The sequence below is a fragment of the Thunnus thynnus genome, chromosome 7 (genome assembly GCF_963924715.1).
Source record: "Thunnus thynnus chromosome 7, fThuThy2.1, whole genome shotgun sequence".
NCBI classification, from domain to species: Eukaryota; Metazoa; Chordata; class Actinopteri; order Scombriformes; family Scombridae; genus Thunnus; species Thunnus thynnus.
In genome coordinates this window covers 27,439,150-27,558,052 of record NC_089523.1, presented here as the reverse complement: position 1 = coordinate 27,558,052, position 118,903 = coordinate 27,439,150, and the positions used below count along the sequence as shown (strand labels likewise).

The window sequence follows — 118,903 nt, the reverse complement described above, 5'->3', positions numbered from 1 at the left end:
TTAGGCTGTGAATTATACTGCGCCTTGCATTGTGAAGATAACACGACACTCGTGAATTCCTGTAGGACAGTTATTAGGATATTATAGTGACAGTATTAGCCTGTAAGTATGATGGATTATTAAAAGTCTACTATAAATGTCACTATACCAGGAAGCCATATTGAATGCGGAATTCTGCGTATTTTACACTCTTATTTTCCATATGTTAGATGTTTCAAAGTTGCTGAAGATTCGAAAAAAAGTTTTTAAATAAGTAATAAAAGTGAATAAAGAATACATTAAATAAATAACAGTAAATGAACAAACTTCTCTCGAGGCGTGCATCTGTTTAAACACGAGCATGTGTATGTGACTGGCAGGGCGAAGCTCTTAATCTGTTCAACGGGGCTTTACATTGTCTGCGGGAATTTAATAGGGCTTCATAATCATTCATTCAGTGGATGTATGGGAAAAAGAGTTGAAACAGAGCCTCTGTATCCAAAGAGAGTGGATCTTGACAAAATGATTTCTCAATGGAAGAGGGGCCTCATTAGCATAACAATTGTGGGAACTGCATGGATCTAGTTTTCATGAGCACTGTAAAAAAAAAAAAAAAAAAAAAAAAAAAAGTGAGAGAAAAAATAGCAGCTACCATTACACATACTGATGAGAGAAAGTGTGGTTTTGGATTATTGATAAAAATCGAGTTGGGAAAAATGTATGCAGGCTCGTTATCCATAGACATAATGTTTAATACTTTATAAGTTAAAAAAGTGTTTTTAAAGTATAAAATAGTCAATCCTGAAATATTTCTTACATAACCTCTGAAAACACTTCAGCACATAGACTTGCATATGAATGAAGCAATTAAGGCAGAATTTTTGCTTAGTATAGATTTTGATGTTCCTTTGACTAACAATTTGTCCATCTGCAATTTTTGTGGGGTCAAAAGGTGAATTTTGTAGTTGAACAAATGATGAAACTTGCATGTATATTTATTTTTATTTACATAACACTTTTGGGGCCACAAATGGGCCATTTACAATGTTTCTCCGAGTGGACTCAACGGGTTGCCAGCAAAATAAAGAATACTTAAAATTCAGAAATTGTTGCCTATATAATGATCTAATGAATGTGTAATAATGACTGATCAGCAGCCGCATCGATTATTAAATAAACAATAATAAAAGTCACCGTGTTATATGTAGACTGTCAAAGTTCTGTCAAATGATTTGAGGTGATTTGTGGTGTGACAGCGTATATCTTCATAAATTTAGATTTTTTGGATCAAAATGAAACTTTATAAATAAGTGTGGAGGCCCTTGGACCTGCTCGGGCCCATGGGCTACACTGACTGTACCTTTAAAGACTCTTGTCCCAATTAAAGCCAAGCCCCGCCTCTGAAACACATCCCATGAGTCATAAAGTTTGATGTCCTGCCCAAAGTTTAGACTCGACTGGAGCAAAACTTTTTTTTTTTTCTAGAAAGTGAGCCGCGGAGATTTGTTCTGCGAACTATGAATCTTTTTTGTAAGAATATTCCCTAACAGCGTCAACTTGGCCAAAACACGGAAAACCGGGACTCTTTTCAGCCAAGCGTTTGATGTGTTTTTTTGCGTCATTTGTGTCTGCGTTTGCGTTTTTTTTTTTTTTTTTTTTGGAAAAGTTGGGGCCAGGACGACAACATAGATTCCAGTGTGGAGTAGATATGCGCTTTGTTACATTCACAAGTATGCCAGCAAGAAACAACAGGAAAACGTTGTCTTTCACTGCAGATTTCGACAGCTAACACACTTTGGAAGAAATTAAAGCAGTCGACTTTTAAACTTTAGAATGACCCGGGATAACTTTTACTGACTGCCGTCGAGATTTCCAGATTTCCTGCTGCGTGAAAAAAAAAAAAAGTTTGGGATTGGATCAAACTTCTTTTTTTTGTGAGTTTCTGACCGCCGCATTCTTGGACACAGAAAGTTCGCAGACTGTTTTGGGACAATGGATCCGAGCCAGCATAACCCTCCTGCGGGACACCAAATCGTCCATGTACGAGGCGACTCAGAGACCGACCTGGAGGCGCTTTTTAACGCCGTGATGAACCCGAAAAACACCATCGTGCCCCCTTCCGTGCCCATGAGGATGAGGAAGCTGCCAGACTCCTTCTTCAAACCTCCTGAACCAAAGTCCCATTCCAGACAAGTAAGCCCGCCCTGTCTTTCCTCTGCCCCTTCCCAGAAATCAGTATTAAAGCAAGGCCCATGTAGTGGGGGCTCAGGCCTACAGTATGGGACTGGTACAGCCACTTAATAGTTAACACTTCATCCTACTTTGTAGTGGTTTTTTAGTCTTTAGAATATCATTGCTGTGCCTCGATAGACTGTTTGTTGTCACATCCCAAAGTGTAGGAAACTCTTTTTTTCATTAAGGACTATGAAAGTGTACATTACCTCTCCACCCTCACACATTTTATGACAAAACATTTACAAAAATCCCAACAACTTTGTAAAGTCACAGAAAAATAGGCCATGGGGCTATGTAGGCTATTTGTTAGGCCTTAGCTGTCTTAATTAGTGAAAACGGATCCACGCTAAATAGGAATATATTATTGTACTGAAAGTAAGTTGTCAGGTCGGCTGAGCATATACAGGATATGTGAACTTCCACAGGATATGTGTTTTGGTTGGACTGTATGTATAGAAGCTTAACAATCATGTGGAAATAATCAAAGGGACTCCCTGAAACTGAGTTTTCTTAATCGGGATGATTTTCAATCAAGCAATCATATGATGGTTGAATTTGTCCTATTTATCCCCCCCACCTCCCCACCCCCTCCACCCCCCGTCCCCCCCCCCCCTTTCCTCCCCCACCCTCATACCGTCTCCCACAACTGTTGCTTGTGGTCTCTGTGGAGTTTTGTCAGCAGTGCGCATGTGCTGTTGTGCATCGAGTCTGCGCTGTCCTCTCTGCTCAACACAGGCCTAGGATCCCCCTCCCGGGCCTAAACATTAGCCTCCAAACTTGCCTCCACATGTACATGAACAGAACTTCATAACATACATATGAATATATTAGATTATTTAAAAGTGCTGAGTCATTTATGTAGGCTTTAAATACACTAAAATCACCAATCCTTTATGTAGTTCTTTGGATTATGTGTTAAATTTAAACTGGCCTCATAAACTTTATGGTATTTTCTTTTCAAAATAAAAACACTGTAATACTTTTACAACTTGTGTATTATAAATACATGCACAAGTTTTATTGCCATATAAGTGGAGCACAATGTCCTCCTAGTTATCTTGTAATAAATTGTTGCTTCATTTATTATAAGATAATTATAGTCCCTTTTTTATTTAGACATTTTTATTAAGCTTATTTCACTTTATGACAATAATAATATAAGATATTATTTCTCTTAATAACAATATAAGAAGAAATGTAATCAAATTCTAAGGGAAATAACATTATTTAAACAGACTATGGTAATGCATTCATACTGCCTCTCTTCCAACTTCACAACACAGGCGAGCACGGACGCTGGGACAGGCGGATCACTCACCCCCCACCATGTGCGTGCACACTCGTCCCCTGCCTCCCTGCAGATGGGAGCTGTTTCTGGTGGCTCCCTGTCTGGCATGGCCTCAGCAGGTGCCTCCCCACAACATCTCCGTCAGTCTTCTTATGAGATTCCTGACGACATGCCCCTGCCCCCGGGCTGGGAGATGGCCAAGACCGCCTCCGGCCAGAGATACTTTCTCAAGTAAGTATGCTGGCAACAAACTGTCATCACTGTTTCTTCACTCGTATAGTCAAATTGAAAAAATCTTGAAAGGTAATTTTTTTTTTGAAAAGGAATGGAGGGCTTTGATACTGTTTATCACATAAAAGCATCTACACACCTTAGGCCTCAAGACATTTATATGCCCAACTGTCAGCACTTTGCATCCTGATGAAGGACATCAAACAGACATTTTTGTTACAGAAACAGCTTTAAAATGAATTAATGACAAGATCAGGATTAAGAAATGAGGCATCTCTGATATCTGATGTTAACCAGCCAACTGTTTTATCCCTATTATGGACATTTTTAAACCTGCTTAAGATCTGGTTTCTTGTTATTATATCTCATAATTTAACGAGTCGAGAAGAGTCGCTGCAATATGTCTAGTGTGCGAAAAAGTTGTCAATACCTACTTACGGCAAAAAACAGAGATAGTGATAAAAATACAGAATATGCATCAAAGATAATACTAATAGATGAGATGTAACTGAACCTTACATTATTGCATTTTTGTAGTATTACAAGCACAGGTTGAAATGTACAAATCTGTAGATTTGAAGGGAAAAATAACCAATTCCAATAACGACCGGGACCAAGACAAGTCCAAATGACCAGAGAAGCGACAGGACTCCTCATACTGAATCTCTGTTGGGTGTACATTATGCTGACGATAATTTGCAAATCTGCTACAGTGCACAATGGTGAGCAGTGTTCTCTAAAAGAGACAATTGCAATAGTTAAATTGTAGGTTATTAAATTTGGTGGCCTCAGCAAACAAGAGAAGTCTTTTGAGGGACTACTGCTGTATGTAGTGTGCCTTTTCTTGGTCTCAGGTTTCAATAGAGACAATGGACCACTGTAGCTGCCCCAGACAGCAAAGAGGACAGACAGCTCTGCAAAACTCATCTGCTAACCAGCAGATCTCTTCCATAGTAACAATCCAAAGAAAACTTTAAAAATAGTAGCTGAAATAGCAGGTATACCAGAGGACGTTGCATGCTTTTTTTCCTTTTAGTCTTTATGTATTTTCTTTTTTTTACATTAATTGGACATTTAATGCATTTGTCCTCTTTAGTTCTGTGAAGGGATGGATTGAATCATTCATACAAGTGATGTCTGTCAGCAATTCATTTCGACATAATCCGCTTATTACGAAACGTTCAGAAGTTTATGAAATGCGCAGCAGCTCGTGGTTCGGAGACGATTTGACATTTAAAGTCGTCATTCTTATTTTTCTTAAAGGCAAAATTGTAGTTGAGGGAAATATCGCTCTCTGACACAAGAGTCTGAACAAACATGATAGCCTCAAATTTACTGGGATCAAAAAAGAACTTTCAGTACCAGATGTTAGAAGGTCTCACATCTGGAGAACATCTGGCCCGTTTCTAGGAGGCTCTTCTAAAATTGTACAAAAAGGATTGGGGGGTGGTTGGAGGTGGAGGTGGAGGTGGGAGGGGGGGGGGCGCTATTCTCACAAGACTCTCTCAGGCTCATTGTTGTTGTTGCACTTCCAGACAATAAAGCAATTTAGTAAAATAATTGAAAGTTAAGTTTGTCAAATCAAATCTTGATCAGATTTAAAGTTAAAACATTTGTTGCGTTATTGATTTTAGCTGCTATTTGTCAGAATAAAACATCTTTGTGTTGTTTTTTTTATTTAATTGGAACTATATGCAATGTTTCATTTGTTTATAACAACTGAGTAAATGTCAGAGTTTGAGTTTACCTTCTTTCTGATGTTACTTTATGGACTTTGGGGGGAAAAAAACAAAAAACTTGGCTCTGTAAAGAGCTGTTTCTCATCTGGCATGTTATACAACTAGAGCAAATGTTGTACACAGTGTTTGTGTCCAAGTAAAGAAAACTGGAGGAGACATCTTCCATACACCGCACATCAAAGTGCAGATATTTGATCTGGAATAAAGGCCTCGGCAGAGCTGCTGGAAAAGACACTCCCCTATTTATAAACAGGGGTTGTCTGACGGAGAAGTGTTGCAGAAGGAGTGAAGCAGAGCGAGAGAGAGAGTGTGTGTGTGTGTGTGTGTGTGGGTGGATGGACAGGTGGGGGTGGGGAGGCAGTCACACCGACTAGCCTAGAGAGCCGAGCGGAGAGCAGGGGGGGGCTCGCATTTCACTCAGGTGTCCTCGGTTGTCCCGATAGCTGTATCAATTTAGGGTGAAAGTTGTTTTTTTGTTGTTTTTTTGAGGAATCTGTTTGTCCTTCCTCCTCTGTTGTTTATTAGTACGCTATAGGACGATGGAGTCGGGAATGATCGGCTTCTGTGAGTCACAGCGGCCCCGCGGATGCCGATGTCCCACTCCCTTTAAGAGCCAGGCTCCGTCTTTGGTATGAATGGAGCCGTGGCGTTGTGATGGTGCCTCTTTTGTGTCAATGGAGTTAAATGGCAGCCATGTAGAGATGACTAGAAGAGGGGCCAAGAGAAACTCCGGCCCTCCCTTTGTCCCAGCAGTGAAACAGTGATCTTTATTCAGACCACAGGCTTGTTGAGACTCATGTGAGCCTTCCCAAAATAGACAAATGGCTGACATGAAGTTTAAAGATGGCGGTGAGAGGGCAGCACTCTTTAGAGTTTTACATCTGAGTTGTCAGGCTAGTAGGTTAGAGTTCTAATCAGTGATAATAAATGATTAACACTAGTGCCAGTGTTACAGTACTGAAGGCTTCACTTTGGCCTGTTAGATATTTTCTCTTTTCCTTTTGGAAAGAGATGAAACAGTTGGTTGATTATTGGATAATTCACTCCCCAGAAAAATGATTTCTGCCAACAATTTTGATGATATATCATTGAAGAAAAAAAAAATCCCCAAACGTTCTCTGTTTCAAGCTTTTTCAAATGTGATGATTTTCTCGGTTTTCTATCATTATAAATTGAATCTTTGGATTTCAAAACTGTTGGTCAGACAAAACAAGCAGTTTGAAGATGCCATCTTGGCTCTGGGAGATTGTGATTAAAAAAAAAAACAGTTTAAAAGTGAAAATAATTTGTAGTTGCAGTCCTAATGGAAGCAGGATTTAGACAAGAGCGATCTTGCGCGACAAAAGTGTAGCTTTATTTCGTCTGTTTCATCAAAAACTAAAACTTTAAGACGGGAGAAGACTGCTAGAATGTCAACAAAGTCTTTTGACCTTTCCTCCTCTTTCTTCCAGCAGTTTGCTGTGGCCTTTGATTTATGACAGCAGGGGCAGGGAGGTTGGGTCACCTTGCTCGGTGCTGGACGGGGGCAGGGCTGGTCTCCAGGGCTGGGTCATAAACTAATGAAGGTTTCTAATTTAGACACACCGGTGAACTAGGAGGGGTAATCACTGTTTCCGGACGCTTATTAAATGCAGCTTTGAATGAGCTTTTAGTCCGTGGGAAGTCAGCCTTAAGCGGAGGAAAGCTTTGGGGGGAGTAGCTATTGTCTGCCCTCAGGGGCAGGTAGAGCCATGTGTTGATGGACACTTTTGTCTTTGCTCAATTGGATTTTAAACTGTTTTGATGGAGGGTGGTTTCCCACATCAAGGCTGGCTTGTGTCTTAACATGTTTAACTTAATGTATGATAATAATACAATTTTTTAGATGAGTTATTTTGTTTTCTAGTCTCTCAGTACACACTATCTGGAGTTTCCTGAACATCCTGAACGTCGTTGCAATAAATACCGTTGAGACGTCCGATTACAGGAAGAAATATTGAAGTGTTTACTTGGACTGTATGTTGTTGTTTGCAGTAGATATCTGTGTTGTTCTCATTCGGACCCTGAGATTATGTTGAGAATTCCAGCCGATGACTGTACCTCCGTTATATTTAGCTCGTTTTAAACAGGATTGTTTAGTTCTTGTTTTAAAGTCTCCCAATGTTTTCCCATTGAGTGAAGGAAAACTACGATTGCGTTCATTTATCTCAGTCCCTTCAAACACGGGAAGACTGGGACTGCATGTCAATATCCTGACAGCAATCAATAATCAATTAGTAAAATAACTTAAATGAACTCAGATTAATTGGTTGTCAGTAAACATCTTGTTCCACAGCGGTATTGGTCAGTATTGGTTTTTGCTAACACTGATTTCATACTCATCATATATATTATTTCATATCAATCGTTATCTAAACTCCCTCAAATCTGCGTGAAGCTTTAAATGATAAATATGCAAATTGGATTTCATGCGAAGCTGTTTTGAACTGTGGCAGCTCAGTCAGTCAGTCACAAATGGTGCTGGGAAGACTGGGCAGTAAGCCTGCGTGAAGCCCTCATTTGGAGAAACTTTGTGTTTGACAAACTTTTGGTTTATTGACCACACACAGACAAGACCCTTCCTGTTCAACTGGGGCCTGTCAGCTCAGTACACAAATGGGACTGTGAGAAAGTCAGGCTAGTGTTTACCAAAGTCTTGATGTAACACCTCTGTTCCAGACATCAATGCCTCCACTGTCACAGAGGGCATCTCCACAGAGATGTAGTATCTGAGAAGTGGGCCTTCTCAGGTGGGGTAGGGGGGGGGGGTTAGACTTGCCAAAAGTACTCCACTCTTGGCGACTGAATAGCACTTGAATAAGAAAATAAAGAAACATTTGTACATATGTTGTCGGTTGCAGCGTGCATACATTTTAATTAAGTATTAGCATTTAAATATATTCATTTACCTGGAAGTGACAGTTGTAGTATTGCAAGGGAGTCTACTTATTTATTCAGTTCAGTGTTTACATAGTTGGCCACAGTTTTTGCTAAAAAAAATATAAAACCTTCAAGGAGGGACCGATTAATCTTACAGGGCGCTCCCTAAAATTACACTTTTAGAATTTTGTTTATTGCATTAATCTTGGGGAAAAAAAAACAGAAGTTGAACTCAAAGCACCGAGCTAGACTCACAGTCCCGGTGCTTTGTGAATTAGTTGCTTCGTTAGGAAGCGTGATGATACAAACCCTTCTTCAAAGGGAAACCTATAGCCACAATGGGGTCACAGAGGTTGCCCCAATAATCTCTCTTGATGATGTCCTGCTGATAGAGAGGCAACCAGGCATCCCCAGTCAACCAGAGCGGAGGTGGTCATCCTCATCTTAGAGGCCTGATTACATCTGGCCTCCCTCAGTGCTCTCTATAGTCATCTGCTTCAACCGCCTCCCAAGCATATACTCCCTGGGTGGAGCCCCTGTAGCCAGAGGATCCCATTTTTAACATTTGACAACTCAGCTGTGGGGCGTGTTTTCATCATCGCTGCACTCCCCGTAGCCTCACTCCCGTGTTTTACACCAGTGAAGCACAGCTTTTTGACATCTGACAGCTTTCTGAGACAATTTCAGTGGAATAAACGGTCATTTAGCCTGAAATCTAGCTTTGATCTGCCTTTTTTGGCAGGTAGCAGAGCTTACTCAGAGACGTGACTTATTTTTGGCTAGATCATTCCCCCCTCTAAGCCAGATGTAAACGCCACAGTTTTCAAGGGCGTAAACAGACCATTTATGTGATAGGAAGTTTGTCATACTACTGTAATCTGATGAGGTCTGTGAAACAACAAGTCCAGTATGTAGACTTCTTGACTTGGATCTCCCTAAGGATGTAGAACCTCTATTCAATTAGTCTTTGAAGCTAAATCTTATATATACATTTAGCTACTGATAGGAGATAAGTTCTATCTTGAATGATTAAAGAAAGAAAAGAGAGTCGATGGGAACCAGCTCTTACGTGATTGGCCCTGAACAGAAAAGTTATGTGCCAAATCATTTAAGCAAAGTCAAGTTTAGCCTTGATGCGAAGGGTCCCCCTCCCTCCCTCCGTCCTCCTCCTCCTCAGCAAAACACATTATAAATAACACTGGCACAATAAACGCCACCTTGATAATTGGGCCATCAGTCAAGGATATGTCGAGTGCCTGGGTGGATCAAGAGTCCCTACTATGTGCTCTGCTAAGCCACAGTCGACCATGATGACCAGCTTGAGCAAAAAGTGAGCGAGTTAAGTCCCATACCGAAGGCAAACGACTTGATAACGGGTCATGTTTGTACCGCAGTAATCTTCCTTCGCTGCAATACGTGGCCGTTTGTAAAGCGTGTCCCCTGAAGAAGCTAATGATGGGTGTTTTTGAGGCCATGTTCACAATAATGCAGATACATTGGATTTTCTTCCTCTGTTTTTTTGTTTTTTTGGGGCCCGTCATCTACAATAGGCGTGCATGTCGGATTGCTGAAAACTGATCTTTTTTTGAAAACACGCCAAATTCGGGAAGAAAACGGTGCGGCGTTTCTTTTTTATTCGTGCTTTATGTGTTCCACTTTTAAGAATCTTGACATGTCGTTGCCCTCCGTTCTTCATGGCTGCCTTGTGAACAACAAACAGCGCTTTGAAAATGACAACTGCTTTACAGAAATAGTACAAAGCTGCTATCTCATCTCCCGAGGCTGAAACCAGGCTGTAAAGTTTGCACCTAAAAGAAAGATTAACACCGGTGGCTAGTTTGAATTAAAACCAGTTACGACTGATTCTGATGGTGATAATGGTGCAAATAAAGGAAACTTCTCAAAGCACTTCTCTGCTCGCTCTCTATCCATGTGTTCAGTTTGTTACCAACATGAATTCAAGCTGACCACAACCACATACAAGTTTTTATATCTAATTTTAACCTTCCCGAGGAGGTTTATTATGTCATCCTCATGTTTTTGTCAGTTTTGGGCAACAATCTGTTAGAATACTATATAAAAAACATGGTGGGAAAACCTTGAACATGTAAACATTGTTTTCAAAATGTAACAGCATTAGTGTGGGTGAAACCAGTTGGCTATGTGTCCACTGCCCTGCCCCGGGGATGGGAGGTTGGGTTGGGGAGGGTGGGGAGGGTGGGGAGGGGGTGGTGAAGTGACAACCCTGCTGAGCTCGCCGCGGTGTCAGAGACATGTAAAGACAACACCGAGCAGTTGTGACCGCGGAGGTTGCGGATCATCAGCAATTCCTCACAGCAACTGGTGGCCTCCAGCCGTCCCGACAGTTGCCATGACATTGTTTTGTTTTATGTTTCGCCTGCAGGAAGTAGGGTGTACGGCTCTGACCATATAGGGTTCGGCTGCAGATGGAGTGAATGGATTATCTTTTAGTTTTAAAAGCTGGTGATGAATTACTCGGCTCTTGGTAACTCATTTACCAGTTCTCCCAGTCCAGTCCCCGCATACAGACCCTCTGAATACAGTGCAGCGCTGACTTGGAAGCTGTTTGTGGATTTTTATCACCAGCCTTTTTGATTATCATCTCTGATGCCTCTGTTTCAAACTGAACCTTTGTTTACATCTGTTCTGATTGATTCGAGCTACGAATCTAGCGTTTGATAGAAAACTCAATATCTTTACTTTTATCTGTGCTGAGAGAAACACAGTTTAAAGGGAGTGTGTAAAATCATTTACAATCAGAGATCTGGGAGGGTTTTTGAGGTTGTATATTTCCAGCCGTGTGCTCCGGTCGTCGCTTTTTCTGTTCGGCATTGGTGCGCCAGGATGTGCAGGCCTCTCATTTACTATAACCCCTCCCTTTCCTTATCCCAGTGTTCCTCTCCCAGTCTCCTCCCCTGTTCTCCCCTCCTCTTTATAATAAATGTCATAGTTTCCAGAGTGGGAAGGAGGTAGCGAAGGGGGGGGGGGGGGGGTAGGGCGGGCGCTCCGAGTGTAACAGGACCACAGCAACTCATACAGCCAATGGAATTCAGAGGGATAGCTTCCGTAGATGTTTTTTTTTTTCCTCTTTTTTTTTTTTTTTTTTAGTCTTTTTTTCTTTTCCGTAGTTGTATCACCCCGCTCCCTATGACCCCTCTTTCTCAAGGGGCCCCTCCAGTCTGAGCAGTTCCAGCTATTTTGCTTGGTTTGTGGTGTTTGTGTGTGTGTGTGTGTGTGTGTGTGTGTGAGGGCTAGGGGGGGGGGGAGGGTTCGGTAGGGGATTTGGCAGCTCCTTTGATCAGTAAAGCATAAACAAGAGGGGGCTTCAAAATGGGTTGCATTGTGTTGGGGGGGAGGAGTGCTGAGTCAGGCCCTCTCGCTCTCTGGCCTGGGATAGAGAGCAGACAGGCAGGCTGGGATTACTGCAGAGGCCAAGAGAAACTCTGAAACTCTCACTTCACCCAGCTGTTCCAAAATCTGGGCTAATGGCGCTTTGGGATCAAATTAACAGAGAGAGTCGTAAAGAACGGCAGTGTGTGTGTGTGTGTGTGTGTGTGTGTGTGTGGAAGAACACATCCAGGACACAGTTATTATAGGGTACAATAGATTGCAGGCGGTAATATTTAATTCCACCACGATTAAACTCTTTATTGTGCCGTGATGTAAATGTAAGAGTTGCGTAAACAAGTCGCCGTGGAGTTCGGTGCCTGTTAGAGGTGAGGGCGGTCTCTTAAACGGGATGGTTCGAAAAAACAAAAAAAAAAAGCCAAAAAAAAAAAAAAAAAAGAACAAGTGAATAGTGGGGTTTTAGGTCGTAGCTCAGTCTGTGCCTTTGTCAAGCAGGTGAAAGCTTTGTAAATGTGGCGCCAGATTGTTAAAGCCCCTGACACTCCACAGTGTCCGAGCCGCTTCCAGGAAAAAAAAAAAAAGGACCCCCTGCGTTGAGCCCTGGGACTGACCCTCCCTCAATAGAGAGGGTCCTGCTCAGGAGAGGAGGGCTTCCTGTATTAGCTTTCCATCTTAATCAAGCAACAAGTACCAACAAAGCACTAATTATCAATGCCTTCACAGAATGCAACACAATGCCCCCCCCCCCTCCCTCACACTCCCCTCCCCTCCCCGCCCCCACCCCGCTCCCTGCTCCTGTCCCGGCAAAGAGGAGCCATAAAATAGATGGAGCAACATTGTTTGATGTTACAATAGTTGTTTTGAAACCGATCGCAGCCTCTTAGACATTTTTTTTTTTTTCAAGAAGAAGTTTTCAGCTTTACCTACATATGTTTGACTTGATTTATTCTCAGTTGCGGTCGAACTGTTTTTGTTTTTGTTTGACTTAATTTATTTATAGCTTACAATTTCTCCATTCTATTATTTTTAAGTGAATTATAGGGGAACAAAAAAAAATATTTTAGTACAATCCAAAAACTAAGAATGAAAGTCTTGTGTGAGTCTGTATTAAATTGTGGGTTCAGCCCGGGTCCAAACAGACAGACAGAGCTGAGTTTAGCTTCCTGTAACAGTCATCGTTTACAGAAAGCAGGGGTTAGATTCAGTGTTTTCATCAAAGAGCTTGTTGAAACTGCTCTGAGTCATCAGTTCCTGCATGTGACCTGCTGTTTCGCATTGATATGGTCTCTGTTTGGTTTGAACGTACTACTGATTCCTGCTAGAAACACTTTTTTTTCTTACTTTTTTTCTCTTTTCTCTTTTTTGTCTCCTTATAGTCACATCGATCAGACCACGACTTGGCAAGACCCTCGCAAGGCCCTCCTTCAGATGAACCAGGCTCCCCAGCCCAGTTCTGTACCAGTGCAGCAACAGAACCTCATGAACCCAGCCAGTGGTGTGTATATGTCCACTACAGAAGCAGCACATGACACGTATTACAAATAATGTTCCTCAGGTTCTCCAGCATTAAACCCAGACTCATGAATAGTCATTTCTGAGCATTTTCCTTATTTTCATACATACAGTAGAAGTAAAGAACAGTCTCGTCTAGTTCTTACATGTCACTAAGACTGTACCTCAGTTCTGTCCGTGCTGTTGGAATTTGCCCTAGGTGAGGTAAGACTGAGGTAGAACGTGACAGGTCCTGTCTGACATGTTTGGGAGCTCTGTGACTCATAGATTTACAGATGAAGTATCTCTGTATTCTCCAAATCTTCACTATTCTACCTGCCAACCTATAGTTTCATTTTTTAAAAAAAGAGCCTTATCTGTTGACAAACAGGCTTGTTTGTTTTCAGTGACAGATGGTAAAGATTTATTACATTCTCAACAGTAAAAAAAACTGATAATGTGCTGCCATTTATCTTGGATATCTTCCCCTGTAGCCAGTTTATTATTGTGCTAGTATGTGATATCACTACTACTTACATAATTGAGTACAACTACAATATTCTGTTATTATGCCCAATTATTATGCTCAAGCAGTGTTATTTTTTCCTGTGGTGTATTCAGGTCCTCTCCCTGACGGCTGGGAACAAGCTATCACATCAGAGGGAGAAATTTACTACATCAACCACAAGAACAAGACCACATCTTGGCTGGACCCACGACTTGACCCACGCTTTGGTGAGTTGGATTTAGTCTATTTCTTAAATTAAGGTGGTCAGAAGTCCTTTTAGTTACTTAAAGTTAAAATAATATTTCTGTTTTTATTATACCGGCAACCAAGACGTTTTGTTCTTGTGACAGCAGTTCATTTTCACTATTACAAAGCTCTATTACAATACATAAAAAAATGTATCACCGCAATTGTAATAGTGAGATAAAAAAATGTATGAGTCATATTTCATTTTAAAGCATTGCATTGTTTTGTAATGATTAGCCATACTCATTGGTTGCTGCAACCAGATTTCACAACCCCCCCCCCCCTTCACCCCCCCCCACCCTCAAAACCAGCACCTAACCTTTTGTCAGCCATTTTAGTGTTGGAGCAACAGCTGAGTTGGCCATTAATCCCACCCCCACCCATCCCCCCTCCACCCCCCTCCACCCTCCCCGGCAAAGCTAAAGTTTGACAGTTAGCTTCCAGTGTGTTGTGGTGGCCAGGGTTGGTGAATTAGTGACAGGACCGTGTACATGTGGTGAGACTTCTCCGGGGGTGCCATGGGAATGAGCTAATATTCTTCAGTGTGTCAGGAAGACTTCCAGAGATGAAGGTTCCTGCTTATGTCACTCTGACTCACTTACGCTTCAGGTGCCATCCCTTCATTACAACACTGTTCCACTGGGAAGCTCACCCCCCCGGTTCACATGTGCGAACCAGCACGCAGCCCTGTTGTTATCCTGTTTAATTTTAGTGTTACTTTTAATCGAGCCCGGGCGCTTATAGGGGCGAGTTTTTTTTTTCTGTAAGCAATTGTGTGTTCTGCTCTGAGGGCAGGCAAGAAAAGTTCAAAACAGAGTTGTAAGAGGAGCAGGGCAGCTGGGAAGAGACGGCGGCTCTGGTCGGCGAAGCTCTTTGAAGATTTATAAGTCTTGAACACACAAGGCTGCTGGGCCCCTGAAAGCGAGTTAGAGGGAGAAAAGAGAGCATGTTAACTCATTATGTGCCATCAAACATCATTTTGTTTCACATGAGATCAAATCTTCGCTGTGCTTAATATTTCTAATGGTTCACATACAAGCTGTTGTAAGTACCTTTAAGATAACTTAGAGTTTAGAAAGATTTCTAAATGCTATGTGCTTAAAACTACTTGATATTTGATGGCTGTGGCTCTGTGCTCGAAGGGAAACCTGATTTTATTCTTTGTAGTTATTTTTTTAAACAGATTTTGCATAGAAACCAGCTCCTCTGTCAGAAACCGCTATACTGCTGCTATGTAGGTCTCCAATCATAAGCCAGCTGCTTTGATAATGGAGGCTAATTTGAGCTTTGAGAAGAAAAGCAGCAGAGCGCCTTTAACTGAGGGTTGTTGCCGGCTGGCTTTCCCCTGCGTGAGGCCCAGTGCAGGCACAGCCTCATTCTGCTCTAGCTCCAGACAGACTTGAATCTCTGCCAGGCCTCTTTATTCTGTGGTCCAACTCTTAATCTGTTCCAGACCTTTTCAGTCAAAGAACTCCAATGTGAGAGGGGAGGTGGTGGTGGGGGGGAGGAGGAGGAGGGGGGGTGGGGGTGGGGGTGGGGGGAGGGCAGGGAGAGGCAAGGCAAAAGGGGAAGAAAGAAAAACTGAGGAACAGAGGGAAAATGCCGACGGGATAAGCATGCATCCTCTTTAAGTTCCAAGGAGGTGGCGAGCAGCGAACAGCCATGAGTGCACTGTGGCGGAGTTCAAAAAGGGGCTGGCCCTTTTTGTGGATATGTTGTTCTCTCAACGTAGGAACTGCAGGGAAAAAACATACTCGTGCACAAAAAAAAAGACAGATTTCCTCCGGGAGTTTAATGTTTTTGCTTTGAAGCCTTAATGTAAAGCTGTTTGTCATCGTCATATTATATGTCATGTGATGTTTTTGCCTCTGCTGTCAGAGCACTTCAATAGAAAAGTTGGCACCCCGGTAATGTTATTACCGACGTGATATACTCGTAGTTTGATGAGGCAGTTTAAAGGGTCAGTTCGTATTTTCTTACTCTTACAACCTCTAGTGGACTTTATTCACACACATTGTGATTTCATCTGCTGATTTGTTTTGATTTATTCCCCTTCCAGGTGGTTTTCATAGGAGAAGACTCTCATATTTCATCAATAAGTTTCCACTTAATCAATAAAATGACAGTGCTGAAATGATTTTCAACCTGTTGAACACAAAACTAATCCCTAGCTAGTCTGCCCTACGCTGTTGATATTGCCCGATTGACAGTTTTTTTCCATTTCCTTGGCACATGGAATCAGGTCAACACAGGCTGGTTTCACTCAGACTTTTATTGGAGTACAAACGATAAAACAATGCTTGCATCACATCCAGACTGTTTCTCCACTTTGCTTATCTCGACGTTAGAAAACACAACACTTTCCCAAGGGGCCCCTTTTTTATAAAACTTGTTAAATCGACAGCGGACAAATATTTACCCGAGCCTTCAAAGGTGCTTTGCCTTGGTTACACACACACACTTCCCACAGCTGGCACACCCTCAACTCTACCTGCCCCAGGTGATCCTGTGGTGTAATATGCCTGCCAGTGTGATCGGGTCTGATAAGGGCTTGTGTTGCTGGCTCGTTGTGTTGCAGGGGTGCGTGAAGAAGACAAAAGGCAGACAGCATTAACTTGTCTCTTATCTCCCTGGCCCACCAGCTATCACCACCCATATGTGCTGCTGACTTCAACCACAACTCCAAAAACGTACACACACACACACACACACACACACACACACTCTGTCTTCACAGGCTGGACTGGCCTCTTTTTTTTTATGCTATCACTCTGGCCCTGAAATGAACCTGTCCTTCGTTCCTATCTCATCCACAGATGTAATTCGCTGCTTTGATTCGCTCATTGTTTGTGCTGACGTCCTCCAGTAACATTGGTTACAGTCTGCTGTTTGGTCTGTGAGGGAGTCCTTGACTCAGTGGTTCAGTAGGAGCCCGGCTCTTAAGACTGCATTCATCAAAAAAAAAAAAAAACCTCCATGCCTTAAAGGAAAATTCCAGTCTCTTACAACTTGGACTGTGTTCACGTAGTTCTGGCCATGGCTTCTATCAGTTATGATAAGACTGTATACAACAGAGTAGTTGCTGAGATCTGGGAATATGGCAGTATCGATGCAACTGAGTCTGACAGGGCGAGATACAGGAAGGGTGAGACGGTTGTAAACAAGCGGTGCGATCGAATCATCTCGACAACTTTCTTAGAAGGTGAAACCGAAAGTGAGTTCACCAGAATTGTCAGTAATGATTCCTCAACGCGCAGGAAAAGAAACTAAACTTTGAACTTTAAAGTTGTTGTGAGTCTCGCTCCATATGTCTCCTCTCACTTTTTTTGATGAGTGTTCCTCTTCAAAGCTCAGGCCTTAACAGATCTACAGCTGCTGACACGGCCCATGCTTTGCAGCTTTGGGAACGTTTAATGTCGCCCCATTGGTGGAGTGATCCAGCCACAAAAGGCCTCAGTATCTGCCTAAGATAAGAAAGTAATACACTCTCCCATGGCTTCAGTTGATGTGTGTGTGTGTGTGGGAGAGAGAGAAGAGGAGGTTTCATGACTGTGTGTATGTATGTGTGTGTGTGGGAGAGAGAGGAGGCGGCTCCATGACTGTGTGTGTGTGTGTATTTGTGTGTGTGTGTATGTGCTGGGGTGGGGTTGTTGGGGGGGGGGAGAGGGGGAGGGAGGGAGACGGCAAGCAGGGCGGGGCATCCAGAGCTTCCCAGGGAGAGCCCTGAGCCGTGGTTCATTCAGCTCCTGAGATAGTGTAAACAGACAGTGATTGAATGGTGATGAGAAAGGTGCCGGGGCGGGCAGGACGGGACAGAGATAGGCAGCCCTGCATGAAAATTGCGCCCCTGTCAAGGCTTTGTTTTGGTTGGTGCTTGGAGCGCATAAGCAAACAGGGACCCTCATTGGTCCCGTTACTGTTACACCCCTCGTCGTCAAGCGCGTTTGCTTCTTTCTCTACTACAGTGATAAAAAAACCTGGTGACCTACTTTGCATGCATAGATTGCTGTTGCTGCTTTATACTCATGTTTATTAGACCCACCCCCGCTAGAGTAGAGAATAACAAAGATTTCACTGGGGAACAGCTGTGTTCTCAATATGCACACATTTGTTCTGATATTGTCAACATGTAGCTACCTTGTTAGTGAGCAATGCAATTATGTTTGTTGGGTGAAAGAACTGTAAAGTTAATGGTGTTTATAGAAACTGATGTATATCTATTTTAAATGTGCTCATATTGCATTCATTAAAAGGGGCTGGAGTTGACCCGGGCTAAAGAAGCAGTCAGTCTTGAGGGATAATCTGCGGTTTGTTTAGAAGGAAACAAAACGCACAATGAAAGGATAAGTCATGACTGATGCAATGTACAAAACTAACAAAGCCTGTCTTAGTCAGGGAGTGGGAGGGGATCAGGTCTTACAGGAATAGTGGTTGTTTTCAGACACTTGGTGGAAAACTTGTGTTGGGACTTCCCTTGTCCTACACAACCTGCTGCACAGGCTTCGCTCTCCTACAAGTTCACCTCGTAGACAAAACACTACCGAGTCGTCAGTCTTGTTATGCTGTGTTTTAAAAGGCAACCGAGCATTACAAAGACTGCTTGCAGAAATGTTCTCGCCTCAAAATATTGAAAATTGTCATTTTTAAAGCTGCACTTATCTACTTTTTGATGTAAAAACACATCAGTCTTATTAGCTTAAACAAAAAAATGGAGATGCTAAATAGAAAAAGCACTTCACTCAGCTGAGACCCTGTTTGCCCAAACTTTGTTTTGCCATCTGGTTTGGATATTTCTCCACAGGAGAGAAATAAAATGCAAACTGTTCTGTATATAGTAGCATCAACTGCTGTGTTCAGACAAAGCTGGAATCACCAGTTTAAGCTCCTTGTACTCTTATACAAGGAGTTCATGTCATTTAAAACACTCGCAAAGTTTATTTCAACCATTCAGAGCCTCAGTATTAAAAGTTCAGCACCAACATATAGTCCACTATACAAGATATCACTCTGACATATTTGAACTTCTTTCTGTCTCCGCTACAGGCCTGAACCAGCAGAGGATCTCCCAGAGTGCCCCAGTGAAGCAGCTGCCTCCCCCCTCCCACAGCGGAGTCATGGGAGGCAACAACCAGATGAGACTGCAGCAGATCGAGAAGGAGAGGCTGAGACTGAAACAACAGGAGCTGCTTCGGCAGAGACCCCAGGTCAGGAATCACTGTTAAAATAGACAAAAATATGAAAGGTCTGGGAAGTATTAATGGCATCATGGTGAAAAAACAAACCCATATCAGAGAGTTCAAAGGTTCACTACCCTCAGTATGTGTCCCATCAGTTAGACACTGGAACCCTTAACTTAGCTTACTCATTGAACACAATGGTCAACAAAATGTTTATTTTGTTAAGTATAATGTTCACCTTGAGCAGTCCTTTTTAAATATGAGTCATCACGCATAGGTATAGCGTCGAATCTTAAGCTCCTTTGGTCTTTGTTACACCACCCTACAATGAAGTCTCGTGAGTCATCTGTGGTAATTTTATTACTTCCTAACGGTGATGTGTCACAGAGCTGCCCACACAGGGCGGTGCAGCCAAGTTCAGTAGTTTACTCAAGGTTGTGTCATAACACCAGAAACAGAGGTTTATGATTATGAATGAGTGTGCTGGTGACTTTGTTTAACATGCCATTCACATGGATTGTTTAAAGTGTAGGAAGTGACCCTAGTGTGTACATGCACCAGGCCGCAGATGGGGGGGGGGGGGGGAAATATGATTTGGACTGTCGTTACTGGAAATCCTCACAGTTTACCTAACCTGGTTATTGTCGGGTTTCATAAGCATCATGTGAAGGAGAAATCTGGTTTTCAAGAATTGGGGTAAGGGATTGAGAGAACCCCGGTTGGCACAGACAGCACACACACCTAAACGGCTTTCTGACGGGGTATTTACGCATGTGCATGACAAGAACTTCATGCGTGTAAAGGCAGGTTTTAGAGGAACCGGTTTCTTTCACTGAATGTTTTTTTTTTTCTAAGGTTATTTTTTTTGGCATTTTTGCCTTTATTGGATAGTGGGCTGTGAAGAGGCAGACAGGAAACAAGGGGAGAGAGAGATATGAAATGCAACAAAGGCCCCTGGCTGGAATCAAACCGGTGACGTTGCGGTTATGTTGCGTGCACAGTAACCGTCTGGTGCATGTATTTTCTATTTCCAGCCTTCTTACCTGATTCCTGCTGGTGTCATATGTGCACGTATGTGGTGAATGATAGATGCAGAGTTGATGAATTAAGCAAATAAAACATAACAGTTAGTTGACTAAGCTCACCACTCTTGACTGTTGATGATGACGCATCAGCGGCTCGGTTATACAAGCCTCAGACTCTCACATTCGCCGGTTAAACAAAAAGCGTAATGAGAAAAAAATGTGGAAATGTGACTGCAGACCTGACTGTATACATTTGAAGTTTGCCTCTATCAGGCTAGATTCCACTATAATCCTGTAACCTTTTAGATACTATACTAGATGTTTTGGCTTGCAGAGGCTACAGTGTAGAAATTTTCCGATCATGCAAGGCTATATGTGCTTTTGTAGGGAGTTCAACTTTGGGGCAGTGCTTGCCGCACCCAAATGTATTCCACATGGCAGAAGTGTGATGAAGAACGGGTGGTGATGTATGTGACTCGCCGGTGGCAATCCGGCGCTGACACCGTTCAGTCATGCACAAAAAGAGAGCCATAAACCATAAATGTTGTTTACTGTACACAGCCCTCATAATCCCTGTTAATCAAAACCAGATTGCTTACATGTGCGCACGGCATTGTGGGACAGCTCTCAGTTGTTTGAGAAGGTAACACCTTCGAGTTGCCAGTACGTCTGAAATAACAACAGAAGGAAAAAACAACTTATTACTTCATAAAGGGCTAATTTAAGACTTTTATTCATCTTTTGCCTCAGAGAACATTGTGTCCATTTATCCTCAACCACAACCAATAAAAGCTTCTACTAACCAATTAGGGTGTCAAGCAGCAATTTTACCTCCTTTCTAAAAACGTCACATTCCATTGGCCGACTCCCTGTCATCTCCTATGACCCTGTAAAAGTTTAATGATCTCAAAAAACGGTGATACCGGTCAAACTGTTTCACCTTCCCATTCAAGGACATAGAGGGAAGGAGGTGAAAAAGAACGACATGACTTCATATCCTCAGCCTTATCTGATACAGCGTGTGTAGAAAACAATTGTCTCCGACTTTGTTCGGCCCTTCGTGTAATTCGACACTCTGTATGGGTAGACATGGAGAACACCGTGTTGGCAAGTCTGTTTGTAATTCTCCCCAATTTAACGTTTTATGCAGTGACAGCAGAGCAGCAGGAGGAGTTTATGACATTTATGACATGTTTTTGTGAAGCTGTAGTTGTGTATAATCAGCTTCTGAGGTTAGGGGTGGGGTTGATTTGTGTTGCTCATCAGTGTTGTTGCCTTATCATCCGCAGGAGCTCGCTCTAAGGAATCAGCTGCCTACCAGTATGGATCAAGATGGCAGCACGAACCCTGTGTCCTCCCCTATGGCCCAGGATGCCCGGACCATGACCGCCAACAGCTCTGACCCATTCCTCAACAGGTTGGTTTCGTGCTGAAGTTAAAAGCGTTCAGTTCAACAGAGTTCATGTATCCCGTTTGAGGGAATCTGTGTGCTCGGCTCCCCGGGTTACACAAGTAGTAAAAACAGAAGGCCAGTCTCTGGGCTTAACCCACTTCACATGGTAATGACTCATTCAGACCAGCAGGTCTGTGTGGAATTCATTGAACAATCATGACCTCTGGTGTACAACTGCTGCAATAAAGGGGAAAAAAAGAATTTAAATGGTGGTGAAAACCTTTTGAGGAGCGTATATAAAACCACGCTTTATGACGTTGCGACGTTCACAACTCGAGTAAAAGACACAAAACCGGAAAACAGATCTGAAAACAGCGGCGAGGGCAGGACGGGAGGACGGGAAGATTTAGGACGGGACGGGAGGCTTTTCTCGCTATCTGTGAATGCTGCTCCCGTTGCATTCTGGGAAACGGTTCCTTGCGGTTCAAGCTCTAGTTCGTCTGCAAGTGGACGAAATGAGGAAAGAGCTGAATAGCAAGCAGGCCATGAGAACATGTGGTCCAGTCAGTAGACAGGCCAACCTAATCTCCCCTCCTCCCCCTGTTGCCTCCACTCCCCTTCTCTTACAATGGCCTCATTCATCCTGCCTCTGCCATACTCTGCCTACATATTTTTCCTCTGCTAATTAGTATAGGCTTGTCAAATGTCTTCTCTTTGCCTCTTTGTCTTCTCCGTTGCCCCCTTTCATCGTTGCTCTTTTTCCTATATTCTGCGGCGGAGGTCGAAAAAGTGAAGCTCGGTTTCAACGGCGTCGCCGTGGATCAGTCGCAATAGTCGTTCAAATAGATACAACGGTTTAAACGTGGATGTATCCAGAAAGTCCCTGAGGGAATTAAGGCCACAGGTCTTACTTTTCAGCCTGTATGCTTTTAATAACAGTGTGTTTACTTTGTTGGATTGTTTTAATTAGATTCACCTAGTTTGAAGTAGTTGAAGTGAAGGTCATTAAGGTCATCTAAAACTCTGCTGACACAAAAAGCTTTTCATTTTCTTTTACTTGATGAGAATCGTGATATATTAGTGATGATTGTACAGAGTTTTTAACCCACATTTCTTCATTCTTGTATTGTCAGCGGGACCTACCACTCCAGGGATGAGAGCACAGACAGCGGCTTGAGTATGAGCAGCTACAGCGTCCCTCGCACTCCAGATGACTTCCTCAACAGCGTGGATGAGATGGATACAGGTGAGGCTGCAAACAAAGCAAAAATGATTACTTGTCAGATAGTCGGGTTTGTATTTTGACATCTTTTTGCTTAGATTTAGAGTTCATGAGGTTTCTGTAGTCAGCGTTCTGTTCAGCCAATGCTGCACTCACTCCATGTTGGCAGAATAGGAAAAACAGGAAAATGTGACGTTGTTCATTAGAGTTAAATCAGAAGATTGATAGCACTCCCACGCCTGCCTGATAAATATATGACTACAGATAGTCTGGCTCTGTCCAAAGGTAACAATCTGCCCACCAGCACCTCTAAAGCTCACTAATCACCATGTTGTATGTTTAATCAGCACAAAAAGCAAAGTGTAAATAGGTCGAGTCGGGGTTTTATGGGGAGGTTATGTGTCAGACTGTTTCTTGGCCAGGCGCAGTGGATTTTATTTTCAATGAACAGCTGTCTTGGCTCGTTGACACTTGCGCAATCCTTTCCACCATGTGGGCAATATCAAAGCTGTCAGAAGTGTCCTGCGCGTTATTACAGCTAGGAGGCTGACGTCACCGTTTTTTTTTGGCCGCTCATATGTACTGTCTGTACAACATGATGCGAATGTGCCGTGGTTATTACCTCTAATTTGCGCAATCGAATCATTTTTAACACATTGTCTCTCTGTTCATCAGGGGACCCGCTTCCAACCTCCATGGCGACACAGCCCAGTCGTTTCCCCGATTACCTGGACGCCATCCCGGGAACGGACGTGGACCTCGGCACGCTGGAAGGTGAAAGCATGGCGGTGGAGGGTGAAGAGCTGATGCCCAGTCTGCAGGAGGCCCTGAGCTCCGACATCCTCAACGACATGGAGTCTGTGCTGGCAGCTACCAAGATCGACAAGGAGAGCTTCCTCACATGGTTATAGAAGACCCGAGCAGGGCGCTCCTTACTCCTCTCCCTACACTCTGAACTGCTGCCTGCTCTGATCTGTGAAGGATTCATAGATGCTTTTACAAGACATTTCAGCGAGCCTCTCTGGACTTCTGTCTCTGTCTCGGCGTGTATGGCCAACCTCTTTTGAGGCAGTATTGTTCTGTTCTTTTCACTGGTTTGTTTATCTCTTTTATTTTGTCTGTGTCTTCAAGGCTGGCCCATGAACAGACAATTACGCAAAGGGTCCCCAAATCTTTCACAAGTCTGTCAGTGAATCTAGGGCATCTTTACCTAGAGCGGGGGGGTCGCTCCTTCCCCTGGTCTCCCCTCATAGCTGAGCTGGGCGGGTGCATGTGCTCTTCCGCAAGGACTGCCATCATCAGTTATCGCTTCGGAGTCTCCGGTGCCTCTTTTTCTTGCAATATAGCATGAAGAAGCACTACTTAATTGTGTTTGGGACTATTGCATCTAGCTTAAGTAGCTTTATATTTGGCCTTTACGTTTTTACTCTTTTGTTTGTTTTTTCGACGAGCCTGAGAAACCAAAAATGATGTATTCGAAGCATAAAGAACAATACTGATTTGGAGTAAAGGTAATGTGAGGCCCAGTTTGGACATGTTGGCTTTGCTGGGGGAGGGGGTGGGGGTGGGATTGCAGGTTGGAGCCTGGGGACCGACTACATTGCTGCTTGGCTGTGCCAGCAAGTCTAAGTTAAACCTTTTGTTAGATCAAGTGCCTTCAGTTGTATTTTTAAGACGCGAGCAACACGAACAATTACCAAGTTTCTGTAATGCAGCAGTAAGCATTAGGCTGTATTCAGAAACATCAGCCACACTTTCCTCTATCTAATGTTCAATTATCAAAACTGTATTTTTTTTTTTTTGTTTTATAAACACATTATAATGGGATTTAGGGATCTGTTTTTTGTAACCCTAGCTTCTTTGTATCTCAGTCTTACCCAAACCTAATTCATGATTCATTCTTTGTTTTATCTTTTTAGTATTCTTTTATTTTAGGTTACTACATGTGTATGATAGCTTAGATCAAATGGCATTTTTTTTGCTTTTGTTGTTAGTGTCTTTCATAGATGAGGTAATACATTTTTAACAGGGTCGACTGTTATCACAGCACGTCACTTCACCAGATGAAGTCTGCCAAGACACAGATTGATTCAGTTTTGGCTCTTTAAACCATTTAGCTGATTCTCTCTTCTTGTCTCTGATTTACTATATACATATTAGTGTTATTGTTTATTTGTTGATCACATGCAGCTTTTACTATCTTTCCTCGATGTTAAGATATTCCTAAACATTAACCAAAAAGGCAGATCTCTAGGCTAAACAGAAACTATAGCTCTTTGATCAGTTAATCCTTGTGACAACGTACAGTATACAAGAGTTACAAATGTTTGAAACTGTCTTCCTGAGAGGGAGATTGAGCCCTCTGTGCTATGTTGTGCTGTGTTGAAATGAGGGGTTTATAGACTACAGCTAGGACAAGTTTAAGCAGGTTTAAGAGTCATGTCGAGGGGTAGTGTAGAAGGCCAGGGTTTGACTGACGGCGGTGAGTTGCGCGGATTGTTGATTTTTTTTTTTTTTTTTTTTTTTCGTGTGTGGAATAATTAAGAAACAATCAGTTATTATCTCAGTCAGGAATTGTTGTGGCAGATTCCAAAGATGTTTTTTGTAATGACACTTATTTTTGCTTCCATTTTCACAGAGTCCAGAAAAGGTATAATTTGTAAATCAGCCTCTGTATGAACAAACTTGTATAAGCTAATGAGAAAATGATGTAGGTTTTAAGTGTTAATGGACACGTCTGAATAGGTTTAGCTGAGAGATTCTTTTTATTTTTCAGACAAGATGGTTGTTTTGAGTGACTAACCCTGAGATTTTAAGGATGAGGTTTCTGAACAGAGAAGCAAGTGATTCTTCTATGAGCGCTCACATGTTTACATTCTCTCAGAGCAAGGAACTGCTACAGCCGCAGTGAAGACAATACACTGACGATTCTCTCACAAATCACATTATTTTTTGATGTTTACACCATGACTACATCTTTTGCATTACTGCAGTAACCTTTTGAATAATCAGCCTGACGTGCATGCCCATGGGTGAGATGGCCTCGCGGGATGTCACATGAATTTATTGCCAACCAATGCCTTGGTAGCATTAACTTGGAACTTGATGGAACAATATTGTTTTTATAGATCAGAGAACATGAACATTTTTTTTTATTGTGAGAACATATTCTGTGTGAGAAACCTCCTTTTAGAATTGATTTTATTGATCATTAAATCATGTGTTGATGGATTTAAGATGGATAAACAGTGTTGGTGAGAACAATGCAACTAAAATGAGTGGTACACTACAGTGCTTGTATTGCACGGCTACAGAGTTTTCATTTGATGATGCAATGATGCATTTTGTCACACAAACCTGATTTTATGCTTACTTAGTGTGTTATTGTCGGAGCATATTAGCTGTTGACTGTCATTGTAGCAGTAGAACTAATCACACAAGTTAAAGGATTTTGTATTTAGAGTTTTCTAAATGCACATGAAATGAATTTATATTCAGTAATGATCTGTTCATTTTTTTTGATAGATATGTGCATGTGTTTTAGAACAATAAATTCTGTTACATTATATATCTCCTTCATATGATACTTTGAAATTGGCCTGAAATAAAGTATATACTTTGTGGTAATACTTTCCTGTGAGGTGCTGTATTTTGTTTGTATTTTCACACATGAATTCTAAATATATTACATTATATCCTCTTAGAAGAATCTGTTTTTGTATTTTACATTCAATTTGTTTCAATGGAATAAATCTGCAACTTCTCGGTTAATGCAAATTACATTTATATGTCAGATGCAAAGGTTTAATTAAACCAAATTACCAATATTAGATCAGTTGATAATAATATTATAAGTATATTGAATTGTGACCATCATGATATCAGAAGAAGTCTGGATTTTGAACACTTGTGTATTCTGAAAGAAAAAAAAAAAAGTTTCGCTAATTGCATTGACGCTAGCTTGGTAAGTTAAATGTGCTGTATTTCCTCACTGTGACCACTGGAGGGCAGTAAACACTCGTGATTATAAATAAGGTTACTTCTCACTTGTCAGTCGTGGACTCAGCAGTTTATTAGTAAAGCTCTCAGTATCTGTCACAATATGTAACTCCCCACAATGCTTTCACCGCGCGTATTACAATTTTTAAACTCAGGAAAAATCAACGAAATGTAGACTATGGATCTCACCTGTTTTCCTAGACGTTAGAGATAATAATTGACCTGTTAGAATCGCGGGTGTTTTCTTCCCTCTAGTGGTTATTCAGTGGAACTGCAACACGAAATTCGTCAAACTACCAACAGTAACAAGTTAAAAGAAATAATTTATCCTGTGATTACATTTATGATCACCAGTGGTCATTGTTGATTATTGATATCCTTTATTTGTGTCAATCAGGGTATTCCTAGTCATGTAAGAACTAATTAACATCCAAATAGGCTTTTAAAACAGACTTTAAAAATATTTTTATTAAGGAAGGCTTTTTCATCATAACTCTTGTCATTTTTTCTTTATGTTTTTAACGCCGTAGCACTTCACCGCTAAAGAAAAGTGCATCACAAATAAAATGCATTATTATTATTATTATTATTATTATCATTTGCACGCAGCTCCATTAGCACTGAATCGTGCCCAGTTAGCAACTACCAAAGAACAGCTTACATGGCCTCCGTCTACCACGTGACCCTCGCATTACACTGCTTTTTAATTCCTTTATTATCATACAGAAAATTTGGCATTGTCCACTTTTGAGTAACCCAGTTTCACGTCATAATCGGGCATACACAGTATTGTTGTCCTAGCTACCCACTGTGAGTTTTCCAGCTACAGTTAATCGGAGTGTTATTATTTAGAATCAATAGACATTACTGCCCTCTAGTGGTCATACAGAGGAACTGCAATATCAAATTCATCAAGCTAGCATCAATGCAGATGTGACAGTATACTAACAATTATGTTTAATTCCTATTCTTTCAGAGTACAGTGAGCAAACTGAGGCAATCAATAACTATAAAATAAGTACTATAGTGTCTCTATTGTTGTTTATCCAGAAATGTGCATTCTGGAGGGACTGCTGCTACCAAACCTGCTGCTTTGATTATTTTCTATGTGTTTTGAGGTAATGTCTGTATGTTGGTTTTGAAGTGTTGGTGTAGTAAATTTTCTGTTGAATAATTTTCTAAATAAATCTCAAAATAAACAGGTGTAATTACATCCATGTGCTGGATTCATAACGAGCATAAAGGAAGACATTATAGCCTCCTAAAACTTCCCGTGCTAACCATCAAAATAATATATAGTATTTATAGAAAACGGAGTGAGGCCTCCTTGTTGGTGGGCATGTGATTTTGGTCTGTTTAAGCAGTCAATAGGTCTTTTTTCATGTAAGTGTCTACTGCTTACCCAGCTGAAGGTCTTTTCTTGACCTTCCCCACTGTAGAATCTGCACTCTATTTAATAACATACAAGCTGTTGGTCATATAACTTCTTCAGGCACACCAGGCAAACAGAACGAAGGAACCTTTGGATGTATGTGATGAGATTCCTGTAATTAGTCCCAATGCAAAACATCTGTGCATCCCTGACAAAAGAGATATTGTAGTCTTTGGGCATGTATGAACTACATAAATGGTGGACGAGGATACCATGTATGAGACAAAAAGGAGACACATTTTAAAAATTCAAACAATTGTAATTCCATATACAGTGATGCTGTGAAAAAAAACATCTGGGAAATGCCATTCAAAAAGGAAAAAATATCAAATTAGAGCTTCACACTTAAAACAAAGCTTTATTCAATTTTAAAGAAGGAGGGGCCTCGAGAATTGATCCAAAACATTCTCTCAGACAACTTTTTCTCTTGTCTGTGCTGCTTAACATGCTAAAGCCCTGAACTCTGAGGGAAGAGATAGGAGGTGAATATTTACACAACTGACTTGCTACAGGCTAATGAAGAGCTTCTTGCTTTATGAGCCTCTTGTTCTCTAATTCTTTGTTTAAGGCTGTGGTAGTTCTTTCCCATATACACTTTATCACATAAATGTTTAAACAATATTACATCTGATGATGACTGTGATTGAAAATATTTTATTATTTTATTTTGGATGTGAATATATATAATAGTTTTTTTTTTTATTGTATTATGGCACCATACGCAATTATTCCATGGGTAATTTCCATTTTTTTTATGGGTGATCACAGAGTGAAAAGAAAATTCTGCACTACTGCACCTGAAGATATTTTGCAGATTCATAGAATTTCAGTGCAATTCTCAATAAATCAGTTTGACAGGGCATGGAATGGATCATGTTTGATTGATTATATTCACAGTGTGTTTGTAACTCAACCAGGCCTCCAATGTTTATTTGTCATCCTTTGAGAGAGTCATCAGATTATAAATATCAATAGTATCATTTCTACTGTTAAACCCATATAGCACTTTGTGTGAAAACCCTTCATTCAACAACATTAGAATTTCTCAACAGCAGACATCTGAAGATATAATTTGATCTTTATTTGCACATACATATGGTTGTTCTTTCATCACTCTGACTTTGTTGTTCATAAGTGCCAAGTAGAAAGTGGATGTTTGTCCTGAACAAAGTCTCAGCTTTGTCTGGTTTTTACCAGATAAATGCTGTCCTGTCACATGTAAGAGTATATGCAGAATACTGTCTGGATGTTTTAAACTCCTTTGTGATTTCAAAACTGAAAACACATTAGGCAGAGATGAATAACTTATCATTTTGCACCTACAACTAAAAAAAGAGCAAAAACAATATCATTTCCCTGAAAAGAATTGTTCAAATTGAAATTATTTAAATGTAGATGTATATATTTTTTACACTGATTCATACAATTCTGTTGTTTTTTAGTGATAATATGCAATCAAATAGCTCATGAGCACCAGTAAGGCAGAGGAATTCAATAAAAGGTGCCTGCTTGGCCTGCAACTGGCTCCAATCATTTTGATGAGACGTTTACAAACAGTTCATGTACAAATTGCATCCAAATGTGACGTGCATTCATCTAAAATCTTTTAGTATATCCTGGATCTTTTAGAAACCGATCATTTGAACAATATAAGGGCCTCACTGCTGGGAAACAAATGAACATAAGCAACACTTTATTCAAATCAGTTTTATTAATTACATGTATTATAATGTCTCATTACTATCCCAATATTTATTAAATATCACAAAATGAATGGTTACATTATTTAAATCACATCCAAAACTACCACAGATGAAAAAGCTTGAACAATGAGTAAGAAAACATTTGTTGTGGTAAGATTTTCTGCGTATGGTAGCAAACCATCTGCAGGTAAATACCATATCATGCTAAATAGTGGATGCAGATTTAGAAACTTAGCTTTGAATACCAAGATGAACTTGAAAGCAACACAGCAATGTTTTCTTTTCACAGTGTGAATTTGGTATTTTATCCTATACGACAGCACTACAGCATGAATATGACAAACAGATCACAAAAACAGTGACTGTAAAGAAAAGCATTTTCTTGGCCAATATACCAGGAATAAAATATGCCGAGTACAGGACGGAACACAAATTCCTTTCACAGTAAATACAATACAAAACATTACAGTATACTTGGAAAACAAATAATATGGGTTTATAAAATTCCATTTAAACAGTATTTACAAATGTTACCCCTTACACCTCACATCTATACCCTCTATAATTTGAGCTGCAGGTCAATTTTTACTAATGTGTGAAACAATTTCACGAGTGACTGCCCAGAATCTCATCCAGATTTATATCTTTCATCCAGTCATCATTCCCAGAGCCAGACTTGAGCAGAGAGTCTATGAAGTCTGAGTCTGTGTTGATCCCTGGAACTGTGTTGTCTCCCTCTGGGAGGAAGTCAAAGGTCAGACGGTTGGCCCGATTATTCTGGTAGCTGCTAGAACTGGGACTGGCCTCTGCAAAGTTGCCTGCTGGTACCCTCTGTTCAGGAGACGATTGGTTCAGGTTTCCCCCTGCTGATGGAGAGCCTAGCATTGACTGGCTCGGTCTTGGACCTGTGTCTCTTATTGAGGGGTTAAGAGGGAGCATCCTGATATCTGGTGCTACCTGATTGGGAGGGCCGATGTGCCTCTGTTGGTACGGATGGTTTGGCATGTCCAGCTGCGCACCCTGAGACTGTAGTGGGTTGGGTAGGCGCCTAATACCGAGTCCAGTTGTCACTTGCTTGTTGGCTGAGCCCCAGCCCATGTTGACATTTGTCAATAAGCCTCCGAGACCCTGTCCTGGTACCCCAGAGGAATGTAGGTCAGCTGTTGTTCTTGGGTGTTGTACACCTGCTACATTGTTCATCCCAAAAGAATTTCTTTGCGTGTTTGGCCCTAGGAACCTAGGTTTATTTTGATTTAGTCCGATTCGATTCTGATCATTATGCTGCTGGAATTGGCCAATACAAGAACTCGGATGACAGTCTGTCCCGATACCAAATCTGCGGTCTAATGGTGAAGGACTAATCTTTGAACCAGACGCACTTGGGAGGTGACAAGACATGGACTGTAGGTCACTCTCAGGGCCATTGCTGGAAGATTGGGAGGAGTTTTGACCTGAAGAGATACCAAGAAAAACTGATTACAATAAGGATCACTTGTCAGCATTTAAAGTTTCTGTCTTATCAGAAATGTACAGTACCTGTGAAGATGTTTCCTTGCTGAACTCCCACCATACTTCTTGACTGCTTGTAATCAGGTGGTGGTCTTGTGAGATGACGACTGAACTGATCATGTGTATTGTCTTTGTCCTGAAATGTAAAGTTGGGATTTCTGATTGTGTGATTCACCAATTCTCACAAAATTGTAACCATGTAATGATTGATGAAATATGTAAAATGTAAAATATGGCTTACTGAATTGCTGATGGTGTGCTGTTGTTGGTTAAGTTGTCTCTGCATAGCCTGAGTTTTGACTGGGCCTTTCTGCTGGCTGTTGGGTGCTGGGGGTCGTGGCTGCGACTGGGTTGACATGACCCCTAAGTTTCCGTTAGTGGGCAGCCTCGGACCAGGAGGAACACCCTTGGAAGAAGAAACACATGTTTTACATTAGTGTCAGTGGTGCTACTTTTTAATTTTTAAACACATCTTTTTGCCTCTTCTAAGCAAAGTGCCTGGACATTGGAGCCAAGTACTGTAAAGGCTGTTAAAGAAAAACACAAAACATAAAACAGTGCAATAATATAAGTTGACCACTAGAGGGCAAAACTCTACAAGACATCATAGATCTGTGTCAAAGATACTATTCAACCTCCAGAATGTGGTCAAGGCTACTCCCTCTGCAGATGAAAAAGGGAGACTTGGAGAGAGGCTTTTTTTGGAAGGGGGAGTGCGAGCCCTCCTCAAGGCCTGCTTCTCCCTTGATAATTGTGTCTAAAGAGAGTGGAAAGAATCCCTGAGACAGCAGGAAATGTGTGCCGATGGGGAGTTAAGCGCCAGCACCATGACTACCTCCATTTAATAAGCTCTCCTTTACTGATCACTGTGTTGTGTTTGGCAAGGAGGCATTCCATCCACTAGAAACCCATTTGGCTCCTGACACTATCACACTGATTAAAATGTTGTAGTCAGCAGCCCTCAAATGAGATTGAGAAATCCAAACTAGCTTTTTGTTTGAAGTCTTGTCCTGAAGTTATACTTTCACAGATAAGCTTTCATCATCATGGGTGTTTGAGATGTTATATGTCCTTGTAATGCATATTTTTCAGCTTTTTCTGGCAGCTGTGAAGACCATCCAAGCGCTCCAAGTAAAACCTTTCTGTCTTATGGACACAAGGACACTTATACTATGCTTAAGCCTTTACCAAGTGCGATCATTTGTCATGAATGAGGTTAATGTGCACCAAATCCAAGTCAACACATGCTGTGTATACAGTGTCAGTCATTGTGTTGACTTAAAATGTTTCCCAGGGTGAAATGGATTAGAAATCCAACAGTGCATTTAGCAGAAGCTATTACTTAGAGGACAGAATCTTTGCAGAGGATGAATCTCTACAGGGTGGTGACTTTGTGGTCCCCGAGAGAAAAACAGAAAAAAGAGAGGGGAGTGTGTGTGTGTGTGTGTGAGAGAGAGAGAGAGAGGGAGAGAGTGTGTGTATGTGTGTATGATAATGAATGGGACTAAACTATGAAGAACTAACGAGACAGGATTAGAAAATGAGGGAAGTTGAAACTCATCAGAAGTCACAAGCCATTTCACATGAGCTAATATTCACCTTCTCTGCCTGAGTTCAACCCACACAGCAAACCAAGCATGGCAATGAGGTTACACAGGGACTAAAACATCAAAACAGTGGTTTCTCCTGTTACTCTAGAGAGCAGAGTCACTGGCTTTGATTCACTGTATCCAGTTATCGAGACTGTGAGAAATTGTGACCATCACAGACATTTTCCCCACAGAGGTACACTGGAGAGGGCTTATTCCATCTTTGTTGTAAGAAAAACCCAATGAGGGGTGTTTTTGCATGTACAACTGAGTAATCCTCTCTGTCATCCTGATGTGTCATAAAGCTGTTTTCCATGTTTCCCCCCCTCCTCTCATTCTTCACAAGCTTGTTGTAAATGAATACCACATGTGGCTCAGGCCTCAGAGAAGGAGCGGAGTGATTTAGTCTCCCATCCTGCGGCAGTGCAGGCAGCTGACAGTGATCCAGGCCCAGCCTTGCCGGCTCTCACACTGCACTTCCTCCAGTATGGACTCAGGACGCTGTCCCTGGGGAGCGCCTCGGCATCTGGACTTGGCCGCAACTCCTTTTCCCAGGAAACAAGTACTCCCTTCACAGCACTGCCAGAGTGACTTGGTAGGCTCAACCCCCATGGCCCCGCTCTTATCCTGACTGAGGGATGTGGTGCCACAAGATCATCAACACAAGTTGAGGAGTCATTATTTACTGCAAACAAACCTTAATCTAAAGTAGTTGCTGTATTTTCAAAAAGGAGAGACTTCTTGTTTAAAGCGAAGTATGCTCTCTTTAAGTGTTCCAATGGAAATCTGTGTTAGCTGAAGCTAATCACTGGGATGATGAAATTGCTGCCAAATGTCTGTCTACGCTTGATTTTATAGTGTTGTCTTATGCTAAGCAGAAGTGTAAGTTACTTTGGATAACACTGTCTGCCAGATGTCATAAATGTAAAACAGAATGTGAATGCTTCAAATATGATACATAAAACAAATATACACACACATTAGTGTACAACTATAAAGGCAAGGCCTGTTTATTTGAATAGCACCCAACAACAATGTAAAGGGATTGAAAGTCAAATACTACTTGATCAAAACTATGGAACTTAACAGCTAAAATGAAATTCATAACTATATCAGGTCAATTTTTGAAGCTGAGTAAACTTTTTCAGTAGCAAGATCAATTTGCAGTGCGAAAAATAATAATTTGCTGCACTAACTTAACATTGGCTGAATCAACACACCTCAGATGGTCCTTTCTGTACCTGTGTGGATGATTGTATGGCATTTAGTTATCGCAAAATTACATACAATTTTTTTGACAACTGGTAGGAAACCACTTTTCACAGTGGAAAAATCAGTAATGAATTTTAGCTCAGACATAATAAATAACAAAGGCCTGCAATCATTTTTAATATACCAGGATTGTCTTTCTTTTTCAAAAAGTACAAAATTTGTTTTGGTGCTTGTTTCGCGGTGGGGGAGAGGCTAGTCTTCATTACGAGGGAATGCTAGCGTATACCGGCTGCTGCTCCTCTTTGCTAAATAGACAAATGACTGTGAACTGTGAATTGACCATTGAGGCTCGCGCTGTGGTTTCAACGTGGAATACGGAACCAAAACAAACTTGGGCGTCATCATTACCAATATCGCAAGACTACCCTATACCAGGTGAGATGCAAAATTTGGAGTGGATCACAGTGTACTGCAGAGTTTGCAGAGACTTCCATCCTCAGCTCTGTCTCCTGCCACCATAGAACTACTTAATACAAAATATCACCACTAAATCCCTCCTCATACATGACCACATCTTGAACAAGGAGGTTGATTTCATGTGCCTAACTGAAACCTGGCATAAACCAGGGGACTACTCTGTGCTTAATGAGGCCTGCGCTCCTGGCTATAGTTACATAGAAAAAGCCGGCAGCTCTGGCCGTGGTGGTGGTTTGGCAATCATACACTGGGCTGAACTGAAACTGTCTCCTCTGCCAATGCCTGATCTGTTTTCTATTGAATGTCTGGCTCTAAAATGTCCATACTCCATGATGGTACTTCTCATCTACCAACCCCCCCCCCCCCCCAAACCAAACTCATCTTTCCTACCTGAGATACACGACCTCCTCACCACACTCTACTCCATGTCAACCAACATTGTCATTGTTGGTGATATGAATATACATGTCGACAACCCCTACTGTCATTATGCAGTGGAGTTCCTGAGTCTGATTGAGTGTCTTGGTCTGAAGCAGCATGTTGATGACCCTGCACACACCAGGGGGCACACACTTGACCTGATTATTACTGACTCCGCCCCCATCATTAACCTGCAGGTCTATGATCTGGGTGTGTCCAACCCCAGTCTCAATAGATTTGACATCCCTGTCACCCCCTACGAACCCTAAGCGTCAAATGCTTTTTTGTAACAAAAAAAGCATTGACCCAGCCATCATGACTATGGACCTCCAGCACATCAACTGCCCAGCTTCTGCATTGGTAGATGAACTAGTGGCACTCTACAATACATCTCTGAGCAGTATCTGAGTCTTTGATCTACATGTCCCTGTCAAGACACATGAGGTCAATTTTTCACGCTCTGCTCCCTGGTTCACTCATGACATACGGAAAATAAACACAGCTGGACATGTCCTGGCACGATGCATCAGATGCTCTGGGCTTGCTGTCCATAAACTGGCCTTCTGTAAACGTCAAAGGACTTACTCAAAGTCTCTTAAAGATGCTCAGTCATAGTTCTACTCCAACCTAATTAATAACAATCCTGGCAACCCTAAGCATCTTTTTTACAAAATAAATAATCTCCTGAAGCCACAATCATCTTCCCCAATTGAGGCTACAGAAGAGCGATGTAATGGTTCATTGACTTTTTCAGAGCCAAGGTCAACATCATCCGCTCTCTGATGTCCAGCTTTTCCTCTCTGCCCTCCTCCTGTCATCGACCGTCTGTCTGGGAGCTTGCTAACCTGACGCGCCAGATGGTTTGTTACACAGAACCATCTGAGAAGTCGTCCTTGCAAACTGTTTGGAAAAGGGTGGGCACTTTCAAAAAATACTTGGTAGGTGATTGGATGAAACACTGTCTATCAATGCCTTACCTTGCGAGGCAGCTGGATTCACAAGATCACAAGATCAGAAGATCAGAAGATGACTGATCCAAACCACCAGTGGTTTGGACACAAGTGCATAACTTGAAACATGACAAGATGGATTCTTGTAATCTTGCGATCTTGTGACTCCAGCTGCCTCGCAAGGTAAGGAGGTAACTGTCTCTACTCCTTTTTACTGGTGTCAGGCAGACATTGAGGAAACCCTCAGGAAGATGAAACCCTGTACTTGTGCCCTGGACGCCATTCCCACAGCTCTGCTCAAATCATACATCCCCATTCTCAGACCCCTGATAACCCAAACTATCAACCTGTCCCTTCAAACTGGTAGTGTTCCATCTAGCCTCAAGGTCCCAGTCATCAGCCCCCTCCTCAAGAAGCCCACCCTGGACCCAGTTCTTGTCAGCTAAATACCTATCTCCAGCCTCTCTTCCCTGTCCAAGGTGTTGGAAAAGGTGGTTGCTTCTGAGTTCAGGACCACCTTAAACACAACAAGCTATTTGGAAAATTTCAGTCACATCTTCATTCAGTACACATCACTGAAACAGCTGTGCTCAAGGTTGTGAATGATCTGCTGATGGCAGCTGATGCAGGGTCCCTCTCTCTCCTGATTCTCCTTGACCTGATCACTGCATTTGACACTGTGGATCACACTATCCTCTTAGAGCACCGCCACACCACCACTGAACTGTCCATGTGGACCATGTGGACACTGCACTTTAGTGGTTTCAGTCCCACCTTTCCAGTAGGACTGAGTGTGTCTCACTGGGAGGATGCAGGTCTAGATTGCTCCCTGTCACCCTGTGGTGTTCAGCAAGGATCGGTTCTCAGCTCCATCCTGTTAACCCTCTACATGCTCCCCCTTGTACGTGTCATCAGCAGCAATGGGATGGTTTTTCATTGCTATGCTGATGATACTCAGCTATACATCAAAACTACTCCAAGCCCTTCTGCAGCCATGTCACGCCTCAGCACCTGTCTTAAAGGTAGAGTCAGTCATTCTGGAGAAAGATTGTTGATATTTGAACTCAGAAACTCCACCCCCCAAATTCATGGATGTGCATTGCCACAGCAACAACCAAAAGAGAAATATGGCGGAATCCAGAGCAATGCGTCAGCTGTAGAGTCACTTCTGTTCCTCTCACACATTATCATGAGTGGAAAAAAAATTTCATCTCATGTTAACACAACAGTCCATCCACACTCCACCTCTCTGCAGCCTCCGCACTTCTCACTCCTCCTGCCTTCAGCATCTCTGTCCACAGAAGCAGCCATCTGTCAGCTGCAGCTCCTGGGGAGCTGAGAGGACAGCGGCCGGCATAACTGCCTTCACCAGGCTGACTGACAGCAGAAATGTACTGAACCAAAATAGTTCATATATTGGCTCCACGGGAAGAAATAGTTTGTATTTATTGATTCATTGATACAGTTAATAAGTTGAAATCACATATATAGCGGGATATTTGTGGAATTTACACAACAGCTGCCCAGATTAAGCTTCACAAAATGTGACAGAAATAAACTCTGAGCACAAAAAATGCAGGGGGCGTCCATGAGACTGTCCTTGGATTCAGTGTGGATTGATACATTTAATAAAATGGAAGCTTATCTGTTCTGTGAGAAAACACTTTCTATGTGAATTGGTCATGGCCTCTATCCAGTTCTCCAGCCCTCCCCCACCATTCAACGGGTGCTGGAGACGGGAGATTGACTGACTTCCCCCTGTCCTGTGTATGAGCACAAATGCCCCTTGCTGACTGGCCAAGTAGTGTTGTGTGGCTTGCTCCGAGGCACTGTGTTTACATGCCCATTTACAGAGACAGGGCTGTGTATGAACACCAGATTTTTTTTCAGCCCACACACAGAACAGACAGCGGACTGTGAGGAGATATTCACTGAATGTGACAAAAAGTGTATTGGATTAGAATCGCTGACTTTACCTTTAAGGGGATAAAGGCCTGGATGAGCACAAGTTTCCACAAGTTAAACAGCAGCATAACTGAAGCTCTTCTTATTGGCACTCCACACTAGATTCAGTCATCCCCCATACCTCATCTCACATTTGACTGCCAGGACATCCCCCTTTCCTCCTCAGTCACTAATCTGGGAGTTAGGTTTGACCCTCAACTGACTTTTGATGACCATATAAGACATCTGTGCAAAACCCTTTCTACCATCTCAAAAATATCTCTAAACTCTGCCCCTCTCTAAGCCTGTCAGATGCAGAGAAACTATGCCTTTATCTCCTCAAGACTGGACGACTGCAATATGCTCTTCACAGAATATAAAAAATACAAACTTATAAGAGCAATTCTGTTTTCATAGCACTGGCTCCCTGTCTACTTCAGGATTGACTACAGTCCTGCTACTCACATACAAATCCATCAAGGCATGCGCCTCGCTACCTACACTAACCGATCATACCACAAACCTCCACCAGTACCCTCAGATCTACCAGCAGCTTGCTCCTCCGGGCCCCCAGTACTAAGCTCTGCTCCATGGGGGATCGAGCCTTCTGCGGAACAGCCTTCTTAACTATCTGAGGGCAGCACAGACCCTAGTCTCTTTTAAAAAAACGCCTAAAAACCTTTCTATTCAGGAAGTCTTTTTTATCTTAACTCTTATTACTATTTTCTTTATGTTGTGTGTTCTATGTTACTAATACTGTAGCACTGTGTTTGAATGAAAGTTGTGGTATGAATTAAATGTATCACTATTTATTATTATTATTGACACTCTCATGCATTTGTTCTGGGTAAAGTGGAACCCTAAAAGTATTTCCCCCCCTTTCTTCAGCTTAAATACACAACACTGATGTGACTAGCAACACTACATTTTGTCCATGAGATAGCATTTCCCACCAACCATGGCAACTCAGGTTTGCACGCATTAATGCATTAGTGTCCTCTATACTGCCAGAGAATGTATTCATGCTTAAAGTGAGTGCGGTATTTTTTCTGAGTTACAGAGGAGGATTTGAATTTTGACATGCTGACTCAATGACTGATTATTAAACTGTAAGAAGCTTCAAACAAGCACCAAAGCACCACATCTCTGGCTGATTTTAAAAAAGCATGGACCGCTTCACTTAGTGGGAGGAAGCCCACTGCTAGTCGCCAGTGTTACACAGGGGATCAGGGCACTCTTTCAGGACCTTTATTTCTCTGGCATTACTAATTCAATTCACTGTGGGAAGAGACTACTCCTTTTCTCCTCTCTGTGAGCTGTCCCTTCCTCATTAGCTGGACTTTTAACCCTGTACATGCTGAGTGGAAAAGCTTTTTTGTTCTAAAATTAAAAGATGACTCTTGTTTGTTTCTCCACAATTCCAAAGCTATCATATGCCTAAATTCATGTCTGTTTGTTTTATTTGTTCTAAGAAACTGCACATTAAAACAAAATGTCCTTGGGAAAGTTTTCTCACCGAACACCCTATGAACTCAAGCACAGCTTCATGTCCTCATCATTTTAAAGTCCAGAGGTGACGGGGCTTTTACTTTCAGGAGCTCTGGGCTTTGGAAAAGTGTGCTTTTTAAAATAATTTATAAAAATCCAATCAAGGCTTTTTCATTATTTGATATCCAGATCTTCTAAGTGTCTTCCACTCCTTTCCCCCTACTGTAATTATGTACCCTTTTTATTGTATATAATTTAAGTTTTAAATGTTTCAGAACCACATCAATATTATTGATACTGATACTAAAAGGTAATACTACTGCTAATGCTATTACTAACCAGTTCATATTAATGTGTTGTTTATAAAAAAATGTTAAGCTTATTTAGATTATTCACTAATTTTAAAGATTTTGTATATTTCTGCTTCATTCATTTATGTTAATCATAACATTATGTTAATTATATTTTAAAGTGACTTCAAGGGAGTTTTAAGACATGAACAACCACGCATTCTGTTCAGAGTGTAAATGGCTCTCTGGTGTAGTGGTAAAACTGGTTCTGTTTCACTCATGCGTGATGATGTATTTGTCATCCTACCTCATTTACTTCCATGTCTCTATAACTCCCTCTCTCCCTCCTCCCGCCCTTTCTCAGTCACTCAAGTAATTCCCTTGATCTGTAGAGGTTATGAGAGTTCTCTTGTGTGGCTTGCATTATCATTTCACACAAAGACAGCTACAGATACTGTTAGTGCAAAAATGAAAGATGGGGCGGTCCAAATCTCCCCAATCATAACAAATCAGTGATTCAACCTCCGGCACCAGGCTAAGCAGATTACTGTCATTTTCCACCACTTGTCCCTTGTAGCTAACAACCTCCAATTAGCAAATCCCGCTGTGCATATCTGTGCCCTGACGGGGAGCCACCATGACAAGCAGAGAAATTAGAAGTCCTGCATGTTAATCTACCATGCTCTGGAAATCTGTGTCATCGTCAAAACACTTTCAGGGGAAATACATATTCAAGGGAGTCACAGCAGCAAAGGCACAGACAGCAGCTAGAACAATGACAATAAAGTCCAAAAACAAACAGCATTGCATTGTTTCAGTTTCAGACAGCTGGTTGGCTGCCGCGAGCACAGTGAGGGACCTGATTGATGAGGAAGACTGAAGAGAGTGTTTTACTGTTCTGTGTATCATGTTATTACACCTTCAGCAGAAAAACAGACAGCCTATACTATATTATTTACTTTGCATATAGAGCGCAGTGTAGTGAAATACACAACCCAGCCATTTTACATTTACAGCGACAAAATAAAATCATACAAGAAATGAAACATTTGGGTGATTGAACTAGAAAATGTTGTACTTCCAACCTCTAACTTATAGGTGACAGGTTATTGCCATAACCCAAACAAGCACAAAGTAAGCACAATGCCATTTTGCTCTAAACCCTGAAACATCTCAAGATACAAGGTTTTCAACTGAGAGCAGCTATAAGTGAAGCAATTTTGAATAGAGCCCTTACCTGTCGCTGTTGCTGTTGTGACAGTTTGAATGGCAGCCCTGCTCCATGCAGGGGAACAGACTTGGGCTCCAGGCAAAGAGCCGCTGACGTGGAGATCTGTTGGTTTTGGAAATGGAGAGCTGAATGTGGCTGATTCTGGCCAGTTGATGGTGAATGTTGTTGCTGCTGCTGGGTTGAAGTCTTGCTCACTGAACTTGCCATCATAGGCATCTGCTGGCTGGCAGAATGGGGTGCTTTGGGGCTGAAGTGCAACGTGGGCTTGGTGCTGAGAACCTTCATGTCCAAATGATGGGAACCATTGTGGCCATTTGACTTGAAGAGGCAGTTGTTGATCCCTTTACTCTGGGAGCCAATTCTCTGCTGGCTAGGCGGGGCTGGGGTGGAGACCTTGTCCTGGGGGAAGGAGCTGGTGGTAGAGTGGGTACTCATGGCAGTGACCCAGCTGGTCAATCCTGCAGGTGGTGTTTGGTGGTGGTGATGGAGCAGAGAGCTTGGCTGTTGCTGGTTTGCTGCCATCTGCTTAAGCTGCTCTGCGTGGGATATTTCTGGCCAGCAAGACATGCCTCTCGGGTGTCCTGTCTGAGTGTTAGCTTTCTGCGACGTGGTGGTAGAAGAGGTGCTGGTCAATGTGAAAGAAGGCCCTGCTGAGGCTGGTCGAAGCTGTGGTGAGCCACCGTGAACGTGGCCAAAATCTGGGGAGTGCTCCGTCTTTATCGGCTTCTCCATTGGGGAACACAAACTGGCTGCTGCTCCTGCAGAGCTTGGCCGACCTAGATCCAAACCGAACGTATCATCCTGCTTCAGCATCTTCTCAAAGTCCAGATCGTTCAGCGGGGGCACTGTCTTTGTCAGCTCATCAAACAGATCCTGGAGCTCTGGGTCGATCTGTCCACCACCTTCATCTTTGAAGTCAAAAATCATCTCTGCATTTGACTGGCCACAAGACTGAACCTCAGAAGGCTCTTTTTTCATTTCTTTCAGGGTCATACTGAATATGTCTGACCCCACTCCATGGGGCATCATGTAATTCTTCCTCTGCATGCCCATGGTTGAGGACCCTTGCAGAGAATGAGACTGGGTTAAGTTATGGTTACATGACCCATGTCCCAGACCACCGGTGTCCACACGGACTCGCTTAAAGTCTGATCCAGAGAAGCCACACGAGAGGCCATTCTGCTTTGGCGCATGTCCTGGTGCATGTCCCTCGATCTTCCTGCGCAAAGATCCTTGAAGCTGCAAAACACAACAGAACAGAATTAAAAAACACGAAAGAAAAGATTTTATAACCTTAACTTTATCTCACTAATTTATTATTTAGGTGCTTTTTAGAAAACACCGTAATGGTTATGGATTTCGGGACTAACCCGAAAGAAATAAAAAATTATAACAAGATTTTAATTATTGCACATGATTCAAAAGCTGTCTTGTCAGTATGGTTGCATTAAATTCTACACCCAGCTATGTTTCACTATGTAAATTAATTCAATTTCACAATTTCCTCACAGGAGTGTAGATGCTGTACTCTCTTGACGACGTGAAATACAAAAAGATCGGTTTTATTTTACTTCGTAATTCTGTTCCAGTATTTGCTTTTATGCTTTAACGCAATTTGTAATCTTTGTTTAGAAAAGTGCAAATATATAAAGTTTCTGCTTATTATTATTATTAAAAGACAATAGTTTTCAGTAGAATAATTGTTGATTTACAGCAGTGATGACATCTGAAATGTTTTATTCTGACATAAATCACCCAGTCACTTCACTTAGTAAGACCATGCAGATACATTCAAATAAAACACAAAGCTTTCATATTTAATTGTATTTAAACACTTGCAATGCAGCGATGAGGAAAATGCTGCTGCAGCATTTAGAAAATTGTTTTGATATACTGCAGTTTGAATGCAGTGGATGGGCTGAGAAGATAGTTAGAAATCTGATATAGTCGACAGACCGCAGAGAGTAGAATAGGGTCTTTGTCTGTTTCCCTCATTTGCATACATTATATTTTCCTCCATTGTGCTTTGTTAGATAGCAGAGTTTCTCCTTTGTGGCTGAGATTCTGCTTAACATGCTGGTGCAGATATCTGACTTCCTTTCCTTCTATCCCATGTCTTCATTTACCGTTATAGGCACATAGCAATGACTCACAACTCTAACCACTCACTAACACTCCATGAAACTGAAGCATTAAAAACCCTAACAAAATGCTCATGTTATGATAGTAAAAATTAGATAATTTATATTTTCAGGCATAGATATTACTGTCATGCCAACAAAATAATAAAGCGTCTTCTTTCATGTGAGCCTATCATTAACATCAATTCACTGAGAAAGAAATTGTCTATCCAGTGGCAATCTCAGGCACACTGTTGTATATACATAAAAATTACTCATTATCTGACCATCATTTAATGTGGTGCCAACATGAAAATCAAATGGCTCTGATTGTACAGCAACCTGAGCACAGGAGAGGAGTATCAGTATGTTGCATATTTCACTGTGAGAACAAATTTGAGTCATTTCCACCTGCTGGCACACGTTACATTAAGATGATTCATAGCCTGAGGGTTTGGAGTGAATCCTGCAGTTCACTACATTTCTACTCTGAGTCTGTATTACTTCTGCTAATGCTCTTAACAATTGTTTAGAGATACATCCTTGCATTTTAATCAAGGTACAAATATCTCTGTGACTCACCAAGCATCCTTTATTAAAGCTTTAAGTGTGTGTGTGTGTGTGTGTGTGTGTGTGTGTGTGTGTGTGTGTGTGTGTGTGTATTTCAACATATTGCATGGATGATGATAATTATGTTCATTATGGTGATGTTGTACCGAGAGGGGGAAGGACTGAAATGATCTATTTAAAGGATCATACCAGTGGGTTTTGCATGGTTTTGGCCTGGTGAGTAGGAACTGTTATATGTAACATTAGTGTAGACCATTTACAAAAGCATGCCTATTATAATGACTTCCTGGCAACCAGGAAGCCACTGATCTCAGTTTACTGCAGCACAGTAGGAAAGTCAACTTGCAAATACTTGAAGCTTGCCATGAACTCTGTGACAGTGACCGAAACAATGATATGAAGGCAGAATAAAAGCACATTACATTCAACCAGGCAAAAATAGAGCTGAGATGCGTGTGGCTATGTCAAAGTCAAGCGAGAGTAACCGATTTGTTTCCTCTACTTTTGTCAGCAATATGTTATCAGAGCACAAACAACAAACATTGATGTTGTGAAAAGTACCCCGTTTATTTAGTGATTTCCTGCATTAAAATGTAAAATGCGACTCTAAAATCTCATGTCAAAATATCCATAAATACACCAACAGTGATTTTAAATATTCAAATGCTGAAATTAGTGGAAATAAATGGTAGTCTGGAGGGTAAGAAATTATTCGATAACTATAAAGTTTTACATTACTAGTTAATTAATTAACTAGTCATGCAGTGCAGTGCATACAATTTGTTCGACAAGTGAAAAATGCATAACAAGTAATATGGTCCTTTCAGTTTAATTCAGCCTTCACCTAGCGTGATTATATGCATTTTTAAATAAAATACTAGTTCATTTGAGCCTTTGCAAGTTAAACTTTAACTATAAAATGCAATACTTGCAAAAGAGAAGCAATATGATTTTCAAGTTAAATATATTTTGCCACAGAAGTAAACCAGTAGAAAAGTTCTCAACAGACCAGAGAGAGAGAAATCTTGTCGGATGACGCAATGACAGTCTGGTTGGACGATGCCAAGTTAATACAGAGACACATACAATTTTAACTTGGAAATGTTTCAAAAGTTCATCTACAGTGTGTCTCATTCACTAGCTTGCTCCCCTTTGCCATCTTCACTGGGATCCCGACTATTACAGTAAACATCTCCACATACTACTGGACATCTGTTTTTTTCCCCAAATGTAGATGAAAACAGGCCTTCTAGTGTATGCATCACATACACACTTTCTCTCGTTCCACAGGGCTCTTTCTGGAGAAGACAGACAGGAGTACTCCTCATGGTTCAAGGCACTGTCTGAGAAAACACATCATGAATAATGGAAAGGACAGTGGATGTGTTGCAAAAAGCCATTGTGAGACAGGGTTGCCTCACTACTGCCTCTGTGCCATTTAAAAATAGACTGTAGTCAAGAACAGTTCTCAGTTCAAAATTCAAAGCCCAAGCTTCTCAAGACTTTGTGCTGTTGAGATTTACTCAAGGTTAGATCACTGTAATGTGGGTATCCTGATACGACCTCTATTTCACTCAAAATAAAGAAAAACTAACGTCCAAGCCTAAAAATCATATATTGTATGTATATTTTAAAAATTACACACATATATATATATATTTTTTCCATCAAATAAAGGATAACCATTTTCACTCAGTACTCAGAAGCAGTGGTCTCCTAGCTGGCCTGAAATCCTCATGACAGATCTCCAAGTAATCTGAAAATAGATTTTTTGATTAACATTTAATGAGCTTAGAAGCTCTGAACCACTTTGAAAGTGACTCCTGCAGCATGAGAGGCTCAAACATATGTATTATATACCGATCATTTTAGAGAAGACAGCATTTCTGCTAACATTCATTTGTATTGGTAAAATGTAATTCACTGCTGTCAATGTCTATTTTAGTAGTGAATAGAACACACATTTAAGGATTTTGTTAACACAAAACCAAGGCTAATAAAAGAATCTATTTTTGCTGGAAGTTAGAAAATCCCTCATCTAAACTTCTCATAGCTACAAAGGAAAAGATCATATCATACATGGTGTTCTAAAGATTTTAACAAGCGGTAACTCTTTGTAGCATCCACCAATGACATCATTATACAACCAACTTGCAGCCTTCCTATCTGCTTTAATTGACCTACTTGTGGACACAGTTCCACAAAAAATATTTACATAAAGTACCAGTCAAACGTTTGGACACACTTTCTTATTCAAGTGAATGGCAAGGTGTACTGTAAATGAATCAACAATAGATGACATTTTTTGAAAATAACCTTTTCAGTGCTGCTTATTGATGTCCTCTGACTGCAGTGAGGAACATAACTGTGGCCATGTCAACAAAGGCTATCTGCTCCTGGGAGCTTGAAGGCTTGTGTGTCAAGCTGAGCAGTGTGGTGATGCTGAGCACTGTGGATGGGGCTCCGGGTGAGCCATCACAGGGACACAACACCAGGCCTCCTGGTACCATCTGTCAGTCCAGTGGCACAGCCCTCACAGCCATGCATGCTTGAAGGGTATAGGTTTGAAAGTACTCGAAGGTTTTGTGTTTGTGTGTTTGAGTATGAGAGTGAGGCTCAACAAAAGATCGAGCTCGCCAGCCTTTAATCTATTCGCCAGAGCCCTGAAACATGTTGCAATCTGCTCCTGCGAGAGTTAGAAACCTTCCTTTCGGCATTTGACATGGAAAAACAGTCCCAAAATAAAGGACTAAATACGACTATTGTGTTCCTAGGGAGACATAATATTTATGCGGTTCTGCAGGTTGCATACTGTTGCAAGAGGGGATTTCAGCTCGCTTATTGCCAGATAAGAAACAAGAGCCCTCAGACCAGTGCCAAAGATCAGCTGTCATACAAAATTTTGCTCTGCTGGCAGAATGCTGAGAAAGTATTTTAATTATAGGGTTTCTACTGCTAAGCTGTAAGCCATTGTGCTATATCTAGTGAAATTGAATATAACATCCCGGATAACTTGAAATGTTTAATTATTTAAGGGAAGGTAAGGATGTTGAGGCTGAGACTGCTGCGATATAGTATGTGAATTCACAAAGCAATTTATAGTTTCAGTAAAATCAGGTCAGGGACGACAGGGACTGTCATATTCTGCTTTGTCTTTCCTATAAACGTTTTTTTTTTTTTCATCTTCATTTGTTACAAAGCCATGAATTGTTTTAATAAGCACATTTCAAGTAATGGAAAGATGTACACAATGTATTTTCTATGATGAAACAACAGAAATGTTCCCGGCTAACTATGAATATGTACAACAGGAGAAAATACAGTAACACTTTCTATGACTGCCATGTCTATAAGTAACACTTTCTATGATGCTCATGTCTATAATGCATTATAAACATATTTATAATGCGTTATAATCTGCTTAAATAGCACTGTATAATTTTAATAATTATAATAGTTATAAACACTCATAAATATTCATAATGCTTTATAACAATAATCATAACACATTATAAAGCATTTTATAATGACTTATAAGGTCAAGTATCATAATAAAGCAGCGATCTCTGGGGCTGAAAAATGAAGCCAATGCAGAAGTGCTAAAAGCTGTAGTTCCTCCAATGGCCACTTGAGGTTGGCTCCAAAAGCAAGTCAGTTCATCCCCATAGATCCCCATGATAAATGCCTGACTTTACAGCAGAAATAAACATGTTTATAGCCTGGTACAAAAACTGGTTTTGGGCTCTATAGCTAATTTCCTCATTCATGACAACTGTACAGGGGATGAATTTTTTTTAATAACTCACCCGTTTCTTGCATAGATTTAATGATATTTTTTTCACTTTACTTAAAGTAAACAATGAGCACTTATAGTTACTTAACACCAGCTTGTAATGTATTATATCTGCCTATACCTCAGGAATTTCATTACTTCAGTTAAAGCACCCAATGACCACTAACTTAGAATCACATCACTTATAATTCATTATAACAGTGAGTATAATGTAAGTTTCATGATAGTTGACCTTATAAGTCATTAGGACTGGGCAATATATTGATATTATATCAATATCATGATATGAGACTAGATATTGTCTTAGATTTTGGAAGTCGTAGTATTGTGATGTGTCTTTTCCTGGTTTCAAAGGCTGCATTGAAGTAAAGTGATGTAATTTTCTGAACTTGCCAGACTGTTCTAGTTATTTTAACTAGAACAGTTTAGCTATAATATAGGCATTACTCATAATTATTTATCAAAAATCTCATTTTGTAAATATTTTGTGAAAGCACCAATAGTCATCACAATATTGTCACAATATCGATATCAAGGTATTTGGTCAAAAAATATTGTGATATTTGATTTTGTCCATATCACCCAGCCCTATAAGTCATTATAAAATGCTTTATAATGTGTTATCATTATTGTTATAAAGCATTATAAATATTTATGACTTCTTATAACTATACTTATACATTTCTATAAGCAGATTATGGCGCATTATAATTATGTTTAAAACGCATTATAAACATGGGTATCATGGAAATTGTTACCAAAAATACTGACAATTTTGCATTTTTTAGGTTCAATTTTTTCGGCTTTAATTTCAGGTTTGCATGTTACTAAGAATGAAGGAGATCCATTTGAGGGGTGCAATAAGGCAGCGACAAGCAAAATATAATTGAACATATGTATAAAAATATGCTACAACAGCATATACTGTGTGTTTTATGATAATCTAGTAGGAAATACTGCACTAGATATCTATTGAAACAAGGTTTAGAAGAGAGGTTCATTCCAAAATGAGATATGTGCCACTGTGGAAATCTTGGCAGTTAAACTTGGCATTAAATTAAAACAATTTGCAGTATGTTTTGGTAGAAAAATTAGTGCTGACAAAATGATTACACCATTATAGGTTTTATTCTTTTTAACACAGTGACTTATGAACTTCAAGTAACTCCTTTTTCTCAAAACACTTGGAACACCAGACACATAACACACATTTCCTGTACAAAAGAAACATATTTAATCTGTTTCTACAGGGCATGTGCCATAAGGTTGCACAGGGATGTAAGCAGAGGTTCACGGTGTGCTTCCCTAATCAGGCTGGCACGTGTTGGGATGTAGCAGCACACTGCAGAGGTGGGCTACTTTTGGCTCATCAGCACTTTGCATCCCCACACTTCCTGACACAGTTGTATTAGATTGAGGCTGCCCTCCAGAGAGCAGGCAGGAGAGAAGGATGAGCAGCAGCGGCAGCAGGAAAAAAAAAAAAAAAAAAAAAAAGAGAGAGGCAGCTTTGTGGCAGCCTCTGGGAAATGGGAAAAGATGATAAGAGCTCCTTTGAAGAGAAATCATCCATTATGTTTACTGAAGGCAGATTTTTTTTAGCAGTTACTGTAGCTCAGCTCCAACATTCCATGGAAAAACGTGGTAGTTTAATAAAAGGCAGCTTGCACACTAAAAATCCTGTTCAAGACAATTCCCATTTAAATATCAGCTCTCCATTATCCAGATGCAGATTATAAGCCAGCATTCCAATCAGTCCTTGCTTTGGTATGCCCTTTGTTCAGAATCAAGCAGACAAGTTTAATGTGATATCCCAGAGGCTAAAGGAAGCATGAGGAAGCGGCTCCGAAAATATGCAGGGACCCCGAAGAAAATATGTGGGGCCCCTTAAAAAAAAGTTACAAGCGATGCTGCTATCCCTGCAGTCACTGTTCACTGCACACCCATTACAATGATGAGAGTCGTGAACTGAGGGTGGTTGGACAAGTAAAGCTGCTCTTCACAACGACTGTGAGTGGGATATCTAAAGTCATGAGGTATTTTAGGATTAATATGGGAAGATACATTATCATATTTATTATAAAATGTTTATCTATGTATTTTTTATCCACATTTTATTTTAGTGTTTTAGTCATTAATTAACTTGAATATTTAATAAAAAATATTATAATTTTTAATTATCTAAAAAATATATATTGAATTGATGTGGACCTGTAAATAATATCTAATAATCACATTCTCCTATCAGGTACAAAACAGGGGCTGGAAGAGCTGTGGTTCCTGACCCCCTGATTCCAGGCTGGCAGGATAGTGGTAAAGTGATCCTGGGAACAAATATGGGGTGTTTGAGTATGTGAGGGAGGGAGAAACAGACTCTGTCAAGGCATCACAGCAGCACCAGCTAGGCCACGCCACTGCAGGCGTACCACAGGTCACCAACATCGCAGTGACAAGCCGTCACATCACATCATCCATGGCCATGCGGCTCACAGAGCTCCTGACACTGCTGTCGCCTCTCATCTACATGTCATTCTTAAACACAGAGACATTTACTGAGGGCTCCCTGGACTCAGGAGCAATCCCATGCAGCACCGTTGTACCTTCCAGAGTAAAAGGGATCCCTTCAATATGGTAAATGGTAAATGGACTGCATGTACATAGCACCATTCTATCTGAATGGACAAAGCACTTAACAATTTTTGCCTCTCATTCACCCTTTCACACACATACACAGATCTGCTATGCAAGGCACTGGCCTGACCTTCAGGAGCATCTTGGGGTTCAGTGTCTTGCTCAAGGACACTTCGACACATGGACAGGAAGAGCCAGGGATTAAATCTACCTCCTGAGCCACAGCCGCCCCCAGCAAATGTTTCAAAGTGGGAGACTACAGGATATGTTCAAATTCACTGGCCATAACACATTGAGCAAACTGGAAAATCATTTGAAGGTTTATCTGCCCAATCCTGACCTCACACTTTGGCCTGAGCATATTTTTTTTTTCTATTAAACACAACTGCTACCTTTGTCCTCACTAGTCATTCTAAAAGAGAGAATAGAAGCAGTGGACAGGAAGATGTCCCACCATTTAATAAGCATACAGTCATATAGGGCTTGCTTGTCAGCTGCATATAGGCTAAGCTGCTATTGCAGCTCAAAGGGTTTAATTTAACGGTAACACAGGCTTAAGTTCTCACTGGTCCAATACTCAAAGTGATGGAAACACCCTCTATCCTATGTTGCTATTCCAATTCACATCTAAAGTACTGAACCAAAAATGACAGGATATGATGTATCTAACATGATGACATGTTTCTTTGAATTGTATACGTGCTCTGTGCCTACTTAAGGGTGAGACACAGGAGGTAAGAAACAATTTTTAGTCTGGGAAACTGCTTGAGGGTGTGGGAGGGTTAACATGAATCAAAACATTAAAGGCTTCAAAGGAGCAAAGGCTTAAGAATAAGAAATTAACAATACCTGCAAACAGCAGAGGTCACTGTGAGCATAAAAAATGAAAGAAAATCTCTCAAGTTAACAATCCTGGATGTTAGGATTAGTTACTGTATTTATCACACTTAAGTAAACCAGGATAATAAGAGCCCTGAAATCTGGCTCTTAAGGCAGCCTGGAGCAACATGACATGGGTTAAACTCACATATATTTTTTATTCAACTATTACATTACACAAAAATGTAACAAGTGCAGAGGTGAAACTACACCTGGAAGAGAGGCCACATGAGACAGTAGACAGATGATTTTAGCTCCTCTGAAAACAAATCCCTTGTTAAACAGGTCTAAAGCTCTCCTAGCATGTTTGTACCCTTAAAAGGCTATTGCCATACAACCACAAGTACCTTTTTCCCAGCAACCGTCAAACACAAGGCCTGCCTCCGGTCATGCCACAGGAAAAGGCCCATAAGCAGGGAACAAGTTCCCTTCCTGTTTTCAAAGACGATTCCTATGGCATGCAGAACCGTTTCCTGCTTGCTAGGCTCATTTCACCATCTCAAACATCTGGCTGCTCTTCAGCATGCAGCTGCAGCAGGGTTAGAGCCAATAGTGCCACTGCTGAGTTGAGCAACACAGTCCTGAGCCATTCCAGTAATATCTCTGGCTACTAGAAAGAAAACCATCTAGCTTCACTAGCTAATGTGAGGCATCCAAATAGTGTGCATTATTCAGCAGCTACAGTAATTATTGATGAGATAATCTTTAATTGTACTGTATTTAGCATTTATCAGCTGTTTATGTCCTATCACTCAGCTATTTGGATTATGAATTCCTTGATGTTTCCTTTCCAACACACCGCCTGCAGTTCCAAATCAGGAAACAATATCAATACCTGATGTGATTGCAGCAAAGTGCTCTTTAGTAGCATTGCTGTGCCGATTTCCCAGTGAAACAAGGATCCATTTTATCTCCCGTGGGAAACCTGGGCTGAGTGGTTAATGCTGTGCTAATGCTGCTTCACTCAGCCAGGTCTTGATAAGCCTCATGCTTTTAGAGAGGGGAAACACATTTAGTGTTTTAAACTGCTTCAATGGAGAAAGCTTTGAAAAATCCACTAGTTGAAAAGGGTATACTTGTTGAGTTTTGTCATCTCTCTCAGCTTTCACTTAAATTACACACACATGCATTAGCACAGGCGAGCAGTCATACTAATCTGCACTCATGCTCTGTAACAATCCTCAGCTAGTTCGGTTTGAAAAGGGACTGCTGCAGCTAGAAAGTAAGAAGAAAAAATAAATGAGTGGGAAGCTTTGTTTGACTCCCACTCCTATCAGTTCTGACATTCCAAATAAGGTCTGTGTAGACCGGCGCTGGCAGAGACGGACACAGAAAACACTGCAGAGCTCTCACTGACTCTAACCGAGGAAAAAGTGTGTGTGGTAGGGGGAACATTGGGGGATCATGGTGTAGAAACTATGTGACCTCTAAAAATTTATCATTAGCCTGACATTTCCCAGAAGGACAGAAACAAAACATCACATGATATTGATATATCTTAGATTTTACGTTAGATACTATCATAAATGAAAAACAAACAATTCAGTTACTTTCAAAACTGTTTTCCTTGATTATTGATTGCTGTGGCCTTAAAAAAACAACAACTGGGTTTTCAAACTTGTGATTGCTGAAACAGTCTTTGGATGAAGTTTGACTGCCACAAAAAGAATGCAATTTATGAAAACCATGGGAATCATCTGGTAGAATAAGTCTGTCCTCCTAAGAAAAACAACACAATAGGTCGTAATGTCAGTTGCCAAAAAATGACCTATTGTTACGTTTGCGTGACAGAAGCCATTTAGCGGCCATAGTAACTATGACCTGGACAAGTGGTGCAGTTCAGATTACGACTATACAAGTCGATTCAGAGGTGTTAGGTTGGGTGGATGGCTTAACCCAAAAAAATTGCTATTGCAAAAAATGGACTTTGCAATAGGAGACTGCTATTCGATTCCTGTTTCCAACTGTGAGTGATACATTTCCAACCACGAGTCAGGACAATTAAAAAAAAAAAAATCGTAACTACAATCACCCCCTAACCGTAAGCCCATGGTATTTATTGTTGCCATGATGACGAAGGTCGCCTAACTTTAAGGAGTAACTTTAACCCAAACCACATGTTTCTCTAACCTTAACAACGTGATGATTTTAACCCAAACCATCTTTCCCTAACCCTAAACAAGTGGTTTTTGTGCATAAACCTAACCAGACCTTAACCAAAGCATTTTCACATCATAAAACATCATTATTTTGATAATTTTGAACAGTAATTTGTAAAAGACAAATTATGTTGTCCTGCCAATTACTACTGATAGAAGTACCATATTAGAAAAAGCTCCTACGTGTCATTCTGGAGTGCATGGTTTGGTCGTTTAATTTGAAGGACTTGTTGAGTAGGACAGTAAATTAATAGCTGCACTGGACAACTTTGCACAGTGCTGGCTCCAAATGTTGGTATGAGGTAACTCTGATTTGAACATAAATACCAATAAATCATTAAAGATATTGTCAGTTAACTGCACATATTATATTCATTTTTACAAACCCTGGCAAAATACTATAAAGCATGTAACTGTGTACAAAGTGAGTGCATGCTTGTTACTTTTTGAGTGTTTTTACTTCTCTCTTAAACTATCATTATAAATATTTTCATATTAAAATGGAATCAAATTATAATAATGGGAAACGACTGGTCATTAGTGACAAACTCTCAGAAAATTATATCTCAACTCGGTTGCTCTACAGAGATTTTTAGCCTCTTGTTTTGGTCAGCCAAACATCTACCAGCAAAAGAGCCGGATATTTTTCTCAGGGGGTGGTGAACAAAACAGAGCTAAAAGTACAGTTATGGGCTTGTATTGCTCAGGTGACCAGAAACATGTTTCCAAATGAACACAAATGTGTTAAGAATAAATGCAAATGTGTCTATTTTACTAAGCAAATGCTTGTTAACACATTAGCAACCTCAATTTCATAAGGCGTTAGGACTGTGTCTATTAGCTTGGTTTGGAGTTCTTGCTCTCATTTTAAGGAAACAGGTCATTTTTCTTTTTTGCTGCCCTAATTTGAAACTTAGGCTAACAGTGCAGCTTTCATATAGAATGTGTATTCTTGTGTGCATGTAGAAGAAAAAATAAGACAACTTCATTCCAAGGGTTGCCTAAATTGCTTTCCCACGGCGCCCTGCAGGTACTGAGCTCACCACGGTATGGGCGAATGGTGGCTCTCACAGTGGCAGGGAGAGTTCAAGGTTGCAGCAGAGCCTACATCTCTGAGCAAGTTTCTGCATGCAGGCAGCTCTTGTGTGTGTCTAAGTGAGCCTTGTGAACCAGCGCTTTAGGTCTTGTTACATGTCGCAGCTGGTGAGAGAGAGACACTATGTGCTCTCAGGTAGTTTATCCAAGTGGAAAAAAACAACTTTCCCATGATGTGATCATTGACATTCATTTAAAATTAAAGGAAACGCAAAGCTACCGTTGTGATTTCAAACTGATTAGACGATTTGTGCTTATCAAGACAATCGTGGAAAAAAACAAAAGTCTCCTAAGCAACCCATCTCATCTCAAAATAGTCAGTAGCCGTTAAAAGCAGACCCTCTGTACCTACAGTGGCATCTGTTCAAGTAAACATCTTGTCCGTTGCTTGGAAGTAGACAAACTGTTCTTGATGGTGAACATTTTGTCAGTGGTTTATAGGCTAAGTCCCATTGCTACATCTGCCAAACATAAACTACACTGACTTATCTAAATCCTTTAGCCTATGCCTGATTAAACTTGCTAAATCAAACTTAAAATAGATATCTACAATGAAAAATAAAATTCTGTTGCTACTACTCCGACTGAGTTACACAGACAAAAACTTAGTAAACTGGTAATGAATATTCAAGTAGCTTGTATTAGAGCATTCCTGGTATCATACCACTGAATGGACAGTGAACCCTCAAAATGCAGCAAAGAAAACTGCTCAGTTGAGAGATCCACAGCCAGGTGGCTATCATGACAGCATCTGCTAAAGGAGGAAGCTCAAAATCTGTCAAAGTCCCTCTGACCGGTGCATAGTACAACAATAACCTAACTAGGCAGAGACTGTCAAATGGCAGATAAATGGGTAGATCACAGTGATAGTAGAAGTTGGAGAAATTGGAATGGGAGTTAATCAACCTCTCACTTCCAGTCTACCGTACACAAGTTTCCCAACTATAGCATAAGGATGCTACTGGAGGCTGAGCGAAATTGAACATTGTATACATTAACAGGACAGTAAACATGTTGGAAAAAATGTGAATGTGGATGTTGGTAGGCCTATCCAGAAGTCCAGATTCCCCAACTTGTTTGTGACAGAGCTGAAAAAAAGGAATGTCATTCAAACAAATGCAACATCTACCTTTTGTGCCAATGTGATGAGATTCAGTATATCCTATTATACATTATGCTGCTGTCACATTCAATTATACCCTGTTAGGTCAAGGTTGTGTTCATGGAACTATCAGCATTTCCATATGATATTTGGTCTGGGTGGAAGAGATTATCCTGCTTACTTGTGTGGATTTCACAGCTCAACTGGCAAAGCGTCCCTTCACTGACTAGACAGCTGTTTTTTTCCCTCGCTTTGAGTACTTCAGGCAAAACAGATGAGCCTGGTGATTCAAACTCAGCCAAGGCAGCATAATAGAGGGGAAAATTCCCTCTTTCCAAGGGAATTAATTCACTGAGAATCACAGTGAGGACAAACGCTGATGAATATAAGTGTCAGTATTTTACATCAGTGCTTTGAAAAGTTGTTCTGATATAATGTACTAACTCTTGAAAGGAGCATTAGGCTAAAAAGGCTACAGACCGTATATTCTGCAGTCTCGTTAAGGACCACTTCTTCAATTTTATGGTAAACAAATACTTTATGCAAGTAACTTTTAAACCTGCTGTGCGTAACTTTTACATATAAATGAACATCCGTTATATTCAAGCCCTTGCCAAACGGGTTCACACAATGCTGATTAAGTCTATCACCACCAGGTAAATCTCTCTGTATTTCACAGTATACCAGTTTTTAATATGGTGTCAGGTTTGACATTCCCACACTGGTGAGTGAATGCATACTGTGCATGCTCTATGGGCAGAGCATACACACGCTTCCAGTTAGCTCTCTGCTAACTTGAATGGGGATAAAATATTTAATCGTGCTGCTCTTCTAGACTTTCCAAATGTTATTGGACCGAATGGATCAAATTCTGATAGTGAAACGAGTCATTTTGCAGGGGTTGTGTGACACTCAAAACAATTTATCCACTGTTTTAGAGCCATAACAGTAGCAGTGGAGTAGGCTATGGCTGAGCCTATGACGCAAGCATGTGTCAACAGCATTTTTGTAATTATTCTTACTGCCAGAAGGGGGAGACAAAAGTCCTGCACTCCAGCTTTAATTTATAACAGGGGGAAACAGTATCATCGATGTAAAGCACATAAGCAAGCTAGCGAAATCATCCGTTGGCAGGGCTACAACATCAATTTCTGTCAATCTAGTACTGCCTATAACCTAGGTAAAAAAATAAATAAATAAATAAACGCCACTCTGTAACACTCATTGCCTCTAGGTGGTGCAAGTGTTAAAATTGCAACATCATTCTGTGCCTGTAGGAGGCTACATCGACATACCTACATTTCCAGGTCTAAACTACTGTTGCTGATTTTACTATCCTTTCCTGTTCTACTTTTAACAGCTAACCCCTGTGAAGAATTTGCTAAATGTAAGAGACTGAAAAGTAGAAAAATTAATATTCACTTAACATATTAGATCCAGACCTCAAGCAATATCACCGCTCTCTCACAGCTCCTATTGTTTGCGTGAACATATTTAGATTTTTGAAATTTTTTAAATTCTAATTATTCAGTTACAAGATTTCTAGATGCTCAGATCTAGATTATATATATTCTTATCAAACTGAAGGGCCTGCAGTCTTAATTCATATTTAAGGCTGACATTAAGGATATTGACAACCAATATATCTCAGTATTAGCAAGTATCTTCAATTGTTACAGGACACTGTTCACAGAAAACAATTCACGTGATGGAAGTTATTTCTGCACTTTATGAGACACTCCACCCAACTGTTAGGCCACCAAAGTGAATTGTCAAGTGACGTGAAGGAGGATATGGCGTTAGGAGAATGGGCTTCAATTAATTTTTCACATTTGACCATGCCTGTGAGTAGCTGAACCACAGAACATCATGCTGTTAGGTTATGGCATAAAAAGGCTGGCTTTGTTGCCGGATGTGGGAAAAACATCCAATAGACTCTAAAAAAAGCACAGGAAGGAAACTGGGGGTGGGGTGGCAGTGAGTAGCAATGGGGGTGTGGTGGTGGAGAGTGGGAGTGAGAAAGGAATGTTCTCTTCACTCTCTCTTTCTCCTTCTTGTTATCATGCATACGCACACATAATAACCCCACTTTCTCGCTAACGCTCTACTGTATGAAAAGAAAGCAGCATCAATTTTTCCTCTGCTAGCGGGAGAGCATGAGAATGAGTTTTTACTTGCTTAATTATCATTTGCCATCTCATTTTAAAAGAGCGAGTTCAAATGGGCCCTATTACAGGAACAATTCCTTCTGTTTGTGTACTTATAGCCTGTTTCTTTTCTTTCTAGGTATCTCCAACTACATTTAGTCCAGAAAAATACTGAAAACTCCTCATAAAATACCATTGATCATATTCTTTCATTTTACTCACCCTAAAGAATTACATTTAATAAGGTCTTATGAGCTGTATGATACTTCTCATTCTTTGGAGCAACTGACATAGTGGAAAATTGATGCAAGAAGAATTAAATAATTAATTAATTAATGATTAATGGTTGGCAGCACTTGACCATATATGATATGATGCAAGTTTGTTTTAAATGTCAACTTTTACGAGCACAGGTTTAATCAAAATGTATTCTGATGTAAGCAGGCCCTGGATGCAAAGATCAATCAATGGACTACACTGGTCTTATCTTGCCATTACATTATCATGTGCAATTTTAAATGCTTACACATGTTACGTAGAGATATTGTGCCTGTATTGTGGCTTGTGGAGATATTGTGGGTTTAGTCCACAAGCTTATTTAACAGCAGCACCCATGTAGTTATAGGATTCACCTCCTTAATTGCTGTAACTCATTCTCATCTCCAGGAGGCAGCAATCACCATCTGGCTTTATCATGTGGATTAAACATACTTTTAGAGAGGAGAAAATTAGACAAAATGTAAATGGACCAAAACAATAATTTAGGAGAATTAGGAATCCTTTCGATAATACCGCAAGAGTGTGCAGAGACCTCCTCTTCAGGAGGAGAAGGTGACAAAGACAGCTTACATGAGATAGTAGGAATTCCCTCCCTAAACTTTCCTTTTTAAGGTTTTCTTTTCTCTTTTCTATAAGATTATAATAACCATAGAAACACCTGTACACTGTAATGCAATCTAATACAACATGATATTATAGCCTCAAAAATTACAATTGTAAACAAAGTCTCTTAAAGTGATAACAATAATTAAAATGATTGAGTTTCAAAAAGATAGTATTTATTAAAGGACAGGTTTCTGTTTGTCTAGTTACTGTGTATCTATCGGATATTTCTGGCTCATTAGGCAAGTCACATTCCTAAAATCAAGATAATGGTTATAGTTTTGTTTAGACAACCTAAACAATTTGGCTATGATTAAACTAAAGAAAGCCATATTTGTCCTACCATCCATCATCCAGGCACTTACTGTCTGGTTCACTATTTCAGTGAGACGCCATGTTTCTACACATTTCTCCCTCCCATCCTTTCATGGTGGGAAAACAGATTTGTCTAATTTGTTATGCAAAGAGCACAAAAAGCATTTACAATGAAAAACAGTATGCACATTTCATGAAACTTCAAAATCTGTTTTTGGACTTGGTCTTGATCATCCTCCTCTAATGAACCTCTGCAATGCACAGTAACCTACTTCTTAATAAAGCAAAGTTGTAGCATGTGAACACTTACACCCAACGGAAGTTTGCCTCATTTGAATTTGAAAATCCTGCACTGTGACTTCTGCAGGTAAGGATTTTTTCTTAAAACTTGGCATTTAACTTCTCCTTTTTTTCCAAATCAAAGAAAGAGCATTACTTTTAACTGGTAACATGGTATATTTGAAATCAAGATCATCAGTATCAAAGCCAAATCATCAAAGCAGTGTACAGATAGCTTTCCAATATGTGCCATAATCAGTACAAAGTGAAATCACACTGAAATAGCCACCAAGCCATGCAGCACCTCTGTCACTGTAGGCCTGCTTCCTGTTAAAACCAGATTGTAGATGACTCGACAGGGCAGATAGAGACCAGAGATCCTCCCCTGGTTTCACCTCCTGTGTGTGCTGTATATGCAACAGCAGTGTCTGTGTGCCTCTAGGCAAGGTGGAGAGAGAGCAGGCGCCAGAGCATAGCTCAGCACCGTGACACCTCACCACAGCAGAGTACTAACACAAACATTCCAGCTGCCACTTCTCAGCCTTATTGGCAGAGCTGAGGCAAGGAACAAGACCATCTATGTTCCTCCTCTGGACCCGTATCTGATGCTATAGACAGACTGGTCTGGTAGTCTGAAACATCTGAATTAGAATTTGACAGTTTTGAAGGCTGATACATCATCAATTCCTATATTTTGTACTGAAGCAGTTGATAGCCAGAATATTGTGACTGATATTCAGTTACTTTAAATCCGACCATGTTCATGCCCAAAAATTACAAGGATTTAGTAGTTCCCAGAGACTTCTATTCTGAGAAGGGCTAGACAGCCTCTCACATTGCGACTTTTGTTTATTCTAACAAATTGGTCATAACAACACTGTACTCATTTGGGAACACAGCAAAACCGCTACCTCAAATAAAGTCCTACGAGGTAAAAATGAGCAGGTGAATGATCTGACAGCTAATAAGCCAACAGTTTAGCCAACAGATTACCTAGCACTATATTTCAAGGTAAAACCACTAATGTAAAAATCTAATAATCCGTCATTTCACAGGAAAACAGTGTGCATGTACAACTACAGTGAGGCATGTTCCATAGGTCAAAGTTAAACTGTGAAGGACAGTTTGGGTTGTCATTTTACCGTTTTCCTTTGTTTTCACCTCCAAATAAGTTTGGCTTAACGCTTGTGTTTCTTGCCAAGTCTAACTCCTTTTTAGTGATATTGTTGCATTCTCATATAGCTGAAATTTACTTTGTGGGTCCAATGTTATCAAAAATCATAAGAAACAATGTTAAAAACTACCAAAACAAAAATAATCAAAGATGTAATAAATTCTCCACTGAAATCCAAAGCAATTATACTGTTTAAATTGGTTAACAGCTCCATAAGGTAGGCTGAGACAGGAGTGAAATGAATTATTTACTCTTAATACACTTTTTAATGTAAAAATCAGCAATTTTACTCTTGCTTTAGTATTTTTTATTTCAAGTGATGTACTTTGCTACATTTCAAGCGACACCCATTACAGAGCAAGAACAGTCATATAAAAAAGTAATGATAAACCATGTGAGAACAAAAGAAAGGTGCAAAATCAGCAGGTGCAGCAGAGACGAAGCTGCTGGTGTGTCTGCAGCGGCAGGAGGTCGTTGAGAATAAATGAGCAAATAAATTAAACTTAGAGCAGATTGTGGAGGATTTTGTGGTGCACAACGCTCACAGAATGCAATTCAGACAGGTGAGTACAACAAAAAACTCATTGATGGTTGCAACTCACTCTCCGGAGGAGAACATCAACAACTGCGTCATGTTATGTATTTATTGTTGGCTTGGACATAAGGGCTGTTCATTGGTGTGGTTGGAATGGGCTGATGTTGTTCCCATAGTGTATACTGTTACATGAGCAAAATATTCCACTACACTTTCCACCCATGGTAGTCAGCTATCCAATTTGAATAACAACTATTGAGGCAGTCAGCCCTCTTTCAAGTTGACAACACTGAAAAGGTCTGATGTTTAATAAAACACCAATATTGGCTCAGTATGTTGGTTTAACTTTAATTTGAATGCTCATTTTAAAGACAGGACAGTATTCACCTGGTGTGTTTTGGCAGAGAAAGGGATATCCATAACATCGCACTTTTTCCTCAGAAAAGGAGATGTCAAGGACTGCAGACAAAAACTGTAATAATGTAGATTTGTGCTAAATATTAGTTCTTGGCATTCATTCCTGAAACAATGTCAGCAGCATAATTTCAGACATGCAAACATTGTTTGTGTCAGCAAGGTTTGTGACTTTCATCTTTCATACATTTCACATCTACAGTATAATATACCTCAAGGACAACTGGAGCAAAGAACAGAACATTACCACGATGCAAATGGAGTTGAACTATGACTTAGACCCCAGAGAACGGGAGCGGGAGGGAGAGAGGAGAAGAAAAAGTGAATGCTTGTGCCTCTTTTCAGCACTCCGCAACTCTGGAGCCTGGGAACTTCAGCAGCTTGGCCAGGCTCTGAGAAATATCCTGAGCTGTAATGTAAACATGTCTGAACTCTGATCTAGCATGGCCCTCCCCTCCCCCCTCCAAGTTTAACCCAGCACTCTGTGAGAGGGGTTTGCCAGTGACATCAGGAGCCCACTTTCTCATTTCCTGAGCAGGGTAATGACCCTGGGGAGAATAGACTGTTTGAAGTCCTGCAAATAAAGCTGCTTTGCTCTGAACTCAATTGTTCTTCAGCAGAAGAGCAGGATAACTGACAACGTTTGGGCTTCAAATGGTTTTATCTGATAAATAGATGTGTATGAACCTATAAAGCCACATACAGCTGGTTACTGGAATAGGGAATTTCAGCAAGGTGAAGACAGAGACATGGAGTTAACATGGTAATACATAAGTGAACATCCACACCCAGCTCTCCAGTGGAAACTGTGATAATCAGATCTGTTTACAACAGCAGCTACAACAAGTCCAGGAAACTCTGACATATCAGGTGGCTGATTGTCAGATAACTGTGAGAACAGTTATAGATAAGCTCCTGTTTATCTAAGCATCACACAACTGTCAGCTCTAACACAAAACCTGCATAGTTGTCTTCTTGGTGCACAATATGAATGCCAAAACCAGAGATATATTGTTAATGCTAAACCCATGTCTATTTTCTAGGGCTTGTCATAAACAAAGGAGCAAAGCACTGCTTGTGTTTCATTTTGCATGCAATTTGTCTCCTCAATTCACCTTCCACGCACTGCACATAAAATACACCTGAACATGCTTGTTCCCACAGGGTTCTAGTTTCAGCAGTGGGTAGCAAAGCACTTGTGGAAAGACACTCCAAGGCACAACCTCCACCGCCCCCCACCCCCCTCTTTTTCCTCACACACAGTCCTGCCCTCTCTTCAATTAAGTCAAGCAGGAAAAACCTGACAAACCTCAAAGAGCTCTCTCAGCAGAAGAAATCGCATCAGGCATGAGCAGATACCTCTACAAGGCCCCTCTGAAGATATAGATGTACATAAACATGGTCCTTTCTTGCTAAGTGACTGCCCCAAGTCTCACATACAATTTTATGTCTAAATTCCAGATGATGAAAAGACATGAACAAAAATATTCTGTAAATCAAATGGATATATTAGTATAATAATATATTAGTCCTCCTAAAATTCCCCACTGACTACAGTGGCACAGATGTGATTTTTTTTTGTGTCTTGAGGTCCACGTAATGCTTGAAATTCAAACAAAGTGCTGGCAACAACGAGAAGCATGCTGAAAGCACGAATCAACAACAAAGGGATACAGTGGGGACTCTCTAATCCAAACCCCTTGGGACTGGAGGTATTTCCACCCAGTGAAATGTTCCCTTGGATGAAACACTGAATAATGGGGTAACTCATATTCAAAACATGAAACAAGTATCCGCGCATATTCACAGGAGTCTATTGCAGAGTCTAATTTGCAGTTGGAGGATCAACAAAGAAATCTGAACAATTGTGCAGGAGTTTTAGAATTTTCATATTGCAGTTTAGGTGAACTCATCAGATTGCAGGCACATCACAGGTTGCAACTGATATTTTCTATTTTTCCATTAATCATTTAGTCTGAAAAATTACATGCACTGATTAACTGTTTCAGTACTAGACATATCACATTGGAGGAAAGACCTGGGTAGTGGTTCCAGTACAACTACAAGCTAAATTTATCCTAAGGGCCAAGCATTTTTATACCTCAAACAGCAGCAGAGCAGACCTGGCCCACCTGGACTGTTAAGAGGCCTCTGTTCCTCCAAGCGAGCACCCAATAATATTGTATCATCCCTTGAAGACTGAGGATGAGATGGGTCTACTACATGGTTTCGTCAGCACTCTTCAAAGACAGATACAGCCTTCCCATAGGCTGCTGAATAAAACATGAGACGCGTGCAGTAGGGTGGGTTGTGTATGTGTCTATGTGGTTGAGGGGGTGTGTGGGGGAATTGGAAGAGGGAGGGAAGCGGAGGGGGGGTTCTTAAGACACCACTACTAGAGATACTGTATAACAGATCCATGAATGCCTTTGATTTGACACACATCCTCACTGCCCTGCTGGGCTTCTGAAAACTTGTCTTCCTTGACTGATATGTGCTTCTTCTTCTTTTTTTTTTTCCATTTTGTGTTTTTTTTTTCCTATGTGTATTTTCTGCTAACATGCAACTTGTTAAAATCTAAATGGGTCCAGAAAAGAATGAAAGTGTGCTCATTTCAGGAGAGCGCAATGCAAATGTTGCCAGGTACAGAGATGTCCCAGATTCACGAAGCATTATTTCTAACACATTTCTGCTGCTGCTGCTGCTGCTGCTGCTGCTGCATAACACCACATTTGCTGAGCCTTGTATTTTTATTTTTAAGACAAATTATAATGGATTTCTCTTTTTTCTACTACATTCTACTAACTTATCATCTTAAATGTGTCATCCAATCAAAACATTTTTACATTAACATTAATTTACACTGATTTCTTTTATCAAAATTGTTATCAAGTAAAAAAACAAGCAGCTTTAGTCTTATTAGTTTTATTTTTTTCCAATTTCCAAAGTGTGTGATAAGAGTGTTGATTTAAAACTATACCAGCAGGTCATCTTAACAAAGATGAATATGTTCAATCTTTTACAACCACTCAGTGACTAGAATTTCAATTAGAAATTGACAGATAATAATACTGATGATAGATGTACTTAACAAAAAAGGGAGTAGAATTCAGACACTATACTTGAGTCAGACAAGGAAGTTTTTAGAACTTATTAAAGCTGCACAGTCATTGCATACTCATTTATAATCCTTTACTCTTATCTAGTTAAAGTTCATTTATATGTTTCTTACACCTTTCAGTCATGTATGTTCACAACCTACTTATCACAATAGGTCATCTACATAAACTTCTGGTACTTATTCAGTCCACATACAACAACACTGAGCTCTACCCTTGCTGCTACACTTCTGCCTGCTTCAGAAATTCAACTCCCTCCTTCCCTCAACTCTCCTTGAGCTCAGGGACAGTCTATGTCAGGCTTGCTCAGATTGGTTCCAGAGCATCATATGAGCAGAGCCATGCACACCACCAAACTAAAATGCATATTTTTGCAATAAATGTTCAAGACTTTGACCTGAATGTCCTGTCTAAAGTGCATTTTTGGTGAAGGTCAGATGTTTGTGTAAACTCCTTGGGGTTCTTTGTTCTCTATAGCTTTTACCATTTTGATTTGCAATAAACACTTACTGTTCATCACTGACTAATACAGCTTATACTCAACTCCTGAAAGCTTTGACTGTACATCTGTTCTAAACAACCAGTGTCTCATAAGTCTGTTCTGGGAAGAATGTACTGGTGCACAGGAAGTGATGCATGTTTTCTGGCATTAACAACGATGTTTGGAGCTGGGTAGTCAGCAACAGCCACCATGGCTGGACAGACAAGGAAAAGAGAGCCACAAAAAATTAAAAAAGTAAATAAAATCACATTAGTTTGATCTCCTGGAATCAGTGAGAAACAGCACAACAATGACTGCTCAGCACCAAAGATGTCCTCAATGTCCAAAAGAGTCACTTGGATTACCATTTAAGCTTTCTTTGGACAGCATGATTTGTTGAAGATCCTGACTTCTGCCATCATGATATTGGATAATATTAAAAAACTGCAGTTTATAATATTGGAAATACAGTCTCTATAATACTGTATTTTTAGTAAATACAGTCATTAAATGAAAGGGATTGAAAAATAAAGCTCCTTTGAGAAATGTCAGTCATCAGTGAACTTTGTTTTTGTGCCACTTAAAAATCTGGTGTCTGGGTTGGCTACCAAGAGAAGAAGCGTGTTGAAGCTTGAACCCCTCTCTCCCTCGAGGACATAGCAATCATGATCACAAAATTTATGTGTAGCTAAGTTGTTTAGAACGCATGTATGCTGATGTTATCATAAAACTATGTTTACTGGGGAATAGAGACATTCATTTCATGCATGATTTAGCCAGAAGATGATACAGTAGCTATTAACTAAGTCAGAATCAACATACTGTCCAAACAAATGTCCTCCAGAGGCAGTAATTTCCTGGAAACTGACAGGCCACAGCATTAGCCCGTGTACGTGATATTAACCTACCGCTTCCCCCTTCCTTATAGACAAGCTGTGCTAACGTAGATCTAGTTGGTGCTAAAAATTTATGAACTGCCCGCGGATATGACTGCGGAATGTCCAGAACATAATGTTACATGGCCCTAACTTTTATTACATAAGTCAGTAAATCTGGCTGATGTGTATCAGTAAAAAGCTGCTGTCATGTTTCTCTGAGCAAAATGTAATGATGATCCCTTCTGTTTATGGGATGTCAATCTGAATTTGACAGGAATTTATGGATGGAAAAGTCACCATATCCACTTAGGAAACTGGAAAAACCTGGAATCTATTTGGAAAAAAAACTTGAGTTTAGTATAATTAGTATACAAAGAACAATTTAATAAGAAAATATCATTAAATGACTCCTAACATTCATATGCCATGATGCATTCTACTCCCATGCCAGTAGGTATCATTTTGTTCAATTAAAGCTATGTTGCATGATGAATGGGGTAACACCACTAAGTCTTTAATTACTAAAATTTTCCAATGTGACAAGTTTGCAGCATTTGTGCAAAGAACTGGATACCTCAACCAGTTTCAGCCCAGTATTTTGTCAATAAGTACCCTTTTAACTAAACAACTTTTTTCAAACTATTACATATATGTGTAGCATATGTGAAAACAGGATGAAAACAGAATAATATGACACTGACTACACTTAAAGTGTGGAAATTTTTTGTTGCAAGAAACTCCCATTGAAATAATAGAATACATTCTGAATACATATTCCAAAAAAATATATTCTGCATGAAGAGAATTGGATTGAGCTTGTGTTTATACCATCTTGGGATGGGCACTAATCCCAAATAGTAGGAGGAGATTAACAGATGGCTTTACTACAGTATATGGAAGCCAATCTTAATGTCTTTTAATCAAAACACTATGAGATGCTCCACTCATCTCATAGCTGCAGTGCAGTCTACACAATGAGACAAGCTTAATCACATCAGGTTTACAGTGTAGTTGTGCTGTCAATAAACAGCAACCGCAGCATTTCCAAGCCTCACTAAAGGGGACTTAAAAGTAATTCAGCATTCAGACCAACTAACAGCCAGCTACTCCTAAAAGAAAAACTTTAGTCTTCCTATGACAACATGGAAGTGATCTGTGGGTTTAACATGGATCCTTGCTGCATCCAAAGGGTTGGGCAATGCTGTGGGCTTCACTGTGGGTGGCCCCCATGGACCTGGGCTAATTGTTTTACATCACAGCCGTGCAAGGCTGAGATCAGACCACCGGCAGCTCTGATTCAGGCAGTTCAACAGCCAAACAGGGTATGCCAGGAAATATTACGGTGCACACCCCACCCCACCCCACACACATGCACACGCTATATCTATTATACAAGACCACAAGAATACAAGGAATTCCTTTTTTTCTCCATGCTATTGGAGTAATCTATCAATCCACTGGCAAGCTGGTAGTTGTAATTACTTCAGTGATAATGAATTAAGGGGTATAATTGTGTCATGTTATGTTATCTGACAAAATATACTTGAAAATGTAAATACAAAAAGTGTCACAAAAATTACACTATGAAAAGAAAATATTCTGGAGATTCTTTTTCACAGTAACTTAACGGTGTTGTAGTTGACGCCTACAGGATGTAATGAAGTATTTAGCTACAGAATTGTCTATTAAACTACTGTGTGCTGAATAGCACGCTAGCTCAAAAGTGTAGTGATTCATAGGAAGTGATGCAATTTTTTGTTTTGAATCTGAAAATAGATATGACAAAAATAACGTTAAAACTAAAAATGGCATTCTGCACGTATTCCTGTAACCCTTTTTAGATTATGACCTCTTAAAATGTCAACTTGCGACACCTCGTCACCGGCCCCATATGTCTACCTGCGGTATTGTGACTAATTCAAGCAAAGAGTTCATTTATTTCCTTGTTTTATATGAATTATTTTTGGAAATTTAAATATATCACATAATTCCACAGCAAAGAAAGTAAAACTACAGCAAAGTTCAGAAAAAAATAAACACAATTTTATGGCGCAGAAATATATTTTCATCTTGTTAATCATCCTGCAACCCTTCAGATTTATCTTGCGACCTTTTTCTGGGGGTGTCAATTCCTAGGTTGGGAACTGGTGATCTGTAATCAAAAGTGCAACTGACTGCAGTTGCCAACTTTGATCTTTTGTCCAAGGTGCCACAATTGTAGCAAGTTAACACATAACGCTTAAAGAGTTATTTCACCATTGTTCCTTTACTGGGTGGCCCACATTAGAGAGTGACAGGAAACATGGGGAGAGCATGAGCATGCCATGCAAACAAATGTCTGCATAGACATTGCGGTTATATGATTTATGTTTCAGACTACTAGATGACCAGGATGCCTCATGCTCTGGCATTTAAAGAGTTGCCGTCTTGTGGTAGACTTGGACACATAGAGTTTCAAGTGGACAAACACAACAAACATATCAGCACAGACCACTTTTTCTATGAACACATGCTGCTCTAGGCCTATACAGCTCCCAGATCTGTCACTAGAACAAGACTGGGAAATAACAAAATCCTCCCAGTGCACACAGGACTGCTAATCACCAGGCATCCCTTGCCTACCGCTTTTTCAAGGCCTGTTTGACTTTAAGTAAACACGTGCAGGAAATGTATTCAGTGGCTCTAAACATTTATAAGGGGGCCTTGTGGTTCAAACAGTTTCATGGCCAGCACATCTTTCAAGAAGGTGCTTGGTGAGCCATTTGTTAAATGCATGATAATAGGGCATGACAATGCATGCAGCAAGGCCGTATCACTGTTTATTATGTACTCACTATCTGTATTGTTGACAGACAATTAATAAACAATTAATTAATAAACAATAAATGAATAGTTAAGATGGTTGCTGGGTCCTGATCTGATGAAATTGAATGTCTGTTCATTGTAATACATTGCTAATGTTTTGTAAGCTCTACTTTGTGACCTATTTCTGTGCTGAATGCATTTACTGATACAAGTATGAAGGGAAAGGTTGAAAAACTGGTTACGAAAAAACATAATCTAAAATATGAATATTCAGAAGCCTCTGATTAGTTCATGGAAGCATTATGGAAAATCATTTTCGTAGGATAAGTAAGCTCTCATCTCTTCTTCTTTCCCATTTCTCCAATTTCATCTAAAAGAATATCCTTTGTTAATCTGGTCTCAATGAGCACCGTTGTTAAGTGCTGCTCACTCTGCACTCCCAGCCAGTCATAATCCATTGTGTTGTTTGCCCCTCACTTGGTGTACGTTTCCATCGCAAATTCCAATGTGAACAGTCAATAACATGCACAGATGTGGCCATTGTAAAAGCCTCACTTCTTAATGCAGAAGAATGTAGTATGTTGAACTTATACTGTGCCCCAGGAAATGTGTGAAACACAAGTTTAACTCTTTTTTGCCAGAGCTTATAAAAATATACTTTTTATGGCTGTGAGGGTAATATTCAAGAAAGAACTCTCTACAGTATTAATGCTGGATAGATGCGGTATAAATGCATTAAAGGGGATTTCAGCAATGACTGCTGTTCTGCTTCACCCAATCATTCTGAGTTGTGAAAAACATATTAACCTCAGGGTTGATATAAACATCTACGCCAGGACTTCATTTCCTCCTCACCATCCTGCTGCACTCATCAGTTTTATGTAGAACACGCTACTCCAGTCAGTAAAAATGAAACAGTAGCTACATGATAATGATGTTCCCTGACCTCTTTTAGACAGTCAATATAATCCATGATGTTGTGTCTTGCCTCCCATCATGTACCACAGTCATACTGCACCTAACAGCATTAAAATTAAATATGTGGAAAGCTAAACTGTGTTTTATATTAGCACTTTAAATAAAGGAACAGCTTCTTTTCTTGTACTTATGTGAAAGTCTTTATCAAGGCACAAGCAAATACAGTTGCGTGACATGTAGTAGAGGCTATCCCGTGTCCTATTACAGTGATGACAATAAATGAACTGACAGAACAATCATCACTGCCCTTTTATGGCTTTACTGGGGGAAAAAAAAATCATATTGTTTATTTTTCCATCCAGCATCTCAAGCAAATCTAGAGCAGGAACATCTGCAAGCCTTTTGACATTATTGAAATGCTGCTTGGGAAATAATTCATAGTCTAGATGTTGAACTCCCTGGTGCCCAATGAAAGAAAACAACAAAATAAATCTCACATCTTACTGGCTGTGCCCTTAACAGATGCCATACAGGAAGTCAGTCCTATCAGCACTAGCAGGCACACAGAAAGCCCTGCTGTGCACACTGTTAGATTTTCCTGCCCTATGTTCTTTGTAATGCTCTGCTGTTGAGTATAACGTCCTTTATTCTCATTATCTTTTACTCTGAAGACTCTCAAAATTTCCAAAATGACTAGTTTAAAACTACTTTGTGAAACTCACTTCAATGACACGTAGCAACCCCTTGAGAATATCCTAATTCATGTGTCACATAAAGGAAACTGACTTATCTGTAGTGCAAAATGAGATAGCGGTGCATATCAAATGGGTTAAATAAGCCACAGAATGCATCTGCATCCCTTTATTTGGATCAGCTGCACAGTAGAGATGTTAACATTGTTTTTGCAGCAAATGCAAAACCATTTCCTCTGAATGGATTGATTTGTAAACAGGCTTTGTGATCCTCTGTCATCTGAACTACTTCAAGGGCCCCTTTAATCAGCAAAATCAGGAACCTATTTTATTACTCTGGTTTTAAAACATTTCCTGATTGTTGGGCCATTTGTTCTGAATTTAGTTGTCCTGTTAGATTGGCTTGAGTCTTAACAGTCTGTTCGTCATCAAGGGCCACAAAAGAAGTAATTCATGGAGAGATGTTACTTAACACATTATTAACTACATCTATATCTAACTACATTTTGTTCTCTGGTAAGTTTGACCAGAACTTGAACTGTTTTCTTATCATCAGAAGTAACCACAGCTATGGGCCTATCATTAGCAGCCATCATCACCGTCGCCATCATTACCACAAGCTTTATCATCATTAGCATATGCATTATCATCATCACATCATTGGTGCTAATGATGATAACTCATTATCACCACCATCATCATCATCACCACCACCTGGTGTCACCCCCAAAACTCACCGCTATGCGTGTGGAAATCTTCTGGTCGCCCTCTGAGCCCTTCTGCTCTCCGTTGGCCCTGCTGCTGTACTCTGGAGGTTGCTGGGTCGAGCCCCGGCTGACCTTGGCCTTTCGGTTCCCAGGCCCTTGGTGGACTATGTTAAGAAGGTGAAGCGTACTCTCGTGCTCTCGGTCCGAGGTCTCGGCTTGACCCCTTTGGTAGCGGTTCTCGCAGGTGGAGTGGTGCCTTCTGCACAGCTCTATGCGGGCGCGCAAACGCTCCACTATGGCGTTGTGCAGCTGTGGCACCGCGGAGCCTCTGGAGGTGGCCACCACCGGGCCGTTGCCAACCACACCGGACATAGATCCTAAACCAACACCCAACATGGGTACGAATGCCCCTGCAGCGGACTGAGCTGGGGTCGCTTCTCCCATGCCCGCAGGTCCCCGGCAAGTTTATAGAGACTGAGGTCCACGGAGCTTTTGATGGACCACAGTAGAGCATGGAAGAAAACAAGACGTATGGACTCAGCTATGATCCCATGTGGAAAAGAAAAATAGTAGACTGCACGCACAAAGTCACTCGAGATTAAGAGACGACGTAGCCTATGATATATGAAGGATATATCACAATTAACTGACGGTAAATGTTATAGTGTCACCAAAAAAAAAAAAAAAAAAAAATCCTCTTAAGTGAGATAAGGTCACTATAAACTCAGACTGGGCACCACAGAGACATTATAAAGTCCCAGTGTTAGATAATTTGATTAGTGATTTCTTCCTCAGGGGTGCTATGTCAGCTTATAATTAATACTGGAATGATTTACAAACATAAAAGGCTCAGGGATTCACAGCTGGAATGAATCCGCTCTTGCTTAACCACTCGACCTCTGCTCACAGATGAATAATATTCAATATAAAACCCTTGGATGATTCAAAACCATAGCACGCACAACTTCAGTTTCACCGATGGATACATCCCCGCCACACTGTCATCTTACTTTATCTCTAATGTCCACCTCCTTTGAAATAGTCAAAAGAGAGTGAGACTGCCAACTAAAAATTCAAAGTGAGAGACTGGTCGCCAAATTAGGTGAATCGACAAAGACACAAAATCCACTTAACTTCAAGACTCACGGCATTTTTGTTTGGAAATGAGTCCTTTCACTCTGTCTTTCTCTCTCCATCCGGATAAGAGGAATCTGGTTGCAAATTACAAGTCAAAAAGCACGCAGTCTAAACGCAGGGAGCCGTTGCAGAAACCGATTGAAATCCGTCGCAAATAGTCCATTGACAATCGTTTGTCCGTGTAGTGCACCGAGGCAATAGTGGAGCTCCTACACAGAGCCTCATTGTATGAACATTCCCCTTTAGACATGATAGCCTACACTATGCATGTAGTAGCGTGTAAATGCACACTCTAGTGGAGTGACGGTGAACTGTCCTGCAAGGCATGAGCCATGAGAGGATAGAGAGGATCACATAATGGTGTGGTTAAATACCACTAATGTTGTATCTGCATATGAAACAGTGGTAGATTTAGAAGTATCTATAGTAGAAATTTATATCTGTCTGATAAGGCAGCTGACTTCTTAATTGACACCTTAAAGGCAGTACATTTACTCAAGTACTATTCTTAAGTATAATTGTAAGGTACTTGTAAGGTGTACTTCTACTCCACTAAATTTCGGAGGGAAATACAGTATTGTACTTATTACTGCATTACATTTATTTCAGAGCTTTAGTTACTAATTACTTTTCAAATTTAGATCATACACAAATGAAAATAAAAATGCTAAGCTTATAAAAACACATTGTTCAAGATTGAACCACAAGATTGGTTCCCAACTTTTTTGGCTTGTGATCTCTTATAAAAAGGCAGTCTAGTTGGGGCGCCTTGTTACATTTCAAAAGTCTATGAGTTGTTAGTGGTTCCACCAAACAGTGATTTCCACTCTAAACTTCTCACATGGTTTCATTCAAATAACTATTCAGTGCTGAAAGAGGTCAAATTATTCAATATGTCACAAAACAAAGCAAAAATGCTGTCCAAAGTCCAGAAACTGAAAGCAGATCTGTGTATCAGAACTTTGTTTTTTCTTCTTTCCTCTCTCATTAATCACCTCACAACCCTTCAGATTTATCTGGTGATCCTTTGGAGGGGCCTAACCCCTAGGTTGGGAACCACTGGACTAAACTAGCTAACTGTATATTAAGTAGTTCAACTAGCTCCACATATTGATGCTTCAGTATTAATAATGTAATGATCTCGTATAAAGAGAACGAGTACTTTTGCTTTGATACTTCAAATACATTTTGCCACCAATACTTATGTACTTTACTTACAGTAAATAGGATCTTTTATGCAGAACTTTTACTTGTAAATAAGTATTTTTATATTGCTATATTGGTACTTTTACTTAAGTAAAGGTTCTGAATACTTACTACCTATAGGTGGCTGTGGACTTCCCTATTATACAGTAGATGAAGATTTAAACTGGATCCTAGTGTGCTACAACGTTTACATAGACAAGCAATGAGACTGACATTTACAGAAACAGGATGCATGTTTTTGTAAAGCAGGAAGAAAGTGAAGCACCCAGTGGAAAACACAAGCATGGAGAAAACATGTAAACTCCACACAGAAAGAGCCAAAGAGGAAATCAAACGTGTGAAACACTGACTTGCAATGCTGCCCAGTTAAACAGTCATTAAAAAGTGGGATTTCAGCATCCTGTCCCATGCCACGTTGACAGAGACAGACAGTTTGGCCATTGCAGTCAACCTGACCTGGAAGTGGGACTCATTCCCACCTGTCAGACACTAGCAGCCTACTACTAACTGGCCTCAACTGACAGTCTTGAAGCCACTCGGCAATAACTGCAGCCCAGACTTTAATTTAATTGCGTATGGCTGAGGCGAATGTACATGACAGCTCATATTAGTAGTTGGGGATCACCTTCTGCTTAGTCTAAAAGAGTCATGAGGTTATCATTATCATGAGCACACAAGGATGACAATGGGTGATGTTCTAGACAGCCGACAGGAATACTTAAAAGCTCCTTAAATTCATGACTTATACACTCTCTGAGATACTCTGTTGGTAAATAATGTTTAAGTCCTTTGAGCTACAATATAATAATTAATTGCATAATTTCATTGCAGAGATCACTTCACGCTTTGTGGAATTTGTTTAGTCGAGCAGGATTACTACAGGACAGCGGACTGTAAAATTGTAGTAAGGCATGATAGACTAAGATCTTACTGCTCTGATGAGAAATTAAGATCTCTGGAATGCAAAAATGCTGTTGTGCATGGATGTAGAAGCCTGCTGGAATTCAACACGCCCAGTGGATTATATGTTGTCATACAAAAACTCCAGAAATCCAGAGCTCCCATCATGTAATACTTGCAAAAGTTTACTAACCTTTAACTTCACAAAGACACACATTGCTTATAGAAGAATTTTAGAAGGATGTCCTTATGGATCATAAGAATTTATAATGAGAGAATCCATTATCACTAGTTTTGTAGAAATGCATTTCTAGATGCTATTGAAAATGTCCTCTCTAGGGAAGAAAGTTATGATCAAATGTTTAAAATCCCTACTTTCAATAGTAAAGCATACTGGGGGGAAGGTTTTGGGTCCCATCTTGATAATGAGATGTGGCGAAACATTTTAATGAATGCAAAGAAAATTACATGCTCTAACAAATCCTATGAGACTCAATATAAGATTATTCACAGATCACATGTAACCCCAGCTATGCGATGTAGATATGATCCTATGTGCTCCGCATTATGTCCGAAATATAAAAATAGCTGTAGTACATATAGTCATTTTATGCGGTCGTGCCTTGAAATTGCAATTTTTTGGCTATCAGTCCAAAACGAGATTAAGAAAATATTTGGGGATAGATATACCTCTAAATCCACATCACTTCATACTGGGATTAGACTCTAATTATGAACACAGGTACAGGTACATTCTTAGAATTGCTGCATGCTGCATGTCTCATAATATTACAGAAATGGCTTGATGAAGAGCCCCCTGATATTTTAGTGTGGTATCAAAAACTCATGTCCATTATTTTGCCATTGGAGAGACTATCACATGTTAAGAGGTACTCTTGAGGAGTTTGTCAGGCACTGGTCCCCAGTAGCAATGCACCTGAAAGAGGATTGGTCAAGAATGATAAGTATGGGGGTAATAAATTTATCAGAATATACAAACACTTCTTGTAAACTCACTGGGTTGTGACTATTGCCAGTTTTATTTTATTTATTTATTTATGTATCAGTGTTTGCCCTTGTGTTGTGGTTTTCCATATGTCTTGTCTTAAGTGTAGGTCTTTGCATTGTATCATTTTGTTACTGTTGAAAAAAAATATATATATATCGAACAAGGAGAAATGCATTTCTTATTCTGCTACCCATAGTAAGTACAGACCAATAAACATAAGGCCAATAAAGTACCAGTAGCACATTGTTGATTTTTTAATACACTTTTCTTTTTTTTTAGCTGCTCCTCTTAGTCAATGATACGACTAATCCATCATTACGGTCTTGTTTGACTCATAAACCGGGAAATAACATTAATCATTGGTCATTACTGGAAAATGATCAGTCATACCTTAAAGCACAATAACATTCTTGTAGTTAATTAAGTCCTATAGATGAAGAGATTCTCTGAAACTATTTACATTTCCAGATGTATTTTATTTATAAGTAACAATATGTTAAATGTAACATTTCCAATTTTGGTCTAAATGCTGTTTTGTTCATCTTTCTGTGTACTATGAATACATTTATGGGAGCAATCAATACTTTTCAATATACAGGCAAAAATACTGGTTATTGGATATTCCAGTCTTATTCTACTGGTATGTGTATCAACTTTCCAAAAGCCATGTGGGTAGATCCTTCAAACAAAGCAACATTAGCTTGTCATCTAATACTATTTCAGTGCTAATGGATGCAGGGGCTGTTCTACACAACAGGGGGCAGCAGACATTCAACCTGTGAGTATTGCAGTGCAAACCAAGAATGTGTTGGTGAGAGACCAGAAATGGTGTCACGGCTTCCAAGAAACAGTGTTTTGGTTTATATTTAAAGAGGAACATTAACACCAAACTTTCACTTCTTGATTTATTCTATGTCCACAGTTTAAGTCTACCATACTACAGGAATAACAAAGTCTTGTATTCTTGTGTATCCCAAATGAACTGTACCACATTACCATCACACTGGCATCATTTGTCATATTGCTTCACAAAATCAAGACAATTTGCATACATCAATGTTAGTAGAGAGAAGGTTTCCTTGTTTGGTTGTTGTTTTTTTTATCCTCTTTACAATTATCAACTGCAAAACACACAATAAATTAATAAATTAACACACAAGCAATCTGCAAATGCTTTACAGTAGTAGCAATAACAGTGGTTAAAAAAATGATCTCTACTAGTACAGTACGTCAACCCAGTGACAGTCTGACAGTAGATCTGAGCAATGTTTTCCATCTCGCCCAGTCTGGCTGTCATTTAACATACTAAAAATCACAATCTACCACAATACATACACAGCTCTTCTGCTTACAACAGGTCTCTCTAGATAATAAATTACACATCCATTTCACTTCAGAGAGTGACAGGGAGACGGGCTTTTCTTCAGTCTTTTTTTTTTTTTCTCTCTTGTTTTCTTTTTGTGAATCACAGTTCAGCCGGGAAGGGCATGCCAGTGCAACTCAAACTGCCAGCCTACCCATTTTATGTATGGATCATAAAAAAATCAATCTGGGAATTCAAAAAGGAATAAAATGCACACGGTAATAAACCTAGCTTAATTTGGCTTACCCCATCACTTGCTCACACTTATCAGTAAAAAATAATGATAAAAAGAATACAAAAAGCAGTAAAAATGGTAGAAAAACATTAAGAAGTAAATCTTAATGAAATCATCAATAATACCATCTTGCACTGCATGGCCACACTAGTCATATTAAGATCAAAGAGGGATTCACCCTTCAGTGGTTCCAGCCCACAATGAAATACTGGACTTAAGTTGAACTACAAACTGATCATTCAGTTGTCCGAAATACATTATGGCTCTTCCTTGAGTAAAATTATGAATAATTAAATTTCTCCAAGGCAAAATTTACACTCTAAACTGAAATGAAAATGTAAGGCAATTCAAACAAATACAGAAGTTTAGGAAATTAAGAAAACATTCTTTACTCAACTATTTTTAAGTGACTATGATCACTGGCAAATCTTCATGGCAGGTTGCTTTTGCAAGAATAGCACAACGTTAAATTACTGTAGTGCACTTATTTTTTGTCAGACAAGTGCATCAAATTTCTAACAGTCATCAAGATGCACTGCAAATATGTCATTCTATTAATAATTTACATACAGGAAACAAGTATTCTTCAGAGACGTAGCTGTAGTGCGTGGCATATCAAAGACCAAAGACACAGATCAGTGAATGGTTGAATTCTGGAAAACATAAATATGCTATTCTCCTTCTACTTAGCTTGTATTTATGGTCTGTCGAGATAGAGAGAGATAAAGAAGAGGAGAGATAGAGAGAGAGAGAGAACATATCTGAACTTCTTGAAAAGCACACATCCTGTTTTATTTTTTCCTTCCTCCTACTCAATAATTTTCTTGGTCAGTTCACATTTACAATGAAATGTATTAGAATATTACCTGAAGTGAATTGACCACTGAGGTCGAACCAACAAACACAAGATGCTTCTTCTTCTCATCTGTCTGTTTTCTTCATTCTGTACATCTGGACGTTTACTGACTTTGTACCTGCATTGAAATAATTGGCCTGCCATCCAGCCTGACAGCTTTTAAATATCGTTTGGGCTCATACTTAATTGAAACTGAGGCAACAGTCATGTATAGTTATCATTAGGGCTTCTGACACGGGCCTTTACATATTTGTAAGCCTGTATTTTTTCCCCCTTCCTCTTACCAGACATGCACTGCTAAGCTGAAATGATTGCCTGCAGTGAAAATAATCTCTTTACTGCTTCTGCAAGACTCAGCACAAATGATAGATTGAAGTGAAAAGAGAAAATCTGCCTGCATGCCAAAATTAGAGTGCATTCCTGAGACCAGTAAGCGTACTCGTACAGTATCTTAATATGGTTATCGACCAGTTAGCCTCTGCTACTCTTTTGAATGGCAGCAATTGGGTTAATTACCTGCTAGATGCAAACTGTTGCAGAGCAGGTGGGCGGGACAGCTTTGATGAAACACTTGCAATTTACAGTATAAAGGATGGATCGATGAGTTAGAATGATATTTTTCATACACACTATCAATTGTCCGTACAATGTTATAACCATTTGTATGAAGAGCTTTGGCAGGGCGCTTCACCTGTAAGGCCTGATATCCTGTATGTTAGCAGTGCACTGTAATAATAATCATAGAGAACAGGCATAGGATAGGTTATGGCTTTTTGTCCAATTATTTCAGTCTTAAACAAGCCCAACCAGTATTCACAGTGATGATAGAAACATGATACTGGAGATGCTTGACTTAAGATTGGAATTTGTTTGTTTTTGTTGTCTTTTTTCATCTTTTTTTTTTTTTACAGGTCAGTGTCAGGACTTGACCCCCTTGGCAGGTTCAGTAGACTGCCGCACATCGGTCCACTCCTGCATGGTGCTCTGCAGGGCTTGGGTCTTCTCCTTGTCGACCTGCACATAGTCCACCTTCTCATCAGAGGTCACAGAGGATGTAGAGGGCTGTGGAACGATAAATAAGGCAGGAGTGAGACTCTGGCCTGGTGGAAGACTGCACTGTTGTTGAAATAAGACCAAATGCTGAAATAAATGAGGTCTACAATCATCTGTTTACTTTTCTGTGAGGGCTGGGTGACCCAGGCTGGAAGTCCAGCGCCAGGTAGTCCACGTTGCCGCATTTCCTAGGGGCCGGGCTGCTGGTGCCACTCACGGCTGGGGAGGTAGACGCTGGGTTCTGCTAATGGGGACAGGAGGGAGGTTTCATTTACACAGGGTGCAGTGAGTAAGTGTAGCGCACAAACAAGTAGATCATTAAAACAAAGAACACAATGTGCTCTCCTGATTTCTCCTGCAGCTACTGGGACTTACCATAGCCACATAATTCTCCTCGCTGTCTGCAGAGTCGGTGCTGGTGATGCTTTGTGTGGAGATAGGACGACAATGCTGGGAGGACATGGAGTTCATAGCAGCCCTGAAGCAAAGCAGACAGGACTGTGAGTGCTTCTACCTTCTGACCTCAGGCAAAAACAGAATACAACACCAATCTGTACAATCAAACTGTGTGTGTGAGTGTGAGTGGCCTTGGGTAACCTAGCTTGAATGACTGATATCAGACTCACATGGGCCGTGTCCAGGACATGGTGACTGGGCTCTTAAATGGCAGCTCATCAATGATCCCATTGTTCTTCAAATCAAGAGGTGTTGGCTTCGCTGTGGAAAACAAGAGCAGACTCTGTCAACAAAAATCATTGTCATATTAAAACAATAAACAATGTAGTCTCTAGAGCTGATTTGAGGCCAAAATGGCGATTAAAAAAGGAAAACCCATTTGTTCAGATCAGTGAAAACTCTGTTGTCAAAAAACTCACATTTTCGGTTAGGTTTGAGGTTGCGGTTGATGGGTGGCGGTGTGACATCACTGAGACGGCTGGGCCGGTGACACAGGGATGCGCTGCTCCCCTTACGGGCAGGTAATGTTGCAGAGAATCCTGGGAAATCAAAGTGATGTGGCCCAGGGCTCATAGGGATGTAGATATTCTTAGGACTGTCAGCTTGGGCAGCGCTGAGTGGCGAGGAGCCAGGATTCATGGGCACATAGTTGTCATCTGAGTTGCCGCTGTCTGAGCGAGTCAGAGGGGTTTTGGTTCTCTGGTGTCAACAGAGACAGAGGGCACATGACTGTCTTAGACATTCTCAGCTCAATATTGCATGAAAAATGCAGCACTCAGTTGGAATAAGTAGAAATGCCTTTTTCTATCTCTGCAGTTTATGACTTTGCTCTGACAGTATCTGACTGAAGAGGGAGTGCAGTTAAAGGGAAAGAGTGACTCACCAGATAGGAACTGAACCCATCATTGACAGACTCCACCGACTGGCCCGAGCTGTTGAAATGGATGGGACGGTGATGGCTGTTAGTTTCAAAGGAGGAGCCTGTGGAGAGAGCCGAGGAGTGAAATCAATATTAACCACTGCCTTAAACTCTAAAAGGAAAAAAAAAATCTCCTCAAGTGAAATAGTACAATGACAAACCTACATGAGTCAGATATTGTACAATAATCGTTGCAACAGAACCTGATTTAAGCAAAAAGGCTTGACATTTCAAGGAGTAAATGCATGTTTCTAAAGGAACAAACAGAATGGGAATGATATTTGATTAAATGCTTCATTGGGTTATAATTAGTCTTTGTGGCACAGGTGTGTGAACAGCCTGTAGCCTCACAAACAAGGGTCACAGGTCAATTCTTGTTATGGCCTGAGCATGAGCTTGGCAAAGCAGAGAACACAGCATACTGAGAGGCCATGCATTGTGTCTGTGAGTGCTTTTTTTTAATTGCTTATCAGCCTGGAACGAGGCATTCTGGAGCAGGCTGTATGGCTTGAATTTCATTAGCGTCTCAACAGAACAGTGTCTGCTAGACTGGCCCCTTTGTTTCTGCTCAGCTGCTAGCGTTAAATCAGTAAAATGAGAGATAGCGGAAGAGGGAAAGAGTGAGAGAAAGAGGGGGTGGAAGAGGAAGTGCAAAGTCACTGCAATACCACAAGAGGATAGACTGATCAAGTCAAACTTTCATTTGAAAACAGGAAATAGGTGAATTGTGTGGCTACATGAGTCAACTGAGATTGTGCTCAAAGATGAATGTTGAAGCAGTTAAACCACTGGTTGCAGTCATTGTACCTCTGTGTAGCCTGATGTTCTCGACAGCAGGGAGAGTATTCCTGCGTGGGATGACTGACACTGCAGGAGTCACCTCTCCATTCTGGCTTCCTACTGACTGAGGACTCCCCCACTGCCCCTCTGACCCCTGGCTAGGTTTAGGGGGCCTTGGAGGAGGAGCACAGGAGGTCTCAGAGCTGGAAGGAGTCAAGGCATTGTGATTCTTATCAAACGTCCGGGGTATTTGATAGAAGGAGCCAGGTGGCGTAGGAAGGTCGTAATTGTCAGTTGGACGCTCATTGCTGTGCATGGCGAGGGCATTGCAGGGTGTTTTGAAGGTGTAAACCTCCTCATTTTCTAGCTCCGGCTCACCTAGACCGCTGTGAGCCGGTGCCTCAGAACTGTAACCCCGCGGGAGTACGTAACAGGCCTCCTGGGAAGAGTCATCATGCACCGGTAACTGGTGTTTTCCTGGCTTGGGGAGGCTGTAGAAACCATGAAGCTGAGCACCCATGCCGTTTAGACAGTGGGAAAAGCCATGGGAGAGTTTCTGCACCGCAGAGTCACTACCCATAAACAGATTGCTTCGTGTGGCTTGGGAGAAACTGGCACTCCTGCAACAAATAAACAGACACATACTCATATACACTTTATATGTATACCATCCACAGTGCCTAAAAGCTCTATCATAGACAGACATCTGTCTCATATTTTAATACCAGGCTTTCTCAAAAAGTGGTTGACAAACACCTATTCTTACAGTGGCATTTAACAAGACATTAGTGTAATTACCCAGATAGCCACTAGGTGGCACCATAGCACTTCAGAAGAATGCTCTATAGCAAAGCATACATTTAAAAAAACAACATACCTCTGCATCAGTACCCAGTGAGTACCTACGGCATATGCAATCAATTTTAGTATTTTTAACATTTCTTTCATAAGCTGATTTGTTTTCATGTTTTCCAGCATTCCAGTTGACATGTTGACATATTAAGAGGAAAAATGCTATGCCTTTCCCACAGTTGCTCAGCCTCTGTTAGGCACCCTAGGGACATGCCTCATTTATTCTGGCTCCTTTGTAGGACTTGACCTTGAGTGCCAAATAGAGCAACCCTACAGCTTAGACATTTCTAGTCAGTTAGCTGAGTAATGGCCCGACTGAGTTGGCCAATGCAAAGATGAGATATTCTCAATGAGTTGTTACTAATCTCTATTAAAGAGATTTTATGCATACGTGTTAGCTACACTGCAGGTCTCTAATGGTTATATTCAATCTTCATTATAAATGTAAAAAAATTTAAATGAGTAATGCATCATTGTAATACAATTAATATTGACATAACATTTTACTTTCTTTGACTCCATTCTTTTAATGTCAAATGGTATGCTGTGTTTCATCAATTCCTCTTTTCTGTCTCCTCAGGATTTCAATCATCAGTCAATAATTTTGTTCATCACTCTGCCTTCCATCATTGTGACTGCATGGGGGCTTTTTACATAGGTTCATTCATACCACTAGTGATCAGACTAGTGGAGTCTTATTCTGACATGAATCATACCCCACCACCAGATGCCTGTCTTAATTAGCAGACCCACGGAGCAGACGCGAGTGAGGGAGTGACAGAAATATCTGCATAAAGCTGATGAGATGGATTGTGAGGTTTGATTTCCTGGGTTTCACAGAGGTCCAACACAGCAGATTTATGTGCACATCGTGTGGCTGAGAGGGCAGTTCTACCCTGGGCGAGTCTAAACCTATAGGGGTGATGAATTGCAGCCTCAACCTCATTGATCATCTGCTGTGCCGGCTATCTGCTGAACGGCATCATTATTAAAGCTGCCTTTTGATTCTTGGAAGCGAACATGATGGCAGCAGGAGCTGAGGGGAATGTTAATGGAAAACTCAGGAGTGCATTTAATATAAACACTTGATCCTTTTGTTCTCCTGCTCAGAATATAGCAGAGATAGGCATACTCATCCATATGCTGTACATAGTTACTCTATTATTTTAGTAGTATCTTGACTTGTACATATTTTGGTACTCTCAGTGTTTAAATGTTTAATCCGCTAATTGTTTTAACACTAGTCTGCTATATGGATTTATAGGATTTTTGCATTAATGTGATAAAATACCTTTATTTTTCTGGTATTTAATACACTGGATTAACCAAAAATAGATGTGTCCATCTGACTATTTTCTGTACACATAATTATTGATATTGTGAAAGGAGATTACATACAGTAAACTGTGTTAGAAAATTCAATCAAAATACCCCATCCACACCTATCGCTATAGCATTATATAATTTTAAATGAAATATCAAAAATAAATTTTAGTAAATAAATTAGTTTGTTTATAGATATTTTGGGCTTCTGGATTTAGACTTACCTGCCACACCCAGACAAACATTTGTTCAAGATTATCATGAATTATCTTAATACTCATCTTAGACAATAGTTAGTTTAGAATACTGTTATATAATAAAAGCTAGAATAACACATTTTTTATCGGCACTTCCTCAATCAGAGCTCACGTACAAGACATTATAATCTTTCCACAATGCTTTATTGCACACACATGCACGCAAGGCAGTTGGATAATTTTCCCTCCGTAACAGTAGTTTTAACCCTTAGGGGCTTCTAAGCTGAGGAAGCGCTGTAAACCTGTATGTTGACCTGCATTAACGGATAACAGGAAACTGACACAGGACGCCTGAGGGTCGTGACCTTTACCGTGCACTCTCCGTCTTCCTGCTCATACACTGGTGGAGGAGGAGGTAGTCCTGGGGTGCACTGTTGGACAGGGAGCTGTGGTGTGTGTGGCGCACAGGCACATCAAAGGTGAAGAGAACTGGCTGGCTGGAGTGGATGGGGGCAGACGACTTGCGTTCTCCGGACAGAGGAGCCAAAGGAGTGGTGACATCTGCTCCGACAGAACGGGGCATATGGTGTAACCTGCCATCTGCAGACAGAAGAAACTGGAGTTATTGATTGTTTAACTCACATAGGTTTTTTTCCCCCCCAAAACCTTAGGCTTTGTCTTGAGAATATAGCAGTAGTTCTCTTTGAGACTTGAGACTGTGCAGCATGTCAGATTGGACATGCTCCGCAGTCTCACGCTGTGGACAATTAGCCAAGTAACCATCCCTTAAACACTTTCCTTTTGTTGTCACAATCCTTGAAGTCAAAGGACAGTGTGTAATTCATTTGAGGGTTTTAAGCCTTTACATGACCTTGCCTTGCATGGAGTCTTGTATTTAGTAGCTTTCAGTCTGCTCTCTAATCAATAGAGAAGAGGGATCTGTCTCAAGGGAGGAGAGAAAACAGTATCCTTCTGCTTTTTTGGGCTGCAGGGTGTGAGTGGTTCAACAGCACATGATCCAAGATATCCTTTTTGACCAGGGTCAGTGTGCTTTGTTTGATTTTATTGAGCTGACCATTGTTTTGCACAGTGGGACTGTGTGAACAACATGGCCTTACAGTTTTATTGTTTCTGTGTGACAGCACTGATATCTACATTGAAAGGCTTAAAAGAAAAAGACAAAGCTGAAATGGAGATGCTGCAAATAGACTGGGCAGGAGGCCAAAATGAGGAGGCGCAAACTGAGCTGTAGGAGTAGAGAGTGGGCGGCCCACTGATCCATCGACCCATCGTGCTGTGTGCAACAAAAGCTGATGGGAGAGAGGGAAAAAATTCCACGAATCATCTTGCGTGTAAACGGCAAGCATTTCTCCATTGTAGATTCCAAGGATCTCACTGATGCTATAAGTCAATGTAAATCCTCCACCAGCCACCCTTGATCCACTTCCAGCATCCTTTTTTAAATCTGTTTTTAATTTTTTAACAAATTATATATTGTCAGTAGTAAACTGCTGTATCTAGAATGGTATTTTTCCTCCCTACATGAAAACTGCTGCTATTAGTCCACTTCTAAAAAGGAATAACCTGGACCCAATTGCACAAAGCAAATATAGGCCAATCTCCAACCTCACCTCATTGAGTAAAACTATTGAGAAGGTTGTATATCAGTAACTGAACAGCTATCTTATGGATAATAATATATATGATAAATTCCAGTCTGGCTTCAGCATGTTTCATAGCATGGAAACTGCTCTTTTAAAAGTTGTTAATAACATGAGGCTCAACAGTAATGATAAAAAACTTCAGTCTTAATACTCCTTGACCTAAACTCAGCATTTGACACAGCCGGATCATGGGATCCTGCCTGGTGGATAGGCTAAGAAACTGGATGGGTCTGTCTGACACGGTTCGCCAGTCATTTGAATCCTATCTGCATAAACGGGATGTCATTGTCACACTTGGAGACTTCCACTCCAACAATTACAATTAAGTGTGTGGGGTGCCTCAGGGCTCCATCCTTGGTCCGTTCCTTTTTAACCTATATATGCTTTCCCTTGGCCACAGTGTCAGCAGACAATTAGCTACCATAATTATGCTGATGACATGCAGCTTCTCATCTCACTATGCTCTGATGACTTGAACCCCATAAACTCCCTACTCAACTCTGGAAGAAATTAACCACTGGTTTGCTGCTGTAAACTTCCTTCAGCTGAGCAGGGAGAAAACTGAGATTTTGGTTGCGGGTGCTTAAGCCCAGAGGCAGCTGGTCTGTGGGTACCTGGAATCTAGATCATTAAAAACAAGTGTACTGATTAAAAACCTAGGAGTAATGTAATCATGGACAGCAAACTTAGTTTTCGGGATCATATCAACAGCATCAGCAAGGTCACCTTTTATCAACTACCTCAAAAATGAGAGGCTTTCTTTCCCAGTCTAGCTCAGAGAAACTCATGCATGTATTTGTCATGAGCAGGCTGGATTATTGCAATTTCCTGTGTATGGGTCTTCCAACCAAAACAATCCATAGATTGCAACTTATTGAGAACTCAGCCGCATGAGTTTTAACCAAAAAATCAGACCACATAACTCCAGCCCCCCGAAAACCTTCATTGGCTACCTATTGTCATCAGAATACAATTCAAAATTCTCCTCTTGGTGTACAAAGCACTTAATGGTCTGGCTCTAAAGTACATATCAGACATGCTATCAGTATACAATCCTAGCAGATCTCTCAGATCACAAAGTGGCAATCTCCTCCACGTGTCTAGAGCATTATCAAAGTCTGATGAGATAGCATTTAGCATTTAGCATTTATGCATCTAAATAATGGAACAGTTTATCTGCTAATCTTAGACTTGCTCCAACAGTGTTCTTTTAAAAGCAAATTAGAGACCTTCCTATTCAGTTTCTTAAAGGAACTCACAGTATATGTATGTATGTATGTTTGTATGTATGTTTGTATGTATGTGCATGAATGTATGGATGTATTGTATGTATGTTTGTGTATATAAGCACATTTTTGCGGTTTCATTTTATTATTATGTAAAGCACTTTGAATTGCCTTTGTATGAGATAGTGCCATACAAAACAACAACAAAATTTGAATCTAATTGAGTATTTTTCCTGAAACTAACCTCTCTCTCTCACTTTATGGCAAGTGCAAGATTTTACATGATCATATTTATAAAAACAAACTGGGGCTTCAAGTAATGATTGTTTTCATTATCAATTAATCATAAAATTCAACTAATGAATACCTATCAACTAATCATCTGATTTAAATCTGAATCTGAAAAGTAACTTTCAGCCACTTTTTGCTTTTTTCTAACAGACACACATGCCTTTTCTCTCTCTCCCACCATCCTCTTCCTCCTCTATCAGACCTTTACAAAGCATCTCAGGGGTCAAACTGTTCTTTAAGAAGTGGACAATGTTCTGTGAGTCATGATGTGAGCTAACCGTACAGAGGGACCACAGCCACTGTGAAAACCAGAAAACACACACAAATGTAGTGTGTGAGCCAGCGTGTAGGCTTGTGGGGTGGTTGAAGGGCGGGGTATTCTGGAGCCCATTTAGCTGAATGAGGTCACATCCATGCCTGAGGGGGAAAAGGCCTCTGCTGTGGGGTCTCCAGGCCAGTGGACATCAGTGAGTTGCCCGGGCCCACAGCCACACAGGCAGGGACTCCCCCCAGTGATCCTCAATTACACCATTGTTCTGAGTGATTCCACTCTCCCTAGGCTGGTTAGGCATCATCTCCTTTCTCCACAAAAAGCTTTGTAAAAGCTTTCATCCAGTGCGGTGAGTACTAGGCCCACTAACATGGGTAGATATATTGATTTGTTGTAGAAAGACAGTTCCTCCCCCCTGCCAGAGTGCAGAGCTGCATGGAAAAATACAAGCAGGCTTGATGACATTAACGCAGAGGAGACAACAAAACTTCAAAACTAAAAAGCAAAATGTAATCTCATTAATTTATATGGGGTGTGTGCATATAAGCATGCTTTTCTGTGTGCCCTAAATGATTTTTGATTAAGTGCTGCACATGCCTGTCAGAATCAGAATGAGATGAAAGACGACTGATCCAGTCTGCTGGTGGAATAGCCTACATGGCTCATCACTGACACTAATGGGTCTGATGATGTATGTTACCACTGGGAAGCAATTCCATCAAGTCAGTAGAACCATAACACAGAAATAGAGAAAAGAGCAGAAAATAAAAACACTGAAGCTTTCCCCTTGGTGCCTCTAGTAATATTTCCTCTACTGGCTAATGTACTGTGGCACTCAATATTAGGTGGTAAAATGTTGATTAACTAAAGTGAGAAATAATTAATTATATTACATCTTACCAAAAAAGTAATAAGACTAGGAGGGACTGCCCCGAGTAAAATAAAAGCTAATTATAGTTAATACAGTTATGAGCCTGATGTCATTACCAGAAACTATTTTCTCTAAAACTAAGCTGAAAACTCAACATCAAACAAGCAGTTAAAAGGGACAAAGCATTCTTCCCATGACATTCCTCAGCTTGAAACAAACATAAGACTATCAACAGAAATCCACTAAAAGACCCTTTTGGTTGGTGAACAACATATGGCTATTCTGGGTCAAAGAGCACCTAAGTTCATGAGCAATTTTCCAATTATGCTCTATAATACATCACCTACTGTCTCATCTGCTCTGTGGCCATAATCTAATAGAAGCCGGCTGCTTGTCTCAGGGGGCCAAAATTAGAACCCTGCTAGATCACTAAGGACAAGAACGTCTTTGTAGGGTGCTCATTTCCTCTCAGTCTGACCAGAATTAGTGGAGGACATATGATAATCTAATCTGAAATTAGATATAAAAATAGAAAATACCACTGACCTATTGAATTTCATGAAAGGGCGTCTGATAGACGCATGGACGTAGAGGAAGTATTTCAATTTTCTCAATACAGCAGTTGCATGCTGTTATCAAGATTGCAATCACCCCTTAAATATTCCATAAAAGATAATGATCAAAGGTACATGCTGTACAACTGCCTTCATTTTGATTACAAAAAAAAAAATGCAATTTCCTTAATGGTTTCACAAGAGATTGCACTTAAAAATATGGCCTCTGGGCTGAGACAGCTACAGTGAGTGTTGCAAATTAACCTCAGGTTGTCAAGGCTCTGCAGGGTGGCCTGGTGGTGGTGGGGGAGACCATCTTGTGACAGAAAGGTCAGGCAATAGGTTTGATCCCCCATGGGTCCTGTCACAGTGTCCTTGAGAGAGGCCTATACCTGCTCACTCAGTGCAAGTTAACCTGGTAAAGAGCATATAGAGTATATTGACACATTATCTGTTGTTCTGCATAGATCAGCTGGACCAGTGGCTCTTTGACGCAACACTGTGTTCTGGTAATCCACATAGTGGAGGCCATTTGCATGTATGGTTAGTGGGGGGTTGGGAGCTATCCATGATACTGACATAACTGGATAAAGGAGATGCAAGCTGCAGCAGATATGGGTTAGGTACACACTGAGGAGAGCACTGGGGGAGTATGACGCCCCACAGGAAGAGGGAAAATGGTGTTCTCTGCTCTGCTTGTGAGCCTGAAATGAACAAAGTGACATGGCTGTTTCATTCTTACTAGAAAACAGCTCAAAAGAGTATTAAGCAGAGCAGACACACAGAAGCATTCCCTGATCACATTACTCCCCTGTGCCTGCCCGCACCACAGCATCATGTGAGCACCGCCCATCGACCACACTGCGTCATCAATTTGCCTCAAAACGCTGGACTGATCAATCACCTAAAAGGCTCAGGCTTGTCTGGGCCAATGAATTACAGAGTTTGGCGAAAGTTTAAAACAGCAGCTCATTTTCAACAGTGTGACCTAATTTCTGCAAGGAGATGGGTGGATAAATACTGCAGCTGTGCAACAGTAGGGTGGACACAGATGAAAAGTCAAGACAATTTTCTGTGGATGTTGAGTGTTGATTTTCATTCTCTCATTGGAAAAAGACTTATCTGGAAAGGGCTGTGCTGCTGCCTGCAGTCAACTAAGCCAAAAACAAAAGGATAATTTACTCTGACAATATGGTGCATTACAGAACTAGCTTGGTGTGGAAACACAGAAGTCATAATAAATGGAGAATACTCGTATTCTCTCGACTACAATATACACTGTACAAATGTAGTCAGGATGCTCTATAAGCCTCGACCTGTATGATACATTTAGGATAAGGTGTAATGTGGGAAAAGACATAGGCAGGATACTAGAGGACCAGACTGGTCACTCCAATAAACCTGCATTTTCTCAGGGTAAATATATTATATTCTGAGTCTTTTCTCTGTGATTATATTTACATGCAGCCTGGTAATGTGGTGACAGTGCTGGCCACAGTTGAGTTGCCTAACACAAGAACCCTGATCGGACCCAGGTTACCTTTTGGGAAAAAAGATAATTGACTCCCAGTTAAGCAATGTATTTGTATTGTACAGTTTGTAGTGGAAAATGTCTATCAAATGTCCATCGGTAAACAATCTACAACACAGATATGTTAATGATGATGATCATTTGAGCTGATGGCAACTTAAAGATGAAAAATGACAAAAATACTAACAGAATCTGTGAACCCAAATGAAAGATTATTACACAAATGGACAGCGGACAACATATATTCTATACTGAAAAGAAAATATATGTAAACAGTGATTCATGTTAGAAAGTTATGTATTTAGCATTAAATCATCTAAACCAGAAATTGCATTTTCTAGCAGAATTTAACAATTCTGATTTTACAGACTATTTTTACTCATAACAACAACAATTAAAGCTAAAAACTATCGTGATTTTATAACATTACACAACTGCTTGTGTAATTTTGGTCTGTCACATTTAGTGAAATTCTTGGCCTTGTGAGGGAAGTTTATGTGTTGCCAACAGCGGTCACATTTTAACTAACTTGTCTGAGGCACAGCCACTGTTGAAGAGAAAAGCAAACAATGACCACAACTTTACTATCTTACAAAGAAGGTTCCTCTTTAATCATTGTCTGCAAGTCTAGATTTCACATAGTACGTGTGAAGGAAGTTTTGAGAAGACAATATTTTCTCAATTGTAACTTTTTATTTTGGAAACTAGCAACCAAGATGAGATTTTGTCATCAGCTGATTAATATCACAGCTCTACATGTAGACATATCAAGTAGACATGTTTTTAAGCCATACTGACATGTGCAGCTGCAGTCAACAAATCATCAATCTGGCTCCATGACTGTGGTTTAATGTGAAGTCCCTGTGAAAGATTCTGTTTGCATAAATCTAATCTCTTTTCAATGTCTATTTGTCAAAAACTGCTGACGCTGCTATTGGAAATGCTGATTTTGTAGTTATTCTTTTTTCCATTTCTCACCATCTTAAGGGTAACAGTTAAACTGAAAAACAATAAAAAGACTTTTTTATTTTTTCCAAGGGGCAGCCAGGGAAACAGACAAAATGAAGAGGAGGAAAACAAAACAGAGTGGGAGCTGTCCTGCAAAGATGGAACAAAAATGCAAAAAAAAAAAAAAAAAAAGAAAAAAAAAAAAAAGAGAACTGCTGACAAGTAAAAACCTCATCTCTTAGTTGAGATTATCCACGTCTCGGAGTTCAAACAGCCAGGAGAGAGCAGAACAAAGCCCATGATTGACGGGATGATGTTCCATTCATTAGATTGTGCTCGGGGGTGGGTCTCCCTGGGTGCAGACACACACCACACACCCAGCTATCAGTATCTGATAACAACAGCGCTCATCCACAGATTGAGAGAACTAGCAAAACTCAGTGTGTACGTGTCTGTGTAAGGCAATCAGAACTGCTATAATGACTGGTGACTAATATACACTGCTGTCCGGTTGTTTGAGGACAGTTTGCTTTTTTGGTTGTCAACATTTGTTAAATAACAAGCACAACTGTACCCGCATCTACTTCCTCAGCTGTTGAGTTAAAAGGATTTTTTTTAATAAAACAAAATGCATCACTAAACCTATACATTATTCACACTTTGGACACCCTTAAACATACACACACGCACAGTCTTCAGGATTACATTATTTTTTTTACATACAGAACAGCCCTTTTCTTTGATGATGTTGATGATCAGTGTGCACAGTGCATTCTCAAGTGTCTTGTTTCCAGCAATGCTTCAAAAGCTGCTAGTGATATTGTGGGATGCATGGCAATGGCAGCAACAGCAAACCGTCCTCGTCCAGCCAGCTCTGTGGCAGCAGAAACCTGACCTTCCAGTGCCATGGAGTCTCATTATTTCAACAAAAATCAATGCCGACGAAGGGCACTTTGGGAGGAGGAAGAGGCAGACGTGCATGTGTAGAGAGAGTGAGAAGCCAAAGGAGAGGGATTGTGTGTGTTTGTATTTATGTACTACATGTACGTGCATAGACAGTATGTGTCCAATATGTTGTACGCAATGGGGATGAATATAATTTAGTGTTGAAAAATGTTATTTCAAAATGTCTACATCAACTTATCTTTGCAAAAATAATCTTCTGCTTACTCTGGACAATCCACAAACATCACTGTAAACAGTTTTAACAGGAACTACTTTCTGCTGAACAAAAATCTATATAAATCTGTTGACAGCGTGTTCTGTGGATTATCAAGAAGCAACAAAGACACAATGAGTTTGGTGATCCTTTTCCTCTAGCAACAACAACAGGTTGACTTTTTAGTCTTTAAATATATTGAAATATCTCGAAACTATTGGATGGATTGCTGTGAAATTTGGTACACACTTTTATACTCCCCAGAGGATGAATGCTAAAAAGCTTGATCTCCTGACTTTTCATCTACCACCATCATATTTTGTCCAACACTGTCTAAATACCTGCAAAACTCATGACAATCCAACTTTGTGTTTAGTGATAATTAGCAAATGTTTGCATTCTAACACAGTAAAACCAACGCAGTAAATAGAGTAAATACTGTACCTGCTAAACATCAACATGCTAGCATCATCATTGTGGGCATGTTAGAATGCTAATATGAGCACGTAGCTCAAATGCAACCTCACAGTAGTCTTGTTTCCTTGCTTTGAGGAGCACAAACAAAATTACGCCCACCCCCTTTGTATTGGGGTCATGAAGGCAGAAGTTTCAGAGACAGACATCTGTATATATATATATATATATATATATATATATATATATATATATATATATATATACATTTTGTATTAAACCTTTAAGAAATAAAACATTTGCAAAACAAATGTCCAAAGTAAATTTGTCAAAGTAGCGTTTCAGAGCCTATAATGATGAATGAGTAACAACACCAAAAACATTAGTAGAAATATAACAGAGAGACAGAGAGAGGGAGAGAGAGAGAGAGACAGAAACAGAAACAAAATGAGACATAATGAAAGACAGAAAGAGAGAGTTGCTTTTAAGAGTTGTGTAACAATGAGCGCCTGTCATGTGCTGCCCTTGGCCAACCTTCCTCACAGTCCCAAGAGGCAGCTCTCCACTGGTAGCAGAGCCCAACCCTGACTGGTAAAAAGGTACATTCAGATCAAGGTGCTGATATAACTGATGCAACACTTCAATACTACTGAAGACGTATTCAAGAAAATACAAAAACAAGAAAACTCAAAGGCATTCTCTTTCAGCATGTCAGAGTTTGTTTAAAAGGTCTGATACGACCATGCCATGACAATAAAGGCATTTTAATTGAAAGAGAGTTCCTGGGAGTTTTCTTGTATTTTTATATCTACATGTAACCCTATTCAAAGAGCGCCTCAAACAAACTCAATTTGAGTCCAGGAAGTGCTCCTACCCAAACATTTTTTGACTCTTTGAGACTTCTTAGTGTCTAGCTATGCCTTATTTATCCCTTCCACGATAATTTTAGACTTTTCATTGGCACTGCAGTTGAACTAGAACAACTATGACACTGTATACAGTATGTAACGTCATGACTGCACAGTGTACACAATCAATACGAACCTCAGACACTAAGGCTGATGTGTCTTGCTGGTTATGTCTGGCCCCGTATGAAAACAAGCACGCTATCTGCACAACTTGTTATTTGTGTTTCTTCTGTTTGTCTCTGTCTGCTTGTGTAACTTCCATTAGAGGAACTAACGTCTCAGTTTTTTTTTTGTTTTGTTTTTTTTTCCAACCCTGGTTTGTTTTCTCTCGGAAAGGGAATTCCCAGTCTGTTAGGTGACACACTGGCTCATATCTGCAGCTGTCTGCCAGGAGGAAAACCCACAAAATATCTTTACTGCTAAAAGATGTGTATACACAGACATCCTCTGTTATCTCCAATTACCATCCGTATATCTGAGTCACCTCTTGAACCTACAATCACAAAACTCACAAGTACAAGATTGCGTATCAACTGATGAGAGTTCAACATGTAAAACAACTGTTAATGTGTCGCTGTCGAGACTTCTGAGAGCGCTATGTGGGCTCATAGATCGAGATCTGAGATGTTGCGAGAGGAAAACCGATGCAGGTCATCAGGTTGTGTCAAGTCTGCCCTCTTCCCACACACATACACTGTATCTCTGTCTAACACATTCACACTGACATCAACTTCAGCTTCAATACACCCTTTTGTTGACAGGCAGTCTCTGCTAATGTGACTGGGCAAAAGTATTTTCCAAATATGCTGAGAATTTCCACATGGCAAGATTGTGTTATCAAACATGGAATTTGTTGCCATGTGAATGCAGTAACCAGGAAGCTATCTTTGTTTTTCACACAAATGTACACTGCTTTGATAAATTTGTTTTAGACAACACACAAAACCAGGAAACCAATCAACAAAAAAATGTGGTAATCAATTAATCCTTCAAGTTACTCATCAATAAAAATGTTAAAAACGCTTGCTGGCCTTTTTGTAACTATTCAGTACAATCCAGACTACCTACACCTTTAACCAGCTTAACCATAATTACTGTTAGGTTACTTTTGAGGAGAGAGGATGTATGGTTTACAAATTGTAAAACACTTTGAGGCAATTTTTGGGCTACATAAATAAAACTTACTTGATGAGAAATATGACTGATTCTTGTAATAATCACAATGTATGTATGTATCATACAACAGGTAGTTTCACCTGAGCAGTCTGATCTTTCTTCTTCTAGTGGAAAAACACTAGCTACTACTACACAAGGCCAGTGTTGATGAAAACAGTTTAGAAAGAGGTGAGAATTTGTTTCCACTGCCACCCTGACAAAAACTTGTTACCAAAGTGAGCAAGCAAGAGTTATTCAGAGGAAGAGAAAGATGATCTGCATAAGTCAACAACCTGTTCCTAGGAAAATACGCTTACCTGAAATGCCTCTTATGCAAAGTTGGTTTTACAAGGAAGGGTCGTGTTATGTGGACTGATCTTAAGATATGTTTGTGTGTGTGTGTGTGTGTGTGTGTGTGTGTGTGTGTGTGTGTGTGTGTGTGTGTGTGTGTGTGTGTGTGTGTGTTGTGTGTGTGTGTGTGTGTGTGTGTGTGTGTGTTTCAGATCAAGAGATAGATTAGAAAACAAGATGGAGAAAGATCTACCTTTGTTTATTAGTGAACAAACACACTCAGCTAGTAGGTCTATAATTTCAGAGCAGCATGGGTCAGGCTAAGACTTGCCAAAAATGTATATACATATTAAATAATTTATATAATTTAACTCATTACCCCACTAAAGATCCATGGCTGCTGCTCCCAATAAATTTCTGTGCTTTTCAACTAACTTAAGACAGTGGTGATGATGTAATAGGGAACCAGTTGTAAATTGATGCCCTTGGGAAGTGGATAAATGAAAGATTAAAAAGATTAACATTTACAATAACGTTTTCTCCAGAATGTTATGTTCACAATTTAAATATACACACAAAATCTAAAATAAATGATATGTATATATATATATATATATATATAGAGAGAGAGAGAGAGAGAGAGAGGTCTTATAACAGAGGTTTATATAGTTGCATAACATTTTCCAAAAACATATTTTTATGCTTGACTACAGCATTGGAACACTTGAAGAGGTGTTAGTTTTGGTTTGTAATAATAGTCAAAATCAGTCATTGTTTCTCTGAAAATTACAGCCCTCTAGCACAAATAATGCTGAAAATTATAATTTTTCTTAGAAGAAGCTGCGAGTGGAGAGTAAGCTAGCACAAAGAGGGATGCTAAATAATTCTTGCTTACACTTATAATTTGCTACTCACTAAAACAGAGTATGGAAAATGCATTTGGATGAACACAGAGAGATCACAGTTTATGAGAAAGATTTTCTCAGAAACAGGAAATAAACATTTAAGTGAAAACAGAGAAGAGTTACATGACCAGCCTGTAACTGTATGATGTTTACAGTAAAGGGACTGCAATCACTAACCCAGCTGTCATGACATAAACCCTCTGATTACTCCAACCCTATTCTAACAGCCACACCCCACTGGCTACAGCTGATACAGTTTGAGATTCATAACATGACCTCACTAATAATTAAACTTGGACCAAGGAGATCCCCTTATGATGTGACCATTATTACACTCTCCACAGCTGTTTTTTTATTCCACACCTGGATATATTGTATTTTACAGATGATCAACCATGTGCACAACGATTAACGTCCACCAGCTGCCAGATGGCGGGAAAACAACAGCATGAGCGCAATCTGGACGGGTAGGATTAAGAGTACGAGAGGGGCTTTTTCACAAACTCTGGTGAAACATACACTACTGAATTTATGTGGTCAATTGCTCACATATGGCAGAGAGATGCATTAATGTTGCAACGGCTCAACCCTGAGCGATCGTGAACTATAATAACAGTAGCTGCAGACACCAGAGTTTAGAGGCATTTATATTTCTTTCTTTACTTTTAAGTCATCACTTCATATGTGCAGTAGTTTTTTTTTTTTTTTAATGGTTAGAGATAATAGCAGAGTGTAATTTAGGTAATTAAGGCAAACCTATGGCACAACAGTGAAAGGATTGCACCAGACAGAAGTGATTTTATATAAGAACATGAATGCATAAAAATGCTATTATAAACATGTCTTGTCTGATGAGTGCTTTTATCCAACATGCTTTATGGCGCCACTAGTAGATTCATTTTTTTATTACTGGTAGCCCCAGAGGGAAAATTCCCTTGCTTGTACAAAAGATCTAAAACAGTAGCTATAGCAAATACACAAAACTGAACCTCTGTATCTGCTCGAAACTTTAAAAAATTGCCATATACAGAATAATATTTTTTCATTACTCTGGTGGCAGAGATCAGAACCTATCATTAACAAAACAAATGAAGTGTAAAATCAATACCTCTCCCAGACAATGTGCTCATTTATTTGGCAGGGATGTTTCTATGTCTCTCTCTCTCTCAAATAACAAAGATGGAAAAAACACATTGCCTATGATATCATGTGGCTGAATCTCTGCTGCTTGATGTTTGTGAAAACTAAGATGCAAGCAGTTCTAGATGACACAAGAAAACACAGGGGGCGACTAATAAAAGGGTCAACTGACTAAGTCATTAATTGAATGATCATTTCAGCATTAAATAATGTGATACTAATAAGAACGTTTATTTTATTATCATTATTATTATTATACTGAATAGTTGGGTCACCCATTTGAGATGTTTTTAAGAAGTCAGTTCATTGAGAGAAAAGGTAAAAAGGGAGAAAGATAAACAGAAACAGTGGCAGAGTGATAGAGCAGCAAAGAAAGGACACGGTTCCCTACCATGGTTGTCGTCCGACTGGTTGAACCCACACAGCTGGCAGATAGAGCGGACCCACTTGTTCATCTCCTCCTCAGTCTCAGCCACGAGATAAAAGGTGCGGTCTGAAGTCTTTATGTCAAACACAAAACTGTCCTGGAACTCCTTCCTCTTAAAGGTCAGGCCAGCATCCACCTGCTCACAGCAGTGCAGGTCAATGACCCGGATGGGTTTCTTGGAGTGGTCGTTCTTGTAGTACTCAAGAACATCGGGGTCACCACTCATGCGGCCGCTGCGAAGTATGAACCACCGTTTCTTCCATGCCTGGAAAATAAGATTGAAAGGTAAGAACATGACCTCAATACATACAAAAGAAAATAGCCTGTACAGCAAAACCACACCTGTGTTGATAGAGAAACTTTATATTTCAAAGTTAAAATATTTTTTTTTTAATAAAAGTAACACATTTTAAATAATCAACAGTTATACAGATTCAGTTTGATTTCATACTGTATGCCATACAGAATGTTGCCGCAGCAAAACACTCAACAGCTGGACTTCGATTGTGGTGTTATCTGTTGATCAAACAGACTTCAGACAAACTTAAGTCTGCTTGCTTACTAGGTTACTGTGCTTTAGCATGCATGTGGTTGTGTGTGGTTTCTGTGTGTGTTGGAGGCTGTGGTGGAGGAGCGAGGGGAGGCAGCAGGTGTTTACTGCCTCCCAACGTATTTCCTGTGCTGATATCCTTCCGAGAGCAAAGAGAAAAGCAGAGCTCCTCCATGACAGTGTCACTACAAGACTGCAGGCTCCACCCACCTCTAGAACTGGTGAATGACACTGCTTCCATCCAGTCGAAATCAAGAGCCACATTTGCATGCGATCATGTCACTGACTGGAACTGGAATTTCCTTGCAAAGTGTAAATAAACATCTCTGGTCATAAACCACATGAAAGGCAACATAAGTGAACCAATAATGACGCAAGAGCAAGAAACCTACGATGTAACGTGCTGATTTCACACCATTAACACCATTGTTGTATTTGTCAACTGGAAAAGCATAAAGGAAGAACAGTGGCCTTGATTACAATATCTCCATACGTTTTCCCAGTAGCTGTCTTAAAGGGACTCTGTGTTCTTTGTGCTCAGAGACACAAGGGGAAGATAGACCAGGAAGGGAAAGGGGGTGTGAGGGGGGGTTAGGGGGGTTTTTGGACATTTGCCAGTGATACACTTCCGCTAGGCAATGTCTCTCACATGCAGGCTGCTGACACACAAGATCCTGCAGGCCCCCTCTCACTCCCTTAACACAGACACTGCCGCAAGGCTAACTGCTGACCCCTGCCACCCTCCCGAACCAGACTGACACCATACAGATGCACAAACTCACACACAGGGCAGAAAATGAATCACACTGCATCTCTCTTCTACTTTTCTAAAAGGTGTTCCTAAGCTCCTCTGGGAAAATGCACACAAAATGTTCTTACTTGCTTTTTAAAAAAAATTAATGATGGCTGAATTACATTTAGCTGCTTTGGTTTTAGGATCCTGGTATTGTGCATACTGGCTCACTGTCACAGTATCATCTCTTACTGGGACACTTGAATAACCATTGCTTCTTTTTTTAAACTATAAAAACTATAGGTTTTCTCCCAAGAAATTGGTCAGTGGTAAACTCCACTGCCCAACCATGTCTCTACTTTTCTCAATTTGTTAAGAATAAATAAGTAAATAAAAAAAAATATTGTGACAGTCTATTTTAATTAATAACATTGACATGATATAGCACCTCTGCACTTTTTCAGTGAAGGTTAATGTTAAGTTTCATGAGACTGTGATAATTTCACTAAAGCTATTTAACTTAAATCACATTAGCAGATGTCTTTATATCAGGAAGTGTGGCCTGCCTCCATGCTGATATGCTGTTGTCAGTACTTAAATGTGGTTGATGCAAAAACCCTATTGAACTATCAAGATGGGGCTGCAACAAATCATTTTCGATTTCTATTTTTTTTTTTTTGGATTAATCATTTCATTATTTAATACCATATAAATAAATTGTTAAGGTGACAATGTCTTCCAATTGCTTGTTTTGTCTGACCACCAGTCCAAAAAATAAAGATATTCAATTTACAATTATATAAAGCAGAACAGTGGCAACACGATACAGGATATTTTAACTTTAAGTACCATACCATACTTCTCTGAGAAGTCAACACAGCCACAGTAAAGAGAGGCAGCAACATGTTTAGCTTTTCTTTTTTGTTTTTTTTCCAGGAAGTGCAGATTGTGATGTTATCTTCAGTGTGTAACTGAAGTGCTACTGAGCTATTGGGGTCTTTTTTCATTTTATTTTCTGTCAGGGTAATACACTGATAAATGCTGGAGGCAGTACAACCTTAATGGTGTTGATAGTAGATAGTAGTAGTTTCTGAAAGCGCACAAAAAAATCATCTGAAATCTCATTTGATGAGTCATACAGTTGTGTGAAAAAATACTAGGCCATTTCTCACTATGAGAGTTTGTTATGAATGTTCACTACTGCACACTATACAAGCACGGGGTGTGGGAAAGCTGATTCTAAAGAAAGAATTCAACAGTGTTACTACTCAAGTTTCCTTCTTAAGTATTCCATTGGAGTGTGAACTTCCTTATTTCATAAAAATACAGCAGACATCATAGTCTTTCAAAAGAACAAACAACTAATCACATACATCTTTTTTTCCTTTTTCATGTCCACAAAAGGTCTTTGGTTCTGTGCCATCACACCATTCAGAGAAAAATCGCTATAACTCTAACAAGCCCCATTTAAATATTATGGCCTTTTCTGGAAAGAGAGAGCATCATTTAATTGAGGCTTGGAGCACTGCCCAGTTTCAAGAGGTCAGTTCGACCCAGCTGGGTTATTCCTGGCATCTTTCAGCTGCGGCCATCATATTAAACCAGTACAGCAACAGCTCTCAACCACCAAGGAAAGACAACTCATTTAGAGGCCTTATCATACTAAAAATAGAATGAGTATTTTCCACAGGAAAAGCAGATGCTGCCTAATTCAAGAACAAAATCATTTACAGTGTGGTCTGAATGAGAAGGTTAAATAATGTTTCCCTCTGTCACACTTCCTGTTCAGCTTCTCACAGATATCTTGCATGGAAAATGAGGGAAAAAGTCTTAAGTGCCTTCAGTTTTGAATCAGTCTTTTCAACAACACAACTGGCAGTGCAGCTTTTCCTCCTTCTCTCTCACGCACTCTTAACTTTGAGCAAATTTCCCTGGCAAAGTAAATCATGGGGGAGGAGGACATAACAAAATGAGCTAACCCACCCACCGCCTGTCCTGCAGTGCATGTCTAAGCCCATCGATCACTGTCTAAGCTCTGGGAAGTGAGGGCTGAAGCTGTAGAACTAGGCTAAACTCTCCAGTTCTCTAACTTTCTCCACCCCCTCGTGGTTTAAAGGGAACCTATTTATGCTTTTCCTTATTTTCAGTCATACACTGAATGTTACAATGTTGGATGTTCATATTAAATGTGGCCAAGGTGTCAAATAATGAGATAAAAGTTTGTAGAGGTAATCCTTGTGAGCAAAAAGCACCGGCTTCAGACTGCTCTGAATGCTTTGTTTCCAATGTTTTTTTGTATTTTTAGCCCCTGCTGACGTCTGCTCTTGACAGATATATATATATATATATATATCATTATTATATTATTTCCTCTAAATTCCTCATAATAAAAGTCTCACATCATTTAGTCATTTCAAAGCTTTTAATACAAAGCGGCAAAAGCAGGAAATGTTGGGTTTTTATCAGCAATAACTCAACATGACTCTGATAGGGCTGCCCCCTGGCAGGTTTCCAGTAAGCTGGCCAATTAGTACTGAGTGGGTTCATCGGCAGGGTCTTCAAGAGATGGGAGCTAAAAACTAGGAGGAGCTAAAATTGCCTGTTAGAGACAGAGGCTGAACTGAGAGCCATTATAAGATATGATTTGAACTGTGAATCATGCAAAGCTACTCTAATGGAGTCCCAGGGTAAAAATAAAGAGCTGGAAATGAGCATAATAGGTTCCCTTTAAGCTGCTTCACTGTTCAAAACAAGACTAGGTTAAAACCTAGACTATGGCTGGACCGTGTATGAAACGCTAGAGGGCTTTTAATTTGAAACAACGGATACAGGAAGTGGCGACAAGTGGTGACCAAGCCCAAGGAAATGGAAGTAAGGAAATCTCAGCTCAAAGCTTTACTAACACTTTTTCTCTCACAAAAAACCTCATTGCCAGAGAGAAGTAATTTATGTTATTCAATCTGTAATGTGGCTATAATAAAAATCCAAACTATTATGTACCTTAATAAAATAAAGCAAAATTTATTATGTTCATTTTAAAACATTTATATTTATTGAAATGTGGTGATATCTGTACATATAGAGCCCCGGAGGCAACGCTGTTGTTCTGTCCAGTAAAAACATGAAGCTTCACTTTACAGTCAAACAAATGTGGCAGCTACAATTGTTCATCTGTGAGACCAACATTTCTCCTCTAAAAGGAATTATATCAAAGGAATTAGCTGCTAACACCTGCTGTGCACGAGTGGGCCGATGCTAAAGAATAACTACTCAGCACTCGTGGTTTCTCCTCTGTCTATGAAGACCAGGCGGTACAGTCACAACACCAACCTTCACCAAAATTACTCTCTCATTCTTCTGCGTCATTTTGAGTTTTTCCAGTTTTTCCAAAACAAAAATAGAGCTCCCAGTTACCGCATCTCTCAGAGGTGCTGATACTGCATGTACAGTGGGCTTCTGCAGTCTGTCAGTAATTTAATTTTGAATTTGATTTCATCAATTCATTTTGTATCGCAAGGACTCAGATTTACAGTGAGTATTTTACAGACAGTATGGTCAAATTCTTTTATCAGCTTACCACTGAGCTCACCACAAAAACATTAGCAATTTGGTAGTTTTGGTGCTTATTGAGCAAATGCAGAGCTGGGTTGTAATAAACAAAGAGACCAGAAGTAAAGATGTCCTCAGCAAATTTTCAATTATTTGTTCTCATTGTTCTGATCCCTGTTTAGTTTGCATTACTACTTCCTTACTGGTTCGTAGAGGACATTTTAGGTAGGGCTTATTTTTCTTAAGTTTTGTTTTCATCCTCCATTTTGTTTTCAGTTGAACAAAGAGCAACCTACAGTGTGCATGTGAATGTCTTGGAGTTGATATGTCCATAAGTAAAGATGTGAAATATTGTAAGAATCAGTGTTTTCTTGGGGAAATTGTTCTGTACAAGGAAAATATTATAGTTGTCAGATGAATGTAGGCTCCGTATGCTAGTCATTTCCTTCACTTTTCAGCTTACTAGCTAACTGAAAGAGGTATTCTCGTGGAGATCTATATTAAGCTAATAACTGTACAATTCATGTGTTAATACTTATCTGCCATGTTACCTGTGAAGAGAAGGGGTTAAAATTCATAGGCATTTAAGAAGCCGTTTATTTCATGTCCATTACATTAAGTTAATGAGCATTTCATATATTCTTTCATATGCATATATATACTATGTGTGCAGTAAATACATGCTTTGTATTTTATTTTTAAGTTTTACGAAAACGACCACCAGTAAAGCCTCGCCTTTTACAAGAACATAGTTTTATTGGCGTTTTGGTTCGCCATCTGTCTAGCCTTGCTCAGTCACGCCATTGTGAGGACAGAATACTCATAGTTCATAGTTCGTATTTCATTTTTAATCATCACCAACTTCAGTGATAAAAGTTTCTTTAATCTCAGCCATCGCTGCTGGTTGGTGCCTTATGCATTCTGGGATACTTGGCTTCGGCAACCTTCTGCCACCTCCGGCCAACCAATGGTGTGACTTCATCACTCAGTGACTCAGTCAGTCAGTCAGTCATGGACATTCGCGGTTATAGGGCTGGCCCCACTGTTGCAGTACAGCCAAAAAAGGTCTCAGCCAAGACACACTGCCCTTGTTAACAACTGGACTGAACAGTCCACTGGACCAATGAGAGAGAGCTGTGAGCCAGGCCACTAATCACAACCTTAAACTAACACAATATCAGAGAGTTACATTATAGTCTGAGCAATTTACTGCAAACCACACAGGACATGTTGTAATTCCCATATACTGAGATTTGTTCATCATGTTCCACCGCTCTTTCCACAGCAGAGATCAAAGTCAAATAAAGGTTGAATCTAAGCAGAGAAATGAACAACACAACTGCATGGAGCACAAAACAATTGTTTATGAGAAAACAATAAAGACACTTGGTCAGGCGTTTCTACGGTAAATAAAAGTAGCATTTGGATCGTTAAAGTCTTATCTCTAGACTGTAAAAAAATCATTGCCTGCCAGTGTTTGAAGCTCTCCAAGAAGAAGGGCAGCCATCCGCACAGCATTTAGCTCCTTCAGTCTTATTCAATCATCCCATAAAGGCTTGATCCTACCTTGTTCCAACACAGTCTCATTTGTCCTGTGCTGATGGCAGTCGGCTACAGATACAGAGAGACTATAGCGGAGTACAAGGGACAACACGTCTGCATCTATTTTAGATGTCTGGGAAGGAAAACATCTAATAACAAAACCACACAAAACAATCTTTCAAGAGAGTTTGCTTCTAAAAATAGGATCAAAACTGGTTTGTCTTGCCAATTCCTTTTGTTTCTTCACATGTTGATAAGTAGGCATGTTTTGCTCTATTTTTGGCAGAAAACAATGATACTGTGGGAAAACAAACAAATTCATACAAAAGCTCTTACTTCACAGAAATGAAAAGGAAACAATTTTCTGGTATGTGTTGACAGTCCACCAAGCCTTTATACCGCATTTTAGGAGACAAATACAAAACGACAGCTGATAAGTCACAACAATCATTTACTGTATTTGCACTTATCTACACTGTAAAAACAAGGCAGTCTCATGTCTTTCAGCCCAATTCATCACTCCGCTGTCCTAGTAACACAGACTAATGAACTGAGAGATGGTTGTGACTTAAACAATTATCCAAGGTGTGCCTTTTACAGCAATACAGCAATGCAAAGTGTGTGTCTAGTAGTAGGCTGTGTCAACAAGCAGGCTGATAAGCATCAGTCAACATGTTTTTAAATGTGCATGAGCAAACATTCAAACTAAACGCGTATGTTATCCACGTCAAATGTTAGAATATTCTTGTTTGCCTATCCTCTTTTAAGGCAGAAGAGGAGGAGACAGCCGATTGTTGTCTTTGACTCAGCCTCCTCTGCTTTACCTGCTGCTGCCGCAGTACACACACTACACAGCTGCACAAACACCAGCACTGTGGATCTGCGGCAGAGCCTTGTTACAACCTTGATTGTGTACATTTTCTCATCTATTACCAGCTCTCATAAAGGTCATATCTTGTTGTGGGGCGATTTACCTCTTGTGACTCTGAATACTTGGCTACTGTCAGACCAGACGCCTCAGGCAACATGTCTCCTGTTTGATCTGAGTGACTGCACATCGGCGCTCACGCTTGCACACACTAACAATGCTGTGATGAGACTGCATGAAAAGGCAGGGGTGCTGGGCCATTACTGCTCAATTATAGTAAAAGGTGAGTTGAGAGAGCTTGATGTGGGCTTGTGAAGGATGGGACAGTGCATGGAAGAATTAAGAGGAGGAAGTGGTGTGGGGGTTCTTGAGTTTCATGAATAAGCATGATGCAAGCTTTTCATTTTACTCACCTGAAGGGTTAGCAATAATAACCTTCATACAAAAATTCCCCTTCATGCATTCATCGTTGATCTTTATTATTTGCTGTTTCCATGCTTCTCAAAGTTAGTGAAGAACAAAAATAGAAATATTTAGCACATCAGTGACTTTATTTATAGTCCCTTCCGGTGCCTGAAAAAGGCTAGAATGACATCTTGCCAGCAAACTGCTCTCGCCAAAACAACAGCAGTGAAGACCATTTTGCTATGGATGATTTTTAAAGGTGGGACTGCTCTAATGGCTATGACAGTATGACTGAATGCCTCAACACTTGTGATTGTGGTTAGTGTAAGAGGGGACAAAGCTGAATGAGCTGCAGCAGACAATGATTATCTAGTTCCAATCAATAGTGGGTCACACATCAGGCCACATTCCTGGAACAGATGGGAGTTTCAGCTAGTGAGGGAATGCAATCCTGCTACATTTGACAAATATTGCTTGGCCACTGTAATATTTTTCAAGCTTTTATATTTTTATTTGGGATAAACTATCCTTAAAAAAATCATGAAAAGCAGAACATAAAGATGCTCTATTGTTTAATCCCTAATGTCGGGCATGAAGAGTTTGCTAAAAATATGCTTGTCTTCTTTTCTGTGCTTGACAGGTGTCATTTATCTGTATTTACCTATGTGACATTAGTTTATGCAACAGTGAGCTAAAATAAAACACAAATGGACATGAGAGAGCATGGGGAAGTTCCTCAGACATCTTACAGTTTACACAAAGCTCCTCATCTCAGTTCTGAGAGATGTTAACCAGACAGTTTCCCAGACAAAGTTTATGACACACATTTCTGGAGCATTTCCAATAAATTCAGGTACTACAAACAAAACAGGAGCCCAACAGAGCACCAACAGCGTGGTGTGGCTATTTTGCATTTTCAGCAGCTCTCGCCCATTATCTGTCCCGAGTGGTGAAGAGATCCAGATGCTCCTGGGTTGGACAAGGCACTGTCCCATCCATGTACCCAGAAAAGTAAACATGACAAGATTTTAAACAGATTTGCTAAGAGTATAAAACTACAGGCCTTTAAGCCCAACGAATGCATTAGAGCACCGTTGCAATTTAACTGCTCAGGTTTCCCAATAGTCAAAACACTGACCCTGAAAGGCCAGCAGCTGCAGGACATAACACATGCAGATAAGACCCAAACAGGCCAATAAATTCTTGTGTGTTAATAAAGAAGTTGGGAGGTTAGCCACGGAGCGCCAAGATAGACAAGGTCTTGAGGGTAGGAACGCTTAACTTCTGATGTTTCCCTCATGTGTTGAATTGCCAAGTTCACCTTCTCCTTTTCAGCTAAATTTCAGCTTTGAAACCCATTAAGTGTATGTAGAGGGTGATGTTATTGACAGTATAGGGAAATATGATTCCTACACACGACATCATACTGCTGCGATGGAAAGCTCCATCCTACAGGCGAGATGATGATGAAGAGCGATGCATTCGGCACAGTCCTCATTCACTTGCTTCACGGGGGCAATGATCTGTGAAAAATCGCAGCACATCTTATGAAAAACAACCTCTCAAAAGTTCTTAGCAGATATAATCAGCCTCAATTTGCAGCTGAACACTTCCATCATTAGGAAAATGAGTAATCTCTCACCCTGTCTCCATATCAGCAAAAGGCTGGGCTTACTTAGCGTGAGCCCACCCTGACGGTTTGAGTAACGGGGAGCATTATCTTTAATCAGAACTCTTTGTGTCACTTCCCCTGCCTCTGCCATCTGCTGCAGCTCATACACGTCTGTGTATGGAGGGTGTACCATGCGCATCTCTCGGTCTCTCTGACTCCTTCTAAGCTGGTTTTAGATGTAAGATAGATAAAACACAACACACAACTCTGAGTTTTCTCTTAAATACCACAGAGTAGAAATGTTTACATAGAAAGTCTGATCTCAGCACCTTAATCAGTCACACCATCGTTTCACTTCTAACCTCATGGTGTCTATGAGGCTATTGTCCTCACTTAGCTACGTGCATCAATACTTTCAAACACAGTTCTCTCATTCAGGATGTTGCTTGTACAATATGACGTCAGCAAATACATTGGAAAATATATTATGCAGCTAGAGCAGAAAATATAGTGGCTCATATAGTGGTTTTTAAATGTCATTTCCCCTTATATCACTCGCCTCGTCATTTATTAACATGTACATGTCATTGTATCCATCCGCTCACAAAGCTGATCATGACTAACAATCAAACTGATGTGTTAATGAAGTTTTAATCACATCATAACATCCAGAGCATTTAATGTCCAACTCCTCTATCGTCCACGTTTTTGGGTCTGCCGATGTCTAAGATGGCCAACAGTGAGTGCATTATGTACCTGAAAACTTCGGGTGCTTGGCTTATTTGTCTCTGCTGATCTTAGGTGACAATGATGTCACACTGACTTCCAGTGAAGTCCGTTTCTGTACACCGGCAATATTACTCAGTCTATTCTTACACGAGACTCGGTTATAATAAATATCAGCTCCTAGAGCTGAACCGCAATGACTCATTATCTGAATCTTAAGCAGAATCTAGTCCTAATTAAAGCAATCTTGATATGAAGAAGTTCACTCTTTCCTACATGATTTATCACCGCCATATAAAAAACTAGCGCTTGCATGCAGCTGTTTTAATTTTGACTACCATATACCCCTATCTCAGCCAAAAAAGGCGTTTTGCTTACACATTTCCAACTTCTACAAACTACTGCAGCAAGCAAAAGTGTTTTCATGTGAAACAGGAAGACAACACATATCCCCCTAATTTTAGAATAAATACAGCTGCTAGTTTTACAGTTTTATTTCACCATGCAATTCACAATATGCGCAGTTTCGTTTAGAGAGCAAAGTGAAGAGCTCCACTTCACTTTGTAACAAAGTGTTCCAGTAGAAGGACCATTTTTAAAGTGCTGAATAAAACATATTTTCAAGGGATGCAAATTTCGAAATTTTTGGTCATGATCATTTTAACCAATGGCATTTAATTTCACTGCAATTCTACCATGTGTGTCGTATTTGCCTTGTGCTGTAGTACACCTACAAATCATCTGGTCAAACATCTTTGTTCTTGCATTTCTTTCTGTAGCCTCAAAGCTTCCCTGAATAATCCTGACTGTCACATGTACATCTAAAAAAAAAAAAAAGAAAAGTTTTTATAATTATTAAAAGAAAAATTGGCTCCCCTCAATTACATTTTATATTAACGTGATTAATTTAAAATGATTAGTTATTTTCTTGTTTAACTGAATAATTACTAATACTACTGATATAAGTCCTGTTACCAATTATATATATTTATGCCTAAAATAATTAGCTGATATATATCGTGCACCCAAATTTTATCAGCATACAGGCATTTCCCTTTTCCATATGTATGCATGTACTGTTGCTTTATGTATTTGAACAGTTACATAAATTATTTTCACAGACAATCACTCCTTGTGAGTGGCACCTTTAAGGGATCATTACAGTGATCCAGTGTGTAATGAGCTTCAAAAATAGCTGCATAATTTATGACACAGCAAGGCAATTTTCAAGCTTTATCAAACCATTAACAAGTTGCCGAGAAGAAAACCACCACCACCGGACACATGTATAAATATTATCACCAACTATAAATACAGTATGCTGTGTGCTGAAGGAATAACACATTCTCCTTCTGATGTTGACTGGCATAAGAGTCTAAGTTTATTTGACTTGTATTTTGAAGTCTATGTAAGCTAAAAAGCATAGTTTTGTAACACATATTATGTAATATTTAATACTTATTATAATCTGTAAAGCAGAGTGTCCATCAAAAGGAGCATGTGTGCTTAGTGTTTAACCATCCCTGGGTAAATACAAATGCCAAAAAATAAACTTAGAGTTGTCAGTGGCCGCTCATTAAAACACCAAAGCGAGTAAATCCCTCTGAAACCTCCGGTGTCAACACAGTTATTCAAAGTTTTGATCATGGATGAATTCAAACTGTTTGTGTAAATTACTGTTTTTTGTATCATTCTCAGATTTATGTCTCTGTATGTCGCCGACTGAGAGGCCAAAAGGCATTTCTACTGACTCACACCATGACTGTAAAGTCAATTTGCTTAAGGAGGCCGATCTAATGAGTCATATGACATGTAAGCATCAGCTAGTAGCATGATCCCTCTATATGACGTCTAGTTTGGATCTAATCAACCCAGCAAAAACTAGATTCCTATTTATGTGGTACAAACAGAAGACATTATCCTACAGTGGAATAATCTATGGAGTATACTCTCAGTAGGTGTGTTATATTATTGGTAAAATTAGAAGCGCAGAGCCACACTTCGTAGGACGATATGAAACAAACCATATATTGTAATCTTATCTGTGATCTAGTAGTCATTTTATTCGGCTCAGAATATTATCCAACTACAGCTTGTAGATGTTTGTTTATTGTCTCACTAGTACAGTACCTTCCAAAACTGTGACCATTTGTGATCTCTGGATCAGCACAGCAGTTGTTGGCTCAGCTGCTTATGATTCATATTGTTGTGGTCACATTTTTTTATTTTTTTTTTTATTTTAAGCACCATTAAATGAAACCATTGTCCCCATGTTAGTGTTCTTTCTGAGAGTTCAGCAAATAGGTAAAAACATTCTCACTGCTGGTCCAAATCACAAGAGAAAAATCAATGGGATCTAATTTCCTTCAGAACAGAACAGAACACTATTTTAAGTGCAGCTGATAGTCTTGATAGATGGAAATACATTTATATAGTCACAGACCAATTTAATTTCTTTCCCTGTCATGGGACCTCTGTCACAACACTTCCTGTAGGTACCATCCAAAGGAAGTCTGGCATCTGCTATTGGTGCAATAATTAAGTTTTGGACAGAATACACACAGACTAAAACAGAGTTCATGGCAAAGGACAGGATATTATGACAGAGGTTCAAACAAGGCCAACATGAGATTTTCACAATGAATGTGAAAGGATGGATGTACTTGGGGTTAGATTAGCAAAAGCTGATAGTATGATTCTGTGACAGATAATTGTGACTTTTACGTATTAATTTCTGATGAATGAAGTGCTGAAATGATTACTCATTTAACTGATTGACAGAAAACTATTCAACAACACTTTTGATAAGAGATTCCAGCTTCTAAAATGTAAGAATATGCTGCTTTTTGGGTTTTGTACTGTTGGTTGCACAAAACAAGCAGTTTGAAGTCACGTTGGGCTTTTCATTATTTACATTTAATATTCATTATGAATGGTCAGTTTATAAGATGTATCTGTAACATCTCAGGAAGGCACTTTGCTTCTTAAAGTTAAAAACAATCAACAGATTAGCCAACAAATAAAATAACTGTTAGTTGCAGTCTTCACAATAAGTCATCACAGTAATCACAAGGTTCCATTTCAATGAACATATCTAACAACAATAAACTAATCTGACTTTGACACTGCAGTCACATAAAGCCACCCCAGTTTGTAGCTTCTGGGGAATGGCCCATATGAGAGCCCACAGATAAAGTGGAACAAGGAAAATGTCTGTGTGAGCGCTGGGTGTCTGTCAAAGCAGGAACTGGGAGGCGTTCTCAGTTGACCTCTGAGGGCAAGGACTTCCCAAAGCCCCTCTGCAAAACAACAGCAGACCCGGCAGCTGACAACGGGACACAGGCTGCTGCTGCTGCTGCTGCACTGCTATGCCTGCCTTGAGAACGCACCGATTGCCCCCCACCTCTGTTCCTCTTCCCTCTCTTCTACCATTCACAAGGGCAAGAGGGTAAAGCCCTTTGAAAACTGGCAGCGGGAGAAAGCAGAAGTAGCAGCTATCACCTTGCCGATATGATCTGTCTGGAATGTGGCAATGCTTTACTGTATGTGAACAGACATGTTTGTGATGTCAGATATAACAACGGACAGATGGGTTTTGCCAACAGCAGCTTGATCCCAACCTTAGAACAGGAATTGTTTACAGTATGAAATATCACATGTATTCATATATCTTGTGCATGCAAAGTACAATTCATACATGCATGATTCATTCAGATGACTTATTATTACGCATATGTCAACGCTGGAAGTCATAACCGTCTAATAAAAAAAAAGCAGGTGAGGAAGTGGCTGGGAAACAAACCAAATTAAAGAAGAAAAACTATCACCAGCAAGTATATTTTGAGCACAATACTGATTTGATAGGTGGTTTTGTTGTCAGCTAAGCAGCAGCTACAAATACAAGATTGTCGGGAGATTAATGTATCAGACGTGATGACAGGCATAATGTATGACCACTGACTGATGAGTAGAATAACCTCAACAGAACTATGCAAGAGGCCCAGGGTAAGTGCTGGATTAGTCAGTTGTTTTCATGTTCCTTTTGCTTATTTTGGACAATGTTCAACAAAAGCAACCAAGCCCCTCCCACCTACCCTTAAAAACACTGCCCACCTCTGGAGCCTTGATCAGCCCCCGTGAAGAGAAAAACTCCAATCAAGTGATTCACTTAGCAGCTTTACGACATTAGAGCGCGACTGTTTTCCTTGTTGAGACGCAGCACGTGTGGAAAGTGTCTCCGTCAGTGTCACATGTTTGAGGGGTGGGGGGTGGGGGGGGACATAGAACATTCGTGCTCATTGTGTATTTGTGCGGCGAGTGAGCTGTTCCAGTACAATGAAAGAATCACTGCTGACAATTAATCACATTTGTAAACAATTAGAAGACATTTAACCAAATCATGTTTATTACTGAGCATAAACATGTTGTCTCCTGTCTTCCCCACCAGTTGCATTCAGGCTTCAACTGCCATGACTGTGTTGCTGCCTGACTTTGCATATGATTTGCATGCCAGACCTGTCAGTGGTAGTACCAGTTTTTACTCTATCCTAACCCTGCCCTGGATTCTACACTGCATTAAACATGCATAACTGTGTACCACATTTACAGAAACCTTTTGTGGAAGGTCACAGGGGCCCTTTTTTGAATACAATGACCAATCATTTCAACAAGTAGCTACTGATTAACAAACAGAGATCTCATTTGGCTTAGGGAGTACTTTATGACAGAAAGAGGCGGGAACAGTGACTGTGAAGGTGTTGTTAAGGATTAAAACACCTTTTCATAGTTGCAAATTACATCCTAAAAAGAGATGACAGTAGGGACTGTTGTAGCATTTACTGTGTCAGTTACAACCCAGAGACAAAACATTCCTTACACCTCCTCAGCTCATTCCAATATAATGACCGATCAAACTTGCCACCGTGTTCCTTGAGAAATGCAACACACCTCCGGGCTGGAATGACTGAGAGTATGTGAAAGTAGTATCTGAAAATATCCCTCTACATCAAACTATGTCAGCTATGTCAGATGACAGCAATACTGGTGAGTAAATGGTCCCGATTGTCCATAGCCTGACTTTAAGTGGAAGGAATTTCAGATGGACAGATTATTGCATTCACAAGTCTGCCTGTTCTGGACACTCCATCTCATGACACTGTTTTCTGGCTGAAACTGTGCGTGTGTGTGTGTGTGTGTGTGTCTGTGTAGTTGTTTATAGGTTACTGCTCAGGGTGAGAAGGAGGGTGAGAAAGCTTGAGAGCCTGTTCCTTGCTCTTTTTGCCTGACGTTGACCATTATGTTAGCTGCATTATGCCTTGTGAGGGTCCTTTTCTCCTGTTGTTTATACAGTACTGCTATGAACCAAGCACGTTTTTTCCTCTGTACCATTGCAGCTGCTGTTCCATACTGACCATGGTGGTCTCTGTGTAAACATTAGCCAGCTTTAAGTGGAAGACAATGAGGAAATGACAGGGGGGTGGTGGGGGGGGGGGGGTAGGTGGGGGGGGGGGGATGCATTTGAAGACATTCAAGGATGGATTTCCAGATGAAACAGAGAGATGACATCATGGCAAAGTCAGCTAGTAGGAACATGAAGAGGCCTAGTAATGCAACACCATACATAAACAGTGGACAGCTGTATTTATAGGAGATTGTCTCATGGTTCTATCTGCCTCCATAAATCCTATTATCTGAGTTGTAGCCATTCCCCTGCCCAGGACCCAGCAAGAGACTAGCAGCTCTGGCTTATAAAGCCTTATCAAGGCACTCTAGTGCTGTGCAGTTATCACTATTGTTGTGACATTAGTCGGCTTGGCTGAGATGAAAACTGGTCACATCAATGCTTGATTAGACATTACCTCATTATGATCGGATAAACCCAAATGGCAGTTTATGTGCATCTGAGAGCTATTTAGTCAAAATTATAGACAGCTGTCGGGTATTACACAGGCTTACCTCCGTGTTGTCATAGGACCCCACAATGAGTGGCCTTACATGCAAAATCTGCCAATTTTCATACAGAACTATATGATAACGGTTTGAACCTGTATTTTACTATCAAGAATAATATGTGGTTCCTCCTGCAAAACAAGACATTAAAAAAAGAGGAGAGGTCCAGATGGTAGTGGGATGCACCTGCTACAACTGGACTTTAAATATCTGTTTGACATCACTTATCTGAGATGCTGAGGAACAAAGCACAGAAGGAAGAAATCTGACAAAGACAGAAACTATAGTAACTCGGTTACTCCACCACAAAGTCATAAACAGAGATGAGGCAAACGAAAGTAATTTCACTTACATATCTTCGCAGTTTTTTCTCCGGTGGTGACTTTCTCAGCCAGCCTTGGAAGATGATTTCTCCGCCGCTCATGTTTGTAAGAGTCTGCTGTTTCTTGTTACTCTACAACTGCGGTCTGTCACTAGTACATGACGGCTCCTGCAGGCTTGCCTGTTCAAAGTGCTGTCGGCGTTTGGCTCTCACTGGTGCAGTCTGCTCCCCCCATTTGATAAAAACAAAAGTAGTGCTGGTCGGAGATGTTGCCAGTCGTTCCTGGTGGTACTGTGTGCAACACCCTGCGCGCAAAATCCTGGTAGGGCGAGAAAAAAAAAGGCGCAACTCGATTCTAGGGGGGAATTACGCACGGCCAGCTGACAAGGAGCCGCGGGTAAACTCAACTGATGCAGGGTGAGGAAGTATCATAGGGTGTCTGCAGTTTGTTTTCCCAACTCATACCACGCCCACCGAGCAAAGAGAGGGATGGGCTCCGCTGGGATACATGGGATGGGAGAGCTGCTTGCTACAAGTAGTTTATGATCCCAAAGTATGTTTAAATCATCAAGGAACTAATTGAAACATTATTTTTTTTTTGGCGTTCACGGAAAAAAAGGAGTTGTAGTAATTGTTTTATTATAAATGTTGAAACGTATCCAATTTAAATTATTAAATCAAACGTGTGATATCAAAAGGCAAATATATATATATTAATTATTGCTACAAAGAGATTTCTTGAAAAGATTTTTCTGTATTTTGATGAAATGATAATGTTTATAGAGTTAACTGCTGTGATATAATAAAAGGTTCGTATTGTCCCAAGTGAATGAGATGGGAAAACGCACCATCTTGTGGAAAGTTGGAATACTTGACAGTTAATGCTGAAAACATTTTTTTTTTCTCAAATATGGTTAACAGGTTAAAGGGACATCATTTGATGTAACTCAAAGCTTCCTTGAGAAGCAATGAAAAAGAAATAGTGGAGAGTGAGACTCTGTATATGTAGTATGAGGACAAGAAAATACATCATCTAAATACCAATTGTTTTCATATAACATGTGCGGATACACTTACTACAGAAATAATTGTATTTAAACACCAATAAACAAACGAAAAAAGTATTGAGAATAGTTGAATATCATGTTTATTAGACATTTGCCAGACAGAAAAAAACACATAATTACAAAATGGCTACCAGGCTCCGACTGTGTTTTACAGAAGACAAGAATGGGAGAATCTGGGAAAAGGAATCACATCTTTTATGTTGTCTACACCGAGAATGCACTGCAAATATCGTTCAAATCCCAGTCCAAAGCCACCATGAGGGACGGAACCAAAACTCCTCAAATCCAGATACCTGCAAAATGAATAAAAATGTCATTAGACCTCGTCATGATCAGCATGTTATTTTTTAAATGTTTATGTAAATGTATTTTTTATTTTATTTTACCAGCTGTAGGTGTCTTCTAATCCCACCCTGAAAAGAACAATGATTTACGTTAGAGTCGTTGGTCATAAAATAAGCTCAACATCTAAAATAAATCCTCTCTTTCTCTGTGCAAATGGAAAACTTCACTTTCTCTGCAGACGTTTTCTGTACCTGACTGAACGTTACGGCCTAAAAACAGGTGTTGCATGTATTAGGGTTAGACTTAAAGCAACAGATAAATTCACCTGCATGTTGGGCTGAAGTTTAAAATAGCAGACTGAAGATGTGACAAAGGTTCTATGTTATCTACAACTATGTAAAACTGTCAGTAAAACCTGCATTTACATCTTGTTTCCTTTGCACGATACATGTAATGTTAATTGTTCATTTACATCGTTTTAATAAATGAATAATATAAATACAAATGCAATATAAATGTTACATGTATTCTGTAGTTTGGGTTTTTACAGGTGAAAATCCCTAACTTTCTGCACATTGTTGCCCAGTTGTTTGACTTGTTGTGGGCAGTTGTGTAGAGACGTGCTTTTTATTTAAAGCACTGCAACACCAGGGTGACACTTCCGGGGTTGTGCTTGTGTAATGTAAAGTAACAAATGCAAAGCAACTGAGCAGATATTGATTTCTATATGCTAAATGTATCAGAAATGGCCCTCCAATGCCCCCGGGGAATGTGTTCTTACTCCTCCAGCCGAGCCCTCAGCAGATCTAGCCTCTCCTCTCTCAGCGAGCCCCCACAGAGCTCTCCAACTCCCGGCACAAGAAGGTCCACCGCAGCTGCCTGCACGAAAACAACAGCTTGGATATGCAAATCGCTGCTATGACCCGACTGACATTAAAAGGAAAGAATTGAGTAGTTAAATAATTGATTCACTCTGGATTTGTGTGTAACTATGTCTTACTGTATGCTCAGGATGGTCCTGGTTGTCTCTTGCATAAAAGGGTTTGAGATCATAGGGATAATCAGTGACAAAGACTGGAATGTTGCCGCAATGTTTCACCAGATACTTCTCATGCTCTGTCTGAAGGTCACATCCCCACTGTAGAAAAGAAGAGCTAAGGTCAACATGAAGCTCTGTGGAATGATAGAGTTAGAAGCAAATATACAGTGGAGGTAGATATCAAGTTTGCTCTATCAAGGAGGAAATAAAACCACTTACGTCTGTTGGGAAGGTAAATTTCTCTGAGCTGCGGTTTAGGATGTCTATAGCTTCACTGTAGGTAATCCTAGAAGTAGATTGACAGAGTATCCCTCATTTATGGTTTTATTCTTTATAATTTTTATTTTTATATGGTCATGTATATAAAAACGGAGACTTACGTAGGGAACCTCCTCTTTAGCATCGCATCTACAGTGTCCTTAGAATATATAGATGCAATATAGGAAAATTGTGTAAGTGTAAGAGATGATAATAAAAGTCAGATGCAGTCATGGCTGGTTGGTATAAGTAGCCAGGTTATGTAGCCAAGTTAAATAAGTGTCCTTCAGGACTCACCTTGTGTCCAGGAGTCACATGCTTGTGAAATAAATCCACATCCTCCGCACAGTGAGCCAAGACATGCTCTGTGGCAGATCTGAACATGTCCTCCATGACCTAAGGAGCGGGGTCCAGTTTAATAATTAAAGCTTTCCCAGACAACTGAGCACAAGGGCAACTTTAAAAGTCACATAAGGTAAGTGTAGAATCTGAATTTCAGTACGCAGAAATGATGCGACGTGACGTCGATTGACTTCATCCGAGATGCTCATGTTTAAAGAAGTAGCCAGTCTGTGATGACGGCTTTTTTTTTTTAAATCAAAGGTTAGCAAACAATTTAAGATAGAAAAAAGATTTAATGTCTCTCTTTCTCTGGATGAAGTCATCCCCCTAAACATACATGAAGCAACGCTGACAGAGAAAAAGGTGACAAAATGATAAATGTGATGGTTTACATTGTGAACAGTACAGCACATATAAAAATATTCAAAGTCCTAGAAGCTGATTTTCCTATCAGGGCTTTCAAAAATCTAAGATATCTATCTACTGTATGCATAGAAAACGGATGAATGAAAAGTAGTTACATACATATTAACCAGTATGATGCTTTGATTGACATCATAGAGCAATAATGTATTTCGCAGACAATGACATAATGTACCTTGGTGAGGTCCTCTATGGACTGTGTGAAGGAGACCTCGGCCTCCACCATATAGAACTCAGCCAGGTGGCGTCTGCTTTGGGAGTTCTCTGCACGAAAAGTTGGCCCAAATGTGTAGACTTTAGAAAAAGCCCTGCAAGAGAATGAGTGACAAGGCATAATTAGAAATGTACTTCAGTGTTAGCACATGTGCCTGTCTCGTACTCTCTCAGACAGAATGTACAAGTGGGAATTGTAAAGATTAAAAATATTCTTATACTTTGTCTCACCCTGACATCACCTCCAAATGAAGCTGACCAGACACAGTCAGGAAAGCTGGAACAGAGAAAAAGTTCTGATCCTCTTCGTACTCTGGGCTTGACGGCTATAGTAAAAACAGAAGTTTTGTGGTTTAAAATCAATGCCATTAATCCTTCTGTTCACACCAGAGCTTTGATGGACCGTTACATACTGGAGGTGACCTCGCATTTTAGAACATCGGTAAACGCATCTGAAGATTCTCACCTCAACCTGAAAAAGCTCCCCTGCCCCTTCACAGTCATTTGAGGTGATGACAGGAGTGTGAATCTGCACAAAGCCATTTTCCTGGAAAAAAATCAAATAAATAAATACAAGCATTGCTCTGCATTCTGTTAAAGAAACTCCTCCACTGATGGTTCTCACCTTGAAATATGAGTGAATTCCTGAAGTGGCCTCGCTTCGTATTCTCAAAAGGGAACTAAAGACATTTGTTCTACACCTGAGATGAGGAAACTGGCGGATATACTCAAGCCCATGTCTGTCTTTGATCTTAAAGGGAAAATCCTGAAATAAGAACAACAATAATTGACAAGAATTACCTTTCCTATACAATGACAACATAAAAGGTTACATAGGTGAGGTACAATTTGAGCACAGTTATTACTGTAAGCAAAATGGGAACTATTGTCCTTACCACAGGGTTACATTCTCCAATTACATGGATATGTTCTGCCTCCAGTTCAACTTGCTGATTTCGATGTGGACTTTTCTTAAGGATACCTGTGACTTCAACAGCACTACCAAATGTGAGCAACCTTAATTTGAGGGGGGAGGGAAAAAAAAGAGTAGAAATCAAAATATTTAAGCATGCGTACGTAATACCTACATACTAAATACAATTGAAGTCCTTACGGATCATTCAGCTCTGAAGTGGCGACAATTTGCAATGACTGCAAGGAGCTCCCATCATTCACATTCAGAAATAGATTTGCCTTCTGAGGTCTGACAGAGCGAACCCATCCCTGCATGAGAGAGACAAATCAAACTATACTTAACAGTCAGTGGGAATACAGATATAACTTCTTTTTTCTTTTTAATACAGTATTCACAAACCAAGAATATTCACAAATTTAACTTTACATTCATTCTCACTAGTATGTCAACTAAATTTATGTGTAAATTAGTACATGTGTAAGGTATAGGAGGAATTCAGCCAAAATATAAGCTTGTTAAGTGATATGTAAGAATTCAGTTATGGTAATATATTTTAAAAGCAAGTATATGATAGGAGGGGTTGAGGTTTTCATAAGGTAGTTAGGTGATTTATTAATTCAGTTCTCAAAAATGAAAGATAGTAGTCTGGGTGTACATAAGTAGCATGTTAGGTTGGTTGTTACTTGCACAAAAATAGGCGTTAGCGTTACCTGTACTTTGACATTTGCTCCCAATTCAGCACCTGAAATTGCTTCGGATACTCTTAGTTTCGTTGGTGTCTTCTTACAATAATGTCGAATACTTAATATCCCCCGAGATACTGAACTGGTTGATGCAACAGAAAGCGTTTTAGCTACAGCCTGAAACATCGTGACAAACGCTCCACCTTCCGACACAAAAACCGCTAAAAGCACATGTTGCGACAACTCGATGATACCAAAAACAAAATATTTAATCGTATTTTTAAGGTGTATTTCGTTTTGCTTACACTTTTGACATTCACGTTGTATCAGTTGTCTCAACAATATCACTTCCTGATTGGGTCTTTCACCATTCGTCCAATTCAGCCACGTGAACAATAAGCAGCCAATCATATTCCGGTTTCTCGCAGTGGTCCTTTTCATGCTCAAGGGAGATGTAGTTTTCTTAGAAATAGCCCGAAATGCTGCGGAAGTTCAAAGTTCGGCTATAATATCGTTTGAATTATCATTATCAGTTATATTATTAATATATATGAAGGAGATATGATAGAATTACCAAAGGAAGAGCAGTATGCAGACAACGTCATCATTTAAAAAACAAAACTATAATCTTTAAATTAACTAT

The 118,903-nt window shown here is 40.1% G+C and overlaps 4 protein-coding genes and 1 long non-coding RNA gene across 6 annotated transcripts; 1 reads left to right on the top strand and 4 right to left on the bottom strand.

Moving 5' to 3' along the window:
- The first annotated feature begins 1,386 nt into the window (after positions 1-1,386).
- Positions 1,387-26,435, top strand: yap1 (Yes1 associated transcriptional regulator). The gene is made up of 8 exons (XM_067595272.1): positions 1,387-2,172; positions 3,498-3,733; positions 13,116-13,234; positions 13,852-13,965; positions 19,028-19,188; positions 21,476-21,603; positions 22,713-22,825; positions 23,477-26,435. Exons 1-8 carry the CDS (start codon positions 1,972-1,974, stop codon positions 23,710-23,712), a joined length of 1,308 nt encoding a protein of 435 aa, XP_067451373.1. The 5' UTR covers positions 1,387-1,971; the 3' UTR covers positions 23,713-26,435.
- LOC137186382 (uncharacterized) lies at positions 19,089-28,364 on the bottom strand. Its single transcript, XR_010929009.1, has 4 exons — positions 28,203-28,364; positions 22,723-22,831; positions 20,786-20,855; positions 19,089-19,199 (listed from the first exon to the last, which is right to left on the bottom strand). It is a non-coding gene; the product is annotated as an uncharacterized lncRNA (long non-coding RNA).
- Positions 28,365-29,292: 928 nt separating this feature from the next.
- zmp:0000001236 (mastermind-like protein 2) lies at positions 29,293-72,124 on the bottom strand. Its single transcript, XM_067595271.1, has 5 exons — positions 70,768-72,124; positions 41,052-42,284; positions 31,686-31,850; positions 31,472-31,580; positions 29,293-31,386 (listed from the first exon to the last, which is right to left on the bottom strand). Exons 1-5 carry the CDS (start codon positions 71,179-71,181, stop codon positions 30,542-30,544), a joined length of 2,766 nt encoding a protein of 921 aa, XP_067451372.1. The 5' UTR covers positions 71,182-72,124; the 3' UTR covers positions 29,293-30,541.
- A 3,711-nt stretch (positions 72,125-75,835) lies between these two features.
- gab2 (GRB2-associated binding protein 2) lies at positions 75,836-113,465 on the bottom strand. Of its 2 annotated transcripts, none has more exons than XM_067595269.1 (10): positions 113,065-113,465; positions 96,743-97,043; positions 83,395-83,623; positions 80,679-81,271; positions 79,836-79,933; positions 79,372-79,651; positions 79,123-79,213; positions 78,872-78,974; positions 78,618-78,740; positions 75,836-78,505 (listed from the first exon to the last, which is right to left on the bottom strand). In XM_067595269.1, the coding sequence occupies exons 1-10, from the start codon at positions 113,134-113,136 to the stop codon at positions 78,362-78,364; spliced, it is 2,034 nt and encodes a 677-aa protein (XP_067451370.1). In that variant the 5' UTR covers positions 113,137-113,465; the 3' UTR covers positions 75,836-78,361. The 2 variants fall into 2 exon arrangements, with proteins under 2 accessions (XP_067451370.1, XP_067451371.1); XM_067595270.1 differs by having other exon boundaries at positions 78,618-78,737.
- A 703-nt stretch (positions 113,466-114,168) lies between these two features.
- On the bottom strand, positions 114,169-118,625 carry nars2 (asparaginyl-tRNA synthetase 2, mitochondrial). The gene is made up of 14 exons (XM_067595268.1): positions 118,288-118,625; positions 117,776-117,885; positions 117,558-117,678; positions 117,287-117,427; positions 117,128-117,208; positions 116,893-116,987; positions 116,624-116,756; positions 115,981-116,079; positions 115,806-115,843; positions 115,645-115,711; positions 115,387-115,524; positions 115,168-115,265; positions 114,488-114,514; positions 114,169-114,394 (listed from the first exon to the last, which is right to left on the bottom strand). The coding sequence occupies exons 1-14, from the start codon at positions 118,444-118,446 to the stop codon at positions 114,250-114,252; spliced, it is 1,452 nt and encodes a 483-aa protein (XP_067451369.1). The 5' UTR covers positions 118,447-118,625; the 3' UTR covers positions 114,169-114,249.
- Positions 118,626-118,903: the final 278 nt, after the last annotated feature.

Excerpts from the sequence above, each read along its gene's own strand:
- yap1 (XM_067595272.1), top strand. The coding sequence starts at position 1,972 with ATGGATCCGAGCCAGCATAACCCTCCTGCGGGACACCAAATCGTCCAT. Across the intron at positions 3,734-13,115 it reads GGCCAGAGATACTTTCTCAA|TCACATCGATCAGACCACGA; the intron begins GTAAGTATGCTG and ends GTCTCCTTATAG. Across the intron at positions 13,235-13,851 it reads CCTCATGAACCCAGCCAGTG|GTCCTCTCCCTGACGGCTGG; the intron begins GTGTGTATATGT and ends TGGTGTATTCAG.
- zmp:0000001236 (XM_067595271.1), bottom strand. The coding sequence starts at position 71,181 with ATGGGAGAAGCGACCCCAGCTCAGTCCGCTGCAGGGGCATTCGTACCC. Across the intron at positions 42,285-70,767 it reads AGATTTCCACACGCATAGCG|CTTCAAGGATCTTTGCGCAG; the intron begins GTGAGTTTTGGG and ends TGTGTTTTGCAG. Across the intron at positions 31,387-31,471 it reads GCAAGGAAACATCTTCACAG|GTCAAAACTCCTCCCAATCT; the intron begins GTACTGTACATT and ends GTATCTCTTCAG.
- gab2 (XM_067595269.1), bottom strand. The coding sequence starts at position 113,136 with ATGAGCGGCGGAGAAATCATCTTCCAAGGCTGGCTGAGAAAGTCACCA. Across the intron at positions 79,934-80,678 it reads GAACATCAGGCTACACAGAG|GCTCCTCCTTTGAAACTAAC; the intron begins GTACAATGACTG and ends CTCTCTCCACAG. Across the intron at positions 78,741-78,871 it reads AGGAGAATTATGTGGCTATG|CAGAACCCAGCGTCTACCTC; the intron begins GTAAGTCCCAGT and ends TGTCCCCATTAG.
- nars2 (XM_067595268.1), bottom strand. The coding sequence starts at position 118,446 with ATGTTTCAGGCTGTAGCTAAAACGCTTTCTGTTGCATCAACCAGTTCA. Across the intron at positions 115,844-115,980 it reads ATGTGACTCCTGGACACAAG|GACACTGTAGATGCGATGCT; the intron begins GTGAGTCCTGAA and ends ATATATTCTAAG. Across the intron at positions 115,712-115,805 it reads CTAAAGAGGAGGTTCCCTAC|GATTACCTACAGTGAAGCTA; the intron begins GTAAGTCTCCGT and ends ATCTACTTCTAG.